The 108,817-nt window shown below is 48.3% G+C and overlaps 4 protein-coding genes and 2 pseudogenes across 13 annotated transcripts; 2 read left to right on the top strand and 4 right to left on the bottom strand.

The window, feature by feature from the left end:
• Positions 1-1,534: 1,534 nt before the first annotated feature.
• Positions 1,535-17,287, bottom strand: LOC116446652 (UDP-glucuronosyltransferase 1-1-like). 6 transcript variants are annotated; one of them, XM_032114841.1, is made up of 6 exons: positions 14,763-15,541; positions 9,634-9,774; positions 4,845-4,976; positions 4,651-4,738; positions 3,699-3,918; positions 1,535-2,548 (listed from the first exon to the last, which is right to left on the bottom strand). In XM_032114841.1, exons 1-6 carry the CDS (start codon positions 15,474-15,476, stop codon positions 2,251-2,253), a joined length of 1,593 nt encoding a protein of 530 aa, XP_031970732.1. In that variant the 5' UTR covers positions 15,477-15,541; the 3' UTR covers positions 1,535-2,250. The 6 variants fall into 6 exon arrangements, with proteins under 6 accessions (XP_031970732.1, XP_031970733.1, XP_031970728.1 ...); XM_032114842.1 differs by having other exon boundaries at positions 9,634-10,038; positions 15,027-15,541; XM_032114837.1 differs by lacking the exons at positions 9,634-9,774; positions 14,763-15,541 and adding an exon at positions 16,343-17,287.
• Positions 17,288-18,374: 1,087 nt separating this feature from the next.
• On the bottom strand, positions 18,375-21,585 carry LOC116446545 (UDP-glucuronosyltransferase 1-1-like). Its single transcript, XM_032114569.1, has 3 exons — positions 21,172-21,585; positions 18,564-19,039; positions 18,375-18,398 (listed from the first exon to the last, which is right to left on the bottom strand). The coding sequence occupies exons 1-3, from the start codon at positions 21,545-21,547 to the stop codon at positions 18,375-18,377; spliced, it is 876 nt and encodes a 291-aa protein (XP_031970460.1). The 5' UTR covers positions 21,548-21,585.
• A 4,726-nt stretch (positions 21,586-26,311) lies between these two features.
• Positions 26,312-27,286, bottom strand: LOC116446544 (annotated as a pseudogene).
• A 2,324-nt stretch (positions 27,287-29,610) lies between these two features.
• On the bottom strand, positions 29,611-30,605 carry LOC116446543 (annotated as a pseudogene).
• A 9,369-nt stretch (positions 30,606-39,974) lies between these two features.
• USP40 (ubiquitin specific peptidase 40) lies at positions 39,975-65,601 on the top strand. 3 transcript variants are annotated; one of them, XM_032114813.1, is made up of 32 exons: positions 39,975-40,073; positions 41,704-41,920; positions 42,155-42,222; positions 42,990-43,103; positions 43,891-44,055; positions 44,488-44,634; positions 46,022-46,165; positions 47,199-47,327; positions 47,584-47,685; positions 48,260-48,367; positions 49,017-49,338; positions 49,774-49,855; positions 50,694-50,865; positions 51,346-51,430; positions 52,192-52,262; positions 53,141-53,460; positions 53,908-54,034; positions 54,359-54,416; positions 54,675-54,728; positions 55,490-55,578; positions 56,005-56,091; positions 56,586-56,622; positions 57,107-57,171; positions 57,287-57,361; positions 57,786-57,912; positions 59,022-59,116; positions 60,286-60,404; positions 60,891-60,956; positions 61,180-61,390; positions 61,514-61,609; positions 62,361-62,455; positions 63,611-65,601. In XM_032114813.1, exons 2-32 carry the CDS (start codon positions 41,722-41,724, stop codon positions 63,714-63,716), a joined length of 3,735 nt encoding a protein of 1,244 aa, XP_031970704.1. In that variant the 5' UTR covers positions 39,975-40,073; positions 41,704-41,721; the 3' UTR covers positions 63,717-65,601. The 3 variants fall into 3 exon arrangements, with proteins under 3 accessions (XP_031970704.1, XP_031970703.1, XP_031970705.1); XM_032114812.1 differs by having other exon boundaries at positions 55,451-55,578; XM_032114814.1 differs by lacking the exons at positions 60,891-60,956; positions 61,180-61,390; positions 61,514-61,609; positions 62,361-62,455; positions 63,611-65,601 and adding an exon at positions 59,212-59,246 and having other exon boundaries at positions 55,451-55,578; positions 60,286-60,374.
• Positions 65,602-67,990: 2,389 nt separating this feature from the next.
• Positions 67,991-97,895, top strand: TRAF3IP1 (TRAF3 interacting protein 1). Of its 3 annotated transcripts, XM_032114833.1 has the most exons (15): positions 67,991-68,187; positions 69,182-69,250; positions 71,127-71,288; positions 72,687-72,827; positions 72,972-73,439; positions 74,099-74,176; positions 79,065-79,140; positions 81,770-81,868; positions 83,577-83,658; positions 83,894-83,977; positions 84,281-84,392; positions 84,917-84,953; positions 85,513-85,589; positions 95,845-96,068; positions 97,498-97,895. In XM_032114833.1, exons 1-15 carry the CDS (start codon positions 68,065-68,067, stop codon positions 97,661-97,663), a joined length of 1,998 nt encoding a protein of 665 aa, XP_031970724.1. In that variant the 5' UTR covers positions 67,991-68,064; the 3' UTR covers positions 97,664-97,895. The 3 variants fall into 3 exon arrangements, with proteins under 3 accessions (XP_031970724.1, XP_031970727.1, XP_031970726.1); XM_032114836.1 differs by lacking the exon at positions 72,972-73,439; XM_032114835.1 differs by lacking the exon at positions 95,845-96,068 and having other exon boundaries at positions 97,498-97,634.
• Positions 97,896-108,817: the final 10,922 nt, after the last annotated feature.

Here is a 108,817-nt window from a genome sequence, read left to right as displayed (position 1 = left end):
GAAGCTCGGGGAGAGGAGCAATGGTTGGCCCTGCCTCAGTTTCCCCTTTCAGGGAGGTGCCCCAGTCTCAGATGGGCTGTGGATGTTGGAATTCTCCAACTCCCAGCAAGGGAAGCTGGGCTGGAGGCTCTTGCCCTGGTTTTTGGCTCTGTATGGCCCCAGTTAAGGGGCAATAAGAGGGGACATCATCCCCTGATTAACCCTTCCCCTGGGAATGGGGGCACCGAGCTGTGCTGATGATCCAGCTCCTTCCTCTCCACCAGAGCCACTTGTCTCAAGTGCTTCGGCTCCCAATTGGCTCTGGAAATGCTCTCCTGGCAGCAGTGTCCATATTCCAGGAGCACAGGGGGATAAACGAGTTCCTGGGGAGTTCCAGCCACCCTCCCGGGCTGGCTTGGAGGGAAGTGTGGCCTTTTCCCTGCTCCTGCCTGTGGATGATCCCAGAGTGTCCTCTGCTGGGCACAGGGGTGCTTCTCCAGCCCCGGCCCCACACGTCCTTTCTCCCAGGGAAAATAAAGAGCAGGATAAAGCAGCAAGGGTGAGGAGAGCGAAGGGAGGGAGAGGAGGACGCCTGGTTTCTGCTTGATTTCCTTCGGCTGTGTTAAAAAACAAAGTAAGTCGTGGGATGGGCATTTTGCTACTTGCTTCCTTTTAGTTTTACTTGCCCTGCACAAGGGGGTTGGAGCTGCAATTAGGGTATTTTAATGGATTTTTGTTTTCTTATTTGTGCAGCTCTGGTCTGAAATCAGAGAGTTTTCCCCTTGCCCACACAGAGAAACTCACTGGGTTGATGCAGAGCCAGTTTGCAGCAGGGCACTCGGAGAACTTCTCCTCAAGAGCATTTTCAAGTGGTTTTTGTTTTGGCACTGGATGCTGCTGGGAGCCAGGGATGCTCAGAGGGGACTGAAGGCACCGTGACTGTGCTGTGACAGCACTGAGAGGTCTGGCAGGGTCTCCTTTCCATGCTGTCACCAGAACCACGGGGACAGCCAGAGCTGTCACCTCAGGAACGCGTGGAGCTGCAGGAGCTGCGTTTTCAAAGCAGGGCAGCCCTCACACACCATGGGGGGTCTGCACACCCCAAAGAAAGGTCTCCTTCTGTTTGTGGTGGGCAGGAGCAGGGGCAGCAAAGCCACAGTGCTGAGTGGGGTGGGTGTCCAGGAGATTTGGGGACAGGCTGAGGACGGAGACCGCCTCGAACTTCACAGCTTCCTCTGAAATTTCTGCTTTTCCAAACAGCCAGAGAAAAGAGCAGCAGCAGCAGGGACTCAGCAGGACACCTGTGCTGCTCTGAGCTACTGGGATACCCCAGTTCTGAGCCCGGAATATTCACTGGGAGCTCTGGCAGCCTCAGGATGCCACCTCTCAGCATGGACCAAGTCACCAGGCAGCGGGGCCGGAACGCTGGAAAGGGGTTTTGGGTCTCAAGGCGGCTTTCACACCATGGGGATTGAACCTGTCCCTTCTCCAGCTCTTTTTCCATGAACAAACAAGCATTTTCCCCATTCCTCTCAAGACAGACAACACAGGAGCCTTTACTTTCAGCGTTTGGGGTTTATTTGTAGGGCTGGGGTTTGGGGCCTTTCCCTGAGAATCACTTCCAAAGAGCAAATTAGTTGGGGTTTATAAGCAATGCCTACAAAGGTCTCCTCACCAGCAGGTGAGCTCCAGGTACGGCACATCTGCCTGATGGGGAATTTGGGGGAGACATCAGTGCTTCCCTGGCAGCTTCCCTGCCAGAAACCTTGGTTTTGTTCAGGGTCTTGTAAACGCACATGAAGAAGTGCATCGAGCTTGGTTTGCCTGACAGCAACTGTGAGTGTGCAATGTTTGCCTCTCCTACAACAGCAGCCACACAGAGATTTCAAACAGAAATCTCACCAGATGGTTCTCCTAAAGTCATTCAGAATCCTTCTGTATCTCTGCTGCATGTCAAGGTCAAAAGGAAAAGTCACTGAGAGTCCTCTGCACACCGAGAGGTGGAAGCCAGGAGCCTTGGATTTCACACTCAGACCTTCCCAAGTGACTGCAGCACTCCTAGCCAAGGCATTTTTAACAACCCATTCTTAATTAAAAGGCCAAAATTAGATCAGTGGAACAACCCTTCTCGTGGTGCTGTTTCAAAGGATCCCTATCGTTCCTCGCCTGACAATCACAGTGTTTCATTTATCGCAGTGAAATTTGAGCTGTTCTCTGACCCCGCTGCTGCTCTGGAGCAGGAGCTTTGGCACCTACTGCTGCTTCCAGGTGTTAGTGGGACTTGGCTTTGGCCGCCTTCCTCGTCCTACCCTTCTTGCAGAAGCACCTGCGGCAGCAGCAGAGGCAGCACTTGAAGGAGATGAAGAAGGCGAGGAGCACCACGGCCGCCAGGAAGGCGATGACGTCCAGCGAGTGGTACTGCACCCAGTTGAGGTCGTGGGCAGCGGGGCGCAGGTGAGGGGCCCCCTTGTGCCTCATCACAAACTCCACCCAGTGCACAGCCAGGTCCAGGGGGTGGATGGGCCTGTCCAGGTGCAGGTCGGAGAGGCGCTGGATGTTCTCTTTGTACCTGCCGAGAGAAGGGGATGGGGGGGGGGGGGGGGGTCAAACACGGAATCACGGGGTGGGATGGGGTGGAAGGACCCTAAAGTTCGTCCCTCATGGGTAGGGACACCTTCCACCTGACCAGGTTGTTCCAAACCCTGTGCAGGACACTTCCAGCAGCTTCTCTGGGCTCTTGTGCTACTGAGTCCCTTGGGAAGGACAATGACAAAGTTACGGGCCCAGGAAGTGCTGTTTCCAGTGACAGAAAAAAAAAGAGGGAAAGCTTAGTCTGAGCTCTCAGCAAAACCTCTGGGGTGAAGGTCTCTGGCTGAAATGGGAGACTGGGGGTAGAAAGGCTGGCCAGCTTTTCCAGCTGCATTATTATTACTGCTGTTAGTAGTAATTGTAGTAGTATTACTGCTATTAGTGCTATTATTGCCATAAAAACTGCTTAGGAAACAATGTCAATAAGCTGCTGTTTCTCAGGAATGTGATGGAGTTTCTTAGCCCTTGGCATCCTGGAAAGGGAGCATTTCCTTATGTCTGAAGGAAATCTCTGTGCTGCCTTCAAACCCCTTGGGTGTGCTGACTGCAGCGCTGTGATGTTCCCTGAAATTCCTCCTCAGTTTATCCCTGCACGTTCCTCCTGCTCTGTGCTGGGATTGTCCAGCCTTGCTGAGCCAGGCAGCAGCTCCCTGTGCTCACAGAACTCCTTATGAGCACTGGGGGGAGGAATGTCTACGAAAACTCACCTGTGAGATGAATGAGTGATAAATACCTTAGATAAACCCTTTTCAGACTCCCCACTGACCTGTGCCAGCACAGGTTTGGGGACAAAAGCTGTTTGCCACTTGTGTCAAAGCCCTGTGTGTCACTGCCTTGGCTTCAAGAAGGTGGCACAGTTTTTTGGCAAACTGATTTCTTTCATTGCATTCGTAGCCCATCTCCCCCTGATCCCTGCATCCTCCCCTCTCAGCCACTCCTTGTCTCCTAAAGGGGACAGCCTGAAGTTAACCCAGGGTGAGCATCAGCTCCTTCACGGAAGAAGCTGCTATCAAATCTCTAATTTTGATAAAAGAAGCCATTTAGGGACAGAGAAACCTCGTGGTAAGCTGGTAGTGAACATGCTGGGGCCACACAGCAAGAGGGAGGAAGGCTGTGCCTCTGGTACTGACTTTTTATCGTTGATCACAGCTTTCAGGGCAGTGGAAATGTCGTTGGAAGTCATCTCCAGGATGTTGAGGGTCAGCCCTGCGCCGCGGGACTCCACTCGCTTGGCGTTGTCCATCTGGTCCCCGAACAGAGGCATCAGCACCATGGGCACCGCGTTGCAAATGCCCTCATAGACCCCGTGGGAGCCTCCGTGGGTGATAAAGGCACGGGTCTTGGGGTGGGCTGTGGAGGGAAACGCAGGCTTGCTTAGCTCCTGGAATTAGTGGCTCCCAGCAACACACCCCTGGGGGAAAAACCTGCACGAAAGAGGGCCGTGGCTGGGGTAAGTCAAGGATTTGGGGCTGTTGTGAGTGTGGCCAGATGTAGGGATTGGAAGGTTGTAGACCTCTGTCTTGGTTTTGGGTAATCCTCCAAGGCTTCTCTGACTTTAGGATTAAACCAGAGCCAGGAGAGGCTAAAAAGGATGTTACCATCGATTACTTTTTTACCATCTCTTCCACGGCTGTGAATCTCTCTCACAGCCCAGCCTGGTCTCTAACCAACAAGTGCTCTCCTGGCAGCAATTCCACCACTTTAAAAGCCCAAAGACCTGTCTGGAAGTGCTCACTTGAGGACCATAAATTTCCTTTTCAGGCCAGAAGACAGGACAAAAACACAGCCAGGTGTTGAGACTGCTTAGTCAGACATTAAGACTCCCATTTCTGACTGGTACTCAAGTGTTGGAAAACCTTTCCAAACAGAGCTGTCTCATAATTCAGCACTTTCCAGCTCAGCTCCTAAAGGACAAGCCCTGGCCCCAACAGCAAAGGCTGCAAGGAAGGTTTGTGACCCACAGTGATGGGTCGGGGGGTGGTAACTCACACCTGACCCACAGACGGTGCCCTTGGGGCCTCACAGCAGCAGCCCTGGAGTACCAGCACCATGCTGGAGTCAGCCCAGGTGTGCCAGACCTACCCAGGAGGTCGTTCTGAGGCAGCCACTTGACGAGCTTCACGTTCTTGGGCAGGTTGGGAGGGGCCTTGCCCGTGTACCGCCACAGGACCTGGCAAGGGGAGCAAAGCCCGCGTCAGACGCCAGCAGGAGAAGGGAGGGCAGACCTGAGAACAGCGGGGAGCTGCTCTGCTGGAAAGGGAGGAGGGAGATGGTACCGTCTGAGGGACTGTTCCCAAGGCCTCGGCGATTTCCATGGCTTTCTTCATGGGAATCTCGGAGACCATGGAGCCCAGCGAGAAGACGACGACGCCGTGTTCTCCAGAGGCGTTCACCATGGCTTCAAATTCCTGCCAAGGGAAAGCAAGCCTTTAGTCAAAGTCCCTTCTCTTCTCAGAGACTGGAATTGCTGCCATGCTCCCGCAAAACTCTCTGGAAAGGCAACAAAAGAAGCAGCGAGCACAACAAAATGAGGATCGGGAAAATGAGTTGTTAGTGACAGATCTGCATCCAAAGCAGCACAGCCAGCAGGTCCAGGGAGGGGATTCTCCCCCTCTCGTGAGACCACACCTGCAATCCTGCATCCAGCTCCGAGGTTGTCAACGTGGGAAGGACATGGAACTGTTGGAGCAAGTCCAGAGGAGAACCATGGAGTCCACAAGGAGATAGGAGCACCTCCCCTGCGGGGACAGGCTGGGACATTGGGGCTGTTCAGCCTGGAGCAGAGAAGGTTGTGTGGAGACCTCAGAGTCCCTTTCCAGTGCCTGAAGGGGCCCAGAAGGAAGTTGGAGAAGGACTCTTCACGAGGAACTGCAGTGATGGGACAGGGAGTAATGGGTTCAAACTAAAAGTGGGGAAATTTGCGTTAGATATTGGGAAGGAATTGTTCCCTGGGAGGGTGGGCAGGCCCTGGCACAGGGTGCCCAGAGCAGCTGGGGCTGCCCCTGGATCCCTGGCAGTGCCCAAGGCCAGGTTGGAGCATCCTGGGACAGTGGGAGGTGTCCCTACCCATGGCATGGGGTGGAACTGGACGGGCTTTAAGATCCTTTCCAACCTAACCCATTCTATGATCCTACAGAAGAGTAAGTCCTGGGGAAATAAAAATGGGCACATTTAACCCAAGTCTGGATTTAGAGCTTGTTTTCTTTTTTTTTTTTTTTTCCCTTGATGTTCTTCTTTTCAGGCCACACAGCTACAAGAGAGAATTAAAATCCTGGAGAAGGCCTCTGACGGCAGGTAACTCACATTTCTAATATCTGGATTGATTGTATCTGCTTTGGGTGTGATAACACTGAACTGCTGCCAGTTTTGTCTCTATTTTGTTTGAGTGATTTAAATAATAGGAGGAGATGTAGCACTGGAAGCCAGGAACAAAAGGATTCCGATGAAGCAGAAAAAACAGCCCAAGGCTGGAGCAAAAATTCTTTGAAATAGAAAAATGTTTGGTCAAGCCAAGGAAGGAAAGGCAAAACTGGAGAAACTGTTGCAGGCGTCAGAGTTAAATAAGTGCAATACAATGAACTAAATGTCCCTGTAAGTCTGGCAATTGCCATGTTATCTCTGGGATCTGAGGGGATAACCAGAGAACCATGGAATGCTTTGGGTTGGAAGGGACTTTAACGATCCTCTCATTCCAACCCCCTGCCATGGGCAGGGACAACAGAGACTGACTCTGTCGGTGTATGCTCTTTTCCATATTTTTGTGGCTGTCTAGAGGCATATTTAGCCCTATTTATATTCTGTGGGACCAGTCACAGCAGTTTTACTTTGTTTTTTAAGATGTTTTTGAGTTCCAAGGTCTGACTTTCTGCTCAGAAGCGTTCCTCCTACGAGGGAACTTTTTGCAGCCCTGCTTTGGGGATATGCAGGTTATTTTAGCAGTGGTTTTAATCAGCACCTGCTCATACCTTTAGGAAATATCTGCAGTGGCCACTCATGAAAAGATAAGAGAATTAGGAGGATTTCTTAATGGAAAGAGGGAGACATCCCTTAATATGAGGAAGTCTGGCACAGCTGAAGCAAAATACAGTTGCAGTGCACAGTATTTTCCACAAAAGTAGAAGTGCTGCTCTGCTGGTGGTGGGGATTTCACTCGGGCCTGCCTGAACTCTCTGAAGTCCATGGAATCTCCTGAGCTGGGAGGGACCCACAAGGATCATGGAGTCCAACCCCTGGCCCTGCACAGACACCCCAACAACCCCACCCTGGGCATCCCTGGCAGCGCTGCCCAAACGCTCCTGGAGCTCTGGCAGCCTCGGGGCCGTGCCCATTCCCTGGGGAGCCTGGGCAGTGCCCAGCACCCTCTGGGGGAAGAGCCTTTCCCTGAGATCCAACTTAACCCTGTTCTGACAGAGCTCCAGCCGTTCCCTGGGTCCTGTCCCTGTTGCAGAGAGCAGAGATCGGAGCTGTCCCTCCACTCTCCCTCTTAAGGAAGCTGTAGACAGGAAAAAGGAAAAGGGAATGGAAACAGACAGGAAAGAATGGAAGAGAAAAAGCCCTTTTTTTTTTTTTTTGGTGCAGGTTTGTCTGGGAATGCAGAGGTGTAGCACAAAGTAACTTTTCCTCATTGCTCAAGGGATGCAGAGGAGCAAAACGCATTCCCAGCCACTTTCACGCGGCATTATTTATTCCAGCCTGGGAGCTCCATCTCCTGGACAGAGCTCACAGCGCACCCACAGCTAAACTCGGGCCGGAGGAAAAAAACGGGAACTAACCTGGGATAATCGGTTTTCCCGAGTGCAGCCTATGCCTCCGACCAAGACCATGTTGGGCATGAGGGGCCTGGGGTACTCAAAGACAAAGTCGTATTTCATGAGCCAAACAGCGGCGTGGCCGAACAGCTCGGGCACGGTCGCCTCCCGCTGCAGGAATTCCCGGATCAAGGGATCATAGGGGGAATAAAGGACAGAGCAGGCCAGGGAGCTGCCCAGGGTGGCCAGGAGGTTGGCCAGGCGCCGCAGGAAGGACATGCGGTCCGTGGAGCGCGTGAAGAACCGCGGGACGTAGGAAGGAGGGCTGGGACACAGAGTGGCCTGGAATTCCAGGCTGCACGGCAGCCCCCGCAGGAAGTACACGGAGGGCAGGGACAGATGTTCCGCCAGTATCTGCCCACAGGGGAAGAAGGGATCCATGAAGACGGCGTCAAATTCGCTTCCCTCGAGGTACCGGATCAGCTCTTTGTCGGACAGGAGGCGTTTGCAGGAATCCAAGAACATGCTTGTAAAATTGGCTATTTTGGAGAGTTTTTCCAAGAAGGGCTGAGGTGTGAAACTCCTGTGGCCCATCTGCTTAAACTCTGCCTCCACAAACTCCCTGGTGTAGGACACGGGGTAGGTTTTCAAGGTGTAAAGAGGGGATGACTGGATCCGCAAATTTATCTCCGGCGCAACCACCACGATTTCGTGTCCCTTGTCCCTGAGCTTCTCCACGACCGGGCGCATGCTGAGCCAGTGGCTGCCGTCGATGGGTATGACCAAGAGCTTCCCACCGTCACAAGAGGCCCACAGCAGCAGGAAAACCACAGCCCAAGGGGCAGGAGAAAGAAACGCTGGCTTTGGAGAAACCATTTCCCTGGTGCCACCAGCGAAGGTTTAAACGGCGGTGAAACCGCAGCCGGGCATGAGGAATGGATTGCAGGGAGCTTCCCACTTGAATTTTAACTAAGGTGGGGGTTTAATTTTTAACAGGCAGAAATTGGGGTAATTTTTAACTGTGGGTAAATACCGGGTTTATCATCTGTGCACAGGGAAGGCTCTCAGTGAGTGGGTGCTGCGAGGTGAAGTTGAACATTTGGACTGAGCCAGGAGGGAAGAGTGACCAACAGCCTCTGGGGCTGAGAGGCTGAATGAGAGCCATGAATGGGACTGAGCCAGCAATCACTACATCATTGACATCTAGTTAATGTTCAACCCCCTGCCTTGAGTCCACTGCACTGATTGGACACGGAACTTGGCACAAATCGGACCTTTGGATTGCTCTGTGCCCCTGGATTGTGACCAAGAAGCAAAGATTGACAGAAGTTTGATATAGGCTGGGTTGGAAAAGTTTATCTCCAGACTTGTTGCTCTATTACGGCAGTTATCCCAGTGAAAGCCCTGAGTTTACAGTAGGAAATATGCTGTAAACTCAGCAATAACTCCTGCTGTTCCACACCACAACGGTTTGAAAGCAGAATGAACCAGGAACATCTGCATTGTTTGCACAGCACGAGGCAGATCTGAAGGAGGCAGAGTAGTTACAGTCCTGAAGGCTTTCTTTCCCAACCATCCTCTTATCTGCTATCTTGCACTGCTGCTTGTGCAAATCCAGAGGCAACAGAGCTCCCTCTGCCGTCTTTGCACGCCCCTAGTTTAGGGCTGTTGGTGCACATGGAATCATGGAATATCCTCACTTGGAATATCCTGGCCCTCAAGGATCATCCCATCCAACCCCAGGCCCTGCACAGCCACCCCACCACTCCCACCCTGGGCATCCCTGGCAGCTCCTGGAGCTCTGGCAGCCTCGGGGCCGTGCCCATTCCCTGGGGAGCCTGGGCAGTGCCCAGCACCCTCTGGGGGAAGCACCTTTCCCTGATATCCAACCTAACCCTGCCCTGATGTTCTGTGCTTCCCCCAGCTTCATGTTCTGTGGCACAGCAGAAGTGCCCGTGTATATTCACAGAGTTAATTCCACATTTCCAATTTTTGCCCAGTCAAGTCTCCTGCGATTAACTGGCATTCCACATCCCTTAGGAATATTAAATCCTGTGACCTAGAAGTATTTTGTCATTTACCTGGACACAGAGCGTGCCATGTGTGTCTAACATGATGGGGACAACTTGACCTAAGATGTCCTGGAGAGAAACCCTTCAGCAATCCTTGTGCTCATCTCTCAAAGCCTAAGATTCCCACTCCCGTGCCATCCTGGGATTCGATCGCACTCAAGCACGAATATCACTGCAGGAAACACTTAAGAAAAGCCCATCTCAGACAAGCACCAACACCACCCTCGGGGTAAGCAACAACAAACCTTTGAGAGGGGCTTCTTTTGCAGACAGTTGATGCCTCCAATATAGACCATGTTGGGCATGATGGGGCGCGGATACTCAAAAACAAAGTCGTATCTCATCAGCCAAACCGATGCTCGGCTGAACAGCTCCTGCACTGTTACCTCCCTCTGCAGGAACTCGGAGGCCAAGCTCTCGTAGTTCAGATAAAACAGGTGGCAAAGCAAAGGCTCTGAGAGCCCGATCAGGAAGTTCTTCACGCGCTCCGGGAATGTCATGTGGTCAGAACTGGATGAGAAGGTCCTGGGCACGTAGGATACAGGGCTGGGACACTGCGTGGCTTTGTAGTCTAAGGTACACGGAAGGCCACGCATGAAGTACACGGAGGGGAGAGAGAGATACTCGGCCAGAATTGGCCCACAGGGCAGCACAGGGTCCATCATGATGGCATCAAATTTGCTGTCCTGGAGGTACCTCATGAGTTCTTTGTTGTACAAGAGATGCCGACAAGCGGAGGAGAACATGTCGGTCATCTTTGAGATGTTGCTGAGTAAAACTGAGAGCGTTAACTCAAAGCTCTTTGTTCCCAGCTCCTGGTACTGTTGATCCACAAACTCCTGGGTGTAAGGCACCGAGTATGTTTTGATGGTGAAGGATTGGGGGCTTTTCAAGAGCAAGGCAGCATCAGGAACCACGGCCACGATTTCGTGCCCCTTCTCCCACAGTTTCTCCAGGACCATGCGCATGCTCAGCCAGTGACTTCCATCCTGAGGCACCACCAAGACCTTCCCACCGTCTGCCAGACTCCAGAAAGCAAGGAAGAGCACAAGCCCAGCATGCACCTGGTGCCTCCACATAACTGTCGTGGGGCAGGAAGAGAAAGGAGCTGTTCCTCCTTGCTTTATTCAGCAGCAGATGAAGCAAAGTCTCCTTGCACCTCACTTATATTGTGCTGGACTTTAATGTTTATCTCTACAAAATGTTTACTGAGACAGGTTATTGGAGTTCGAAAACCACGTTGCTGATAAAAGACTTGATTAAAGTGCTATCAAGCCACCTAAAGAAGCTTTTCCATGCATTTACGTTATCTTGAATGATTCAGAACAACCAGCAGGGCCATTGATTAGCAGAGGTAGCAGCTGTTTGTGGAGGGGTTTTGCTGTGTCAGGGTTGCTTCAAGTGGCTTGCTGTGCACTTGATTGTCCCAGGCAAGATTGAAGTCAGGAATCAAAATTTATGGCCACTGAACTTCTCCACAGAGCTTATGCTACAAGAATTGTGTTGCACTGTTGACATGGAAGACCTAAACCTCCAACCTTTGCTCAGGAAGGTTCACAGAGAATGCTCTCCACAGCAAGCAGGAGCTGGCATGTGGAGCAGCAGAGTCACCAAAGTTCGGGTAACACATTAACCAACCACCTTTCACCTTTTTTAGCAAAACAGTGATACAGCAGAAAACAGTTTGTGCTCAAGAGGGGCCATCAGACTTCATAGGTGAGTGGCTCGAGGCCAAACATCTTTCTGAAAAGCAATGATGCAGCAGAGGATGTGGTTCTTGCTCAAGAGGGGCCATGGGAGTTCAGGGGTGAGAGGCTACAGGACTGAAATGGGTTTCAAAGTTCTTAATTACAGTCCCCTTCCCAAAGTTCGGAAGGTTTGGCTGTGGTATGAGCCAAGGAAAGTCCAAGCTCATCTCCTGTGCTCACCAGAAGAACGGGAGAACAGTTCCTGAGGTGCTTCTGCCAGTGCTATGAGATTTTTAAGACAAAAACCCACCAAACCCACATTAGAGTCCTGATCTTGATCACAGAACCACAGAACATTGAGGCTGGAAAAGCCCTCCAAGACCATCAAGTCCAACTTGGGACCAACCCCACCTTATCACCCAGCCCAGAGCACTGAGTGCCGCGTCCACGTCCTTTGGACATCTCCAGGGATGGGGATTCCAAACTGCCCTGGGCAGCCCGTTCCAAAGCCTCACAACCCTTTCTGTGAGGAAATTCCTCCCGATGACTGAGCCAAGCTCTTCTGGGTAGCACTAAATAAATCAGGGCAACAAACAGCAGTTTGAGAGACCTGGACTGAAAATTTGGAAAAAGCCTTTTACCCCTGAAGTTTTGCAGGTTTGCCTGTCTGACACGGTCGATCTGATGTGGAAGACAGTCCCACTCTAAGGACTTCTTTAGATATCCAAATCAGGTTGATTGGAATGGCATTTAAGTGCCCAGTTATTCCTGAGAGCCTGGGTTGAAGCTGCAGCAAGGGATGCAATGGGAACCCAAGGTTTAGACAAAGGGTCCCTGTAACAGCGCGAAGTTCTGGGATAGGGAGCACGGGCAAAGGCATGGGACAACTTTCAAGATAAACCCAGAAAAGCTGATATCTGTAATTTGTACCTAAGAGAAGGGCCTGGCCAAGCAGATCTCACCTGATATGAAGGCATATTCCACATGGATATGGAAAAACCGGATGCCAAATGTTTGCAAGTTTACAAAAGCAATACAAGACACAAGAACGGTACCTGAACAGGAGCTGGCTGGAGAAGAGAGATTCTTTTAGACCCCCCGAGCAAGCATGCCTTAACAGAGTGAACTCTGAGCAGTTTCTCCAGGCTTGGAAGACTTCTCTTGGAGCAGGTAGGAATGATGGGAGAGCTGATCCATGAAATGGCTACCTTTGCCCAAGGCACCTGAGTGTGGTAAGGATACTCCAAGGCTAATCCTAAGTGTTATTCCAAGATTAAGACTAAATGTGTCCTAAAATGGAGAGGAGGTTCTCCAGGGGGCCTATCAAAGAAAAGGGATTCTTATAAGCCAGCAAGAAGGACTGTAATGTTTACAGAAAATGCACTAAATAGGAAGGAATTTCAGACATCAGTGGGGAGGTTTAGATTGGATATTAGGAAAAATTTCTTCATGGAAAGGGTTGTCAAGCACTGGAAGGGGCTGTCCAGGGTAGTGCTGGAGTCACCATCCCTGGAAGCGTTCATAAAATGTGTGGTTGTGGCACTTGGGGACACGGTTTAGTGGTGGACCTGTCAGTGCTGGGGGAATGGTTGGACACTGATCTTAGAGGGCTTTTCCAACCTTAACAATTCCATGATTTGATGCAGTCCCATTCTGCAGCTGGTGAAGCAAAACTCTGCCTGTAGCTGGCAGTGGGGTAGCACTGAAAGACCAAAAACTACAGGACGTGGAGGGAAGGGATTCTTACCTGCCAGGACTCCATTTCCACATTCGTGTGGTAAAAAGATCTCAGGTAGTGAGAGGGAAGGTGAAGCAGCATTAAACAAGCCATAAGGTGGCAGTACACACTCAGGTAGTAAAGTCAGAGTTGCAAACACACCCTGCAAAAAGGCCTCTCAAATCTCCTATTTGATACATAATCACTAAGTTCTGCTAACATAGTACACACTCAGGTAGTAAAGTCAGAGTTGCAAACACACTCTTACCCTGCATAAAGGCCTCTCAAATCTCCTATTTGATACATAATCACTAAGTTCTGCTAACATTTCAGCCAAACGTGTATCATGTGTGAGACACTACGACAAAACCTTATAAAACGACACTAAAGAGGTAAAAAAACCCCTCAAGCCAAACTCTCGAGGCCAAGTTCAGAAGAGTTTAAAAAAAAAAAAAAAAAAAAAAAAGGTTCAGGAAAGTTCAGCAGAAGTTCATAAAAGTTGTGACACTGGATTTTGAGCAGCACACGAACACCCTTTGCATGTGTTTATGAGGGCAGAGACTGAAGTCCACAAGTCCAGCCCATTCCAAAGGTGAGATTGCAGGAGAAAGTCAAGCTAAAGTACAGAGCTGAGTGCCAAGGTTGTAAGCTGCAAACGGTACAGCAAATATCCGAGCTAAGGGAATCCATGATTATCTCTCCTCTAAGCCTACAAATCCTGGCAGGCAGCCTGTACCTCTTATTGACCCCCTAAATCCCTTCTGAATTCCAAGGGTTTGTCTACAAAAAAGAAAATCTGCGGCTCTTGAGAGGCTGATTTGGGGTTTTTTTTGGGCACGGTGTGAAAAAATACTCCCCTTTGTTTGCTGTAAGCTTGCTGCATTTCAGTAACATTTCAGTGTTACTGGGAGAAAATATCAGTTCCCCTTGCACCTTTAGCTCTGATTTTCCAGATTTTATAGACCTCTGTCGTAATTCTTTTCATAGGTTTAGCTGCATTTTATTCCATCTCTGCTTTTCTAGCCTGAGTGCCAAGTTTGAATCCTCTTAAAAACGCTCTGTTTTTACTGTGTGAGATTGGGCTTTTTCTGAGAAAAAGCTGGAAAAATGAGCCAATGGCAGCATCATGAAGGCCAGCAAAGGCAAAGTTCTGCCTCTGGAGTGGGATAATCCCGTGCCACAGGACAGGCTGCACTACAGCTGGACTGCAGGAGATGATGAAAAGTTGGAACAAAAATATGAGATTGACAGTGGCAGGACAAGAGACAACAAACACAAGCTGCAACATGGAAAACTTGGACTGAATGCAGGAATTTTTGGATATAATAAGGTGTGTTCACTATGGGAGATACTTAAAATTTGACAAGACAGAGAAAGGAACAACCTGACCTGGACATGTTCTGACGGGAGGTTCTCAGACAGACCTCTAATGACCTTCCAGATGACAATGTGTGATCAGTCTATGACAAGTCAAAGCACAGAGAATCCTTCTTTAAGGAAAAAAAAAACAAAGACAGAATGGTAGAGGAAATCAGCCAGAGGGTAAAGGAAGACCTCCTCAAATCAAAGTGTGTCACTGACAGCCTACTCCAATCCAAAACTGGCTTGGAGCAGAGGCACAGGACCAATGGGGAGTCTCCCAGAGCTAATTCCATATACAACACTTTCTCCACCTTTAGACTCTGATAATCCTTCACGGATACCAGAACCAGCCCCTCTGTGCAAAGCAAGAGAAGTTTGAAATCCACCTTCCTCACAAAATCCGTGTTTCAACTTCCCAGAGGATTTCAAAGCCTGCAAGAACAACAGGAAAAAACAGAGCGTGACCCACCTGATTCAGCTTCTTGTAAGCACAATTTACTCCACTAATCAAAACCATGTTGGGCATCAAGGGTTTTGGGAAGTGAAAGACAAAGTCCAGCTTCATGAGCCAAACTGAAGCCTGGCGGAGGAGATCCGGCACGGTCACCTCCCGCTTGAGGAATTCCGAAGCCAGTTCTGCGTAAGGTTGGAAGACAACATCGCAGAGGAAAAGGTTTGGGATGTCATAGAGCAGATTCTTCACACGCTGGAGGAAGGTCATGCGGTCTGTAAGGCCTGTAAATACTCTGGGGATATAGGAAGGGGGGTTGGGGCACTGGGTGGCCGGATATTCCAAACCACATGGAATTTGATGCAGGAAATACACGGATGGCAGGGAAAGGTGCTCCGCCACTATCTGCCCACAGGGGAGAAAGGGATCTGTGAAGACAGCATCAAACTTGCTCTCCTCAAGGTATCTGATGAGCTCCTTGTTGTGGAGTAAGTGCGAGCACGTGGCCAGGAACAGAACAGAGGTTTTTTTTGCCTGTTGATAAAGTCTAACAACTCTTTCCAGAAAAGATCCTCCTTCAAATACCTCCTTTATTAATCCTTGGGGAACTTCATCCAACTCTTCCTGTGTGAAGGGCACTGGGTACGTTTTCATCACAAAGTTCTTCGATGGCTTGATGTGCATAGTGACTTCAGGTGCCACCACCACCACCTCGTGTCCCTTCTGCTGGAGCATTTCCAGCACTTCCCGCATGCTGAGCCAGTGGCTCCCATCCACCGGCACCACCAGGAGCTTCCCAGCAGCAGCCAGACCCAGCAGGGACAGGAGCAGGACCACAGCTCGAGGAGATGCTCTGAGCCCCGGGGCCATTCCTGCAGGGAATGGGCGAGTGCCTCCAAGGAAGGAAATCTGCGGCAGCACTGGAGCACCCGAGACTGCTCCGCGCTTTTAAGGAATCTCTGCTACCGATTAACTTCTGATCCTTGTTTTATTTGCTGTGTGGTGAATGTGTAACCACTGGTATGATAAAAGGCTGCAGAACAAGCAGCAGAGTTCAGGTAGCTGATAAATGTGGGGGTTGCACCAGATACGCTCAGTGTTTCTCTAATAAAGCCTTTGGCACTTCTGTCACCTTTGGGCAGGACTTGTCAAGCCAACTTAGCCCCTTGAGACTCCTGGAATTTGCTGTTAGTCCTCACTCAGCTATCACCCAGCCAAAATTTCCTAGACTTGCCTGCAAACGGAGACACTGCTTCTCAGCCTGAGAGCCCCCAACCTGCCACATTCCTCAGGATTCCAGCTTTGGAAATACCCGTGTGAGGAAGCGGAAACAGTCACCAGCAAAGAAAGAAGTGGCGAGGCAACAAGGACGGAAGCCTGAGGTGCATTTCTCAGTAAACACCAGAGCTGACTGCAACAATTCGCTAATTAGGGATTACACCTGACTGCAAGGCTTTGACAGCCCCACAAACTCGTTCGTCACTCCCTAAGAGAGTACCAAGCTAGACAAACTTACACAAAATGGCTCTTTACACGTGTAGTGAAAGTGGCATAAACAGAGCCCTCTTTAGAGGTGAAGAGGTGCAGCACAGCTGCCTGTAAATAGAAAGGGAGAGAAAAATTCATGAGCATTCACTCAACCCACCCGAAACAGGAGCCCAATTCCTATTGCAAGACAAAATGCGAGCCTCCTGAACACAGAAACCGATCAAGGCACATATTAAAAACAGACCCACCTGAGGCAGCTCCTTGTGAGCACAGTTTACTCCTCCAATTGGAATGATGTTGGGCATCAAGGGTCTAGGATAGTCTAACACAAATTCCAACCTCAGGAGCCAAACAGAGCCCTTCCGTAAGAGATCCAGCACAGTCACCTCCCGCTGCAGGAACTCCGAAGCCAGTTTTGAGTAGGGTTCAATGGCAAAATCACAGAGAAAAAGGTTTTGGGTGTCAAAGAGCAGATTCTTCACCCGCTGGAGAAAGCTCATGCGGTCTGTAAGTTGTGAAAATCCCCTGGGCACATAGGACGGCGGATTGGGACACTGAGTGGCTTCAAAATCCAAACCACACGGGACTCCTCGGAGGAAATACACAGAGGGAAGTGAAAGATGCTCTGCCAGGATCGCCCCACAAGGTATTACAGGGTCTGTAAGGAGGGCATCGAACTTGCTCTCCTCAAGGTACCTCATGAGCTCCTTGTTTTGCAGGAGATGTTGACAGCTGGCAGCTGCCATATTACTGACCCTTTTCATACTTTCATACACTTTAAGAAATCTTTCCAGAAAAGATCCTTCTTCAAATGAAGTCTGTAAAAACACCTTGAAATCTTTCTCCATCTCTTCCTGTGTGTAGGGGACCGAGTACATTTTCATCACAAAGTTCTCCGATGGTTTGATGTGCATAGTGACTTCAGGTGCCACCACCACCACCTCGTGTCCCTTCTGCTGGAGCATTTCCAGCACTTCCCGCATGCTGAGCCAGGGGCTCCCATCCACTGGCACCACCAGGAGCTTCCCAGCAGCAGCCAGACCCAGCAGGGACAGGAGCAGGACCACAGCTCGAGGAGATGCTCTGAGCCCCGGGGCCATTCCTGCAGGGATCAGGTGAGGGCCTCCAAGGAAGGAAACCCCAGCAGGACCAAAGCACCTCTGCCCACTCGGCACTTTCAAGCAATCTGTGCCACAGCCCACCTGTGGATCCTTATTTAATGTGCTGGGTGGTAAATGTTTAATCCCTGATATGATAAAAGGCTGCAGAACAAACATGGAACTCCTGCCACGTCCACAGAATCACCAGGTAACTCTCATCTGTCTCTATCAGAGGATCAATCCAGAGAGCCCTAAAAAGGAGGCAGAGGTGGCTCTGGGACTGCACTTCGGATTCCTTCCCCCCTGGCTGGACCTTCTGCACGTGTCACATGCAGGAGATGACACATGGACATCACCGTTCAGCCCAGCAGAGACTTCTCCATCACGCCAGGCAAGGCCTGTCCCCTCTCCCTGTCCCTTGGAAATCTCCAGTCCAGGAGACCCAGACCCCACGGCAGCTGTGGGACAGCTCTTTAAGAGGGTTTCTAGACTGGGAAGACAGAAGAGATTGGAGGATGATGCCAGGTTTCTGAGCAGAGGTTTATGAGCACTCTTTGAGGGGGACTTTCCACACAACAATTCAGGGCCTAATTCTGGCTTTGTTTTTGTCACTGACGAAGTGCCAGTGGTGTCCAGCAGTGCTGGAGTTGTGGGAATGCTCAGGTGGCCAGTGCCAGAGTGTACAGGAGGATGTCTGTCAGATGTCACAGCTGCCTCTGCACTCGGGGATTGGTGGAATTGACACAGCAGCCTTGTGATCCCAGCCTGCAGCACACCAATCCTAAGGAACACGAGTGAAGAGAAAGCCAGGGCAGCAAAAGAACTCACACAGCTCTCCAGGATCACCACTGGAGCAGCAGAGGAGGCTCTCCAGGAGGAACTGTGCAAATGGCTGATTCAGCATCAGTGGGACCCAAAGCTCAGCATCATCACCAAGGCTGCACTCAAACCCTCAGTGCCAGACAAGCAGAGCTGGATGTACCATACCAGACCTGCTCCAGGCATCAGGGCTGGGCTTTGGGGCCAGCAAAATGTTTCTCAGGGACATCCCATTGGAACTGCTCATTACATCAATCCGAAACTTTGTCCTACTGTCCACAAATTCAGACGATCCCTTTTCCTGGTGGAATCAATGTCCCATCACAGACGACCCTGGTGTTTCCCTCCAACTGAACACCCTTTAAAAGCCAGAAGGAACAGCTGCCTACACAGGAAGGGGAAAGTCAGGAAGAAAGAGAGTGAACAACAGTTCCTTTCATGAGGATTCACGTCACGCACCCAAAACAGGAGCCCAATTCCTATTGCAAGACAAAATGCGAGCCTCCTGAACACAGAAACTGATCAAGGCACATATTAAAACCAGACCCACCTGAGGCAGCTCCTTGTGAGCACAGTTTACTCCTCCAATTGGAATGATGTTGGGCATCAAGGGTCTAGGATAGTCTAACACAAATTCCAACCTCAGGAGCCAAACAGAGCCCTTCCGTAAGAGATCCAGCACAGTCACATCTCTCTTGAGGAACTCCGAAGCCAATTTCGAGAATGGTTCAAAGGCAAAATCACAGAGAAAAAGGTTTTGGGTGTCAAAGAGCAGATTCTTCACCCGCTGGAGAAAGCTCATATGGTCTGTAAGTTGTGAAAATGCCCTGGGCACATAGGACGGCGGATTGGGACACTGAGTGGCTTCAAAATCCAAACCACACGGGACTCCTCGGAGGAAATACACAGAGGGAAGTGAAAGATGCTCTGCCAGGATCGCCCCACAAGGTATTACAGGGTCTGTAAGGAGGGCATCGAACTTGCTCTCCTCAAGGTACCTCATGAGCTCCTTGTTTTGCAGGAGATGTTGACAGCTGACAGCTGCCATATTACTGAGCCTTTTCATACTTTCATACACTTTAAGAAATCTTTCCAGAAAAGATCCTTCTTCAAATGAAGTCTGTAAAAACACCTTGAAATCTTTCTCCATCTCTTCCTGTGTGTAGGGGCCCGAGTACCTTTTCATCACAAAGTTCTCCGATGGTTTGATGTGCATAGTGACTTCAGGTGCCACCACCACCACTTCATGTCCTTTCTGCCTCAGGAGGTCCAGCACTTCCCGCATGCTGAGCCAGTGGCTCCCATCCACTGGCACCACCAGGAGCTTCCCAGCAGCAGCCAGACCCAGCAGGGACAGGAGCAGGACCACAGCTCGAGGAGATGCTCTGAGCCCCGGGGCCATTCCTGCAGGGATCAGGTGAGGGCCTCCAAGGAAGGAAACCCCAGCAGGACCAAAGCACCTCTGCCCACTCGGCACTTTCAAGCAATCTGTGCCACAGCCCAGCTGTGGATCCTTATTTAATGTGCTGGGTGGTAAATGTTTAATCCCTGATATGATAAAAGGCTGCAGAACAAACATGGAATTCCTGCCAAGTCCACAGAATCACCAGGTAACTCTCATCTGTCTCTATCAGAGGATCAATCCAGAGAGCCCTAAAAAGGAGGCAGAGGTGGCTCTGGGACTGCACTTTGGATTCCTTCCCCCCTGGCTGGACCTTCTGCACGTGTCACATGCAGGAGATGACACATGGACATCACCGTTCAGCCCAGCAGAGACTTCTCCATCACGCCAGGCAAGGCCTGTCCCCTCTCCCTGTCCCTTGGAAATCTCCGGTCCAGGAGACCCAGACCCCACGGCAGCTGTGGGACAGCTCTTTAAGAGGGTTTCTAGACTGGGAAGACAGAAGAGATTGGAGGATGACGCCAGGTTTCTGAGCAGAGGTTTATGAGCACTCTTTGAGGGGGACTTTCCACACAACAATTCAGGGCCTAATTCTGGCTTTGTTTTTGTCACTGACGAAGTGCCAGTGGTGTCCAGCAGTGCTGGAGTTGTGGGAATGCTCAGGTGGCCAGTGCCAGAGTGTACAGGAGGATGTCTGTCAGATGTCACAGCTGCCTCTGCACTCGGGGATTGGTGGAATTGACACAGCAGCCTTGTGATCCCAGCCTGCAGCACACCAATCCTAAGGAACACGAGTGAAGAGAAAGCCAGGGCAGCAAAAGAACTCACACAGCTCTCCAGGATCACCACTGGAGCAGCAGAGGAGGCTCTCCAGGAGGAACTGTGCAAATGGCTGATTCAGCATCAGTGGGACCCAAAGCTCAGCATCATCACCAAGGCTGCACTCAAACCCTCAGTGCCAGTCAGGCTGTGCTGAATGTGTCAAATCAGTCCTGCTCCAGGCAGGAGCTGGTCACATTGCTGGTGGAATCAACGTCCTGCCACAGACTTTCACCAGTTGACCCTGGTGATTCCCTTCAACTGAGCGCCCTTTAAAGGCCAGAAGGAACAGCTGCCTACAAAGGAGATGGAAAGTCAGGAAGCAAGTGAGAGAAAAACTGTTCCTTTCATGAGGATTCACCTCACTCATCTAAAATGGGAACTCACTTCCTATCGCATCAAAAAATTCCACCCTCCTGAACACAGAAACCAATCAAGGCACAAATGAAAAACACACCCACCTGAGGCAGCTCCTTGTGAGCACAGTTTAGTCCTCCAATTGGAATGATGTTGGGCATCAAAGGCCTTGGATACTCTAAGACAAATTCTGACCTCAGGAGCCAAACTGAAGCCTGGCGTAAGAGATCCTGCACAGTCACCTCCCGCTGCAGGAACTCCGAAGCTAGTTTTGAGTAGGGTTCAAAGGCAAAATCACAGAGAAAAAGATCTGGGATGTCATGGAGCAGATTCTTCGCCCGCTGGAGAAAGCTCATGTGGTCTGTAAGTTGCGTAAATCCCCTGGGGACATAGGAAGGGGGTCTGGGACACTGAGTGGCTTCAAAATCCAAACCACACGGGATTCCTCGTAGGAAATACACGGCAGGAAGTGAAAGATGCTGCGCCAGGATCGCCCCACAGAGTACGACAGGGTCTGTAAGGAGGGCATCGAACTTGCTCTCCTCAAGGTACCTCATGAGCTCCTTGTTTTGCAGGAGATGTTGACAGCTGGTGACCCCAAAGTTAGTGATTCTTTTAATACCTTTGTACGCTTTAACAAATCTTTCCAGAAAAGATCCTTGTTCAAATGAAAAATGAAAAAAAGCCTGGAACTCTTGCTTCAAGTCTTCCTGTGTGTAGGGGACCGAGTACCTTTTCATCAGAAAGTTCTCCGATGGTTTGATGTGCATAGTGACTTCAGGTGCCACCACCACCACCTCGTGTCCCTTCTGCCCGAGAATGTCCAGCACTTCCTGCATGCTGAGCCAGTGGCTCCCATCCACTGGCACCACCAGGAGCTTCCCAGCAGCAGCCAGACCCAGCAGGGACAGGAGCAGGACCACAGCTCGTGGAGAAGTTCTGAGCCCCGGGGCCATTCCTGCAGGGATCGGGCGAGTGCCACCACAGAGGAAGATCCCCAGCTTAGTGATTTTAAGCGATCTGGTCGCTGGTTTTTATGGATGATCTTTAGACTTATTTACATTTGGTAAATGTATAATCACAGACACGGCAAAGATGGCAGAAAATCTTTTAAAGTTCAGACACAAATCAGGGCAGGATCTGCCCTGGGAAACACCCTCCTCTTTGCATTGGAGGAACACCAGGTTAGGAGGAACACTGCCTGGTTACATCGGGAGGAGGTCAGGAAGTCCAAGGTGCAGCTGGAGCTGAACATTGCAAGGGGTGAAAACAACAACAAGAAGGGCTGCTACGGGTCTGTCAGCCAGAACAGGAAGGTCAAAAGAAGTGTATCCCCCCTGAAAAGCAAGACTGGGAAACTGGTAACAATGGACAAGGTGAAGGCAGAGGGACTCAAGAACTTTCTTCCCTCTATTTTCACTGGCAACCTCTCTTCCCACACCTCTCAAGTGGACAGACAGCAAGATGGGGCTGGGGGAGCAAAATTCCCCTCACTGTAAGAGAAGATCACGTTGGTGACCACTTGAGGAACCCAAACATAAGGGCACCTGATGACCCAAACACATGAGACCCCATGAGATGCATCCCAGAGTCCTGAGGGAATGGGTTGATGGAATTGCAAGGCACTCTCCATGGTATTTGAGAAGTCCTGGCAGTCAGGTGAAGTCCTGGGTAACTGGGAAAAGGGAAACATTGGACCCACCTTTAAAAAGGACAGAAAGGAATCCCCTGGGAACTACCAACCGGTCAGCCTCAACTTTGTGCCTGGGAAGATCATGGAACAGACCCTCCTAGAAGCTTCTAAGGAAATGAGGGATCCTTCAACAAATTGTCTGCTCAAAAGAGCTAATTAACAGATCATTAATTTTCCAAACAAGAATTTTCAGTATAAAATAATCCCTCCCCTCCTGCCAGTCCATATAATTTTCTATTTGCAAAAGATTAGAAAAAATATTAAAGCTTCACATGGGAAACAGTCTGGACTCTTCATCTGTTTTATATCATGACACTGAGGAAAATGAAAAATTGGCTATCAAAGTTCATTTCCCTGCAAGGCCTCTTTTTGGAAGGATGAAGTAGGGGCTGGAAGGAGGAAGGACACGGGCATGGCTTTGGCCAGCTGTCGCTAAAACTGAATTAGCAACTCAGAAATACCATTTGAGATGAGTCTGGGAAGAGTTTGCCCCTGAGCCATGAAAGCAAACAACTTTAATGAACAGGCAGGATTTGCAGACAAGCCCTAATAATGGAAATTATTGCACAGAAGCAATTTTGACAATAGAATCATTTAGTACGGAGATCAATAGCCTACACCAGAATATTTTTAAGCACATTTATCAAACTACTGCAGCTCTAGGCACACCCTTTGTAGGGAAACATTTGGGAAGGCAGCATAAAGCTGTTGCAGATGCAGCTGCTGCCAGAGCAACCAGAGCATTATCTACCACTTGGTGCATTATGGTGCTTCATTTCTAAATTATGAACGGGTGGGTCTATTAAGCAAAGAGATTCCCTGCTTTTAAAAATCAATTGTGAAAGCAAAACCAATTCATGTACAGAATTACAGACGCACAAAGCATTAAACATTCATGTAGTTTACCACGGCAATCACTGACCTGAGATAATGGCTTTTTCTCTCCGCAGTTTAGACCTTCAGTAAAAACTACGCTGGGCATCAATGGCATGGGATACTCAAACACAAAATCCATTCTTCCAAGCCAAATGGATCCATGGCATAAGACCTCCTTCAGTGTTACTTGTTTGTGAAGAACACTAGAGGCCAGAAGTTCAAATGGCAAATAGGCAAAACTGCAAAGAAAGGAATCTATGGACTTGAGAACTGAGTTTTCCACATGCTGGACAAACGTCATGTGGTCTGAACTGTCCGTAAACGTTCTTGGGACGTAGGAAGGCAGGTCTGGGCACTGAGCAACCTGCAAATCTGAACTGCACAGAAATCCCTGCAGAGAGAAAACAGACGGGACAGAGAGATGCAGAGCCAGGATTTGTCTGCATGGTACAAGAGGATCCGTGAGAACAGCGTCGAATTCACTGCTTTGGAGATACTGCATCAGATCCCTGTTGTGCAGCAAACTGCCGCAGGAGGAGGTGTAGAGATTGGAGATGAGCCGGACTTTCTCAAGGAGAGCAGTAATTCTTTCACAAAAAGGTTTTCTCTCAAACAGATCATTCCCGAGGGAGTGCACGCGTGCTCTCATCTCTTCCCTGCCTAAGGGCACTGGGTACCTTTTGAGGGTGTGATATTCGGATGCCTCCACGCTTGAGTTCACTTCTGGTGCCACGGTGACAATTTGGTGGCCTTTCTGGCTGAGGGCCACCAGCAGCGAGCGCAGGCTGAGCCAGTGACTCTCATCCATGGGCACCACCAGCAGCCTCCCACCGCCGGCCGAGCACAGCAGGGACAGGAAAAGCAGAACGGAGGCTGAGGAGCTGTATTTACCCACAGGAGCCATGTGCCTAGAAATCCAAACTGCATCCGCCCCGACCTAGCAGCTTTTAAATACAGCCACAGCTCCCTGCCAGATTCCCACATTCCCCCTTAACGACCCGGCTGCTCCAGCAGAACCATTCACTGGTAACCATTCAAGGCATTGATGAACCATTGAAGTGATAAATGAATTTGGGTTGGGCAGAACTGGGCTGGGTATGTGAGGCTTCCTTCCGCTTCAACCTGTGCTGATTGATGTTAGATTGAAAGTAAAATAAAATTTTGGCTTTGCCAAAATAAAACCCCAAGAATAGTGCTGGCACTTGAAAGTAACCAGGCTTGCTGAAAGCAGGTATAAAATGGTTTATTTCTTTCCTTCTTTTTGAGAAGCATTTTACAGCTGCTCTGAAATGCTTGGCGAGTTTATGTTTAAAATTATACAATTGTGCCACTCTACAGCACAGTATCTGTGTAAACCCTCAGGAAGAGGCTCTGGGATTTACACACGGCTCAGCACTGGAGCCAGGAACACCACCAGGTACGAACTGAATCCCCTGGAGGAGCAGACGGGTTTGCATCAGTGAAGGAAAACCACTGAGCTGATGCTGTCACGCACAACACTCCTTGTTCTCACCCTGACCTATCTCTCTCCATCATTTTCTCCTTCCAGGAGCAATAGGAAGAAATCAGGGGTGAACAATCAGTATTTTCGCAATAAATATTGCTGCTGGACTATGATCTTTACCCCCTGGGGGGGAAAAAAAAAAAAAAAAAAGAGAGAGAGCCTTGCCTGTGGAGAAGAGTTTGGTTCCAAGCTGGAGCTGCTCCGTGGCTTTGCCCGCAGGCAGGACGTCCTGCTGCTTTCCCAGAGGATCTGCCTGGCATTGTCCCTGAGGAGCTGTTAAGCCGCTCTGATGGACAGAACAGACTGGGAAAAGCACTGCCCTGATAAGAGGGGCTCGGGAACAACTTGCAAGAGACTTCTGTGAGAAAGCAGAGCAACAGAAACAAACAACTCAGTGCTGGCATCAGGGACGTGCAGGAGTGAAGCAAAGCCCGAGGGTAGGGCAGGTTGGCTCTGGGGAGGGTGGAGAAAGCAAATCTCTTTTCTTGTGAAGCTTCTCTCCTTCATGTTCACAAAAGCCTAAGAATCTGAGGGAAGAGTAAGAGAAGAGTGGTGATAGCAGGAGGAATCCATTCCCGAGGGCTCTGGGAAGGCTGGCAAGTGAAAAAAGTTCGAGGGAAGACGAGAGTAGAGTTTGTTGATTTTCAAGTAATGTTCACAAAGATAAAACTTCATCCTTTTTAGGAAACCAAGTGATTTATTGCTGAGACAATAAATCAGCAATATTTGACACTAACTAAATATGACACTAACTACAGATCCATCATTGCTGAGGAGAGTTCCCTACTCCTTTATCTCCTCTTCCACCTAATCCCTGGCTGACAGCACAAGCAAGCACAAATACACGTTGCACGCAGCTAATGTACATCCTGAGCACCACTGAGCTACTCAGGGGCTTTTTATACCACGGATTCCCCAGCAACCACCCATCAACGTTTCCCCATCCAAACTGGATGCCTCCTAAAATTGCAGCTGAGACTTCAGCTCTTTGTCATGGAAAGCTGTTACACCAAAACCTTCACACGAAATATGAGCCTTTGACTCCAAAGCTGCTGGTGTATAAAAGAGAATGTGATGCTCTTGCACATCACCCAGTGAGTTACTTTTCTGACTAGATAAGCAGCTAATGGTCTTGAAGAAATATTCTCCTGCCTTTTACGTGAGGCAAAGAATTATTGGAAGAGCTGTTATAACTCACTTTTTTCTTGCCTGAGGATTTGTGTGCCTGATTTCAGCTGGAATTAAACACAACACAGCACATGATGGCCTCACCAAACAAAATCCCCATGTTGAGCAAACCCAAAGTAAGGAGGTGGAATGACATCTTGTGCTCCTGGCCTGGTTTTTATGTGGACTGGCTGTACAGAAAGTCTTAAGCTAAATTATGTCCTTAGGTAGAATCTCAGAATGGTTTGGGTTGGAAGAGACCTTAAAAACCATCCCTTTCTACCCCCTGCCATGGGCAGGGACACCTCCCACTATCCCAGGCTGCTCCAAGCCCCAATGTCCAGCCTGGCCTTGGACACTGCCAGGGATCCAGGGGCAGCCACAGCTGCTCTGGGCACCTGGTGCCACGGCCTCGCCGCCCTCACAGGGAAGAATTTTTTCCCAATATCCCATCCAATCCTGTCCTCTGGCAGTGGGAATCTATTCCCCTTGTCCCGTCACTCCAGGCTCTTGTAAATAGTCTCTCTCCAAGAGAGAGATGAGATACATCCCTATCAAATACCTCATTGGATCGTGCAGGTGTGTGACTGCCACAACCCTTCCCAGCCAGCCACTGACCTGAGATAAGGGCTTCTTCTGTCCACAGTGGATGCCTCCAATGAAAACCATGCTGGGCATGACAGGCATGGGATACTCAAAGACAAAGTCGATTCTCTTCAGCCAGACGGATCCATGACTTAAAAGCTCCGTCATTGTCACCGGCTTTTGGAGGAACTCCGAGGCCAGCTCTTCGAACGGAGCATAGGCAATACTGCAGCTGAAAGACTCGGAAAGGGCAATCAGGAAGTTCTTCACCCTCTCGGAGAACGTCATGTGGTCCGTGTAGACCGAGAACATGCGTGGGATGTAGGAGGGCGGGTCCGGGCTCTGAGCCGCATGAACGTCTATGGCACAGGGAACCATCCGCAGGAAGAAAACACTGGGGATGGAGAAGTGCAGGGCAATGATCTGCCCACAAGGTGACACGGGATCCGTGAATATGACATCGAAGTGACTGTCTCCAATGTACTTCATCAGCTCCTGGTTGTACAGCAAGGACTTGCAGGAAGCTTGAAACATGGCCCCGCTCTTCCGGTAATCTCCCAAAACCTTCCAGAATCTCACCAGGAAAGGCTCTTGGCTGAAACATCTTGCAGCAGTGGAGTGTATGTGTTCTTCCATATCCTCCTTCTTGAACGGCACAGGGTAGGTTTTCGTCTTGTAGAAATCCGAGGAATCAATCAGGAGCGTGCTGTCCGGTGCCACAACCACGATTTCATGCCCTCTCTTGCTCAGCTCGACCAGCACTTTCCTCATGCTGAGCCAGTGGCTGCCCTCCATGGGGATTACCAGCAGCTTCCCGGCGCCGGCCGGGCTCAGGAGGCACAGGAAGGGGAGAAGCAGTGCCACCAGCATGGTGTGGACTGTGCAGAGAGGAACCCTGGCACAGGAGAGGCCGGGGTGCTTTGCCGGCTTTTGTAGCCGTCCTCCACCTCTGCCCTTTTGACTCACCTCCCATTTCAGGTCCGCACACCTTTGCACGCAACAAGGTCGCGGCAAGTAATAAATGATTATGAAAGGTTCAGAGCACGTTTGGACTTCAAAGGTGGCTTTGCGTGAGCCAGGAAAGGTGTGTCACCTTCACACACGCCAGGCTAAGGTTATTGGGTCAATGCCACCTTCTTCCCTCAGCAGGAAGGGAAGAAGGTTTGTGGCACTTCTTGCCACTGATGCCTTAGGTTTTAACTTTTCCATTTTTCACATCCTGCACTGCCTGGTGTGTGACTCTGAAGTTTCTCATAGCCTGTTGACTTCTGCTCTCTCATGCCAGGCAGACATAACAAAGCCTCTCCAAGGACACTCAGACTGTCCTAGACCCAAAAGTATAAACCAAAAGCTTCTAAGGGGGGCAAGCGGAGGGAAGATTAAATTATTAAACTGAAGCTTTAATTGGAGAATTAACCCTGCTATGCAAATGAACCAAACTTAAAAAGTCTGAAAAGCTCATGACCTGTTGTCCATCTTGGGGTCCATCTCGGCAGTAGCCTCTGGCCCCCAGGGGGTACCTTTGAAGGCCTTTGAAATAAATACCTCTTTTATTCCCTTACTCCTGTCCAGTCTCTGTTTCTCTCAAGGCATCACCACCAGCCCATCACCCCCAAGGTCTGACAACAAAATGCAGGGAAAATCCATGGAAAAAAATGCACCCACGGAGTGGGTGGGCAGAAACACTGCTGACCACACATGGGAGGATTGAGCCTATAAAGAGAGCCCTGAAATTACCCTTTTCCATCAGTGCCACTGAAGGCTGACAGAGTCGTCACAGACTGAGGTAATTTAGCATTTTTGAAAGCATTTTCTTTTCTAATGAAATTGATGAAAGTTGTACAGTGAAGCATAACTTATAGTAAAGATAAATATGAGAAATCAGTGTTGCAATACCTGGATTTTGGTTTTGTTTGGGGTTTTTTTCAGTAGCCAAAACCAGTTGGCACCCTTGAGAGAAATTAGTTTTTCTTTATGCAAACTTGCATTTTTTCGAAGATAAGCAGCCAACAGAAAATCTTTCCTCATCTCCCTATATACCTTTCACCTAACCCCTTATCCTATCAGGTATAAAATGAAGTTGCAAAAGAGCAGTTCACCCTTGTACCCCAGATAACAAAAACCAACACCACCTTCCACAAAGGCATGAGTCGTTCATGGCCAATGAAGGGTCAGTTCATGACCAGTGCTGGGGTCAGTTCATGATCCCAACCCTGTGTGTCCAGATCCTTCTTGGTTATAAATTGCTGGGGGTTTAATGCTGGTGATTACCACTCATAAAAGTTTATAAGCAGGTCAATATGGGAAACAATTTCCTTCTCCAGGGTATTCCAGGCTCTTCATCCTTGCTGGAGCTTTCCTTCCCATGCAGTTTCTGCATGTTCCTTCCCAAGCCTAGTGGGAAACCTTGGACTTTGCTGAGAGGCTACCCTCCAAAAGGAACAGCAGCTCCATCACCCACACTGATCCCAACGTGGATTAACTTAATGGGGATTTTCAAGCAGCTCAGAGGAAGGAGATGCACAGAAGATCGGCCATGACCTCAGACAAGGCTGCCAAATGAACACTGGAATGTTGGTACACAAAAACCCAAAGAGAAATTTAGAGAAGATATCCATACCCTAAAAAGCTTAAAACCCAATTCAATAGCCTACAAAAGTAGGGGAGGATGGAACTGAAGATAATTTCTTTTTGGGATTAGATACTGACACCTTGACGATAAAGGCAGATGGAAAGGAATCGATCTGGTTGATGGCTGTGATAGGAAATGGGTAAAATCTTCAGTCCTATAACCTCCACTGTGGATGAAAGGAGAAGAGATATATGGAAGTATGGACAGACAGTCCATGAGACAGCTGGGAAAGGAGGACACCAAAATTCTTCGGTTCAACAAAGGATCTTATCATTTCCATAAAAGCTACACATCACCTAAATTGTCCTAATTAAGCCTGATAAGGCTTTAGGTTTGCCAGGATGTGATATAATCTGAATGCTGGATACTAGGAAATAACATTTCTGCATCATGCAGGATTTCTCTCTTTAAGCACCAAGCTGTTGTCAGTCAGGATTTGATGTAAGGATATGAGTGACATCCCCTGCCCAGGATGGCAGGGGGTTAGAATGAGATAATCCTGAAGGTCCCTTCCAACCCAAACCATTCTGCCATTCTATGATACATTTACATTTTTGCCCTTTCAGTATAAAAACGGAATTAAAGTTTGTACCTGAGACAGTTTTTTCTTCTAAGCACAGTTAATCCCTCCGATAAATGCCATGTTTGGCATCACTGGTCTCGGGAGCTCAAACACAAAATCGTATCTCATCAGCCAGAAAGATCCACGGCTCAGGAGTTCCGTCGCTGTCACTTTCTTTTTGAAAACCTCATATGCAAGTTCTTCAAAGTTAACATAGAGAGGCTTACAGTAAAAGAGCTCCAGCAGATGGACCAGCATGTTCTTCACCCTTTGGGAAAACGTCATGCTGTCTGAATTATCCAGGAATAATCTGGGGACATAGGAAGGAGGGCTTGGACACTGGGTAGCAGCAGAATCCATCCCACAGGGAAAGCCCCGCAGGAAGTAGACGGAAGGAATGGAAAGATACTCAGCCACCAGGGGCCCACACATCAGGATGGGATCCGTGAAAATCACGTCAAATTTGCCCTCTTTCAAGTACTGCATCAGCTCCTCGTTCCGCAGAAGGCTCTTACAGTTGGTGAAAAAGACCGAGGAGATTTCTATTGTGCTTTGATACGAGGTGAGAACAACATTCAGAACAGATTGTTCAACAAAATGAGCATTAACATAGGTCTTGAGCACTTCACCCAAGTACTCGTCTGTGTAAGGTATTGGATACACTTTCACTGTGTAGTTCTGAGGCTCCTTTGACTTCATGTACAGACTGGTTGAGGGTACAAGCACAACCACTTCGTGCCCCTTTTGCTGCAGTTTCTCCACTACTGGGCGCATGCTGAGCCAGTGACTCCCATCCTGAGGTACCACCAGGATCTTTCCACCTTCAGCCAGGATTAAAGACGATGTCAGGAGGAGAAATATCCATGTACCACGGTAACAAAGAGCCATTTCAGTGGCAGTGAATCAGAGAGCTCTGCTCCAGACGGATCCACGCAGTCCTTTATATGACAGTCCATGCAACTAAGCAGGGAATTTATTTGCCACAGAAATTAATATTTAACTTCCCAGTACAGTTGTGGTAAGCCTGTGACATTGCAGATGTTTGTGGAAGGGAAAGGAAGCCACGTCCTTAGTAAAACATTTGTACTTTCTGTTAGTGTGTAAGCTTGGAAGTCTGTCAGTACATGACACTAAGAGCAGGGGTGTCATGTTGTAAAAATAATTGTGGTTAAAACCATTGACCTGGTGGTCAGAGTGGGCGAGAAAATAATAAAAACACACCCAGCAGAATGGCTGCAACTCCATTCCTGAGGACACGAGGCTGATGTTAAATTCCCACTCACTGGAAGCAGCCAAACCTGCACCTCTTACGAATACGTCACAGCCACCAGGATGCACCACGCAATCCCAAATCCGAGGAGAACATTCCTGATTGGCTTTCTTCCTCCTGGTACCACACCAAAACAATGAACTAATTGACGGATTCAGGGCGAACAAAGGGAAAGGAGGCCGGCACAGGGACACAAAGAAGGAGTCTTGGTCTTTTGAAAACCCTTTTCATGTATTGTGAGCAAGACAAAATCCAGGAGGAGGTGTGATACCTTATACTAATCCCACTAGTAGCACACACACACACGGAAATCCCCCACAAGCAAACCAGGCTGCTGAGCTCTCCTCCTCTCGCAGACACAGGTGAAGCAAACAACCACATCCAGGTGCCTCCGGGACCTCTTCAGCCAGGAGCTCCTTCCCTCTCCCACATTCCCTTCCGAGCAGCCCAACTTTGATGAGGAGAGATCCTTTCCAGATTAAATTAGCCAGCAAGTCTGTTGGACCTGTGGGTTTGAATCCACTCACAAGGAGGCACAAACAGTCCCTGAAGTTCACATTTCCTGAGGGAGGAATTGATTGCTGAGGTGTTAAGAATAAAATTAGGTGCTAACAGCCCTGCTTGGGTTTGATTAGGGTGGTGTGACCCCTTGCTTGCTGCCATTCGCTGCAATTCCCTGGAACCCTGCAGTGAACCGAGGCCCTCAGGGCTTTGCTGCAGGAATATTTTGTCTTTGAGCGAGTAAAAGCAATGCCAGAGCGAAGTCTTTTGGGTGGTGCCAAGGAAGAAGTCCTTGTGGTGAAAAACTATCATCAGCACAAAGTTTTTCCTGTTCTTTTTGTAAGTGGTGGTGGAATTCCCAGCATCCTCAGTCTGGAGAAACAAATCCTTACAGCCTTAGGCAAAGGGATTTTTCTCATGACACCCAGAGGGTGCTGGGACTGCCCTGAGTAACTCCACTCTGTCACACTAGACAGGGAAAACCAATTTCTGGAGAGGCCCAACACAGGAGAGGTGTGAAGAGATTTACAAAAATTTCTCAATAAATGCAGGAAATCTGGATGCAAAGGGTTTATTGCAACTGCCGTGACAAGAGCTGACCAAATGAACTTGGAAGCTGCTGCTTGGTGCATTTTTTACTCTGGACTCAATCTGATTTTCGGTAGCAAAACCAGTTGGCTGAAAACAGCCGAAACAATTCCCCTTGACTATAACAGAAACAGTCTCGTGATAGGATGGCCACACTTTCTTACGGACTCCACAGACTCCCTACTTTTTGTACCAGACCATCAGAGCAAAAACTGTGGGAAAAGTGAGGCAGCAAAAGAAAGGGCAAGAGAAATTAGAGATGAAGGGAGGACAGACAAAGAAAGGAGGAAGTTCTTCTATTAGCTCAGGATCAGCTGAGGTCAGATCTAAGCTGGGTAATTATTATTGAGAAAATTAACAGCCAGGCTCATTTTTTCAAGGCAACAGGTAAGTTTATACGTGTTTGCTTTTCATTATGAGTAGCAAAGGGCACCTGGACCCCTCTCAGCTCGGAAGGGTGTGGTGCTCGTTAACAGCTCCCGGTTTATGTGTAAACAAGGAGCTGAGGAACTGAGGACTCTGAAGGTGAAGGCCAGGTGTCTGCATGGAGGAAAGCTTTCCCCACTGGATACTAAAGGACACCAAGGCTTGGGTGGGCCGGGACTGCAGGTTTGCTTTCCTCTCAGAAGTGATAAAGCTTGTGAGGGTTATTCCAGGGAGCCTCTTGGAGCTCGCAGGGAGGGATGGAGCAGCCTCTCCAGGTTTATCCATGGAGGAATCCTCGTGTAATTGAACCCAGACCCTTTTCTTGGTGCTAAGCAGTGTGTGGCAAATGCAGGTCGGTGGCTGCTGACGGGAACCTGCCTGATCCCCCCTCAGGTTTTTTGCAGTGTGGAGATGCACTAACTTCAGGGGAAAAGCAAACCGTAAAAGCAATTATAGGAGTTGGAAAGGAATCGAAATTTTTGTGAGAGCAATAAGCAAATCACAGAACAGAGATCATTTCCAGGGCAGCTGTTTCCTAAGCCATAAATAGAAACCTTGTGAAAAAGAGAGGATGTGATCCTGAAATTAATGGCTGTATCCTCACGGAAGGGTGACACTGAAGGCTGCTCAGGTAACTTTCATTGGAGCATTTCCTAGCCCTGACTTCTGTAGGGAAAATACCAATTTATTTGATATTTGTAAATCTGATACTCTGACAACCTTTCTAGGTTTTTGTGCACAGACCTCTCTCAAATATTGTACACACCTTGGAGAAGGTGTTCTAATTCAACCAGAAGAGAGAGTTCTTGCAGAAAGGGAAACTGAGGCAGCAGCTCCCTCTGATAGGAGGGGATTTTTGTTGAAAGAACTGTGTTTTACAGCTTCCTTCAATATCTCTTCTGTAAAACATGGGAGATGCAGGGAACGAGAGGAAACTGGAGGCGACAGTGGGACGAACTGCTTGGATAGAGCAGCACTTTCAGGCTGATTCAGTTTAATTGCATCTTTGGAAAGACCAGGTAGAAATGTCTCCTTATCAGAGCTTCCCAGGTGCCGCTGGCTCTGGCTGGAGGATTTTAAAACAGGACCCGTACTCTTAACCCTTGTGCTGGAGAGAAAAAGTTGTTTATTCAGTAGCACTTTTCATTACTTGAGGAGCTACCTACTTAAACCTGGGGTTAGTTCAATGTTTTCAGTTCAGCAGTTGTTTCAGTAAGCATTGGGAGGTTTGGGTTAGAAAGAACCAGGGAGAACTTTGGAAGGTGGCTGCAGCTTAAATTCCGGAACTGAACTTTGCTTTGATCGAATCATGCTAACTTTGCTTTGCTGAGCTGGCCAAGAAAGCAACTTTGCATTGACCCTGGCTAAAGATGAGATTGTCACCAGCGTGTCTCAGGGCTCACAGTTTGAGTTTATTTGCAATGTCACCACCAGCCTTCAGGTACTTCTGGAGTCAAGATATTGGCTCTGATTCCTGCCAACCCTGTGTTAAACTTGGTTCACTTGAAGAGTTGGCAACTTGGGATTTCTCTGCCTGTTAACGAAGGTGTAATTGCTGCCAAGACAGATGCCCATGCAAAGTGCAGGACAGGAGGAAATCAGCCTGAGGCAGCTTAGCCAAGGTGTAAATGCAGTTTGTGTTCCCCCAGACCCAGCCCTGTGGTCTCCTGTTCCCCCACAACCTCTGCAATGATCCTTACAGAATTTAGGATTGAATTCCCAGCTGGATAAGACACGTAGGGCCACTTCTGCACAAGCCTGAGCTCCTTCAGCTCAGAGCAGCTCCTCCACAGGAGCACACTGATACAGTGGAGAGGAGCTCTTACCTGGAATGAGACCACAGTGCTCCATTCCCCTGCCTGTGGAAAACTCTGGAAGTGGTGTAACAGAAAGGAGTGTGGATTCCTTGTCTGATAAAGAATCTGCATTTTGAATCTCTTCTTCTCTCTCCCTCTCCCAGTAATCCTTTTTCTTTTCTTACCAGTTGAGCAACGGGTTCAATAGGCTTTGGGGAACTATTTGTTCTCCTAGGATTATGTTTCTAAACAGTAATGAGCAACCCAGGGCTTTACCAGTGTGTGTGAATAGGCAGATTTCATTTCTCCCTTTGACTCACTTTACTCTTGTTTGCACTCTGCTGCTGGGCACTATTCAAAGTAAAATAGGAGAAATTCCCCTGCTGTCTGTAGAAAGCGTAGCTAGGAAAGGAGACCGAAGAAAGGAGAAATGCAGAAGATTTTTCCAGGTGTGGAACATGTGATTTTCATCTAATGGGAGTGTGAAGACAGGAGCCAGCAGGGATAAAACAAGGGCAAGATGTCTCTGCCCTTGTGGCAAAGTTACAAACTCTTTGCAGCTCTGAGATCTTCAGGTTATAAAAGCAAAGAGCTACATTGTGCAACCAGCAGGAATTTGCATCTTAAATCTCAAACGAGTGCCACTCTCAAGAGCCTGACATGAGAGGATGCCTTAGATAGAATATCATTCTAATATTCTACTTTATAATATTATTCTTTGCCTTATTTATCAGGTTCAGAGGGCTCTTCATAAGGCTGTCAAAGAGCATAAAAGAAATCTGAAACAAGAAAGAAAAAGCCCACCCCTTCAGCTCAAAGATATAGTGCAGAGATATTGTGTGGCCACAATTCAGAAGCAAGGGAGCAATTTCCTAGGAAAGAGATTTGTGTCCTGCTTTGTGCCTGGAGAGAAATGCCCGGTGTTATCATTTTAGAGATTACACGGTGACTATCCAAATAGATTGAGATTTCTAGATTAGCTTTAAAAACCCTGCAAAAGAATTCTGGTAAAAGCAAATGTCAAGGAATAGATATGAAAATTTATCTGAGTTCTGCATTCAAGTGTCTTTCACCAAATCCATGACTGTAAGGTTATTTGTTGCGATTTCAGCATGACATTTATGTTTCACCCCCACAAACAGGAGTAACTTAGCACAGACAGCCTGTTTGGAAAGAATCTGTCATGAAAATACAACTAAAGTGAATAAACTGACGCTGATGAGCCTGGAGTTAAAAACAAAAGATGACTCTTGGGTTTTTGGTCAGATGAAAGAAATAGATGTCAGGTTCCATTAAAATGAAATCAAAACTGGATCTGGTTGGTGGATAACACACACTCACTGAGGACAGTAATTTCCATCTGGTAGATGAAATCCCTTTTTGTTGGTTTTGTTAGAAAACCCTCATTAATTCAAATAAATCTCTATCGAGGTACTTTGATTTCAGCCTGTGGAAAACAACTACCCAAACCTGGCTGAATTAAATCATTACCAGAAATTTAAAAAATAAATCAATAGTGATAAACTTCCTGAAACAACACAGTGGCTTTTCACTGGAAAATGTACAGTTTGGAGGAGAAGGAACATTACCTTAGGCAGTGGCTTCTTCTTGGCACAGTTGATCCCCCCAACAAAGACCATGTTGGGCATCACTGGCCTGACGTAATCGAACACAAAGTCAAACCTCAGGAGCCAAATGGCAGCGGAGTTCACGATGTCCATGAGGGACATGTCCCTCTGAAGAACTTCTGAGGAAAGCTTGAGTGCTTCTCCATAGAAACCATTGCAGTAGTCAAGCTCCAGGAGGGAAATCAGGGCGTTTTCCACCCTCTGGAAAAAAGTCATGCGGTCCGAGTTGAAGGTGAACAGTCTCGGGACGTAGGACAGAGGGCTCGGGCACTGCGGGGCTGCAAAGTGCAGGTTGCACGGGAATCCCCTCATGAAGAACACAAAGGGCAGGGAGAGATGATGGGCCAGGATGGGCCCGCACATGAAGGCCGGGTCTGTCAGGATGGCGTCAAAGCTGCTTTGGTTGAGGAACCTCAGGGTCTCCTGGCTGCGGAACATGTCCTTGCACTGCCCAAAGAAGGTGCTGAAAACGTGCACCGAGGCCTTGTACATGGCCAGGGCGTTCAGGGGGAATGGCTTCTCTGTCAGGTGCGTGGCGACGTATTCCTGAAAGGAGTTATCCAGCTCTTCCAGGGTCTGTGTCACCGGGAACGTGACCACCTTGTAGGCCTGCGTCGTCTCTATCTGCCAGCTCACCTCAGGAACCACCACCACCACCTCGTGTCCTCTCTCACTCAGCTTCTCCACCACTTCCTGCATGCTCAGCCAGTGGCTTCCCACCATGGGCACCACCAGGAGCTTCCCTCCGTCCGAGAGGCCAGGCAGGAGGAGGAGGATGGAAATCCAGGCACAGCAAAGCCTCAAAGCCATGCTGCTGTGGCCACAGTAGGGGCTGTGGAAGAGAGTCCTGCAGGTTGTAGCCTGAAGATACTTTGGAAAGCAACTGATGGGTGGATTCTTTGAGTTGTGCTCTGTGATAATCCTGTAGTTAATGATTCACTGCTTTGAATTGTGGGTGGTTTGCTGTTTTGCCTTCTCCCTCCCTCCTTGGAAAGCCAGATTGGGTGACCCTCTCAGTGCTGAGTCACTGGTGTTCGATGAGCTCCTCCACCTGCTACTTGGATCCCTCAGGACTCCTTGTCTTTGTTGTATCTCGTGTTTCACCTTGGCCAGGACCCAGGGAGGCAAACTGGGTGTGAACAACTCTCAGCACAGCAGTAGCAAATGAATACAGCCTCTCTGTGCTGGAGACACAGATCCTCAGATGATTCCTCCAGGGATGGAGCAGGAGACCCTTAAGGCTCTTGTGAGCCGGCAGGAATCTCCTCGGTGCCAGGGACACCACGAAGAGGTGCTGAGAGAGGCTGGCCTGGCAGCTGAAGCCCAGGTTCTCCCTTTACAGAGCTGTTTCCCAGCCTGGGAGGTGGCCCTCAGGTAGCTGAAAACTCCTCCCCACAGAACTAAGACAAGCACTAAATGTGTTTTAGCAACCAGAGGAGCCTCAGGTTTGAGATCTGACTCAGCAAAGGAGCAGGTTCAGCACAGATGAGATTTCCCAAGATCCATCAGCCTCACAGCATTGCCATTGATGCCAAAACTAAAAATAATGCACCCCAGGATATTCAGAGCCATGCAGCTTCCATCCCTCAGGCACACGACTTATCTCCCTTCGTGCCACAGTCTGTGCACCAAAATGAACTGCATTGTTTTCCTCATATCAGCCTTATTTCTTTTTCTCATTTTACCAATGTCTTTAATTATTTCTTCACGTGGAGAAACTACTGGAAAAGTGGCAGAGAGCAGCTTTCTTTCAGAAAATAAAATATTTGCGCTTTAGAGTAGGGGGGAGAAGCTCTGAGGTAAAAGTGACTAAAATTCTCTCTGAACCTTTCATTATAAACTGTAAAGAAAAAGCATAATAATAATAATAATGATAGCTACTAAATATATTGAGATTTTTATAAAGCACACTTAGAGCTGGTTGTTGGGGAGCAGCCCAGTTTAGCAAGCAGCATTTTCTCACAGAAAAAGGTTAATTTATGTGTTCTGTGATGGCACCCCAGCTGTTTGCTGAAGTGGGGTGAGGAGAGGGCTGGCAGGGAAATGTCCTGCCCTCCCCTCCCTCCTGCTGCAGGATGAATTTTCCATCCAAAGCTTCAGCCTGAGGAGTGGGTGCAAAGGCAGTCCCGGGATGGGTGAAGTTAATCAGTACCTCAGTTTGTTTGTGAACTTGCCAAAGGCTCCCTCAGTGGGCCTGATTATCCCAGGTTATCTCAGCCAGGAATTCTGGATAAGCTGGACTTTGCTGGGTTCAAGGCAGGGCGAGGTAAAAGTCACTCCCTGCTTACATGTGAGCAAGGGGACAGTGGGAACGCTGGATTTGGGGCAAAAGTCACAAATTTGGGGGCAGCCCTGTCCCGGGAGGGGCAACAGAGCTGGGGAAGGGGCTAAAAAATCTCCTGAGCTGAGGGAACTGGGGGTGTTCATGGAGAAAAGGAGGCTCAGGGGGGACCTTGTCGCTCTCTACAATTCTCTTGACAGGAGGCAGGTTGGGATTGGGCTCTTCTGCCATGTCCCAAGGGAAAGGACGAGAGGAAATGGTTTCAAGGTGCACTGGAGTGGGTATTAGAAAAAAGAATTCCCTGGAAGAGTGGTTAAGCACTGGAAGAATTTGCTCAGGGTGGTGGTGGAGTCGCCGTCTCTGGAAGTGTCCATGAGGAGCCTGGATGTGGCACTTGGGGACGTGGTTCGGGGGTGATGATGGCAGTGCTGGGGTGAGGGAGGGACTGGGTGATCCTGGAGGTCTTTTCCAAGCTTGATGATCCTGTCAGGTGCAGGGTGGGCCATTCCAGGCTCAGGAGGGAGTTGTTAGGGTAGCTACAACACACCTGCCAAGGCTGGAATAAACCCATGGCAGGAGGTCCCAAACCCGTCTAATAAATCCATGAAAAGAAAGCCTCAAACCCCTCTAATAAATCCATGGCAGGAGATCCCCAAATCCCTCTAATAAACCCATGGCAGGAGATCCCAAACCTCTCTAATAAATCCATGGCAGGAGATCCCCAAATCCCTCTAATAAATCCATGACAGGAGATCCCCAAATCCCTCTAATAAACCCATGGCAGGAGATCCTAAACCTCTCTAATAAATCCATGGCAGGAGATCCCAAACCTCTCTAATAAACCCATGGCGGGAGGTCCCAAACACCTCTAATAAATCCATGAAAAGAGAGCCTCAAACCCCTCTAATAAATCCATGGCAGGAGATCCCCAAATCCCTCTAATAAATCCATGGCAGGAGATCCCCAAATCCCTCTAATAAACCCATGGCAGGAGATCCCAAACCTCTCTAATAAATCCATGGCAGGAGATCCCCAAATCCCTCTAATAAATCCATGGCAGGAGATCCGAAAATCCCTCTAATAAATCCATGGCAGGAGATCCCCAAATCCCTCTAATAAACCCATGGCAGGAGATCCCAAACCTCTCTAATAAATCCATGGCAGGAGATCCCAAACCTCTCTAATAAATCCATGGCAGGAGATCCCCAAATCCCTCTAATAAACCCATGGCAGGAGATCCCAAACCTCTCTAATAAATCCATGGCAGGAGATCCCCAAACCTCTCTAATAAATCCATGGCAGGAGATCCCAAACCTCTCTAATAAACCCATGGCGGGAGGTCCCAAACACCTCTAATAAATCCATGAAAAGAGAGCCTCAAATCCCTCTAATAAATCCATGGCAGGAGATCCCCAAATCCCTCTAATAAATCTATGACAATAGAATCCCCAAGCTCCTCTAGTAAATCCATGAAAGGTGATCCCCAAGACCCTCCAATGAATCCACAAGAGGAGATCCCAAAATGCTTTAATAAACCATGGCAGGACGTCCCAAAACCCCTGTAATAAATTTATGAGAGGAGATCCCAAATGACTGTAATAAATCCACGCCACAAAACAACTGTTTGTTTGAAAGAAGGAGCTGCTCTTTATAGAATCCCAGGATGATTTGGGCTGGAAGGGACCCTAAAGCTCATCCTGTTCCACCCCATGCCATAGGCAGGGACACTTTCCACTATCCCAGATCGCTCCAAGCCCTCATCCAGCGTGTCCTGGAGCACTTCCAGGGCTGGAGGTCCCACAGCTTCCCAGGACGCCCCCTGCCCTCACGCAGGAGAAACTACAACTCCCAGCATGCCCCGCGCGCTTCCCGCCCTCCCCGCGGGCCGCCGGTCCCGGCGTGCTTTGCGCGGCGCCACACAACAAACATGGCGGCGGCCGCGGGGCCGTGGCCGTAGGGCCGGGCCGGGCCCGGTGAGTGAGGGGCTCGGAGGGGCTGGGGATCGCCGGCCCGGGGGAGACTGCCGGGCTTGGGGGGCTCCTGGCATAGGTTTGTTAGAGGGGCTTGGGAGTCTCCTGTCATGGGTTTGTTAAGAGAGGTTTGGAGGTCTCTGCCTGGATTTATTAGCGGGTTCTAGGGTCTCTTGGCATGTATTTCTTAGAGGGGTTTGGAGATCTCCTGCCATGGGTTTATTAGAGGGGTTTTGGGTCTCCTGCCATGGGTTTATTAGAGAGGTTTGGGTCTCCTGCCATGGATTTATTAGGGGGGTTTTGGGTCTCCTGTCATGGGTTTATTAGAGGGGTTTTGGGATCGTTTGTCATTGATAACTTAGAGGGGTCTGGGGATCTCCTGCCATGGATTTATTAGAGGATTTTTGGGTCTCCTGTCATGGGTTTATTAGAGGGGGTCGGGATCTCTTGCCATGGATTTACTAGAGGGGTTTGGGAATCTTCTGGCTTTACTAGACCACTTTGGGACCTCTTCCATGGGTTTATTAGAGGGGTTTGGAGATTTCTGCCTGCATTTATTGGATGGGTTTTGGGGTCTCCTGTCATGGATTTACTACAGGATTTTGTATCTCTTGCCGTGGATTTGCTGCGGGATTTGGGATGTCTTGCCATGTGTTTAGTAGAGGGTTTCGGTTTCTCCTGCCATGGCTTTGTTAGAGGGGGGGGTTGGCATCTCTGGCTGTGGGTTTGTTGGAAAGATTTGGGGATCTCCTGCCGTGGATTTATTCCAGCCTTGGCAGGCTGAGGCCCTGTGCTCTGAGATGTCCCTGCTCTGTGAAAGCACTGGGCCATCCAGAATTCTTTGCAGGCAACATTCCTGTGTGGTTTTTAAGGGAAGCAGCACTCGGAGGATCCAGAAATAAGGAGCGAGGGAGGATTTGGCACTCGAGTGCCTCTCTGGAGCGCTGGGTGGGTGGTGTCTCCTGGATATATGGCCCTTTTTTGGGATAAACAATCCACTCAGGAGCTGCTGGGCATTCAGGGAGGAGAATAATCTGAATGCTGAAGTGCAACAGGCCTGACTAGAACCAGGAATGAAGGCTGGGAGACAGCTTGGAATGAGTGCCAAGGCCAGGAATGACATCCAGCAGCTTGGGAGGAGGGGCCTGTACAGAGTTTTTAAGGCAGTCGAGGGGTAAGAGCTGCATTCAGAGGAGGAAAAGCCAATGCAAAGTGATTTATTTCCTATTTATGTTCACTGGGAAAGCGAAACTTTAAAGTCTTTCTGCTTTAATGTCTCAGGTGAAGAAGTTCCAGGGGTTTGGAGGAGGTGGATAAGGATAATCCAAGGAAGGGGCCAGTTCATGTGTAGGAATAAATAAGAACTTTGTGCAAAATGGAACTGTGGTGGGTTTGGTTCTGGTTTGTTCAGACCTGTGGTAACAGAAATGCTTTTGGATCAACCTTTTTTTGTTACATTAATTTACACTTCTACGTGGAGCTGGCACTAATTTTTAAAATAACCAGGAAAAGAGGGGGAAAAAAAATAAACAATTTCTTCAGTCAGGGCTCCCAGGTTCACCTTGGAGGATTTGAGGTGGGCAGGTTCAGCTGCATTTTTTTGGTGGTAAATGCTTGTTTTATCTTTTTAAAGGACTCTTCTGCCTTCACGATGTTTGGGGACTTATTTGAAGAGGATTTTTCCTTTATTTCGAACAATCATTGTGGGAAAGGGAAGAAATCAAAGCCCAGAGAGTCTGAGCCTCCAGCTCCCAGGGATTCCACCAACCTCAGTGGCATCAAAAACCAGGGTGGGACCTGCTACCTCAATTCCCTTCTGCAGACTCTGCTTTTCACACCTGAATTTCGAGGTGAGGGGCTCAAAACCTTCTTAAGATAACGCTGGGGTTGATATTTTAGTGAGAGTCGCATTTCTGGTGATTTGTTAAAGAAACATAATGAACTCAGGTAATTTTGGGGTACATTTCACTTCAAATAAATTATTGCAGAAGAACATCGTAATGCCTCACGTTGAAATACATTTAATTTTTAAAGAGGGGGTGTTTTCTTTTTAAATAATGATTTTTTTTTTTTTCCAATTGCAGAGGCTCTGTTCTCCCTGGGACCTGAAGAACTCGGGACTCTGGATGACAGCAGGAAACCGGATGCAAAGGTGTTGGGAATTTCCTTGTCTGCCACTGTCCGATGTTGATGTGGAGGAATATGGTTCCAATTGGTGTGAAAGTTATGAAAATGGGTGAAAACCTGAATTTGATACTGAGAGGCAGTTTGGGCTGGCTGATACTGGATTTTCACACAGTTCTGAGCTTTCATTGCCATGAGGTTTTGCTTCAGCAATCAGATATTGAATCTGTTGCTGCTGAGATGTTCTCCCTCCTGTCTCGTTCCACCCCACCACCAAGCCCTTCAGGAGAGCTGGAGAGGGACTTGGAACAGGGGCTGGAGGGACAGGACACAGGGAATGGCTTTAAGCTGAAAGAGGGTAGTTTTAGATGGGGTATTGGGAAGGAATTGTTCCCTGGGAGGGTGGGCAGGCCCTGGCACAGGGTGCCCAGAGCAGCTGGGGCTGCCCCTGGATCCCTGGCAGTGCCCAAGGCCAGGCTGGACATTGGGGCTTGGAGCAGCCTGGGACAGTGGGAGGTGTCCCTGCCCGTGGCACGGGGTGGGATGGGATGAGCTTTATGGTCCCTCCCAACCCAAACCATTCCAAGATTCTGCTTGGCTGTGTAAGGTGTGGCACTGCAGGTTTTTGGGAGCAAAGTCTGACTTGGTGTGAATTGAGTAGCCTGAGGTCTGCAAGTGATAGACAGGGGTAGTTTATCACCAACTTTGTAGTAAATTGCTTCTGGTTTTGTTGAAATGCCTGGTTGGAAGGCTGTGTCTGACGTGCTGGCTGTGTCCTCTCCTTGCTGTTTCCAGGTTCGGATAATCCCGCTGCAGCTGCAGCGCTTGTTTGCTCAGCTCCTGCTCCTGGACCAGCAGGCTGCATCCACCACAGACCTCACCGAGAGCTTCGGCTGGAGCAGCCATGAGGTGCCAATCTCTGTCCCAACACGCTTCTCCCTAAATGGAGATGGGTTTTGGAAGTCTGGCGTTTAGGAAATACCTTAAAATCCCTCAAGCTGTGGAGGTGACTTGGATTGGGTCAGCTCTTGCTGTATCCTGTTGGATCTCCACACGGAGTCCGTGGCAGTTGTTCACAGGAAGGAGCAGAAGATGATTGTTCTCTTAGATACAATCCCAGTTGCTTTTCCTTTGTTTTTGCAGGAGTGTTTTTCCAACGGGCTTCTTGTCCTTAGATACTTAGATTCTTACCCAAGTTGAACTGTGTTAGTCAGAGATTAATCTAAATCTAGGGAATGGCTTCAAATGGAGAGCAAGTCAGTTTAAATGGAATTTTTTGAAGGAATTCCTCCCTGTGAGGGTGGGCAGGCTGTGGTACAGGGTGCCCAAAGCAGCTGTGGCTACCCCTGGATCCCTGGCAGTGTCCAAGGCCAGGTTGGACATTGGGGCTTGGAGCAGCCTGGGACAGTGGAAGGTATCCCTGCCCATGGCAAGGGATGGAAGCAAAATGAACTTTAAAGTCCCTTCCAACCTAACCACTCTGGAATTCTGTGGTTGTACCCAAGTGAAAGTGTCTTAGGTGGGTTGTAGCATAACCAGATTAAAAATAACAATAATAAAGGCAGTAGTTGATTACTCAAGGAGGAAATGTATGAGTAGTCAGTGAGACTCTGTGACACTCCGTATATGTTGGTTTTAAGCCCTAAGCCAAGCGCAGCCCTGTTTGATTCCTTCCTGTTGGGTTTTCCTCCTGCAGGAGATGAGGCAGCACGATGTGCAGGAGCTGAACAGGATCCTGTTCAGTGCTCTGGAGACTTCCCTCGTGGGGACGTCGGGCCACGACCTCATCAACCGCCTGTACCATGGCATTGTTGTCAACCAGATTGTCTGTAAGGAGTGCAAGAACGTCAGTGAGAGACAGGTAGAGCCAGGGATCTTCCATGGTGGCTTCTCTTCAGTCTGTTGACTTCAAATGTTCTTGTTTTTAAAGTCCAGAAATAATGTCATCTTTGTTGGATCCCGGTAGTGAGTGTTGGACTTTAAGTTTTGTCTGCATTTTCTAAACCATCTCCATCTGGGGTAAAAACCCAAATGCTTTGCATCTTCTGAGTTCACAAGCAGTGCCTTTGGTGGTTGTAGTTAGCAGAGAGCTAAGGTAACAACAGCAAAACATATCTTTGCTCTTTAATGCTCTTTGTAGTTAAAAAACCCCCAGTTTTTAAAATCAGTTTCTCTTCTGTGAATATATGAGGGGTTTTCCCCCATCAGCTGTGATGAATAGGATGAGTATCTTTCTAATCACCACAAACTTACAGCCCTCAGAACCTCATTTCTTGTTGTCCTTTCTGCACAGGAAGATTTCTTAGACCTCACCGTGGCAGTGAAAGGTGTGGCTGGCTTGGAGGAGGCCCTGTGGAACATGTACGTGGAAGAAGAATACTTTGAGAATGACAACTTGTATCGATGTGGAGCCTGCGATAAACTTGTTGAAGCTTCAAAGGTAACACCTTGGGGTGTGATGATGCAGGGTTAGATGGGATATTAGGAAAAAATTCCTCCCTGGGAGGGTGGGCAGGCCCTGGCACAGGGTGCCCAGAGCAGCTGGGGCTGCCCCTGGATCCCTGGCAGTGTCCAAAGCTGGGTTGGAGCAACCTGGGATAGTGGAAGGTGTCCCTGCCCGTGGCAGGAGGTGGAATGGGATGGGCTTTAAGGTCCCTTCCACCCCAAACCATGTTGGGATTCTGTGAAACCTCAGCAGAGATGTCAGGAAAGGCTCCTGTGGCTTATTTTCCAGCTATTGCTGCAGGTTTTTATGTCTGCTGCACCCTGGCTCTGGGCATTGTGGAGGATTGGCTAAAAGATAAGTTAGAGCATAAAATAAAAACAAACAGATCCATGCAATGAGAGGAAAATCATGGGAACTGACTTCTGGAGAACCCAAATGAGAGAGAAAAAACAATGAGCAGCTGTTGCTCTGTTTTTGGGGAGGGAAGCAGACTCAGGCTGTTGGTGCACTCTGCCCTCGTCCCAGCAGCAGAGCTCCTTGGCCTCCTGCAGGAGGAGTGAAGGCCAAACCCTGCAGCCCTCTGGGTGTGGAGGGAGTAGTCCAAAGGGAAGCCAAGGACAGGCCAGGGTAAGTTGTGTATCAGAAGTGCTCATCCATGCAGGAGGAGAGTGGGAACTCTGAATTTTGGTAGGAAATCACGTAGCTGGGGGTTGCCAGGCTATGGGTGCAGATGGAATCTCTGGTTCAGGAGGTTTCTTTAAACGCTGTGTGTGTTCCTGGGGCCTCCCTGTTAAGGCTCTGCTGGTGGAGGAGAGGGTGGAGACATTGGAAAGGCTCAGAAACGTGGGCGTGGAATCCACACCTGCAGTCAGAGGTGCTACAGCATGGCTGGTTTTACTTCTCCCAGGGGTTCTCTCTGTGCTCACACATCAAGTGGTTGGATCTGGATTGATACCCTTCCTCACTGAAATGGATTATCCTGGCTCTCCTGCCTCGAAGGTGCTCCCCTGTACCAATGAGGGAGACTTCAGTTCCTGGTTGTTCTGTGGCTGCCTGTGTAGAAATGTGGGCTATGGAAATGTCATAACTGACTAGAATGTCACCAATGTCCTTTATTTGCTGTGGCAGGACCAAGTATGGGGCTGGTGATCACCAATCAAGGAGGATGTGGGGCTTACCAGGGGGAAAGATCTGGATTGCTTTTAGGTTGTGTGGTTGGGAGAGAAATTGAAAATTAATGAAGACATTTTAAAGATGAGGGCACTGATCTTGTCTGCCTGGTGATTACAAAGCTTTTTGGAAAAGGATTTGTCCACAGCAGCGTGGAAGCACAGTTCTGTTCTAACCCTGTGCTTCAAATGTCTTTTAAATCCCTTCCCAGTCTGCTAAGCTACGCAAGCTGCCTCCCTTCCTCACCATTTCCCTGCTGAGGTTCAACTTTGACTTTGAGAAGTGTGAGAGGTACAAGGAAACGAGCTGCTACACATTCCCCATCCAGATCAACCTGAGGCCTTTCTGTGAGCAGGTGGGTACTGTTTACATTGGTTAAAAGTTGCTGTATGCTCAGCAGAGAGCCCACATCTCAAGGAGAGGTTGTCTTTTTATTTTGCATTTTGTCAGGGCAAGGTGTTTGCGGAACTTCGTGGTGTCCTCCTCCACTTTTGAGCTGAGTGGGAAGTACCTTATAGCTACGGGGGGGAAGGGTATAATAAGAACCCAGAAGTTATCAAACCTTTCCTTGACAGGAAGATTATTATCTGGAAATGGAAATTGAAATGTATTTTTGTGTTGTTATTCTCTGATAACATCCTGTATAAATTGAGCTATATGTGCTTTATGTGCCTGTGGTTATTCCATTTTTCTCAGGAATCTCTGCTTGCATTCCTAAATATGATTCTGGTTATAAACTGAGCTGTGCCATTGCTTGATGACAAATTTTGGCCCATAAACAACATAATAGAGGCACTGTTATGGAACAGACATTTTTCTTCTTGAAGTGTTGCAATGCAAGCTTGGAAATTTCTCAGTGTTTGCATTTGAGGAAGCTTTTTTTTCCCCCCTCAGTTTTCGTGTTTCTAAGTGTTGCTTCTTTTTGCTCTTCTCTTTTAAGCAAAACAAGCCTGGTTGTGAACAAACATTGAAATTGAAAATATTTTGGATTTCCAGTGTTGTTCAGCATCCTGCTTGTTTAATAACACAGGCTGCCCAGAGCAGCTCTGGCTGCCTCATCCCTGAAAGTGTCCAAGGCCAGCTTGGACGGGGCTTGGAGCACCCTGGTCCAGTGGAAGTTGTCCTTGCCCAGGGCAGGGAACCAGATGAGTTTTAAGGTCCCTTCCAACCCAAACCATTCCTTGATTTTATGATTTGTCAGCCTGTGCCTTGCTCCATGGCTTGTGTCAGTCCTTCTTTGCGTCCCCAGCCCTGAGAAGCCTCATCAATCTCTGCACATGCAAAACACACACTGAGAAATGTCTGAAGTGATGCTGAAGGTGTAAAGCTGTCCTTGAGTGAGAGACTGACCTCTGCTATTGTGACAATTATTGTTTTTCTTTTTAAAGACTGAAATGGATGATTCAGAGTACATGTATGAGCTCTTCTCTGTTATTATACACAAAGGTGGCTGCTATGGAGGACACTATCATGTTTATATCAGAGATGTGGATCAGTTAGGAAACTGGCAACTCCAAGTAAGTCCTGAAGGATTTTCTTCCTTGCTTTAGAGGTCGTATTTTGCAGAAAAATGTTAAGAGCTAGTGGATGAATGTGCATCCAAACTTAACTAATATTTTAATGAGGCTTTGTGTGTCTTGCCTCATGGAGAAGGGCAGTTTATCAGAATGTCCTTCACACTCCTCAGTTGTGCATGATGATGTCAGCACGGAATAATCCAACCCTCTAATTGTGTGTGAAACAACAATATTTGTGAGTGTCTTTCTTCCCCAGGAAGAAGAGGATGGGCTGATTGAAGATAAGGCTTTAAGAGACACTGAGAACGGCAAAGAAACAGAAAATCCATTGGCAGTCTTAAAAGGGATTTTATCAGAGGTATGGTATGTAAGGAGTTCATTGCTTTGGCTGTGGAACTAGGGAGCCTTCGAGGGGTTGCTGTTGGTGAGAGTGGGCAGGTTTAAGTGTCCAGAGCTCTTCTGAACCTGCTGTGAAGCATTTAAAACTTGACTTTAATAGTGGCTCTTCATAGAGAAAAAGCTCCTTTTGGAATATTTCTAAAGTTGCTCGCCAAAGCTGTTGCAAAAGGAATCGCAGAATATCCTGAGCAGGAAGGGACTCACAAGGATCACTGATCCAACCCCTGGCCCTGCACAGACACCCCAACAATCCCACCCTGTGCATCCCTGAGAATGTTGTCCCGGAATTCCTGGAGCTCTGGCAGCCTCGGGGCCGTGCCCATTCCCTGGGGAGCCTGGGCAGTGCCCAGCACCCTCTGGAAGAAGAGCCTTTCCCTGATATCCAACCTAACCCTGCCCTGACACAGCTCCAGATGATGCTACAGCAGCTTATTAAAAACCAGGAATGATTAAAGCACTTTAAAACTGGCTTCTTTGTGTTGATCCCTTGACTTCTGTAGCCTTTGCTACCTCAGTTTTTCATTTCTCTGTAGGAAGAAGCTAAACAAATCCCCGTGGATCAGTTAGGGCAGAAATTACTGGAGAAGAAAGGGGTGTCCTGGAATAAGAAATACAGAAAACAATACGGAGCATTACGAAAGGTAATCACAGGTTTGTTGGTTTTGGTTTTAGGTAACTTTTATAATCGTTTCTATTCCTGTTGAATAGTCAGTAGGATGACAATTGAGAATACGGGTCCTTGGATTAGCATGTGCAGGGAGAGGTTTGTAAGGTGAACTAGCAGGCTGGGAAACACAAGATTCCCAAGGAATTGTCTGCCTGAGAGTTTGTGTATTTTTTTTCCAACTCCATGATTTGCCTATAAAAAAATTAATCTGAGCTACAGAAATGAGGATTTGAAAATGTATCCCACTTTTTGGTTGGTTAGAGTATGTCCATGAAATTAATACTCCAGTAAATCCTTGTTTTCCAACTGTATTTTACGATGTTTTAAGAAAAATACTTCGGCATTTGTGTTGTAGGTAGGTGGAAAACTGATGTTTGCCTGTTTTTTGAAGGGAGCTACCTGCAGTTTCCACAACAACTATTTAAATGTAGGTGTGAAGTGTGGATGTGAGGCTTTTGCAGAGATAAACTGAGAAAATACACGAGGAAGCACCATAAAATGAGGGTTGAAGTAATAATGGGGTGTGTGTTTCACTTTGAGGAGAATCAGGTGAAGCAGCCTAATGCAGGCTGCTGCATTTAAAACTTGGCATCTTCTTCATCCTGTCCTTTATTTCCTTTCAGTATTTGCAGAATCATCCTCAGATATTCCAGCTGAGCCCTGATGGAAATAGGGTAGGCCTGAAGGAAACCCACAAGCTCCTGTTCAAGCTGGATTCTCGTGGACAAGATCTCCAGAGCCCTCCCCAGAAGAATGATGTCCAGTGGAACTGTGAGAAAACCCCCCCAAGGCCAAGGGCCACTTCTGCTGGGTGCCACTGGTTTGACCTGAATGATTCCAAAGTCCAGCCCATCAAGGAGAAGGATCTTGAGAAACAATTCCAGGGTAAAGAGAGTGCCTACATGCTGTTCTACAGAAAAGCTCAGCTGAAAAGGCCTCCTGAAGGTACACAAAGTTCATCTGGACATTCTGGGGGGGGGCTCTTGGGCTTTTTTGTCCTTTCCAAGCTTTTTTCCACCAGTTTTCCTTGTAATGATCATTTGAAAAAAGATAAATGAAGATACAAGGAGGTGGTGACCTGTTAATTGGCTTCAGTTGACTAATTTATTTTAGTATGCTCCAGAAATAACAGCAGAGCATCAGCTGAAACAAATACAAGTTGTTGTTAATGGCATTTATGTGTTAGTTTCCCTTAAAGAAAGATTGATTGGAAGGAGTAAAAGCATTTGTTTGTTCTTTATATCACCTTGCAGTTGAGTTTTCTCTATTATGAACATAATTTCTCTGGGTTTCCAGTGATTATTGTACTGTAATGTCTCATCTTGATCACTTTTCTTGTTTGCCAAACCACATTTTGAGCCTGTATTTTTTTTGTTGCAGCACGAGGAAATCCAAGGTACCAAATTCCTGAGCACCTGCTGAATGAAATGAATGCTGCTAATACAGAGCTGCAAAAAAAGAGGTATTTTGGTGTCACTGTACCCATCTGAAGCAGCTTTTATCTGCAGGACTCCCAAGGGATTCAAAAGGAAAGAAACTCATTGAGCAGAGTCATAGGGGTTAATTGAAGAACAGAATTTCTATATCCACCTTCTGCTGGTTTCCCTGTTAGCAAGCATCCCACAGAATTTCAAGGGAAACATACTTAGAGTTTCAAATTGTACCATTTTCTGGTGCAAATCACTGCAGTTCTGGGGAGAGAGTGGAATGCATTATCTTACTTGTGTTTATAGAGGGAGTTCTCCACTGGGAGAAGGGGGAAGGACTTGGTTTACTGTGAATGAACAGATAAATTTTGTTCTTTGCCAGAAAAGTGGAGGGAAGAGCTTGTGGTATTCAGGTTGGACAAAACTGTCCCTTGTGCTGAGGGACACAAGTGCTGATAACTCCTGAATCACAGTTAAGATACCAAACTACAGACACAAGAGTGACAGGTTTTATGGAGTGTTTCACACGAGACTGTAGCTGTCCCATCCCTGGCAGTGTCCCAGGCCAGGCTGCACAGGGCTTGGAGCAACCTGGGATAGTGGAAGGTGTCCCTGCCCATGGCAGGGGGGAACTGGATGAGCTTTCAAGCCCTTCCAACCCAAACCATCTGGAGATTCTGTCTGAGTGAATTCCACTGCTTTGTTTTTTTAAATGTTTGCTGCTACACTGAGCTGGTAGAACCAGGTATGGTATAAAGGAGGGGAGGGAATGTGGCAGGGAATTTAGCCCTGGGGGGATCAGCTCCAGGGCAGCTACACAGAAACATCTGTTTGGTGTTAAGTTCACCGGTTTGTTGTGTTGTTCTTCCAAAGAGCTGAATGTGACTCAGCAAGCAATGGCATTGATCTACATCTCCACCTGAGCTCCTGCTATAAATTCCACAACGGAGCTTTGCATCCTTCACTTTCTTGGAAAGAGAGCGTGGTGGATTTGACTATTGACAGGAGGAGAACACTGGGAGACCTTCGACAGGCAGTGTTCCAGGTACCTGCACTACATAAACTCAGGCTTCATTTTAATTGAGCCATTGCAACATTTACAAGTGTGTTTATGCTGCAGTCTTTGTGTCAAGGAGGTATTTTCAACAGTAAATGGGGTTTAGGAGGCTAAATATTTAATATGGGCTTACCCAGGAGGAAAGAGTGGTATGGGATCTGGTTTTGAAGCCATGAAATTGCTGGAATTTTGACTACGGAGACTTCAAAATTCACACGAGCTAATGAATTAATTTGGGCAGCATGTGCATGGCCATGGATTGACACTTTGCAGAACTCCAGGCTTACTCTTGATATTTCATTTTGTGGCAGATTTGTCTTCATCTTTTCAAGGAGTCACCAATTTAAGTTGTCACCAAGTGAGCTTGGGAGGCAGGCTGTGACAGCTTTCAGCAGATTGTCATTTGGAATGCTGAATTACTGCTCACTGTTATTTTATATAATCTTTCTGGTTACTTTTCCCAACTAGATGTTGGAATCTTGGGAAGGGGACATGGTTCTCAGCATGGCCAAGCCTTTACCAGCAGGATTACATCTGTACCAGGTGCTTGATGGTAAGAGCACTGCATGCAAGGCTTCCATGCTATTGCTGTATTTTAATTCCTGCAGACATCAAAGATCTCCTGTAAACCATCTTGGAGATGTGTAGTACTGAACACTCTTCTAGATCAGACTCATGTTGAGTTATTTAAATTATTGATTTCACTCTTATTAGTGGAAATGAATGATTTTGAGACTTTGCTGTGAAGTCTTTGGTGTGAAATGCAGTAAGACTGCAGATCTTAAGCAAGTTAAGCACATTTGCTGACAAGAACGTTTCAGTCTGTAGTTTGCCCTTGATTGGCTTGTGGATGTTTGCTTTCATAGGATTGGAGGAGAGGATAGAAGAGAGGAGCCAGGGTGACATCAAAGGAAAATGTAGGTTAGACTTTAGTGAAGTAGGAATTTTGTAAAGGGAAATGCTTGCATAGAGAGTTCATTAATTTATTAAGGGTACATCAGATTTTTAAATAATCATTTTTGTCTCCAACTTTGCTTTGTTAGGCAATTCTAAGTGTCAGTCTTTAAAAACCTATTCAGTAACTTTAAAATTTTATGTTCTCTGTGGTCAGCTTCAGAAAATGAGTGTTGAACCAGAACATAACCCAACTCTCCATGAAGCTGACATCAAAATATAGAGACACTCAGAGCTGCTCCAGACATTCCTCCCCATGCTTGTGCAGTTCTTTAAGTGTAGTGACTTTTGAAAACTTGCTGACCCTGTCTGTGTGTTTTGTGGGGAGCAAGAACTTGAGGATTTGCTCCTGTTCTTTAGGAGATGAGCTGACCCTGGATGGCATTGGGCTGGCTGATGGAGCAGACATCTTCGTGTGGAATGGCAAAGAGGTAAAGGAACCAAACAACTCCTTCCTTGTCAGCTCTGAAGAGAAAGGACTGTGCGTGCTCTTGAAATCCTGTGCTCCTCTTGTAGTTTCCCATCTTCCTTTTAATATTAAGGCTTTTGCTTACCCTGGAAGTGGTTATGAAACAGCATTTTATTCTGTCTCTGTAATGGAATAAAATGCTACATTTAAACATTTTTTACTGTAAAAATATCCCTTTTGTTTCAGCTTTCTCAAAAACAAAAAGACCCCAAACCAAACAAAACCAGCCAAACATGTAGTAACAGTTGTTTTTGTCTTCGTTTGGTTTTTGATACAGTTTTTTCTATTCCAGCTTTGGTGTCATTAAATTTCCTTCAGCAAGGAACTGTATTTATTGCTTAGGTTGAATATCAGAAAGACCAAGTTTTAAAATGTAAAGTCACCATGTTCAGTCGCATTTGGGTAATTCTTTAATGTCCTGAGGGGCTAAATTCTTGTGGTTTTGATTTTGCCAAGTGTCCACTGGTTTTCCAGCTGCTGTCACCATGGAGTGGTTTGGGAAGGGACTTAAGGATCTCATTTCACCCCCTTCCATGGGCAGGGACCCCTTCCACTATCCCAGGTTGCTCCAAGCCCTGGCCAAGCCTGGCCTTGGACACTTCCAGGGATCCAGGGGCAGCCCCAGCTTCTCTGGATAACTTTGTGCTTTCTCTTCCCAGCGCCTGTGGGTTACTCTGGTTGGTTGTTCAGTAAGGCTTTGGTCAGAGGTGGTTTGTTTGTGAGGGGAGAGCGTCCATTTCTTGCCCCAGTTTTCTCGCTGCCCAGTCTCCCCTGTATTTTATGGGCCAGCCCCACACAAAGCTGGCATTCCTTCCTTCCTTCTTTCCTTCCCTCCCTCAGGTTGGAGGCACAAAGGTGCTGACGGGCCCTGACCACGAGCCCGTGGTGGTCAATGTCCTTCGCTTGGCCGAGCACAACGAGGGCGGGAAGGGGCAGCACTTCAGCGAGGCCCAGCACGTGTTCTCCTGCAGCACCAGCCTGGGCCAGCTGCACTCAGCCTTGGCTCCAGCCGGAGGCATCATCCTCAAGAATGGCTCGGGAGCAGAGGGAGAAGCCAAGAACTGGGAAGTTTTCCGTGAGGAAGACATGAAGGAAACAGTCCGAAGTGTTGGCCTCAGGGATGGGTGCTCAGTGCTGATCTTAGACAGCCATGACCAGAGGTAACCTTTTCCGATTGTAATTAAACAAAAAAAGCAATTTTGACAAAACCTTTTAGTTCAAATCATGCTAACAGGATAGATCCTTGTAACTAATTATCCCTTGGAGCTTACAAATACGAGTATTTTCATCTTAAGATTTGGAGACCAGGTATTTATCAGCTAGTAGATTTTTCTTGCCCTCAAAGTGCAGCAACAGTCACATTCTTTGATTTACACTTGTAAGGGGGAAAAACACCGTGACAACAACTCACATTCAGTGAATCCAAAGCTGCCAGGGGCAAATTTGTGGTCTCATGACACTCTGTGCTCCCTGAGGCCTCTGCTCTGTGTGATGCCATCAACTTTAACACCATCCACTTAGGTGGGAGCTGTGCTGGTGAGTGGTGCAGCCCTGCCAGTGTGCAGTTTCCCTGTCTCTGACTGTCCTTGCACCGCTGATTCCCACAGCTTTGTCAACGTGGCAAGTGGGAATTTGACTGCCTTCACCTATGACATCAGCTGGCTCCAAGTGAAAAACTTCTGTGGGGTGGAAGAGGAGGAGAAACTCGTTAAAATCACTGCCACTATTGAAACAGTAAGGACTCTGCTTTCCTGGACAGCTTGGCCCAGGGATTAAGTTTTTCCCTGCTGAAAATAGTGCTGAGCTCAGAGCTACAGTCCCTGGGCTGTGTGCAGGTAGCTTGAACCAGTGCAGTGTTCTAGTGTCAAACACTAAAACACGGAATGATCTTTGGACCACCCTGTGAGTGGAAGTTTGAGGTGGTGTCGCTAACCAAAGCTAAAAGAGGAGGGAAGGATGATTTGGTGCTCTTTGTGCACTGGCACTTGGACAGGCAGGGGTGTTGGTGGCATTCCTGGCTGGAGGTGTTAATGTCCCTTTTAATGTCCCTGTCTTTAGGTGATGTCAGATATCAAAATGAAAGCGATCCGGGAGCTTCAGCTGGAGGAGGAGCTGGGTAAGTGTTCAGCTGCTTTATCACTCTGGTAATGCTACAATGTACTGGCTTTTTAGTGGGTTTAGTGGTAGAGTTTTCCTTTCAGCGAAAGAATAAACGCTGAGACTGTTGATGGAGGCTCCAGGGGATGTCACAGTGGCCTCTGAGATAAACCTGCTGTAATTAATCTGAAAGGTGTTACCTGTTGAAATTCTGAGCCAAATTTTTTCCTATTTGAATTTCTTAATACTTCTGTCTTTCCTGCCCTTTTTGCTGCAGCAAACGAGAGCTGTCTTAGACCTGTTAATGGCAATGGGAAACTTCTGTCTCCAGGTAAATTGATTTGTCTCATCACTGTTCTGTAAGAAATTCACTGGGGAGATTTTAAGCCTCTGTTTGTCCTTTCCTGGGAGAGAAGTACCCACACTTAACTCTGCTGATTTCTAGTCTTAACTGAACCAGTTGTGTGGGGGGTTTTTCCAGTTTTAAGGTTAATTAACAGTGCCAATACAAAGGTAGAGATTAAACTTAAATGTTGAGCTTGGTTTTGTTCCTTACATCCCTAATCCACCTGTGCTCCTGATGGGCAGAGCTCACTGGGAAAGGACCCCCAGCTTTGTTCCTTATAAATTAAGGCCTCTCCAGAGGAGAGCACCTGGGATAGTTTGGGAGCTGGAATGTGTGAAAGAGGAGGGAAGCTGGGTTCTTCCAGCTTCCTGAAGAGGAAAAGGCTTGGAGGGAGGAGGGGTGATTGCAGTCTTGAACTCCTTAGCATGGAATCGTAGAGAAGGCAGGGACAGATCCTTCCCAGAGGAAGGGATCAGACATGAGTTCCAGCGAGGGAAATTCCAGTGGGTCTTGTGGTGGGGAAGGGGATTCACGGTGGGAATGGTGAAACCATGGACAGGGAGCCCTGGAGAGATGTCCATGCCTTTGCTCTCCTCATGGGACACTCACTGATCTGCTCTCAGAGTTGTGCAAGTGAAGCTCTCCAAAGGCCACCGAAGGGTTTCAGCTTGTTCTAAAGATGATAAAATGGATGTTTTTATAAGCAGCAGCTGCTGACGTTCTCCCTGGTTTTGTCCTCCCCGAAGTGCCTGAGGATTACACAGTCAAGGAGGCAGAGCTGAAGATGGGAAGCTTGCTCGGGCTGTGCCGTGGGAAAGCTCCAGCTTCCACTCAGGTACAGCAGTGTGGGATGGGAGGAGCCTGGTGCAGGGGCTTTCCTAAAGAGAGTAAGGGGAAAAAGGGGGATATTGCTCTTGGAATGTGCAAGTTGTAAATACCCCAGAATCCCAGAATGGTTTGGGTGGAAAGGGACCTTAAAGCTCATTCATCCCACCCCTGCCACGGGCAGGGACGCCTTCCACTATCCCAGGCTGCTCCAAGCCCCGTCCAGCCTGGCCTTGATGTGCAGGAGAAGGAGTAGTTGTGCATTTCTAGAGACCAGGGGTGGCTAATGAGGATCTGCTGATGGCCATAACTCAACTCTCTTGGCTTTTTGTGCCATTTTAATGCTGCTTAATGACATTCTTGCCACAGGAATTGTTTTTGCACTGTACTTCTACACTCCCATATTTATTCTGACAGTTTGCATTTGGATTTTCAGCTCTTCCTGTACTTCATGGTTGGGAGTGACCAAAACTGCAGCCCTGAGATGGAGATAGTTGTGGAGGAGACTGCCTCTGTCAGAGAGGTAAGGCTGGCTGCTCCCAAGCACCTGGACAACATTCCTTACACCCTTTGCCTTGCACAGAACTGGAGGCAGAGGAGTTGGGAAGAGCCATGCACGGAGTGAAGGAAGCTCTGGCTGCAGCCAGACCAGCAGTGTTGGCCAATAATAGCTGGAAAATGTTGAATTTGCAGCTTTGGTTTTTTTTTTTAAAAGGTGCATCTGCAAACTCTGGGGCAGAATTTGTTCAGGTAAAGGAACAAACTTGACAGCACAGGTTTAATTTTTTACCAGTTTGGGAAAGCTGCCTCAGCTGATGTGGTGAATTTCTTGCCTGAAAACCATCTCTTCCATGAAGGGTTTAATATATGGCCCAAATACATCTTGTCTCTCTCATTGTATTGTTTTAAGAATTGACCATCGCTCTTTATGTCAGAAAATTCTAACATAGATTTGCTAAAAGATTTATTTCCCAGCCTCAGCGCTGACACAACTCTCCTCCATGTTTATTTTTTCAGTGTCTCAATTTAATGCTGGAGAAATCTGGATTATCAGGTTGGTTGTGTTGTTATTTACATATTTTTAAAAGGAAATTTTATCATTTTTAGGACAGCTCTTCCTACCTTTAGACCTTTGTAAGTTTTTCAATGGTCTGTGTGTTGTTGTAATGTGAGGAGGGGAAAGAATTCTAAACATGAGATCTTTATAATACAGTTTTTATTTTAAAGAGCTTGTTGTAAATTTGAATGATAATTTGACACATGGGAATTGCTTCTTTTTCCTCTGAAACCAGGCAAAAGAATTAGGTAGGTGAGGAAGAAAAATCGATGCAAATAAAAGATTATTTTCATATAGCAAAAGATCTGGGGAAAGAGGTGAAAGTGATAATTCATTTAGTCAGAGCTGTGTTTAAAAAGCAGATTAAAAAAAAAAAAAAGGAAAAGGACCCTTAACACTTCATAAGAGTTCTGTAATATTTTCCCAAACTGGCATTAGTGACTAATTAATTTTCTGTGTGTGTCTTTTTGGGTTTTGGTAGGTGACAATTGGCATTTGAGAAGGCTTGACTGGTGCTACGAAGCAGGGGAAGCATTAAGTCAGGAAGTAAGAGGATCCTGTTTCAGTCCATAGGTTCTTTGCTCCATGTCCCGTGGAGACTTTCCCTGAGGAGAAAGGCAGGTGTGGACTGACACGGGCCCTGTGCTTTGTCTTCCTGCAGAATGCCACCCTGAAGGAGCTCAACGTTTGCAGAGGAGACACTTTGGTTGTAACTGAAGGAAAGCTTCCAGAAAAGGTAAAAGGAGAGCGGGCAGTGGCTGGATACTTGGAATCCCAGATCAGTTTGGTTGGGAGAGACCTCAAAGCCCATCCTGTGCCACCCCTGCCATGGGCAGGGGCACCTCCCACTGTCCCAGGCTGCTCCAAGCCCCAATGTCCAGCCTGGCCTGGGACAGCTTCTCCCTTGCAGAATTGTAGCATCGTTATTTTTGCACCACCACCGTGCTCCCCACTAAATCCCATCCCCAGGTGCCACATCCACACATTCTTTGGACACTTCCAGGGATGGTGACTCCTCCACTTCCCTGGGCATTTCTAAAAGAGGCAGCCTGTTCCCAAAGCTTAGGTTTAAACAAATCTTTCCTCTCTTCCTGTGCTGAAGGTGCAACTTCTCCTTGTCTGCGCAGAACACTTGAGCCACCTGGTATTTTCTGTTGCAGGGTTTCCTGAAGATCCCCATCTGGTGGCTGAAGCCTTCAAGCCATAAGAAGCATGGAGAGAATGCACAGGACCAGGTGAATGGGGTGACCTGGAAGATGGATGCTTTGCAGGTGTCTGCTGCAGCAGGTGAGCTTGGCCAGGCTTTGAAAGGAATCATCTGTGGTTGCTCTTGGAGTCAAACCCACATTTTAATCCAAAGCCTTCAAATCCTTCTGAAACCTAGGAGGAGCTGCATGAGTTGCATCAAGGTTATGGTGAAAGGAGCCAGATGCAGTTTTGGACATAAATGCTGGATAATCCTGATGTAGGGATGTTCCTCAGCTGGATTTGCTCAAAACCCCACTAAATTTGGTAGCAGGGGTTTTTTATTTTTCAGTCTCTGTACTGAAGGCAGTGGCAGCACTGGAAAGCATCTCCTTCATGAGCACAGAGGTGATTGGCTTCAAGTGCCAGACTGCCGAGAGCACATTTAATTCCCTTCAGGCTATGCTGCTTTTTGGGAAGCTGTAAAAGGAGGGATGGGTAAAGCCTGCATAGAATAAAAGACCTTAAATGCAGTGTTTTAACTGTTTGCTCTCCTAAAGGTCAAATGCAAATCAAAAACCAGGCAGGGCAGGAAAATCAAGTGAGGGTTGAGAAGGGAGAAGAAAATGAAGTGGAAATAACAGAATTGGAAAATGGAGAACAAATTGATTTTTCATTTTGTATTAAAAGTAATATTCCTCTGGTGCTGAGTTGTGCTGCAGGGCAGGACCCCTCTCCTTGCAGAAGTTTTCTTTGCATTTTTCTCCTTCTGTCTCAAAGCTTTTCTGAGTTTCACTTTCTCCCCTGATGATTTCAGTAGTGGAGCTAAGAGCAGTTTAACTTTGCTTGCAGCAGTTTTAACTGATAACTAACAGGATTTATCAACGGGAATAACTGCTCCTAGCTCTGAAATTTGCAGTATAGGATCTGTATAGGAACTGTTTGGAAACTGTCAGGGTGTGTTTCACCTGCTGTATATGCCCACGGCAGGAGGTTGGAATGAGGTGACGTTTAAGGTCCTTTACGACCCAAACCAGTGTGGGATTCCTTGATATTGTGGTTTTTTAAGTGGATTCCAAAAAGTTGGAGGTCAGGCCCCTTCCCTAAGTGAAGTGTGAGCATGAAGTGACTGTTACCTCTCAGGACTATACAAATCGTGTTGATTCTTCTGTTATTTGTTTCTTCCTCCTCCCTCTCCCCCCCCTTCAAAGCTCCACCAGAACCCACCCACACAGGCCTGGATCTTTGTTATGCTGGCAGGATAGAGATAGCAGGAGAAGCCTCTCTGGAAGATCTGAAGATGCAGGTTAGATGCTCTCCTGTGTTGGACTGTGCAGCAGCGCTGTGATCACTTGAGCTCTATTAACAGCTATTCTTTATTTCCTTTTCCCTTGTCTCCAGTCTGTTGTGCCATGGCACTTATGCCATGGCCACTGGTAAGTACCAAGAGCAGCTGGAGCATGTAGCTCAGACACTTCCTTAGTGTCCCTGCAGTCCCCATCCTCCCTGTCCTGTGGCCTGGCCTGCGGGAGCCTCGTTGCACTCAGCTGAAACTCTGCCTTGCAGCCTTTCTCTTTCTTTCACAGTGTCAAAGCTCTCCATGGGAAGCACACACATAACAAGCACCTCCTCAAAAGCCACTTTGCCATTTCCACATTGTTCCTGTATCAGTTTTCTGCATCTTTTTTTTTTTTAATTTTTATTTCTGTATGTGGAACCTGATGAATAAAGAATTGCTTTGGGGTGCACAGGTTTGTCAGCCAGGAAGGTCTGGCTCAAGTTTCTTTGGCCAGAAACAAAAATATCTTTGTATGGTTTTAATACACTGAAAACCAAACCAAAACAAACAAACAAACAAAAAAACCCAGTAAAACACCCCAAATGAAAGAACTAAACCCCAAAACCACCCCAAACACACAAAAATACATAACCCAGTCCTGTCAAAGGGCTCTGTGTGGTTTAACCAGTTGATTATTCTACTCGAACTGCATGGGGAAGGATCTCTCACCTGGTTCTGCTCCATACCAACACTCATTTTTTGGGTGGGACTTCAGTTTTGGGCGCTCTGTCAGGCTACTGCTGTGGAAAACTGTTTGCAGCTTGAGCAAGGAGAACTGGCTGAGCATGGGAAGTGTTGTGTCCTTGGGAAGGGCTTAGAGGAGCTCAGCACTTGGCCAGAGACTGGGGCAACGATTCCAACAGCCTCATTCCCTCCCAGTTGTTCAAATTTTGGTTAAAAAAAAGAAATTTGGTCCTTTGGAAATGGAAGTTGTGTTGAGAATTGTTGAGAGGGAGGGAAATCCAACTCCCTCGGAGGTTGAAAAGTGAGTATTTTGGTCATAGCCACAAGCAACAGCTGGTGTGGAATAAATCTCAATACCTTGCCCTCTTTTTTGAGAGTTAGTCCAGTGGTTTTCTGTTTTCCCAAGGAGACTTGGCTGCTAAAATCATTGACAAAGTATTTCTGGTTTTCAGGCTCTGACCTTGCCCTGCTGCCAGGAGCAGATTGTGCCCCTGCCCTCATTCCTCAGAGCTTGGACAGTGGACAGCAGACGCCCCGGGAAGCTCCTCCGGGACAACAAGCAGAGACTCAGGTGGGATTCCTGGGGAATGTGCAGCAGGCTGGATGTGGGATCTATTGTGGGGAGATTCATCAGCTCAGTTTGGGTTGGAAGGGACCTCAAAGCCCATCCCATTCTACCCCTGCCATGGGCAGGGACACCTCCCACTGTCCCAGGCTGCTCCAAGCCCCAATGTCCAGCCTGGCCTTGGGCACTGCCAGGGATCCAGGGGCAGCCCCAGCTGCTCTGGGCACCCTGTGCCAGGGCCTGCCCACCCTCCCAGGGAACAATTCCTGCCCAGTATCCCATCTAAACCTACCCTCTTTCAGCTTAAAGCCATTCCCTGTGTCCTGTCCCTCCAGGCCTTGTCCCCAGTCCCTCTGCAGCTCTCCTGGAGCCCCTTTAGGCCCTGCAAGGGGCTCAGAGCTCTCCCTGGAGCCTTCCCTTCTCCAGGTGAGCATCCCCAGCTCTCCCAGGCTGGCTCCAGAGCCACATAGACAATCTCTGTTCTGTTGGCAGTGACTACAGGCTGGGTGCCAGAGTGGAAATCTGCATAGAACCCTTGCAAGAAGAAGAGAATTTGGGGTAAGAGCGCAAGATCCTTGTTTCTCTTCTTTCTTACAGCTCTGTGTTTGAGGGGAGCCTTGACTGAGCAGCTTTGAACTTCAGGGCTCTCAGGATGTGGGAAAACCTTGGAAGTTGTTTATTGTTTTCCACAAACAAAGTGAGGGGAGGGCAGGAGGGAGTGAAAGCTGGGAATTCTGAAAGCATGGCTCAAAAAATGTCTGTTCTCTCATCCTGCTGCCAGCCCCCACGAGCTGCTGCTGCGAGTCCAGATGGGAATACCAGGAGAGAGGGACTACTCCGACTCCCGGGATTTGGTGTGGGATATCTCCAAGGAATGCACGACCTGGGCTCTGAGGCAAAGAGTGGCTTCTCACTATTGTCTCCCTGTAGATAAAATTGAAATAGCCAAATACTTCCCTGAGAGATTTGAGTGGCTGCCAATATCTAGCTGGGTAAGATCTGGAATGACAGAACCCAACAGTTGTTGGAGAGGAGCACATGTTGGTTTGGGCTGCAGTTCCTTAGGGATTGTATTGAAGGAGAATTCCAAACTCTTCTGCTTTGGTTTTATTCAGACACAGCAAATCTCCAAGAGGAAAAGGAGGAAAAAGCAGGAGAGTTTGCAGTCAGCACCTTATCACCTCAAGGATGGAGACATCATTGGGGTGAAGGTAAATTACCTTGGATTTAATTGTTCACGAGGATTAGGTTCAGACACTGTCCCCCTTGCAGTATCTTCATTTCTTCCTGGTTTTCTCTCATGCTGCTGCATTTCTGAGGGTACTGGGATGTGGCTTTGGACATTGCATTGTGTTGATAGGACGTTTCTTGCTGCTGTTGCTGCTTTTTGTTTTTCTCCTGGATCTTTTTTCTTGCCCTCATTTTGTTGACTTTTGTTGTTGTTGTTTTTTCTTTGAAGTTCTGAGTAAAACCCAAGGAAATGCCCTTTAAAAATCCCATTATAGATACAAACCTGTTAAATATGATGGATTACTGAACTATGACAGTTCTGGTTTATGGTGTAAAAAGGAATCACCCAGCACTGAGCTCTGAGCTAGCAGTAAGGCTTAGTTAGAAGGAAAGAATATTCTGGCTGGGTTTTAGAGCAGTAGGAGAAAAATGTGATGTCCTGTCCTGCTGCTTAGGGAAAAAATCCATCCCTGGAAGTGTCCAAGGCCAGGCTGGACGGGGCTTGGAGAAAGCTGGGATAGTGGAAGGGTTCCCTGCCCATGGCAGGGGTGGCACTGGATCATCTTTAATATCCCTTCCAACTCAAACCATTGCAATTCTAATTAACTTGAAATTAATTGGTGCAAAACTAGTCAAAAGAAACAATCTGAAAATTTATTGTGTCCGTTGAGGAACAGCTAGGAAATAGTTTGACCTTCTGACTTTGATTTCTCAAAAACTTTTTCACAACAGAACCTTCTCCTTGATGACACCAAGGACTTCAGCACCGTGAGGGACGACATTGGGAAAGAGAAACAAAGGCAGCTGGCACTGGAGAAGAAGAAAAGGTAGTGAGTGTTTAGTTCATTTTCTTTAGTGACACTGAACCGTGCCACAAATCAAGTCCCTCCGGATGGGAGAGAATTTTCTAAAAGTCCTTGCAAGGAGTTCCAAAGATAAACAGAGACTTTTCCTGGAGTTTCAGTGCTTTCAGATAGTTGTTTATTAAGTCTTATCAGACGAACAGAGCCACCAGCGTGACCCAGGTACAGCACAGAGCACAGAAAAGCAGGAGTGAAGCCTCTCTATCAAGATTTACACAGCCTTTTAAAGATATTTTAACCAATAGTTAGTAAAAACGTGCATTATTTTCACTTTCCTACCAATTGTTCAGTAACACGGGCAGGAACTGCGGAGTTCTCTATCCAATCAATCCAAACTACTTTTACTGCAGAATGTGGAGTAGTAGAAGAAGGAGAAGAAGGTTTAGAGAACAGCAACAATCCTCCATTTTGATATTTTTTACTCTTATCTATTTACTACAAAGAGAAGCCCAAAACCTCTAAATTTTTCACCCTGTGACAATCTTACATCGTAGTCTATCACCTAATTCACACCACTGTATTTTCTACTTCTTGTCTGACTGTTGGCAATTTTTTCCAAGGTTTGAAGCTAAAACTGTGTTGTTCAGGGGGGTAAGAACCCTTAAAAACAGGCAGAGAAATATTCTTGGCACTCTGGGTTCCTACACTTTAGAAACATGGAAAGTGTTTGCTGCTTTTCAGAGCAGCTGTGGCTGCCCCTGGATCCCTGGCAGTGTCCAAGGCCAGGCTGGACATTGGGGCTTGGAGCAGCCTGGGATGGTGGAAGGTGTCCCTGCCCATGGTGGGGAGTGGAATGGGATGGTCCTTAAGGTCCCGTCCCACCCAAACCATTCCATGGCTCAGACTAATGGGATAATTTTTGAGGCCAGCGGTAGCTGGGTGCTGTCAGAGCACACAACTTCAGTAATCCTGAAGGGAGCACTTGGATAATTCAAACTCCTGGCTCTCAGTGTTCTTACACTGAGTCTCGTGGCTTTTTCTCCTGGAGCACACCATGGAGATGAAAATGAGCTCCTTGGCACAGGTTGTTTTACAGCTCCCTGGAACTCAGGGCTCAGGCCAGGCTCACCCTGCTGAGGCTCAGCACTAAACATTAACCCCATCATTTCTGTTTTCCAGCCGCCAGGAGCGGGTCCAGGATCCCTTTTTCCCTGAGGAGAGGCTCCCCACGAAGCCCCGGAAACCAGAAGTGGCTCTTTCCATCAACGTGGGTGTGTTCAGATAGCACCAGGAGCTGCTGTGCCCACACCACCCTGTACTAACCTGGCCTGCAGGACCTCAGCTCCAGCAGCAAGAGGGGCTTTCCCAAAGTGTCTTCAAGAATCCCTGAGGAAAAACTGGGTGTAGGATTTGGGATAACTCTGATTTTCTTCTGCTCTCTCTTAGGGAAGTGCTTTAAGGTCCCTTTCCAAGTGTGGTACTTACTCTCAGGCTGAGTAAATGCACTTTATGTAGGAGGAAAAGGATTAATACATTGTATAACCCCTCGGTGACACCTTTGTCATCACCCTAAATGCTTTGTTGGGTCAGGTCTGACCCCTTGCACCACCACTACTGAGATTTAATGCAGTCATAGTCATCTCTTTTTAGAGTTTTCTCCCAGCTCTGATCACTGAAGTTACTGCTGATACCAGAAATTGCTTTTCTCTCTTCACCTCCAAACCTAAGTCTGTCAGAGCTGGTGAGACCTGAGAATGAGGGAAATGTGGAAATCTCTGAACAAAGTGAAGGAAATTGGCTCAAAAAAGAGCAAATCCAGGATCTGTCAAGATGTAGAACCTGGAGACCTTTTGTGATATGGAACAACATTTTTGAATCTTACATTTTTGAAGTTTCCAGGGCTTGTTTTGTTGCCCATAAACTTCATTTTGCAGTTTCTAGGGCGTTTTTGTTGGCCCTAAACTTCATTAACAGACAAAAACGGTTGGAAAAAATGGACAGATCTGATGTTTGATCTTCAGTGGGTTTTACTGTACTCAGGAAGAAGGCCTGTATTTATTGTCGGTGCTCCTCTTCAGAGGAATTTCCCTCATTTCTCCTCTTTCCAGCTGTTCTGATACTCTGTTACATTGGAGAACAGGTTTCTCTTGGTGTCCTGAGCTGATCTCCAGCCCCTGTGGGAGCAGGGGGTGTGAGCAGCTCAAAGGTTCTGAAGTATTAACTCCTAAGTGAGCCTGATTATCCTTAATTAAATCTGTCATAATGAGAGGACAAAACACAAGCTGCTTTTGGGGGCTGCAGGAAATATTTGACCTATTTGGTGTAGATTTTGTAGTAGGAGCTGCCACTTCAGCAGATTCCTCAGATTTTGGCAAAGGTGAGATTTTTTGTGTACCTTTTGTAGGTTAACAATATTCTGGTGTTTCAGACAACAGAAAGATCAAAACTGACACTCAGCCATCAGCAAGAAGGTGAAAAGCACTACGAAACACACGATTATTATTTATTTCTGTGCATATCTTTAATATTCAGCAGGTGCTCCTGTGCTTTTTGGAGCTGATTCTCTGCTGACGGGGCTGTTCAATGTCCTCACTCGCTTGAATCCTGAAAAATCCCAGTTTCATGGACACATTTTCTGCCCCGTGGGAGGGCAGCTGATGTTTTCCCTTCTCCATTTGTGTCGCCTGGGTTTACAGCAGGGATCAGAGGTGCTGGTTCCAAAGGTTTGTGTCACTGGATGGTTCCAACCCAGTGCATTTATTTGCTGTCACTTCAGTTCCTCTGGTTCTTGCTGGAGAGCCGGACTGAGCTCAGCCTTCCCTCTGGTTTCTCCCTGAGAACAGCAAGTTTGGAGAAACTGAAATGCAAATTCCAAGTGGGAATTTTGTGCCTTTGTTCAAGTGTAATGTAGCAGCACCTGCACTGAACCAATCTTGGATTATTTCTAATGTTGGCTCAAAATGCATTTTGTTTTTTTCCTTAAAACTCGTGTGGGCCATTCCACAGTGAAAGACTTCGTGGAAAACGGGGCTGGGGGGAGGAAACACCTTTGGAAAATGGAGTTGTTGTGACTCCATGGGTTCTGATGGTTATTTGCAAAGCGTGGAAAAGCTTTCATCTTTATTTTTCAAGTGTTCTTCACAAAATAAAATGTCATTTCTATCTGCCTAGTTGGTTTGTCTGTGGATGTCTCACTGGTTGGGCATGGCACAAACTGGTTTCTGACATCATTATTAATTAGCTTTAATTTTCCAGTGTTCCTGAACCAACATTCCCATCTCTGGGTGAGGTTTCCCCATCCCTTGTGGCTCTTGTCTTTTCCTGAGGCTCCTGGCTCAGGGCTCTGAGTGCAGGAGCAGCTTTGCTTTGTCTCACGTTTCCAGTCACTGTGGAGAAAGCACTGGAGCCACTGAGGATGGCTGGGAAGATTCCCCCATCGGGAAGAATCAAATTAAATTAATCAAATTAAAGCCACTCTGGAGCCTCAGACTCATAAAAAGTCTTGGGAATTTTTTTATCCCAGTTTTAATGAGTAATTTTGACTGGTTATTCTGAGCAACAGATTTTGAGTGAAACTGGCAATTAGCTTCTAGAAAATATTAAGCCACTTTCTGGGAAATTAATTATTTTTAGGGTGTGGGTTTTTTTTTTTCTCCTTGGTCATCAGGTTCATCTCAGCTTGCTCAGACCTTGGAAAAAAAACTTTAGAGGACCTTGCAGTCCTCTAAATGTTATAAAAGTGGGCAGCCAGGAGATGGGAGTGGAGAGCCAGCAGCCCTTAGGAATTATCCCCGTTCTCATGGACTACAGGTGTTTAAACCTTGGTTTAAAGAAGGTGCATTGATTTACGAAGCAATGTGTCCGGGCTTTATGCAGGTTCCTTAGGGATTAGATGGGATAGTGGGAAGGAATTCTTCCCTGTGAGGGTGGTGAAGCCCTGGCAAGGGCAAAATCTGGGGTATAAGCTGCTCTTTGTAGACATCCAGCCCTCATGAAAGTTCCCTTTTCAGTTTTGGCGGGGCAGAGGGGATAGATCCACGCTAAAACTCCAGAAATGGTTTATTCCATGGCTTTAACAGGATCACAGAGCAGCCAGAGTTGGAAGAGACTCACGAGGATCATCAAGTCCAAATTGCTCTTGCTGCTGCCCAGTTTATTTCTGATGAATTAAATCAAACTAATGGCTGGAAAGTTCTGAATCCCACCCTTGAGGAGGAAGCAAAGCTTGGAGCAAAAGGCAGCTGATGTCTATTCCTGCTTGTAGTGGTGCTGAAATACTCCAAGCAGGTTTCTGTGCCTCCCTTCAGATCCACAGGGATTTATGGAGATTTGATGTGCTCCTAGCTTCTGGTTCTTCAGTTAAATGGAGCTGTGCTTCCTCGGGGTGCCTCTGCAGGAACCATGAGCACAGCAGAGGCCAAATTTAAAGTCCCCCCCTGAGATTCCTCCTCAGGCATCTCAGATACTTTGTAGAGAGTCAGTGGAAAAACCCAGATAAACCACACAAATCCAAAATAAACATCCCTCTTCCCCAGAGCAGCTTCTTCCCAGTCTTTGTGCTTCCTCTGAGACTTCTTCCGATGCCCTCGGATGTGGAAGCTGTCAACACCTCCTCTTCTTCCCAGGATCACCAGATCCTGGAGTCAGAGCCTGTCTGGGAACCTCATCAGCAGTGGGCTGGGGGAGAGGTAAAACTCACTTCCCTCGAGCACCTGCTGGCAGGAGCCCAGGTGTAATTACCCAGTGGGCATGGAAGTGGCTGCTTCCCTTCTGTGGGAAAGATGGCCTTGCCTGTACTAAGACCAGACAGATTTGCTTTGTAATGTCTCTTTTTATTCCCAAATCTGATTCTTATTTAACAGAAGGATGTGGGCTGGAAAGGAATGGGTGATCCAGTGCCACCCCCTGCCACGGGCCTGGACACCTCCCACCATCCCAGGCTGCTCCAAGCCCCAATGTCCAACCTGGCCTTGGGCACTGCCAGGGATCCAGGGGCAGCCCCAGCTGCTCTGGGCACCCTGTGCCAGGGCCTCACCTCCCTCACAGGGAACAATTCCTTCCCAATATCCCATCCAGCCCTGCCCTCTTTCAGCTTAAAGCCATTCCCTGTGTCCTGTCCCTCCATGCCTTGTCCCCAGTCCCTCTGCAGCTCTCCTGGAGCCCCTTTAGGCCCTGCCAGGGGCTCTGAGCTCTCCCTGGAGCCTTCCCTTGTCCAGGTGAGCACCCCCAGCTCTCCCAGCCTGGCTCCACCCTTGGAGCATCTCCCTGCTGTCCTCTGGATTTGCTCCAAGAGATCCCCGTTTTTCTTGTGTTGGGTCCCACGGAGTCACAGTTTCGTGATAAAGCAAAAAAACAACAACTTTTCCCGACACGCTTCCCCACGCCGCGACACAGCATTTCTCCCTAGCACTTTTTCTTCGCTGGGAGCGGCGGGAGGAGCTGTTTTGGGGCAGTTTCCCGCGTTTGTTTTTTTAATCCCCTCACGGCGGAGCGGGGCGGGCCGGTTGCTATGGCCGCGGTGACCCTTAGCAACGGGCCGCGCGCACGCGCCGCGCGGGGCACGCCGGGAGCGCCGGGCCGGGGCCGGGCGGGCCCCGCCGCGATCCCGGTTCGAGCCCGCGCCCGGCCCGGTCATGAACGAGGCGGTGTCGCGGCGGACGCGGGAGACCCTGGGGCAGGTGATCCGCAAGCCGCCGCTCACGGACGCGCTGCTGAACAAGCCGCCCTTCCGCTACCTGCACGACCTCATCTCCGAGGTGGGTGCGTGGGTTTGCGAGGGGGGGACACCCGCGGGACCCTCGGCGCTCCCCCGGCACCTCCCCGGGCTAGGGGGCACTCGCAGGTGGCTGCTGCGGGGGATGCCCGGAGCGCTGGGTAAAGCATGGGGGTTTTGGGGCGCTGAGTGAGTTTGGGGGGCTTGGGGGTGCGAAAGGCATGTGTAGTGGTAGGAAAAGGGGTTCACGCTGGCAGAGGTGGGGTTAGGCGGGGTTTTGGGAAGGAATTGTTCCCTGCGAGGGTGGGCAGGCCCTGGCACAGGGTGCCCAGAGCAGCTGGGGCTGCCCCTGGAAGTGTCCAAGGCCAGGCTGGACATTGGGGCTTGGAGCAGCCTGGGATGGTGAAACATCGCAGAATCCCAGAATCACTGAGGCTGGAAAAGCCTTCCAACTTGTGAGTCCAACCTGTGCCTGGTCCCCACCTTGTCACCAGCCCAGAGCACCCAGTGCCACCTCCAGGCCTTCCTGGGACACCTCCAGGGATGGGGACTCCACTCCAAGGCCTGAGCACCCTTTCCATGCAGAAATTCCTGCTGCTGTCCACCCTGCCCCTCCCCTGGCCCAGCCTGAGGCCGTTCCCTCTCCTCCTGTCCCTGTTCCTGGCAGCAGAGCCCGATTTCCCCCCCAGCTGCCCCCTCCTGTCAGGGACTTGTGCAGAGCCACAAGGTCCCCCCTGAGCCTCCTTTGCTCCAGGCTGAGCCCCTTTCCAGCTCCCTCAGCCGCTCCTGGGGCTCCAGCCTCTCCCCAGCAGATGTGGGCATCAAGGTTAAATATGGAATTAAACAGGAAGGAGGCCTGAGGTATAAGCAAGGATTGAGTCTCATTCCAGAGAACATTCAGATCTCTGAACTTGCTGTAGAAATAATTCTAAACAAGGTGCCATCACCAAGGCCAACAGATTTCCTGCTGCCACACGAGATTTATTGAGCAGAGGCTTTACATGTTCTTCATTTATCCCATTCTTTCTGTTTTTTAGGTGATCAGAGTGACAGGTTTTCTGAAAGGACTTTACACAGATTTCGAGTTGAAGTCAGATAACGTCAAGGTGGGCATGAGACTTCCTTATTTATTGAGCTCTGAGTGTTCTTTGCAACTTTGCCACAAGGTTCTTCTGGTCTTTCCTGTGTTCAGTATCAAGGATCTGTTGCTCTTTTTGTGAAGAGGCTGTAAAAGTTGCTGCCTGTAGGTGATGGTATGCGTTCCATGGGGCGAACACCTATAAACTTGTGCACAGATAGGTTTTAAAGAGTCTTATGGTCTCTCAAGAGAATCCATGGCCCTAAATTTATTACTTTATATATTTGTTTTTGTAGAAATACACACACACATATATACATATGGTATATAAATATATACATTAAATATCCTTGTTAATATCCCAGGACTCACCTGTTAGGATGTGCATTCCCCAGTAGCTTTATTGCAGTGTAAAACTGGCTAATTACTGAAAGAGGAGGTTATTATTATTACTGAAAACTCTTTTTCTCAAGTCCAAGGATGACTTTACTCTCTGTTTGCTGCTTTCCCTTGATTTTTGGCTGGGCTGATGCCAAGTTCTCCAACTCCCAGCCTGATTTGGGAGCTTTGGTTGCTGATTCCTGGCAAACAAGGCAGTGTTTGTGTGTTGCCACATCCCTTGGTGTTTGTTTAACGTAGCAACTGAAGAGTGAGCTCTGGGAGTCTGACTTCTCATCCCTCCAGCCAGTTCCTGCATGTTTTAGTCACTGATTAATGTGTGTATTTACTTCTGTGACTGCTCCTACCACTGTCAGGATAACTAAAACGAAGTTATTTCTATCTGAATTGTTGCTTTTTGTTGGTACTGTCCTTGTTGACCCAAGAAGCAGATTTCCCAGCAGCTCCTGAGCAGGTGTTTGTTGCATCTACGTGCTGCTGCCTCTCTTGAGAATTTCTCTCACAAATTCCTTTCACAGCTTATGAGTCCAAGGGGTTTTCCAGAGAGCTCAGGCAGAGAAGATCAGAATCCTGGAGTGTGGGAGAAAATGTCTCAACCCTGAATTCCTCTTCCCAAAACGCTGGTCAGGAGGAAGAGTCAGCTGCTTGCTTATCTGTGATTTCTCTTGGAGTTGTAGAAGATCAGGAGAATAATTTTTATCTGAGTAATCAATAGGAGAGAGCAGTAAGGAGGATTGAAATCATGAGGATTCCTTAACTGTGGGGACTTCCTGTGAAAGAAATTCACCTCCTGTACCAGCTGCTTTGGACATCACTGTCTGGGTGTTTATCAGAGGAGTTCATCTTGTTAAGTCTAATTAAACTTTGTTCCCATATAAATGGAAAATTAGATCTCAGGCTTGATCTTAAAAGTTTTCGTATCAGCTTTATATATATATATGTATACACACATGAGAAGTTTTATATTCATTTGTGTTTATATCCATCACATCTTCACTTGAAATTAGGGAAATAACCTTTTTTTTCTTTTAAATCTACTCAGTAAAAATCCCAGCTTTGTGGCAGTTGTTTGTTTTAATCCATTTGGAAGGGGCAGAGATGGGAAGTGCCCTGACTCTGGAGGCTCTTCCCACTTGTCTGTGCACGAGCTTGCAGCAGAACCCAGCTGTTTTTGGGAGAGTGGCCCTGGATTTTGGGATGCCACTGGAACAGCTCTGTTAAGCTCCATTGCCACACAAAATTTTCCTTACATGGCTTTCCTTTTTAACAGGCTGGTAAATAGTGCTGGGCTGGCTAATACTCCTTGAATTTTATAACATTTTATTTAAAAAGTCCTGGTTTTTTCCCACTGAGTGTTCTACTTCACAGCAGGATTTCATTCTCTGGGCCAGAAACCCTCCAGTAAGATTTCACTTGGTTTTATTTTATAAAACTGAAAGAAGTCTGGTAATTGTGAAGATAGAAAAATATCTCTTAATTGTTTTGGTTTTTTTTTTTTTTACCAGGATAAGGATTCCAAAATCAACTTCCTTCAGAAGGCCATCGATGCTGTGGTGATGGTGACAGGAGAGCCACTGTCAGTGAAACCAGCACGAGTTGTGGCTGGGCACGAGCCTGAAAAAACCAATGAATTCCTTCAGGCGATTGGGAAGTGTTGCTTAAATAAGGTAGGACAGAACTATATAGATTTTATGCACACAGGGAATTATTTCCAGAGCTTATTTGTGATGATGTGGGTGAGGGGATCGAGGGCACCCTGGGGAAGCTGCAGGCCCCAAGCTGCTGGGCTGTGGATCTGCTGCAGGGATCTGCACAGCCGGGATCCGTGGGCTCAGCAAGGCCAAGGGCCCGCTCCGGTCCTTGGGGCACAACAACCCCGTGCAACACTCCAGGCTGGGGCAAGAGCAGCTGGAAAAGGCCCTGGGAGTGCTGGGGACAGGGCTGAACACGAGCCCAGGTGGGCGAGAGGCCGATGGCCGCTGGGCTGTGCCAGCCACGGTGTGGCCACAGCCCCAGGGCAGGGCCCGTCCCCTGCCCGGCCCTGCTGAGGCCCCTCGGGGCCGTGTCCAGCTCGGGGCCCTCCGGCCAGAGGGACCCTGAGGGGCTGGAGCGGGGCCAGGGCAGGGAACGGAGCTGGGGAGGGGCTGGAGCCCCAGGAGCGGCTGAGGGAGCTGGGAAGGGGCTGAGCCTGGAGCAAAGGAGACTCAGGGGGGACCTTGTGGCTCTGCACAAGTCCCTGACAGGAGGGGGCAGCCGGGGGGGAAATCGGGCTCTGCTGCCAGGAACAGGGACAGGAGGAGAGGGAACGGCCTCAGGCTGGGCCAGGGGAGGCTCAGGGTGGACAGCAGCAGGAATTTCTGCATGGAAAGGGTGCTCAGGCCTTGGAGTGGAGTCCCCATCCCTGGAGGTGTCCCAGGAATGCCTGGAGGTGGCACTGGGTGCTCTGGGCTGGTGACAAGGTGGGGACCAGGCACAGCTTGGAGTCGATGGCCTGGGAGATCTTGTCCAACCCAAATGATTCTGTGCCTTAATTACCACTCTGCTGTTATTAAGTGCACATTGGAAACATTTGGTCACTCCTTAATAACAATAACAGCAGACAGAGAGTTGATGATGTTTAGCAGAGCTCCCCACAGAAATGCATTCTGAATATTAAGGCTTTCAATGTTCACTGTTGTTCACTTTATTTGTTCGTCATTTAACAACATTTATTACGTTTGAAGCACAAAATGAAGCTTCAGAACCTTTAAAATTTTGGGGTACAGACACATTAATTATGCAACCAGTTGCTCACCTTTATCTCCTGTCAGTCAAATCTCTTAATTGTGGAATGAAAGTCGTTTTTCCACTGTGCTTTTTTTGACTATGGAAATACAATAATGGAGAAATCTGCTAACTGGTTGAAAACAACTGCAGGGGCTGTTCTTACACAGAGTTATTGCACTCTTACATGGAATTATTATGTTCTTACACTGAATTGTTACGTTCTTAAAATAATAATTACTACATTAATTATTTAATGAAATAATTTACTCCTCTCAGTGGTGTTTTTCTGTTCCTTGCAGCTGTCCAGTGATGCTGCTGTAAAAAGGGTCTTGGCAGGGGAAAAAGCTGATGCTAAAGGGAAGCCTCCACCCTCCAAACCTCGAGATAAAGAAAGCAGAGAGCCCAAAGCAGAAGAACAAAAAAGTCATAGGGATAAAGAGGTAGAATTTGCATTTTTTGGGGGGTACAGGGGTACCATGGTTTATTTGCTTGGGGTTTTTTTAGAATTTTTGTGTTCGTAAAGTCCCTATGTGATTGAGTTGCTGTGTGTTGGAATTAACTTTTAGTGTTTGCTTTCTTTTTAGAGCAGGAGAGACACTGAAATTAAAGACAGAAGCCCAAGCAGAGACAGAAAACCTAAAGGCGAGTCGAAAGAGAGCAGAGAAAGAGAAAAGGAGAGGGATAAACAGAAGAATAATGAAGAGAGGCACAAAGAACGTGAAAGAGACACCTCAAAGGAAGGAGAAAAACAAGAGAGGGAAAGAAGCAAGAGCAGAGTGACCAAGCAAGGAAGAGAAGCAGAAAAAACCAAAGGAAAAGGAGACACAGAGCGAGGAGATGATCTCGGGCATGAGAAAGGACAGGAAAGAGAGAAAAGACATGAAGGAGGAAGAGAAAAGGACAGACTGAAAGGAAGAGACAAAGATAAGGGCAGGGACAGAGAAGGAGAGAAAGACAGAGAGAGGGGAAGAGATCGGGACAGACAAAGGGACAGAGAAACAAAAGATGGGGAGCTTTTAAGGGACCATGGAAAGGAGAAAGCAGAGAAAAAGGTAATTGAAAGGTTATTTTGGGGAAGAACTTTCCCCACACCGTGGTTGGGACTGTGCTTGTTCCAGTGGCCTTCCATGTTTGTATTCCTGCTCATTTAGCAGGAAGGGGCCTTGTTCCAAACCCCTGCCATGGGCAGGGACACCTTCCACTGTCCCAGGCTGCTCCAAGCCCCAATGTCCAGCCTGGCCTTGGGCACTGCCAGGGATCCAGGGGCAGCCCCAGCTGCTCTGGGCACCCTGTGCCAGGGCCTGCCCACCCTCCCAGGGAACAATTCCTTCCCAGTCTCCCATCCAGCCCTGCCCTCTGGCACTGGGAAGCCATTCCCTGTGTCCTGTCCCTCCATCCCTTATCCAAGTCCTTCTCTGTCTTCCTTGTTGGCTCCCTTCAGGTGCTGGAGGGCCTTTCAGAGTTGGAACTGGATGGTGTTTAAGGTCCCTTCCAACCCAAACCAGTCTGGGATTCAAGGATTCAAAGTCCTAAACTGCCTCGACAGCCACCTCTCCATTGCCTTTCATTTTGTTGTTTTTCTATCTTCCCTTCCTCTAAATATTTCCTAATTTACCTTTCTATTCTCTTGGTAGAAATTCAGGATTGATGGGCACCAAAATGCTTCTCTTAGGAGGGAGCTTGGATCTAAACCAGTTTCATTTCTTTCCAGCCCACAGATTCTGAAGAATCCACGCTTAGAAAACCACAGAGGCCAACCAAAGACAGCAAGTGCCAGCCAGACACTGAGGTGAGTGGTGGAGAAGGTAGGAATATTCAAAGTATTGCATTTTCACTTGGGAATCTGCTTGAAAACAACATGGGGTTGAAAGGTAGGTAGATGGCAAGTTTTAGGGCTGGAAAATACATGAAATAGATGCTTCCCTGGGGGTTTGGTTTTTTATTTATTTATTAAAAATTTCTCTGAGTTTGAACCAAAAGAAAAAAATCTACTCCAGTTATTTAATTTTCTAGATTTTATTTCTGTCTGTTGATATTTTGGACACTTCTTAGGATCACAGACTAGTTTGGGTTGGGAGGAACCTTAGAGCTCATCTCTTCCAACCCCCTGCTGTGGGTTTTCTCTGCTCCTCAGAATCTTTCCTGGAAAGCTGATAGGGCTTTGTATTTATTTTTGGATTTTAGCAGAAGTTACTGTTTTGGAAGGAAAATGAGTCCACTGATGTTTCAGGGTCCACGTTTTGCAGCTGGAAGAGCAGCTCTGCACAGAAGCTGCTGCTTGTGATACCACTGTGCCTCCATCTGCTGCTTCCCCGTGGCCTGAGGCAATTTGGGGGAATTATGGAGCCATATGGCCAAATGTTTAAAGAGGGAGACTTCAGTAAATGAACCTAAAGCAGCACAGGCTGAGGGAAAACCAGGCAGGATCCCAAGTCTAGCAGGAGTCTCTGGGCCCACTGACATCATCGTTGTCTTCCCTGGGAGATGACAAATTTATAGCTCTTCCTTGGCTCAAATCCAACCCAACTCTTTAAGTTACTGGCACTGGGAGGGAGAGCTTATAAAAGAGGGCTTTTTTTTTTTTAGCCTCCAGCAAATATTCATGGCCAAGTCAAACTTCCTGCAAATTGGGTCTCTAATGGAAATTCTGAGCCTCATCCCAAACTCTGGTCGTGCTCTTGGGCACCACGACAATGCAGCGGGGCAGTAAAGTTTCATTTCCCGTCCTAAGTGCTTTTGGGAGGCATTCCAAGGCTTTGAAATTGTTACCTGAAGTCCAAATGGCATTCTTGCCTCTGCCTGCTTGTGTAACAGCAGAGGCTGCTTGTTTTTGAGGTGATGAAAACACAAACTTCAGAGCAGAGCGTGGCAAGGGTCATCATCTTAAACCTGTGGAAGAGAGAGATGAGATGAAAAGGTGCCCAGGGAATTTTGGGAGCTGAGATAGCTGCACAAGGTGATTTAGAGGAAATTCCAGCAGGGAAATCATTGGAAATTGCATCTCCTGGACTAGGGTTGATCTCCTGGTCCTCACAGGAGTTTCCCAGCCTTGATTTCCAGGGATTTACCCTGATTTGGAGGAAATTCCAGCAGGAAATCATTGGAAATTGCTTCTCCTGGACTAGGGTTGATCTCCTGGTCCTCACAGGAGTTTCTCAGCCTTGATTTGTAGGGATTTACCCTGATTTGGAGGAAATTCCAGCAGGAAATCATTGGAAATTGCATCTCCTGGACTAGGGTTGATCTCCTGGTCCTCACAGGAGTTTCTCAGCCTTGATTTCCAGGGATTTACCCTGATTTGGAGGAAATTCCAGCAGGGAAATCATTGGAAATTGCATCTCCTGGACTAGGGTTGATCTCCTGGTCCTCACAGGAGTTTCCCAGCCTTGATTTCCAGGGATTTACCCTGATTTGGAGGAAATTCCAGTAGGAAATCATTGGAAATTGCATCTCCTGGACCAGGGTTGATTTGCTGGTCCTCACAGGAGTTTCCCAGCCTTGATTTCCAGGGATTTACCCTGATTTAGGCACCGTGGCTCCGCTCAAGTCACGTGGCAGGGAAACAAATGCTTTAAAAAGAAGGCAAGCAACTTTTCTGTGCACATGAAGGATATTCAGTGACATTTTGTGGTCTCTGCTGCAGAACTAAGAAATCTTCAGCATCTCTCTTTTGCTTTTTATATGTATTTTTTCTATAGATAGTTATAGAATGTATATATCTATATATATTCACTATTACAGAAATGAAACAGTTTGAGGCAGTACCCAACAAGTCAGCCCCTGTTTTTTCCCCTCAGGATTAACCTCTTTACCTTCTCTCTCTGCATTTGCTTTAGAAAACAGATCCATTTAGGCTTTAAAAAAATATATTCTGCATGTACAGCAAAGCTGTCACTTAAAGTTTAGTCCCTGGCTTTGCCTCAATGCTCTTAGGAGCCTTAATGAGATTTTCTCTATTCATGCAAATCTTAGTTTTTCTTGCTGCTAATTATCAGAGGCTGGCTTTCAAATCTACTTAAGGCTGACCTTTTTTTTGGTAGCTGAAATGTATTTTTCTCTTGCTAAAGCAACTCTGTGTGTTACCCGGTGTGCAGGAGTCATCACATGGGTATCCATAATTTTCTGGAGCTAGAAGAAAGCAGGGATAAGTAGGAATTAAGAGACATTTGGCTACCACATGGCAATCAGAAGCTGCCTCAAGGCTGGCTCCTGCATCCCACGCTTTGGGATTAGGGTTGAGTCGTGTTCTGTTCGCTCTCAGTCCATCTCAGGGAAAAATCAGATTTGAAGAGGCCTCTTGAACCTTCTAAATAATGAAGATCGTTATTATTTAGACTTGACAAGAGGTGGGGGAGGTCACAGAGCATCTGGTGCTGCAGGTGGCTTCAGAACAGGTAAATCACTTCCCCCCCGAGGCCAAACACCTTGGAAAAGTCTCTTCCACGTTTCCCGTGGCAGCTGGAACTCTTGGCTGAGGCTTTCTGTAATATCCTGTCACTTCTGGCCTCTTGCAGAATGGGTTTGATTTTTGCCCTGCAAACTCTGGAACTGGTCACTTGGAGCAGCCTCTAAGCCCTGACTAATGAACTCCTGTTCCCCTTGGAGCTTATTTAGGTTATATAATGAAGCTGTGAAATGGAAAAAGACAGCAGAGAGAATCATTCCATGGAAATCTGCAGGACATGGCTCAAGTATTTCTGTTCTGGAGGTGGGAATGTCCCCCGCTCTCTGGTGTCACTACACCAAAAATCCATCATTTAAACTTAGGCTTTAAAAACAGCGATTTTCCTCATCTCTTTGCGTTTGAGAAGTTTTGGTTTGCAGAATCTAACGCCAATTGAACATCATCTTGTGAGACTTTAGGTGAGGCAAAGATAATTGATGGATATTTTCCTAATAAGTCTTACCAGCACAGCCTTAAATTGGCCTTAGCAAGTGGAGATCTTTCCTTGTATGTGGTTTTATTGACATAAAACTATACCTGCACACTTTATACTGTAAAGGTGGAAAGATACCTCCTGGCACTGTGGATTTAGGTAGAAGAAAAACACTGAGGAGAGTTGATGGAATTAAAATTGCTTTCACAGGCTTAATTCTTATTTGTTATTAGAGAACCATCAGTAGAGCTGATGAATCAGAGGGGAAAATCACAGTGGCTGATTTTATAATGAGCCCTGAAACGGCAGTGAACATTGATTTCTTGTGTCTTGAAGTGAAATTCAGCCTGTTTGAAGGTTAATAATGAGGGCAAAGCTGCAGCCTGGATGGTTTGCAGAAGGCTCTGGATCCTCTCCACGTGGAAACATAATTACTCAGGTCTGGGAAGCGTGCATGCATCCATCAGGGGTTCCACTGTAATGTGTTTTTTCCAGGATGGTGTGAGATGAAGTGCAAGATTTCCCTTTAATGGCTCCAGTGGCTGCTTTTCAAAGTCTTGAAGGGGAATAGCCTCTTTTATCTCCCTTTGGAAAGCCCCCAATCATAAATACTGAGGGATTTCTGGTTGTGTGTGCTGCCATAGTGAGTAAACGTCAGCTTTCACCCTGCACCTGCTGCCAGGCTGCACATGTGGCTCCACAAAAACTGTTTGTAGCCACTACCTCACATAAATAAATGACCAAATCCCCTCTTGCGGCAGCCTCAGCACCTATTCCCAGCTCCCTCCCCACCTGTGCTAATAATGACCTCACCCAAAGAGCTGCTGGGGCTGAAGCGTGCCAGATGTGCTCCTGCTGGTGTAGGAGCTTTCCTTTCCCTCCTTCCGTAGTGTTGGGCTTGTGCAGGTAATTATGAACAATTCAAATTAAGATGAACCACTTCAAGATTGGAATTCTGTCTGGTTTTCCTTAGAACGTGCCAGAGTTTCCTGAAGAGGAGGAACTCTTCCTTCTGCTGGAAGGTGTCCCTGCCCAGGGCAGGGGGTGGAAGGGGATGAGCTTTAAGGTCCCTTTTCCTCAGACCATTCTTTGATGGCATAAAAATGGCAGAATTTGTGATTCTCTGGTTATCAAGGTGGACATTGGAGGCTGGATTTGCTGATCTTGGAGGTCTTTTCCAACCACCAGGGCTGACAAAGAATCTGGGATGAAAACTGCAAAAAAAAAAAAAAGCACATAAGGAAGGAAATAAGGAAATCCCAGGAGGTGCTAAACATATTTCAGGATGCTGGATAGGAGGCTTATTATCCAGGGTTTTTATCCAGGGAAGTTGCCATTTGAGTAATGGACTGTGCAAGCCTGGTAGCACAACTTGGAAATCCTTGCTTCTGTTTTGGAATGGAATCTAGAAAGATTTTGTGGCAGGTTGAAGAGGAGCTGTGCGTCTGATGCAGCTGAAGCTCAGAGGTGATTGTAGGAATCTTACTCATCATATTCCAAGCCCAGCACAGGTACTCTATGACTTCCACAAGGTTGGATACTCTTAGTTCCCAGTTGGGAGTTGTTTTTCCATCAAATAAGAAAGAAAATAGCTGGCATAGATCCAGGAAAAAATTCCCCACAGACTTGGAGGGAAGTAAACCCAACATAAACGTGTGGATCAATTCTTAGGTCAATATTTGTCCTGTAGCATACTTAGGAAAGCAACACAAGGAAGGAAATTTTAGATATAATGACATAATTTTTAAATCTACTGTTATATAAATTTCTGGGCTTTTTTTTGTTTGTTTTTTTTTCCAGAATGAAAGTCCTGCAAGGATATCAAGGCAGCCTTCAGCAAAAGGATCAAGGCATCGCTCCAAGCCCGGAGGAGAAGGTAACCACGAGGAGGATATTGTTATTTCTATCAAATATGCTGCAGGCTTATTGAGTAGGAATAGCAGAAATACTGAAATATCCCTCTTTGTTATTGTCAGGGTTTGGGTTGTACTCCCAGCTTGCATTTGTGAATCCAAGGAAATTTTCCTGCCTGGATTTGGGATATAGGAAGTGAGATTCAGTTCAGTTTGCTCTCGTTCCCCGTGCATGCTGCAGATATAAATTCAGCCTGCTTTTGGTAATTTCTGTGTAATTACTCTCTAAATGAGCTTTTGGACTTGTCTGCAACTATTTCTGACATTTAACATTTGGTAAATGTTGACATCAGAGCAAAGTGAAGGTTTGAGCCTTGAAATGGTTTTAATTGGGTTCAACAAACAGTTGGGCCAGGCTTTCCAAATAAAGAAATTATTTCTCTGTGGAGAAGGGTGCTTCCTTGCAATCATGTCACCAACTTTTGTAGTTAAAACTATTAAATATTGTACTTACACACTGACTGGAAAGTAGATTATCTTCAGAATACCCCAAATATATCCCAGACATCAGGAAGAAAGGAATCTTAGCTGAGCACTGCCATCCCTTTGTGTAGGAAACGAAGAGGAAGAGGCTGGAGAAATTCCTGGATAAGGAATAAAAGTGGCTGGTACCCAGAGCTCAGACAGCAGCAGTGGAACTGTAATTTCTGGCTGTATTTCTGTGCCTTTCCCCCCTCCTCTGAGTTCAGTGATCGATCCTCATTTCCTTTCAGTGCTTCGTACCCCTGCTATTTTAATTCTGAAGAAGAAGTCACTGTACATAAACCACTTTAATGTCTCTGTTCAGAAGATTCAGTGACACCTGTCAATTGATACCTGTTAAAAACAGCCAGTTCTGGTTACAAATTGGTGCTGTTTAGACTAATGAAGATCTTCATACACTTAATTTGCCAATCTCACTATTACTAATTTCTGTGAAGGGATCATGTGGTGCTGAGTGTCTTCCCAAGCACCCACGGTTTCTTTGGATTCCTGGTTTAGGTTTCCATGTGTCTGAGGCAAAATACTGGAGTTACATCAGTCCTGCTTCCAGGATAATGAGTAGCCCCTGTTTGGGCACCTTAAATACCTTGGAAAAAGCCTGGCACTTGGGATCTGAATGTGTGTTCATTTAGGAGCTTCATTCAAGACGGTGCTAGAAAATTGAAATTTTTATGTCACATCTCCTGTGCTGTGAAGTTGGAATCGTTTGGCAGCCGAAAAACCCTGTCTGGATTCCATTAAATGCAGCCTTATTTTACTGCTTAGTGATCCTTAGCTGATCCTAGAACTTCTTTTATTTCCCAAGATTTCAGTATTTGTTTTATATGGCACTAAACTGCACTGTCCAGACACACCCCATTTAAGGGGATGTCCCTTCAAAACCAGGATCCAGCTTTCCTGATAAATGGAATACAGTGGATGAATTCCCCCATGCTCTGGCTTTAGGGTGGATATTTCTAAAATATTAATGTATTTACAGATTTTTATATTGTAAAATGTTATTTTTATATTTTTATATATTAATATATTTATTATTAATTATTATATTATAATAATATAATAGTATTTAATTTATGGGGTTGTCCCTTCAAAACCAGGATCCAGTTTTCCTGATAAATGGAATACAATGGATGAATTCCCCTGTGCTCTGGCTTTAGGGTGGCTATTTCTAAAATATTAATGTATTTATAGGTTTTTAATATTTTAAAAATTTATTTTATATACTAATACATCAATATATTTATTATTATATTATTATATTTTTACAATATATTATTATCTTATTATATTATAATAAGATAATAGTATTTAATTTATGGGGTTGTCCCTTCAAAACCAGGATCCAGTTTTCCTGATAAATGGAATACAATGGATGAATTCCCCTGTGCTCTGGCTTTAGGGTGGATATTTCTAAAATATTAATGTATTTATAGATTTTTGTATTTTAAAAATTTATTTTTATATACTAATATATTTATTACGGTACTCTTATAATACATCATTATCTTGTTATATGATAATAATATACCATTAGATCGTTACAATATTTATATATTTATTATTATAAATATTGTAATTATTCATAAATTTAATAATTATAAATGATAATATGTTTTTATATATTTAAATATTTCTGTACTGAAATACTCCTCTTTTCCTGAAGCAGCACTGAAATTTTAGTTTACCAGAGCCAGGAATATTTTGAGGCACTACCCCTCTTTTTGTTCTGGCACCGTGGGGCTGCCACAGGTGAATAATGCAGAGGGCAGGAAAACTTTCTGGAGCTATCCTGATCTATTTTGCACAGTGGTGATGATGAGAGCTTTCTGTTTTAGCTAATATTAATTGGGAATAAATCAGTGTACAACAGGAGGGAATGTCTCTTCTCCATGGGCAGATAAATTAGAGATTTATGCTGAATATTTCAGCTTTCAGGAGTTCAGTCAGCACTCATTTAAAAAGTCTTTGTGCACCTTGAATGTGATTTATTGACACTGAAGAGGGTTTATTAAACTAGAAAGAAATCCTAGCAGGTATTTAGCCTGGCTTTTTATTTTGAATTTTTATTGGCTCTTGGGTTTCATTTGCCTATAAACTGGTTTGTTACAGGAGCTGTGGACGCGAGGAGTGTGGCAGATGGGATTTCAGAGGATGGTGCTGCTGAAGTGCAGGAGAAAAATGAACCAGGCCTTGCAGAAAGACAGAAAGGTAGGGAAAGTTAAAATGTGACTGCTGTGGAAGGTCCAACTGGAGTGTTTGGGGCCAAATCCATGCAGCTAAATGATGTAAGGAGGGTGATTTATGCTTAATCCAACTGCTGCCGTGTGTTTTAATCACACCTGATTCATATTCTGCTTTGAAAAATGTCCCTCCCCTCATAAAGCAATTCCTTCTGTTTTCTTTCTCCTGTTCTTCTGTTTTCTGAGAGGCAGTGTCCCAAGGGAAATGCTGCACCTGAATCCCTTGGTGACTTGTTCTCTGTAAGAGGTGAATCTCTGCACGTTGCCTTTTTGTGCAGCTATTTGGGAGTCTCAGTGTTTGCATTTTATAGGATTCCAGAGGAAAGTTCCACCCCTGCCCTCTTACTTCTCCATTCTGCCCCCCAAGCTGGATATGGCTCCCAAGACATGGATTTTTATCCAGCTCCAGCATCCCTGGAGCCATGGAAGCAAAATGCAGGAGGAGGAGCTGGAATTGCAGCAAAAAGCTGCACTTTGCTTCTCTGCAGCTGCAGATGCTTGAGCTGGTTGGGAGGATGGATCCCATGGACGTGGGAAGTGTTCCCAGCCCGCCTCTGGCCCCCCAGGGCCTTGCGGCTGTGGCAGCCAGATGAAAGATGGATGGATGGCCAAGACATTTGTGTGACCTTCCCCAGCTGGGAGAACTTCCATGCTAATTCTCTTTCATCTCCTGGAGCTGTCTTGTCCTGTGGAATGTATCTGGGATGGAACAGAAATTGGTGTTGTCATTGGGATGGGTGTAGGAGAAACACCCCCAGGTTCAGCACTGATTTGGGTTGGATCCCCTGGGGGTGTAAGAACCAAATATTGCGAATCAGAAGAATAATGAAGGTTGGAAAAGACCTCCAGAATCCTCAAGTCCGACCTTTATCATCGAGTTCAACGTTTATTTTATTGACTGATCTTGATTTTCAGCTTTGCTCACCGAGGCACTGTAAACCCTTCATTTTTTAGGTTCAGGACCTTTAAGGTCCCTTCCAACCCGAGCCATTCCATGAGCCCAGGATTATAAAACATTGTTTATTAGCTGAAGTAAACTGATTTTCCTGGATCTTTTTGAGCGTATTTCTGCCTGCTTCGCTTATATTTCGTTGCAGAGCACTGAGGCTCTGTATCCCAATTTTCCTGACCCTGGGAGAAGTTCCCAGGTTCTGGATGTAATTCCTGTTGTGTGCTTCATGCCTAACTCAATCAGATTGCAGAATAAGTAGAACTTTTCTGAAAAATCAGTGTATTTGTTATTTCCAAATTAATTTGCCAGACAATGACGAAAGACCAGCATCAAACATAGTTAAAAACTTCTAACAGAAAAAAGTGCTTTTTAATAAATCAAGCCCTTCTCTAATGCTTTTTTGCCCTTTATGTGATGTATTATAGAATTTTTAAATATAATTGGGCTGAGTTTAGATGCTTTGAGTAGACTTTACTCAAAGAGTAGCCACCACCTCAACCAAGAATCCCAGCAGGGAAAAATAAGAGGTTAAGGGAAACAAAGGAATTGAGTGAGATGATGTCATTTTCACAGAGGAGGGAAATTCACAGCGGTAAGAAACTTATAAAAATAAAGAAATTTAACTGTTCTATTCAGTGCAGTGCTAAGATTCAGAATACTGTCATAAAAAAATGAGCTTTTCCTCACCAGCTAAGCCCTGATTTTATGTTGTTTTGTTTAATAGAAGGAGAAACGGAGAACGTGGCTCCTGAAAAGCCTGAAAATGGGGAAGTACCTCCTGACCCCCCTCCTCAGCCTGCCCAAAGGTGTGTTTTTATCCTTTCTTTTCTTAATCATTAACTGCTTCCATGTCTTGTTATTAAAAAGAGGGCTGTTGGAGGAGAACATTGCATTTCCTCCGTGCACTCCATAAGGATGGCGTTACGGATAAGGGGACCTCGTTTTTTAAACCCCAGCTGGATTTTCTGGGTGCTCAGCCAAGGTTTGTGGTGTTGTGTCGCTCGTTAAAGTCACTTTTCCCTATTCCCACTGTTATTCCAGACGGATTCCCCGTCCCAGCAGCGCGAGGCCGGCTCCTCCCCGAGTGAAACGTCAGGAGAGCACGGAGCTCCTAATCCCAGAAAGGTGAGGGATGTGGGAGATGCAGAGTGGGTGTTCCTCAGAGCACACCCCTCCCAGCTCCTCTGGGCATCACCAGCTTGGGGTGGTCACCTCGTGCTGGGGACACGTGGAGTCCCCATCCCTGGAGTGTCCAAGGAACACCTGGACGTGGCACTCAGTGCTCGGGGTGGGGATTGCTCACAGGCTGGACTTGGAGAGCTTTTCCAGCCTCAGTGATTCGGGATTCTGTGATCTTTGGATGGCTTTTAGATCTGGAGAGATCTCAGTAACTCCATTCATTCCTATTTTTCCTTGTGTCCCTGACAGGAGCGGGAGCGCTAAAACTGCCCCACATGTGATCAGGGAGCAGCAGGTGTCTGATGAGGAGGACGAGCAGTTCGTGGTGGAGGCAGCAGGGCCCCTGCCAGAGATGCCAAAGGTCTGCTCCTGTTGCAACTTACTCAGCCTTTTTCCATGTTTTGTTTGGAATGTCCAGCCTGGAGAAGAGAACAATCCAGGGAGAGCTCAGAGCCCCCTCCAGGGCCTAAAGGGGCTCCAGGAGAGCTGCAGAGGGACTGGGGACAAGGCATGGAGGGACAGGACACAGGGAATGGCTTCCCAGTGCCAGAGGGCAGGGCTGGATGGGAGATTGGGAAGGAATTCCTGGCTGGGAGGGTGGGGAGGGCCTGGAATGGATTTCCCAGAGCAGCTGGGGCTGCCCCTGGATCCCTGGCAGTGTCCCAGGCCAGGCTGGACAGGACTTGGAGCAGCCTGGGACAGTGGAGGGTGTCCCTGGCCATGGCAGGGGCTGGAATTGGGATGGTCCTTAAGGTCCCTTCCCACCCAAACCATTCCATGAGTCCATGGCTTGTTGAAGTATCCTCCAGCTGAGTATTTTTGAATAGTTCCACATTCCAGCAATGCCAGCTTTTTGCAACTAAAGCTCTCTTCCTGCATGCGTAGGAGCCAGAAGTGGAGCTGCTTGAGGACCAGAAGCATGGTACGTTTGCTTTTCTCTGCATTTATACAGATCTAGAATGGAGCACTGGGTTTAAACCAAGTGCTGAGCCCTTAAAATGCTGAACAAAGCAGTAAAATCCCTCCTGAGGGAAGGGGTTTGCAACGTTTGCAGGAAAAACAACTTATTTACCCAGGCTTGTTTTCCTGTGCAGCTGCATTTACAACTGTGTTAAGGACACGTTTTCTATGCATCCTCAATGTCAGCAGGATTTAAAATTCTGCCTAAAGCTCAGAAATTAATGTTTCTTCAAGTGTCAGGTACAGCTTGTCAGCTCTGAGATACGAGGTTGGCTTTAAAGACTAGTTCTAGAAAAGCTTGGGAGAAAAAAGGTCAAATAACAAACACCTTAGGTGTCAGTGTTTAAAATACCAAATAAAATGCTGTTCATGTTGCTCTAAAAATGAAAAAAAAAAATTGCATTAAAAATTAGTTAAGTCTGCATTAAAAAAACACAGCAGTTGGGTTTTGTTTTATTGTCTGAATGTTTAAAACTGTTCTGTGGCCATCAGTGCTTAGAAAAATCCTGATTTTTCAACAGGTGGGCTGGTGAAAAGGATCCTAGAAACAAAGAAGGATTATGAGGCGTCCCAGAAATCATCACAGACCCCAGACAGGGTGAGGTGGCAATGGCCTTCAAAGAACTGGGAGATTAAATGTTGCAATTGTGACCTTTTTCTTCACTTCAAATGTGTTTTATTCTATTTATGATCAAGCTTTTCTCTGTCATGTCTTGTCTTGCTTATGGGATTTTTTTCCACAGTTGAGAAAGGGAAGGTAGGTTTTGTTTTTGCTGGTTTTTTTAGGGTTTTTGTTGTTGTTGTTTTGATCACTTTTGAAGTGTGTGGGAAGGATCTAGCAGTGATCACAAACCAGAAGGAAAAGGTTGGACCCCTCATATTTAAGTGTCTTCCTGTTACAACAGAGAGCTCTGGCTTTGCCAAGCTCCTGGTGTGAGAAGCAGCAAAAGGCAGAACATTGGGATGGACTTTCCTGATCCCTTGACCCCGTGGAAAGTTTCTAAATCCATTTGGATATGCTGGTGAGAGGCACTGAGGCAGTGCAGGGATAAAAGTCTCATTAACTTGGACAAGTGTGTCATGTTTTGGGGAGGTGAATGCATTTCATGAACTCTTACATCTTCCAATCACATTTCTTTTCATCTTAATTCAGTACTGTAGGGTTTTCCTACCTGTATGCTTTTCAGGAATGGTCTGTAATGTTTGAGTCCAGCTGTTCACAGAGCTCTATGAAATCAGTGGTGACTCTTGAAGCCTGGACCTCTTGTCTGCCTGTTTTTGCTCTCCTGTCTTTCCCAGCACGTTGAGGAAGTTGGGATGGCAGATTTGACTCTTGGGGGAGTATCCTCCTTTCTGGGGTTTGGGATTGGCTGAGATCCATGAATTCCTTCCATGTATTGCAAAGGGCTGTGGTTGGCGAGCCCAGGTAGGGTTAGGTGGGATATTGGGAAGGAATTGTTCCCTGGGAGGGTGGGCAGGCCCTGGCACAGGGTGCCCAGAGCAGCTGGGGCTGCCCCTGGATCCCTGGCAGTGCCCAAGGCCAGGCTGGACACTGGGGCTTGGAGCAGCCTGGCAGTGGGAGGTGTCCTTGCCTGTGGCAGAGGTTGGAATGGGGTGGGCTTTGAAGTCCCTTCCAGCCCAAATTCCTCTGGGATGATTCTATGAATAAAGAACCAAATCCTTCTAAAAAGAGGAAAACACCTTTAGATTGGTGTCCGGAATCTGTGAGGAGCAGTTTTAGCTTTACCCAACTTGCTGTATGACATCCAGTTGTTATAAATGTGCTTCTTGTGGTCCCTGTGATCACTGAAACACCTCTGCCACTGGGGACATTTGCCTGCTTGGAGAAAATCTGCCTTTAGAGAATGGTTTGGAGACAAAGACGGGCTCCAGGCTGATTCTGCTGTTGATGCAGCAGCTCCAAAGCTCATTCCCGAGCTGGCACCTGAGACCAGGCCCTGCAGCTGTCCCTGTTCCCGGGTTTATAACTAGATGGTGCTGTTGGATCATCGGTTCCCAGGCTCGGTGTGGGAAGAGCATTAGGAATTCATTAGTGCTGGCTCTCAGCACTCCCTCACCGTGGGCTCTCCTGTTTGCTGGTGTCTCCTGTCCAGCGCTGGGCATGGAACAGGATAATAGAGGGAGGATTTACACAATCACATGGATTTCAAGCTCAGGAAGCTTCCTCTGGTGTCTGTGCTAAATTTTCTGGTTGGCTTTTTTTCTTTCTAACTAAACCAGTCCCTTTTTAACCCCTTAAATATTTTTAAATGGCCAATTGTGACCCTCTACAATAACCATTGAGTCCCACTGCTGGTTTTCAGCCCCTAAAACATCCATTCAGTGCTTGTTTGTCTTTTGTTGCACTTTTGAAGCCCTGCTCTGTGTTAGCAGTGCCCAGAATAGACAACTAATTCTGGAAAAAAACCTGCTGACTTCCTAGTCCATCACGTGGAAACTTGCCCAAGCTCCTGGAATTCCATGGGATTGCCTATCCAAGCAGCTGGCTGCTACTGCAGGAGGTTTCCTTGCTGCTACTGCTTTTCAGATTATGGGGTGGAAGTGGTTGGGATCCAGACAGGAGTGTAGTTTTCCTGAAATTGTGATCCAGAGGGAAGTGTGGTTCTCCTGAAATTGTGATCCTGAAGCTGTGATCCAGATCCTGAAAGTGTGATCCAGAAAAGAGTCTAGTTCTCCAATTGTGATTCAGAGAGGAGTGTGGTTCTCCTGAAATTGTGATCCTGAAGCTGTGATCCAGAGAGGAGTGTGGTTTCCCTGAAATTGTGATCGTAGTTTTCCTGAAATCCTTGTGATCCAGAGAGGAGTGCAGTTTTCCTGACAGCAGAGTTGAATGGAGAAGATGATTAAAAATGCTCGGAGTGTGTGACAGGCACTTGTCAGTTCAGAAAACAAGAGCTGAAGACATGACTGAATCTGGGGAATTGATTTTAGAGGATGGAGTTGCTGTGACACAGCAGTAAAAGTAAAAAAAACCAAATTTCCAACGTGGCCTTGCCTCTGGGAATGTTTCCCTGTCTATTTAATTTGTTTTCCATCAGACTCTCCAGGAGAAATGTCTTCTGCATCAGGATGCAGCTGTATCCCAAACCGTGGTGTGCATCACAGAGTAAAATGAAGGGTACTGCTGCATTTTTGGAGTAAGGTATCCAAAAATCCAGGGAATACTTGAAAGAAAACTTAGGGAAATGCCATCTGCTGAAACCATGGTCTATCTGTCACTAGAATGTTCATCTTCCCTCATTTTATTGAATTATTCAATACATCCAAAAGAAATGAAATATTTTCCTGCTTCTATTCATTAGTCTTTGAAGCCTTGATCTTCTGCCAGTTGGGAAAATGAAGAGGGGAAAAAATAGGAGCCTGAGTGCTGGAACTTTTGGTTAATCCATTATCAACTCCAGTACTCAGCAAAAAATGATCAATGCATCTGCCTGATTTATTGGGGGTTAATCAGCCAGAAACGAGGTGAAGTTGGTGGATTAATACTTAATCCAAATGTAACAGTGGTGCCCTCTCAGGGATGTTTCACACCTTCCAGCTGCTGATGGCTGAGGAACATTTATTTATGTTAAAAACATTCCTCCAAAGCCCTTTCTGTGCTGTGTTGCCCAAACATGCATTTGATTTTTGAGGAGTTTTACTAAAGGCAAAGAAGGAAGAAGCAAAGAAAACTGTGACTTTCATCGTCTAGGTTTTGCATGTGCAGAAACTTACAATAATATACACAATTTTGAGGTCAAACAAAGAGGTCATTCTGGAAATACACAAGATTTTTGCTGCCTTGATTAGCTGTGTTCAGCCTAACAAATTCCTAAAAAAAAAACCCTCCCTAAATGTATTTGTTTGGAATCTAAGCCTCTAATGTTAACCAGAGTAAGAAACAGATGTTCCATTTTGTATTCCACTTCATTTATTTGATGTGTGGAAAAACATAGGCAGGTTATTAAATAGCTGAAGCAAGTGGGATAACAGAATTCCCATCTTTGCACTACCAAAAGGGCTTCAGAAAAGCAGCAGCCTGGAGGCTTCTGGGAGGAACAAGTGGTATTGAATAGCTCAGCACCTGGGCAATATTAACTTGAATTACCAGTGTGATCCACGCTGCACTTCAGAGCTTGGGACAAATCTAATCAGTGCTGATTCTGTTTGTTTGAAGTGCTGCAGGTCATTGATTTTTGCATTAATCCCTCAGCTGCACAGCTCTGGGTGTGCCCTCCCAGGCCGTGCACTTCATGTGCTGTGTTAACCAGCTGCAGCCAGAAATCCCATTATTTATCTGACTGATTCCCACCACAGCTTGGTGTGTCCTCAGGAATGCTGACAGGGAAACGGAGGAATCACCTGTGGAAGGGTTTTCACCTCTGTGACATCTCTGGTGATGATGGCGTGGCGTGAGTCCAATGAGAAGTCTCTCTCACAATTCCTCAAAAATAGGATTTTTAACCCAGCAGCCGAGCACCACAGGAGCTCAGATGGAGGCAGTGTGTGCTCCAGGGTCCTTACAGTGCTCCCAGCTCTCAGGGACCAAAAATGTGCTCCCCAAGCAGTCGTTGTGTCAAGCTGTGAACACAGGAGCAGGCCTCTGGCCACTCTTGGGATAATCCTGGTGCCAGGGCTCCTTTGTGCCCCAAACCACGGAATTCCTGTCCTGTGGGTGCAGTATAAATCCAGGTGAGACAGCAGATGGATCTGTGAACACAGAGGGTGTGTAAAAGTGGTGGGGCAGCTGTGGTTCGCCCCCAGGAGAGGGTGCAGTGTGTAAAGGACACAGCACAGGGCCTGTCACGGCTTTCAAGGAGCTGGGGCACGGCCTGCAGGGAGAGAAGTTGTTTAACACAAGGAGCAGGTTTATTCCCAGTTCTTTTTCACCAGGAAAGGCTGCTTTTCCAAGAGGAAGAGAGTCTGGACACAGGGTGTGTGAGCTCAGCAGTGTGAGGACAAAGGGAAGGCTGGGCAGGACTGGCGTCGTGGCGTCGTGGGTGAATTAATGGGATCTGCTGTCGCTAATTCCAACTGGAATCGTCTCCTGGCTTGTCTCCTCAGGCTCAGGATTCACAGGGCTGGAGTCCCTCTGCTCTGGAGCCAGCCTGGGAGAGCTGGGGGTGCTCACCTGGAGAAGGGAAGGCTCCAGGGAGATCTCAGAGCCCCTTGCAGGCCCTAAAGGGGCTCCAGGAGAGCTGGAGAGGGACTTGGGGACAAGGGCTGGAGTGCCAGGACACAGGGAATGGCTTCCCACTGCCAGAGGGCAGGGATGGATGAGATATTGGGAAGGAATTCCTGGCTGGGAGGATGGGCAGGCCCTGGCACAGGGTGCCCAGAGCAGCTGGGGCTGCCCCTGGATCCCTGGCAGTGCCCAAGGCCAGGCTGGACACTGGGGCTGGGAGCAGCCTGGGACAGTGGGAGGTGTCCCTGCCCATGGCAGGGGGTGGGATGGGATGAGCTTTGAGGTCCCTTCCAAGCCAGACCATTCCATGATTCCATGATTTTGCTTTGTGTGCTGAATACTGCCCCAAATACAGGAGGTTTTGGGAGCTGACTTCTTCCCAGGACAGGCTGAACGTGAAGGAAAGCAGGGTGGGTGTGTGGGCTGGGGTGGGTGTTCAGTCCAGCTCTTTTTTAGAAGGATCAAATATGAGATGGGGGGAAAACCACCACCCTCCAAAAAAAAAAAAGGAAGGAGGTTTTAACAGCCTTATTGAAAGAGCCATTCTTTTATTTCCTTGTGGAGCCTTCCAGCTCAGGAGCAGGTCAGACTGACTCTGGTAAAGAACATTGTGTCTCCAACTCCTTGGCCTGTGCCTGAACCCCAAAGCTGGCATCAGCAGAAAAAGCATCCTGTTCATTTGAAATGCTTTAACATTTACTGTTTCCCCCCTGGTTCTGTGAAAGAGTTTCTTACAGGGATCCCTGGTGGATAGTTACAATCCACTTAAAACGCAGACTCTGTAAAAACCAGGAAAAGAAAACAGCCTTTATGATCAAAAAATACATTTTATACAATAAAAAAAGCGCCCCACCTTGTTGGTTTTGCACTGAATATATCCCAGTTCCTTGTCCAAAATGAAGTTTCTGCCCTGTCCTGTAGAAAGAGGTGGGGGGGAAATGGTGGAGCTCAATAAAACTGTGATTACTTGGGTCTGTTTTCCTAGTGGGACATAATAACAGAGTTAAAAGGGGCTGTAGAAACTATTAAAATGTTTGATGGATGTTTGTACTAATTCGATTCATATTTTAAAAACTGTTAATTAAAAAAAAAAAAAGCCAAAGAAGAAGGTGTATAAAAAGAAGCAAATGCTGTTTCTCGAAATTCTGCTGGTTTCTGGAGCCTTGTTGATAATTTCCCCCTTACTGATTAAAAACGAAAATCCCTCCTTTCAGATTTCTCAGCTCCCTGCACCCGAGTCCACATTGTGTTCTGCTCACGTTGAGGTAATGGGAAAAGCAGCCTTTTTTCCCAGGAATCCAAGGTAAACATTTATCTTGGTGCCTTATGAAAAACACGAAGGCAAGGAAACGTGTTGGGCCTACAGAAGCGATCCAGCCTTTTCTATGGGGATAATTTATTGATTCTGGGGCTGCAGTGAAAGGGGAGTTGGTTGAGGTGTAGGGCCTAATGAAAAAGCCTGGAACAATGTGGATCCTGGCCTTTTTCTCCCGCCTGGAAATCTCCTGTTACGCGTTCGTGCAGAGTGAGCAGAGGTGGCATTCAGGCCTCGTACCGCCCACGTCGCCGCGTGCAGGAAACCATCTGCCATAACTCCAGGGGATTCCAGAGGTTTTAACTCATAACTGGGACTGTGGGGCTGGGAACAGGCACTCATGGGTTTCTCTCCCCTTAATTATTTCAAATCAGCGTTAGTTGGCGAAGCTGGCGAGTGTTGTGGTGATAACTCTGAGCCCTGAGCCGCAGGACGTGGAATCATGGCTGGATTGTCCAAGGACAGCTTGGATGGGCTTGGAGCAACCTGGGATAGTGAAAGGTGTCCCTGCCTGTGGCACGGCTTGGAACTGGATGATCTCTGAGGTTCCTTCCCAGCCAAACCTCTCTGGGATTCTGGGATCTTGGTAGCACAGGCGTTAATGAGACAAAGAAATAGTGGATGGTGATTTTCTACCTTGTGGGATGAGGGGCACAGTGTGCCAGTTGAGCTCCTGTGCCTTCAGCCTGGGAAGTCTTTCTTGGGAGGAAATGTTTCTTGGGTTTTTCTGGAAACTTGGGCGTTCTGACACCACTTCAGTATCATATAGTAAGTGTTTCAAAGACGCTTATTAATTGTTAAATTTTTTTTGGTTTTATTTTTAAGCAAACCTATTTATGCACCTGTCTGTGTAGTACTTACTAGATTTCTTTCCAAATAGTGTTGAAAAGGTTTTTAGTGGTGGTGTGTTTCAGTTCTTGCAATACCAGTTGGTCTTGGTGATCCTAAAGGGCTTCTCCAACCCAGACAATCCTGTAATTCCATGACTGACTTTGGATGGGATAATATTTTCTCCTTTCAGTCTCACTTTTGAAGTATTCAACTGCACAAAGAACATGCTGGAATTACAGAGACACTAGAATTAATTTTCAGTATTTACTAACACACTTTCAGGGCTGATCCATCAAAAATATTCCAAGGGTTTTTTTGTTTTCACTTGAGCTTTTCAAGCAGTTGTGTATTTTAGCCTGGAATATTTCAAATTGTGAGCTGGATCTGTGTTTATAGACCTGTGTATTTATAGATCTGTGTATAGATACATTCTGTAGGTAAAGTATATCATTCTGGTTTGTTCCTTTACTGAATCGTGGCATTTTCATTTCTATTTTGATTTTGATCCTATACTTCCCTGTGGAGGGAAGTGTGGCTGCTTGGTCTGTCTAGGTATTGAAGAGGTCATGTCAGCATTACTAGGGTGAGAAATGGAATTTTGGTTGGGAAATATCTCCCAGGCCATCGACTCCAAGCTGTGCCTGGTCCCCACCTTGTCACCAGCCCAGAGCACCCAGTGCCACCTCCAGGTGTTCCTGGGACACCTCCAGGGATGGGGACTCCACTCCAAGGCCTGAGCACCCTTTCCATGGAGGAATTCCTGCTGCTGTCCACCCTGAGCCTCCCCTGGCCCAGCCTGAGGCCGTTCCCTCTCCTCCTGTCCCTGTTCCCTGGGAGCAGAGCCCGATTTCCCCCCGCGGCTGCCCCCTCCTGTCAGGGACTTGTGCAGAGCCACAAGGTCCCCCCTGAGCCTCCTTTGCTCCAGGCTCAGCCCCTTCCCAGCTCCCTCAGCCGCTCCTGGGGCTCCAGCCCCTCCCCAGCTCCGTTCCCTGCCCTGGCCCCGCTCCAGCCCCTCAGGGTCCCTCTGGCCGGAGGGCCCCGAGCTGGACACGGCCCCGAGGGGCCTCAGCAGGGCCGGGCAGGGGACGGGCCCTGCCCTGGGGCTGTGGCCACACCGTGGCTGGCACAGCCCAGCGGCCATCGGCCTCTCGCCCACCTGGGCTCGTGTTCAGCCCTGTCCCCAGCACTCCCAGGGCCTTTTCCAGCTGCTCTTGCCCCAGCCTGGAGTGTTGCACGGGGTTGTTGTGCCCCAAGGACAGGAGCAGGCCCTTGGCCTTGCTGAGCCCACGGATCCCGGCTGTGCAGATCCCTGCAGCAGATCCACAGCCCAGCAGCTTGGGGCCTGCAGCTTCCCCAGGGTGCCCTTGATCCCCTCACCCACATCACTGATAAAGATAAAATACGGAACAGGACTGGGCCCAGTACTGAGCCCTGGGGAACAGCACTGGTGACCAGTCCCAGCAGGATGTGGCCCCATTCCCCACCCCTCTCTGGGCCAGGCCATCAGCCAGTTTTATCCCATAAAAACTGCACTTATCCAAGCCATGGCCTGCCAGCGTTTCCAGGAGAATGCCTTGGGAAACATTGCAAAACTTGGCATTTGGAAAATAGAAATGAAGCAGGTTTTCATACACCAACCCTCAGGTAATGGCCTGGCTGAGTCTTCTCCCTTCTGAGAGAGCCGTATGTGAAATAAATTCCTTATTTCTTGGCTGAGGCCATGGATAATGGATGGCGGGGAGGAGAGTGGTGAGGGTTTGGAGCACTTAGGAGACGAAAAACAAGGCAATGGGATGTCTTCCTGGGAAGCTGTTGGATCTGATACAGCTCTGCTGGTGGACTGGAGGTGTCTTCACTTCCCAGTCCCGTGTGGAAAGTGCAGTGCTGTGGATTAAGCCTTCCCTCTGGCTTTGGTGGAGCACAGAGTAGGAAAAGGAGTAGGAGAGCAGAGTCGGGATAGAGAGAGAAGGGTTTGAAACGCTGTGAGAACACAGCCCTTCCATCCTAAAGGACAGCAAAGGCATGGATGGCTCCAGAAAAGCTCTGGATGCCGTGGTTGGTGTGGTGTGGGGTATTGGAACAGCTGCTGCTGTGAGGGCTGAACGTGAGGGAATTCGGGGCCGCGTTGTGTTTAACAGCTCAGCCGGCACTCCTGAAGTGACTTGGGAAGCGAAGGGCACAGGTTCAGCAGCGTTTGTCACCTCAGCCCAGTTCCTAATGAAACCACTGGAACATAAACTCCCAGTAAGGTCAGAAATCCCAGTGTTCTCCTGCTCCACGTGTGTGGCGGAGCACGGGCAGCAGCCTTGAGCGAGGCTCAGCCTCGGGATCTTCAGCGAAGTGTTCTCCTCAAACACATCTCCTCTGTGTCGCCGCGTCCTGCAGCCAGCCCAGGGCTGCTGAAATGTGCTTGGCAGGAGGCCCTGCAGCCTCCAAAAGCCAGCTGAGCAAACAGGCCCGGCTCGCACAGGAAGCCAGGCAGTTGGGAGGAGGGCAGGAGGGGACAGAGGGATGGATTCCCTATCCCATCCTGTCCCAGCACGATGGAGGAGTGCGCTGCCACCTCTGTGTGCACCAGGAATTGTGCCTAGGGATTGGCTCACCCTCTGCTTGGAGTGGCAGGGAAAGGCCTTTCTAGTTTCCTGGCATATAGTAAACCACCAAAATGACTTTAAATATCAAGCTCTGTGTGTCTGGGTTTGGGAATTTGACCTGCAGGAGTGCTGGAAGGAAAGAAAAACGAGGTTGTTTTTTCTTCATGGGGGAGAAAATCCCCATGGGCTTTTCCTTAATGGCTTTGCTGGAATAAGATTATTCCAGTGTATTAGCAGTGTGGCATCACTTTGCTCTTTTCCCAGCATCCTTCTACTCCTCCTGGCTTTGCCACTGGAGCAAACTCCATATTTGAGTTGCAGTGAGCTGAGAGGCCTCAGGAGCTGCACCGCAGAGACTCTGCTGGCTGCACATGAGGGAAGTAGCACAAGCCCAAATTCCTTTGGAGTAGTGGAGTTTATGGAGGCCACACCTGCAGCCTGCATGGTTTTACAGCCGTGAACAGGAGTGCAAGGCAGGGAATAACCAGGGGCTGTTTTAGCTCTGAAGTGCTGTTATTAGGAAATCCAGATATGCACAGTGGAGGGAGAGAAGCGTCTCGAAGGGGCTGATGCAGAGAACTCAGAGGAGGCTGTGTCCTGGAGCTCCCACACAGCTACAAAACCTGCTGTTGCTTTCAAAGCTTGCCCAGAAAGCTGTGGCTGCCCCTGGATCCCTGGCAGTGTCCAAGGCCAGCTTGGACGGGGCTTGGAGCAACCTGGGATAGTAGAAGGTGTCCCTGCCCGTGGAATGGGATGAGCTCTAAGGTCCCTCCCAACCCAAACCATTCTGTGATTCCACAACTCTTCCGTTTCAGACTGTCATAAACACTTTTCCATCCAGTTCCCAGTCTCTAAAACATCCTTCATTCAGCCTGCAGCAACAGTTTCCCCTAATTCTGATGCTTTCCCTATCCGTCCCTTCTGCTAGGAGAAGCCACTTGTCTCGGAAGCCTCCAGGAAGAGGGAGAGAGACTTGGTAGCCAAAGAAATCGAGAGGTTCCAGGTGTCCATTCAGACCGTGTGCCAGAATGCCTTCAGGCTGGGCAGGATCGTGGATTACGTCCAGGAGGACATGGATGCCATGAGGAACGAGCTGCATGCGTGGCGGCAGGAGAACAGGGAGCACGCGGAGGCTCTGCAGAGGGAGCAGAGGTGAGCGTGGCCAGGGGGGCTGGGGGCGTCTCTTGAGACGGAGTTTAGGGGCTCTTAAAACTTGCAAACAACGTAAATATTGAACCCAGAGCAGGAGTGGGTTCCTAAATGCCAGCCTGCTCTTTGTGCCGTGGATTCAGCGTGTTCTGGTGTGAGTGACAGATTCTCACCTCTGTGTCTGTACACTCCTTGAAAACAGAGCATCTCTTCCAGTTGTGTGATCCTAAACATGAAGCAGAGATCAATGTTTTTGGAGCCATGTTTGGCCCAGATAGATTTGCTGCTCCCTGAATCCATGTGCTTCATCCCTGCAGAAGGGGGATTCTTAGCTGAGGCCTCTCCTGGTACACAGCAATGTGTTAAACGTGAGCCCCAAATCAGAGCAGTGAGGCACTTCCAATCCTTCAGGACAGGATTACAGAGCAGCAGCCATGGAGAAGACAGTGCTTCCCATGTGTCCTGGGAGTGGGAAGCTTGGCCTTGTTTGCTTTGCTTCTGTGACAGACAACTGCAGGATCCCAGTGGGGGAATGTCCCTGCAATTCCTAGCCATGCCTTTGGTGGTTTTTGTGGTGGAAATGAGAGGAAAACCAAAGGATTTGGAGATGTGGAGTTTAGCTGGTGAGCCCTTGAGTGACTGGGTAATTCAGAATGACAGCAGGCTCCTGCAGGCTGCCGTTTCCTGGCTGTCCAGTGTTCCTGAAGATTGGAAAAATTACTGAAAAATTATGAAGGGGGCACATCTGTTTGAAAACCATTTCCTCATTCATTTAAGGTGCAGCTTGTGGTTCATTAGGGTAGGATTTATGAAATTCCCCGTTAGCGTGGCATTGCCTGTCCTTGTCAGCAGCTCCTGATGGCTCTGTTTTCACATCATCGAATCATGGCAGGGTTTGGGTTGGAAGGGACCCTGAAGCTCATCCCATTCCCCCCCTGCCATGGGCAGGGACACCTCCCACTATCCCAGGCTGCTCCAAGCCCCATCCAAGCTGGCCTTGGACACTCCAGGGACCCAGGAGCAGCCACAACTTCAGAGTTGTAGCAGAAAAACCTGATGAGCCAAGATGTGATTTTTGCTGTCGAATTATGGGTGATCTCCCCTGAACAATATTCCCCTCTATCCATGTTATTAGCTTTGCCTTTGTGCTTCTTATTCCAAACTTTCTTTCAGGAAGGGTGGGAACAACTTAAAGGCCAGGTTGGATGGGGTTTGGAGCAGCCCGGGATAGTGGAAGGTGTCCCTGCCCATGGCAGGGAGTGGGGCTGGATGGGCTTTAAGGTCCCCTCCAACCCAAACCATCCTGGGATTCTGAGATTCCATGGCATACTTTGCAGCCTTTCAGGTATTGAAATGTACTTCCTTGGAGGATTAAATAACCTGAAGCAGCAGAAAGTTCCCAACAACATCCTGCTCCTCGTGTCTCTTCCAGCATCACAGACAGCGCTGTGGAACCGCTGAAAGCTGACCTGGCTGAGCTGGAGCAGCTGATCAAAGACCAGCAGGACAAGATCTGTGCTGTAAAAGCAAATATTTTAAGGAACGAAGAAAAAATCCAGAGGATGGTTCTGAGCATAAACTTGTCTTCAAGAAGGTGAAGAAGAGGGAAAAGAGAGAATTCAAAGAGCCTTGGGACTCACTGACATTGCTACCAAAAAACCAAAACCCAAATAGCAGATATGCCTTGTTCAGATGTAAAATGTTTAGGGACCAGAACCCTAAAAATTCTATTAAAAACCCCATTATTGCATTGATTTTTAGATGTTGATATTATGCAGGATAAAATGAATGCTCAGGTTGCAGAGCTATTAAAAGAGCTTGTTTGTTTAACTGTGAGCTGCTATTTCTCACTTCCAGAGCCCCCTTTCCCTCCCTGGCCACTTCTCCCTTCATCTCCTTCTCCTTTTCTCCCCTGAAATTCCCTCTGAACACACTGTCCTGATAAATGGGTATTGAAGAATTCTTTTTCCCCCTTAAATGTTCCAAACTCCTGCAGGTCAGAAGGTTCCTGAACCCTGTTCAGAGCTATCAAGAATCTGATTAGGACCAAGTGAAAACGCAGTTCGAGCATCACCACGTAAGGGAGCTGAAGTGTTTTATCTGCACAGGTGTTAATTCCATTTTTATTGCATATGTTCATTTGGAAAGGATTAATTTAAGTACCTGTTTCCTCCCCAATGCATGTCCTCGTAGCTTTTGCTACGGGAATAATCCCACTGATTTTTGTTTAGTGAGCTGCAGATGTCCGTGGCGTTCTCCTAACGACCTCTGGAGTGTTCTGCCCATGAGAGTCCAGCTTTAGTGATTCCTAAACCTGCAAGGAGTATTAGTGCAGACACAACTGTGGGACTCTGTGCTGGGTGCAGCCCCCAGCAAGGCTGTTTCCAGGGACTTTATGATGTTGTTTGGATCATGGATGAAGTGTTAGTGGCCTTGTTTTTCCTTCTTTCATTGGTGTATCTGGGGTTTTTCGGGTTGGGTTTTCTTTTTTTCCTTCGTGGTTTCTTTATCTGGTGTCTGGACCTAAAAACCCACCAAAAGATCATCATCATCACGTGAGTATTTAGGGTGTTAAATACAGACAGGAAGGGTGGTAGGCTTTGCTGTGGGGGGTTTTGGGGGGGCGTGGAGAAACATTTGGGGGCTTGGGAAGGAAGAGGAGAAATTTTTTGATCTCTTGTAACAACAGCCTGCGACTCTGAGCTCTTTGTGCTTGCATGGCCTTTTTTCAATACCTGAACTGCATCCTGGGTCTCAGCACACGAAGGAAAAGGGGTTCAGGATGTCCAGCAGCACCCCCAGAGCCCAGAAGTGTTGGTGAAAGCTTGTGGGGTCACTTTTCCCTTTAAATTCTTGGATTGTACAGTACGGGCTTTGGTGGGATTGCTCACACTCCTGCTGAGCAGGAGTTTGTCCCCGTGAGCTTCCCACTGCTACAAGGGCCCAGAGAGATTTGTCACCTGTCCCCCAGCCTTTGTCACCCCTTGGTCCCCTCCCACGCCCCCCTGCATGCACTAAATCCAGCGTGGTGCTGCTGGAGCACAGAACTGGCAGGAAAGCGGGCTGGGAGCACCAGCAGGTGTTCTCCAGAGACATGCAGGGATTTGTGGGTTAAACAGGGTTTGATCCAGGACTTTTCCTTTCCCTCAGCTGCTCCATGAAGTTCCCCTCAGCCTCGCCTCGTCCTGTCGCTGCTGGTGGCTCTGAGTGGCCTTTGCCTGGTGACGTGGCCCACGTGTCCATGTGTCCTCGTGTGTCCTTGTCCCTTCTCAGGGTGGGAAGCTTGGGCTTGGAGGCCCTGATTTGGTTCCCGGGAGAACTCAGGGATGACTTTTTGCACCTTTACGTGCCCATTTTCTTGTGCTTGCTGACCAAATATCCCTTCAAGCCAGATCTGCTTGGTATTAAGGTTTAATAACATTTTAACATCTCACGGCCTTAACTCTCTCTGGATTTGTTCTGTTTTCCAGGGATGGAACAAGTCCTCGGAGCTGAGGCAGGTTGAGGATGCAGCACAGAGAAAGCAAACGGAGCAGCTGTGCCTGGAGAAGGGGAAAGGGAGTGTGTGTGTGTGCACAGCTTGGGCCTGGAGGTTGGGTTTCAGCCCGTGGGTGGTTCATTAGCAAAGGAAACTCCGCTGGAGCGATGGTTTGGGATTGAAAGCCCTTCTCATTGTCAGCCCCGGCGGCGCTAATGGGGCCTGGCAGTTCTGGGAAGCAGGATTTGTGTTTCACCACGTGCCTGACATTCCTCCCCGTGCTGCTCGGGAGGGGGCTGCCAGCCCCGCTGCCTTGGGGCCGGGAATGGTTCTCAGCTGCAAAGGTGGGGCTGGTGGCAGGATGCCAAAGTGGGATGTGGGGAAGTGAGGGACACTGGGGTGACAGGAGCTCCCCAGGCCAGGCGGACTCAGGGACAGAGGAGGCTGGAAGGAAGGGGACAGGGGGGTGAGCTCGGAGGTCTCCACTGGAGCTCGGACATCCGAGAGTGCTCTGGGAGTTGGAGGATGTTCCCGAGGGTGGGAATGGCAGAGGTTTCGTTTTGTGTTCATCAGGACAAAGGAAGACAAGCCTGGAGGGCTGAGGTGTGTGACATGGGATTTGGATGGAATTTAGGTACCAGAGGGTCCAGCTGGGGTTGTGAGGGCCCCTCTGCTCACCTGGGACCTCACCAGAGACACCAATGCCCGGTGGCCTGAGTCCAGCTACACTGGTCATCCAGCTGCTTCCACATCCAGCTGATTTCTTGAGCTTTAGGACCTGAGGGAGCGGCTGGAGCTGTGCCAGGGCAGGATCAGGCTGGAGAGCAGGGAAAGGTTCTTCCTCCAGAGGGTGCTGGGCACTGCCCAGGCTCCCCAGGGAATGGGCACGGCCCCGAGGCTGCCAGAGCTCCAGGAGCGTTTGGACAGCGCTGCCAGGGATGCCCAGGGTGGGATTGGTGGGGGGTCTGTGCAGGGCCAGGGGTTGGATTCCATGATCCTTGTGGGTCCTTTCAGCTCTGGATACCCTTACCCCAAATTCCCACTTCCCTGCAGTGTCCCCAGCTTGCCCAGGGCAGAGCTCACTCTCGTTGTGGCCCTGCTGGGACACAGTCCCACTGGGAAATGTGTGGATGTGGAATGGTGTGGAATGTTTGTGCTTTGGCCTCAGAGGTGAACTCCGAGGGCTTTGTGTCTGCCCAGGCCGTGGCTCCAGGCTGTCTGCTGACCTGGAAAAAGAGTTCTACCTCTGCTCACGTCTCATTATCCTCACCAGTGTTGCTGGTTTTGCCTTGAAATCAGGAATTTCCGATGTGTGTATCCCAGAACATCCCATCTCCCACTCAGCCGTGATGTCCTCAAGTCCAGTCTGGGTTTCTCACTCCCTTGAGCTGGTGCCTGCTCTCGCTGGCCTTGCTCCAACAGTTTTGCTTGAAATATGAAATATTCCAGTGATTTTGGGTTTTTTTTTAAATATTTTTTTCCCCAAAGCACCTTGCATCCATCCTCTGGGGAAGGAACCACCCCAGCCTGATGTTGCAGAAGAAGAGGGCAGGACCATGGCTGTGTGAAGTTGTTAGAAGGATTTTTGGGAATGTGTCCTTCTCCAGCAGGAGAATCCAAAGGGATGGGTTGGCACTAAGATTTTACTTATCTCAAATGGCTGGACTCTGCCTCAGATGAATTTGTGCTCTTCCCTCCTCCCAGATTTACCCTAGTGGAGGTGAGCCAGTCTAGCACAAGGGATGGGTTTGGGATCTGCCAGCCACGGAGTCCCCTTCAGCTCTTGGAGAGCCCCAGGCACTCCCCACAACTCCCTGGAAAACTCCCTGCAACACCAAGGCCCGTCTTCTCCCTGCCCTGTTTTGTGAAAAAACACGGCAAAGTAACATTTCCGTTTTCCAGGGAGAAATTTAATTAAAAGGAATTAAGAGGTATGGTTTATAGTTTAATTTAACGTGATGAAAAAAGGATTAACTCCCGCCCCCTCCCACCCAAGTCCACGAGACGACGGCAGCCGCGAGCCACGGGAGGGAAACGCTGCCCAGGAGCACAGGGAGAGGAATTCCCCCCAGATTTACGACTTGTGAGGCCGAGGTTGCTGGGGTCAGCCTTGTTTTATGCCCTGCTGGCTCCCACAGGCTCGGCTTTGTTGTGTGCCCGGGAATGGGCTGGGAATGGCTGGGTTTGGCTGCTCTTTGCAGGGCACTTGTGTGCTCAGGTGCCGGCTGGGTCACTGGGGCTCCTGGCTGCGTGTGTTCAGGTCTGTGGGGAAAGTGCTGGGTGGGGTTTTCCCTCCCTGTTTTCCCCTTTTGGGCATCTTTCGGCTGGCAAGGAGCATCAGGCAGTGGGAATGGGAAGGGTGTGGCTGCAGGGACATGGAAGTCACAGGGTTCCCACCCAGCATCATCCAGCCAAGCTCTGCTTGGAGCTCCCTGCTCCAGCCCTTCTCTGCCACAGACGGGACACGTGGGACATGCGGGTGGCACCTCTGGGAATGCATCCAGCCCTGGAGGACTGTGCCTGCTGCATTACCTTGTAGAATCCCAAAATGGTTTGGGCTGGAAGGGGCCTTGAAGCTCATCCAGTCCTCCTGCCATGGGCAGGGACACCTTCCACTACCCCAGCGTGCTCCAAGCCTGGCCTTGGGCACTGCCAGGGATCCAGGGGCAGCCCCAGCTGCTCTGGGCACCCTGTGCCAGGGCCTGCCCACCCTCACAGGGAAGGATTTTTTTTCCCCACTATCCCTCCATTTTAGTCTCACTCTGCCTGCACAGGATCAGGCAGAGAGGAAAAGGAGAAACTTTTAAAATACCTGAAATAACAGATACAGCCCAAATCCAGACACAAACAGAAGGAATTTCCTTTCCCTGGGAAGGACAGCAGATCCTGCACGGCCAGGGCATAACAGGACCTGTCCTCTCTCTGAAGTATACTTTGGGAGGTCTGGTGCAATGCCATGAAAGGGAATGGCCCCTGCTTTCCATCCACGGAATATCCAGGGTTGGGAGGGACCCACCAGGACCATGGAGTCCAGCCCCAGGCCCTGCACAGACCCCCCACCAATCCCACCCTGGGCATCCCTGGCAGCGCTGTCCAAATGCTCCTGGAGCTCTGGCAGCCTCGGGGCCGTGCCCATTCCCTGGGGAGCCTGGGCAGTGCCCAGCACCCTCTGGGGGAAGGACCTTTCCCTGAGATCCAACTTAAACCTCTCCTGGCCCAGCTCCAGCCGTTCCCTCAGTGAAACTGGGTGAATCCAAGCAATAACTGCTTTTGTTTCAAATGCTGATTATGGACATAAATTCCTCCCTCCCTGACGGGCCAGAAGAGCCCAATCCAAGTGAGCAGGATACAAACCACGAGGGCTTCTATGGATTTCATGGAAAAGGCGTATTTGAACAGAACCCTTTTTGTTTCAGGGGACTGAGTGGGTCTAGAAGGAAAGGGATGGGAAGTGGGACAGGAGCTGCCCAGAGTCTCCTCATTCCTGGGCTGGCAGCCTGGCCACAGGGATTGCTTCCTGGCCAGCAGCTTTCCCTGGGATCAGCTTGGTGGCAAGAGGTGCTTCATTTCTCCTGTGCTTTCAGGTTTTCTCTGATTTCTGGAACAGCATCTGCTGCTGCTGGAGCCCGAGTGTCGGCTGAGCTCAGGAGGAGCTGGGGATCCACGTCTGGGAAGGAGAAGCTGTTTGGATAAGCAGCAGTCGCTCCGAGCTGGAGGTTCCAAGCTGCTCTGGCTTTAACCTCGGCAGTGAGAGAGGAAGTTTTCCTGTCCAATTCAAATAATCTCAGCTGCACTTCCAGTGCACGTTCGGGCTGGGAACTGCAGTGAGCCTGAGGTGGGGCCTGGGCCAGCATCGGGGGCTGGGGCGCAGGAGGGGACAGTAATGACCACAGGTGACGCTGATGGAGTGAGAATGAGCAGCCAGAACAGAGAGCTGGGCTTTCATGGAATCCCAGAGGGATTTGGGCTGGACAGGACTTTAAAGTTCATCCCATCCCATCCCACCCCTGCCACGGTCAGGGACACCTCCCACTGTCCCAGGCTGCTCCAAGCTCCATCCAACCTGGCCTGGAACACTTCCAGGGATCCAGGGGCAGCCCCAGCTGCTCTGGGCACCCTGTGCCAGCAGCTTTGTCTCATCACATCCTGCTAAAGGCAGACAAACAGCCCTTAAGCATTTGCACAATGCTATTTTATTTTATATATATATTTTTAAATATTTTATTTTATTTTATTTTAATCTGGAGAGGTGGCAGTAGGAAGGTAAAGAGCCCGAGATGCTCCTCTCCACAATACCCAAGTTACTCCCCTGACCATCTGTGGTGGGTTCCTTAAGGAACTGCTCCAGTGTGGGTCCCTTTATCCATGGGGTCAGTCCTGCAGGAACTGCTCCAGTGTGGGTCCCTTTATCCATGGGGTCAGTCCTGCAGTAACTGCTCCAGTGTGGGTCCCCTTTATCCATGGGGTCAGTCCTGCAGGAACTGCTCCAGTGTGGGTCCCTCTATCCATGGGGTCAGTCCTGCAGGAACTGCTCCAGTGTGGGTCCCTCTATCCATGGGGTCAGTCCTGCAGGAACTGCTCCAGTGTGGGTCCCTTTATCCATGGGGTCAGTCCTGCAGGAACTGCTCCGGTGTGGGTCCCTTTATCCATGGGGTCAGTCCTGCAGGAACTGCCCCATTGTGGGCTCCTCTATCCATGGGGTCAGTCCTGCAGGAACTGCTCCAGTGTGGGCTCCTCTCTCCATGGGGTCAGTCCTGCAGGAACTGCTCCAGTGTGGGTCCCTTTATCCATGGGGTCAGTCCTGCAGGAACTGCTCCAGTGTGGGTCCCTTTATCCATGGGGTCAGTCCTGCAGGAACTGCTCCAGTGTGGGTCCCTTTATCCATGGGGTCAGTCCTGCAGGAACTGCTCCAGTGTGGGTCCCTTTATCCATGGGGTCAGTCCTGCAGGAACTGCTCCAGTGTGGGTCCCTTTATCCATGGGGTCAGTCCTGCAGGAACTGCCCCAGTGTGGGTCCCTTTATCCATGGGGTCAGTCCTGCAGGAACTGCTCCGGTGTGGGTCCCTTTATCCATGGGGTCAGTCCTGCAGGAACTGCCCCAGTGTGGGTCCCTTTATCCATGGGGTCAGTCCTGCAGGAACTGCTCCAGTGTGGGTCCGCTTTCCATGGGGTCAGTCCTGCAGGAACTGCTCCAGTGTGGGTCCCTTTATCCGTGGGGTCAGTCCTGCAGGAACTGCTCCAGTGTGGGTCCCTCTCTCCATGGGGTCAGTCCTGCAGGAACTGCTCCTGTGTGGGCTCCTCTCTCCATGGGGTCAGTCCTGCAGGAACTGCCCCAGTGTGGGTCCCTTTATCCATGGGGTCAGTCCTGCAGGAACTGCTCCAGTGTGGGTCCCTTTATCCATGGGGTCAGTCCTGCAGGAACTGCCCCAGTGTGGGCTCCTCTCTCCATGGGGTCAGTCCTGCAGGAACTGCTCCAGTGTGGGTCCCTTTATCCATGGGGTCAGTCCTGCAGGAACTGCTCCAGTGTGGGTCCCTTTATCCATGGGGTCAGTCCTGCAGGAACTGCTCCAGTGTGGGTCCCTTTATCCATGGGGTCAGTCCTGCAGGAACTGCTCCAGTGTGGGTCCCTTTATCCATGGGGTCAGTCCTGCAGGAACTGCTCCAGTGTGGGTCCCTCTATCCATGGGGTCAGTCCTGCAGGAACTGCTCCGGTGTGGGTCCCTTTATCCATGGGGTCAGTCCTGCAGGAACTGCTCCAGTGTGGGTCCCTTTATCCATGGGGTCAGTCCTGCAGGAACTGCTCCAGTGTGGGTCCCTTTATCCATGGGGTCAGTCCTGCAGGAACTGCCCCAGTGTGGGTCCCCTTTATCCATGGGGTCAGTCCTGCAGGAACTGCTCCAGTGTGGGTCCCTTTATCCATGGGGTCAGTCCTGCAGTAACTGCTCCAGTGTGGGCTCCTCTCTCCATGGGGTCAGTCCTGCAGGAACTGCCCCAGTGTGGGTCCCTTTATCCATGGGGTCAGTCCTGCAGGAACTGCTCCAGTGTGGGTCCCCTTTATCCATGGGGTCAGTCCTGCAGGAACTGCTCCAGTGTGGGTCCCCTTTATCCATGGGGTCAGTCCTGCAGGAACTGCTCCAGTGTGGGTCCCTTTATCCATGGGGTCAGTCCTGCAGGAACTGCTCCGGTGTGGGTCCCTCTCTCCATGGGGTCAGTCCTGCAGTAACTGCTCCAGTGTGGGTCCCTTTATCCATGGGGTCAGTCCTGCAGTAACTGCTCCAGTGTGGGTCCGCTTTCCATGGGGTCAGTCCTGCAGGAACTGCTCCAGTGTGGGTCCCTTTATCCATGGGGTCAGTCCTGCAGGAACTGCTCCAGTGTGGGTCCCTTTATCCATGGGGTCAGTCCTGCAGGAACTGCCCCAGTGTGGGTCCCCTTTATCCATGGGGTCAGTCCTGCAGGAACTGCTCCAGTGTGGGTCCCTTTATCCATGGGGTCAGTCCTGCAGGAACTGCTCCAGTGTGGGTCCCTTTATCCATGGGGTCAGTCCTGCAGGAACTGCTCCAGTGTGGGTCCCCTTTATCCATGGGGTCAGTCCTGCAGGAACTGCTCCAGTGTGGGTCCCTTTATCCATGGGGTCAGTCCTGCAGGAACTGCTCCAGTGTGGGTCCCCTTTATCCATGGGGTCAGTCCTGCAGGAACTGCTCCAGTGTGGGTCCCCTTTATCCATGGGGTCAGTCCTGCAGGAACTGCTCCAGTGTGGGTCCCTTTATCCATGGGGTCAGTCCTGCAGGAACTGCTCCGGTGTGGGTCCCTCTCTCCATGGGGTCAGTCCTGCAGGAACTGCTCCAGTGTGGGTCCCTCTCTCCATGGGGTCAGTCCTGCAGGAACTGCTCCAGTGTGGGTCCCTTTATCCATGGGGTCAGTCCTGCAGGAACTGCTCCGGTGTGGGTCCCTCTCTCCATGGGGTCAGTCCTGCAGGAACTGCTCCTGTGTGGGCTCCTCTCTCCATGGGGTCAGTCCTGCAGGAACTGCTCCAGTGTGGGTCCCCTTTATCCATGGGGTCAGTCCTGCAGGAACTGCTCCAGTGTGGGTCCCTTTATCCATGGGGTCAGTCCTGCAGGAACTGCTCCGGTGTGGGTCCCTTTATCCATGGGGTCAGTCCTGCAGGAACTGCTCCAGTGTGGGTCCTTTTATCCATGGGGCCACACGTCCTGCCAGGACCCTGCTCCAGCACAAGCTTCCCACGGGGCCAGAGCTTCCTTTGGGCATCTCCCAGATCTGGTGTGGGATCTTCTTCCCTGACAGTTGCCCTTGGAGGAGAGGTCTGCAAGGAGAGGCAGCGTTATTTCGGTTGGAAAAGATGCAGAGCCCTTCCTGGGATGTGCAGCTCGATGTACAGGAAGGTTTATTTGTTCTGGTCCCACTAAGAGCTTTATTCCTGCTTCTTGTTGCTCCTGGCAGGGCGGGAGCTGAGCAGAAGTCCCAACAGTCCCAAACACAAATGTCCTGACAGGAGAGCAAAGGGGGATCAGTTCTGGAGGGCGCTCCAAGAGACCTGGGTTTAAAGTGAGCACAGAACCCCAGAATGGTTTGGGTTGGAGGAGACCTTAAAGATAACCTTGTTCCAAACCCCTGCCATGGGCAGGGAGGGATACTTTCCACTAGCTCAGGTTGCTCCAAACCCCATCCAACCACGATCCTGAGCAGCCAGGATGGGGTGAAGCTGCTGAGCAGGAGAGTCAGTGGAGAATTTCCAACAGTGATGGGCTTTTGGTGTGAAAACTGTGCCTGTCCCCACACATGGGTGGAGTGAGATGAGGAGAGGAGAGCAAGAGATGGTCTCGGCATTCCTGATGGGATCCTGGAGCCAGGAGGAATTCCAGGCCACCCACCACAGCTTTGTGCTGCTCAGGTAGCCTGGGAGGAAGGGAAGGTGTTCTCCTCCAGTTTCAGTGCTCCCGAGCTCCTGGCATTCCAGGGAAGTGTCAAGAAAGGGCTGGTTTTATGTTTAACCCCATTGGGCTGTGAAGTGGGAGCCCCCATTAATGGGATCCTTGTCTTTGGAGCGGGGTGGGAGCCCCGGGTCCCTCACACCCTAAGACTGTTCTATTGTGCTGCCTCCAACGCTGCCGGTGCAGCCGCCGGGAGCCGCGTGGGAACGCGCCGAGAGCACGGGAGGTTGTTCCAGTGTCACTTTCTCAGGTGTCAGGGGCTGTGTTTGCTCTCCGTGTGTGACTGCCGAGGGCTCCAGGAGCACAGGACCACCCCAAGGCATCCAGCTGCTTCCAGAGGTGTGAAACGTGTGGGAGCTTCCACTGCCGCCCTCGGCATCTGCTGCCACCCGGCCTGGGCTTTGTGGCATGGCTCCTCATGGGAGGAAAGTGTGCTTGGAGCGCCTCCAGAGGGGATGAGCCCTTCCCAAATTCATGGAGTGATGGCCATGCAGGGCCTGCAGCAGAGGAGCTGGTGGGCAGGAGGTTCTGTTGCACTTTTGGGGAAGGGTTGGGCTATCCAGGGCAGATGTTGGTGCCCAGTTAAGCCTGAAATGTGCCAAGGAGGGAGCAGGGTTTGTGTGAAGTGTCTGATGCCCACTGGGGTTCACTCCCAGCTCCTTCCCAGCACCTGGCCAGAAAATTTGTCCTTGTTTTGTGCCCTTTGTTAAATCAAATAGGAAAGTGTGGGCCTGGCACACCTTTACCTGCCCTAGGTGACCTCCACACGCTCCCAGTGCTCCCAGCAGGGATTAATCAGCGTGCACACGTGTTTATATGTGGTCAGCTCCCACTCCTTTTGATTGGATATCGGGAAAAATATCCAGCCTGGGCTGAACTGTGTCTCAGCACTGCGAGAATCACAGAATCCCAGACTGGTTTGGGTTGGAAGGGACTTAAACTCATCCAGTCCCACCCTTCCACTGTTCCTGGGACACCATCCACTATCCCAGGTTGCTCCAAACCCCATCCAGTCTGGCCTTGGACACTGCCAGGTTATGGATTTCCAAGCCAGAGCTCGGAGTGAAGACTTGTGCCACCAGGAATTAATCCATGGAGGCAATTAGTGGGACAGCTCTCCAGGGCAGGAGGAGGAAAACGCTGTTGGAGGCAGCCAGAGCCCTGTTTTGGGGTCGGGACTGTTCTGTTTGCCCTGTCTGGGGCTCCAGGGGGGCTTGGAACAGCGTGCTCCAGTGCCAGGAATGAGGATGGGCTCAAAGAGGACAAGGGATGTGTTTGTCAATGCCAGGGAGAGCAGAAATGGCTCAGGGAGGCTGAGACATTATT

Source organism: Corvus moneduloides, chromosome 7 (genome assembly GCF_009650955.1).
Source record: "Corvus moneduloides isolate bCorMon1 chromosome 7, bCorMon1.pri, whole genome shotgun sequence".
Lineage (NCBI taxonomy): Eukaryota > Metazoa > Chordata > Aves > Passeriformes > Corvidae > Corvus > Corvus moneduloides.
Note: the sequence above shows the minus strand (reverse complement) of the source record. Positions and strands in the feature narration are given on the sequence as shown.

Excerpts from the sequence above, each read along its gene's own strand:
- LOC116446545 (XM_032114569.1), bottom strand. The coding sequence starts at position 21,547 with ATGGCCCCGGGGCTCAGAACTTCTCCACGAGCTGTGGTCCTGCTCCTG. Across the intron at positions 19,040-21,171 it reads TGGGGTCACCAGCTGTCAAC|ATCTCCTGCAAAACAAGGAG; the intron begins ATCTCCTGCAAA and ends TCAGCTGTCAAC. Across the intron at positions 18,399-18,563 it reads CTCACAAGGAGCTGCCTCAG|GCAGCTGTTCCTTCTGGCTT; the intron begins GTGGGTCTGGTT and ends CTTCCTGTGTAG.
- USP40 (XM_032114812.1), top strand. The coding sequence starts at position 41,722 with ATGTTTGGGGACTTATTTGAAGAGGATTTTTCCTTTATTTCGAACAAT. Across the intron at positions 52,263-53,140 it reads TCGTGTGGAATGGCAAAGAG|GTTGGAGGCACAAAGGTGCT; the intron begins GTAAAGGAACCA and ends TCCCTCCCTCAG. Across the intron at positions 61,391-61,513 it reads GGCTGCCAATATCTAGCTGG|ACACAGCAAATCTCCAAGAG; the intron begins GTAAGATCTGGA and ends GGTTTTATTCAG.
- TRAF3IP1 (XM_032114833.1), top strand. The coding sequence starts at position 68,065 with ATGAACGAGGCGGTGTCGCGGCGGACGCGGGAGACCCTGGGGCAGGTG. Across the intron at positions 84,393-84,916 it reads CCCTGCCAGAGATGCCAAAG|GAGCCAGAAGTGGAGCTGCT; the intron begins GTCTGCTCCTGT and ends CTGCATGCGTAG. Across the intron at positions 84,954-85,512 it reads GCTTGAGGACCAGAAGCATG|GTGGGCTGGTGAAAAGGATC; the intron begins GTACGTTTGCTT and ends ATTTTTCAACAG.
- LOC116446652 (XM_032114841.1), bottom strand. The coding sequence starts at position 15,476 with ATGGCCCCGGGGCTCAGAGCATCTCCTCGAGCTGTGGTCCTGCTCCTG. Across the intron at positions 9,775-14,762 it reads CGGAATTCCTCAAGCGGGAG|GTAACAGTGCAGGAGCTGTT; the intron begins GTGACCGTGCCG and ends CTGCAGAGGGAG. Across the intron at positions 2,549-3,698 it reads GCTGTGATCAACGATAAAAA|GTACAAAGAGAACATCCAGC; the intron begins GTCAGTACCAGA and ends TTCTCTCGGCAG.